This window comes from Peromyscus californicus, unplaced genomic scaffold (genome assembly GCF_007827085.1).
Source record: "Peromyscus californicus insignis strain IS unplaced genomic scaffold, ASM782708v3 Scaffold_6__1_contigs__length_162567912, whole genome shotgun sequence".
Lineage (NCBI taxonomy): Eukaryota > Metazoa > Chordata > Mammalia > Rodentia > Cricetidae > Peromyscus > Peromyscus californicus.
Window position 1 is genome coordinate 147,278,004 of NW_026294584.1, and position 110,357 is coordinate 147,388,360.

Consider the following 110,357-nt stretch of genomic DNA (forward strand, 5'->3'; position numbering starts at 1 on the left):
AGACTCCGTGCTGTCGCACAAGAGAACCAATTAAGCTCAGTTTCCAGTCCGAGTGTGCCTGTGTCTCTCTGGGTCCCTCTTATGGGTTTATGAAGCCTGGCAGCTGTGTGCAAACTGAGCAATGAGGGATTCGTATTTTTTTTTTTCTTTTGGACATGTTTTGAAGGTGTGTTTTATTTTATGTGCGTGTCTTTGTAGATGTATGCACACGAGAGTGGGCGGGCACATCTGCTCACACACAGGCCGGAGGAGAGTGTTGGCTCCCTTGGAGTAACCCTCTTTTGTGTCATACCTGCTTTGTTGTCTGGGAGCTGTGAGATGAACTCCGGTCTTCATGATTGTGCAGCAAGCGCTCTTTGTGTGAGTGTGTGTGTTTCTTAACACCAATTCTTTTTTTTTTCATTTAAGAATGTTTTTATCTATTTTACATACCAATCACAGATCCCCCCTCATCTCTCCTCCCGCTCCCTCCCCACAGCCTCTCCCCCAAACCAACCCCCCATCCCCTCCTCCAAAAGGGTAAGGGCTCCCATGGGGAGTCAGTAAAGCCTGGTAAACTCAGTTGAGGCAGGACCAAGTCCCTCCCCCCTGCAACATATGCAGATGGTCTAGTCCGGTCCCATGTAGGCTCTACAGCTGTAGTCTAAAGTTCGTGAGTTCTTCTCTTCAACTGAACTCCTGGAGCTTGGCTTGGTGCTTGCCAGATCTCTGCATCTGCTTCCACCAGTTACTGGATGAAGGCTCTATGATGATAGTTAGGGTTTTCACTGATCTGATTACCGGGGTAGACCAGCTCAGGCACCCTCTCCACTGTAGCTAGTAGTCTCTGAGTCATATCACTAGCTTTGTTTGTTTGTTTGTTTGTTTTTTCGAGACAGGGGTTCTCTGTGTAACTTTGGTGCCTGTCTTGGAACTTACTCTGTAGACCAGGCTGGCAGTCTCGAACTCACAGAGATCCGCCGGGCTCTGCCTCCTGAGTGCTGGGATTAAAGGTGTTCACCACCACCGCCTGGCTGCTTTTTTTTTTTTTTTTTTTTTTAAACCATGGTCTCATCCTGCAGCCTTGGCTGGCCTGGAGTCCATTTTGTTTCCTGGTTTGGCTTCAGACTTGAACCTTCTGCCTCAGTCTGCCACATGCTGGGAACACAAGCATGAGCCATCATGCCCATCAATTGGAGTCTTTTAGTTAGCTTTTCCTCTTGGGACCAAACCTGGGAAGTCTGAGTTGTGAACAAAGAGGTTACACTTTCCTATGTTTGGACTGTGGCTGCTCTAGAGGACCTGACCCTCTGCACAGGACTCTCCTCTCATCTGCCATGTCCATAGGATCCCTTTCAGGATGGGAGCCTTGTATGCACACTTAGCTGGCGTCTGGAACCTTCTCCTGCGGGGATGTATTATGTCCCCCAATATACTGTGTCCCCCAACAAAATTTATCTGAGGATCACAGGAAAAAGCCAGCCACTATAGTAAACGTAGAGGTCAGGCAGAGGTGGCACATGCCTTTAATCCTAGCATTAGGGAGGCAGGGATCTGTCTGGATCTCTGTGAGTTCAAGGCCACACTGGGAACAGAGCCAGGCGTGGTGGTGCATACCTTTAATCCCAGCACTAACCATAGAGGTCTGGAGGTCTGTCCAGACAGACAGGAAGTGACAGAGCTGGGCAGGAAGAGGAAGTGATGCAGCTGGACTGATAGAACAAACGAGGGAGCAGAACAGAAAGGCATATAGGTGAGTATGTGTGAGTTACAGGAAGTAACTCTCTTTGGAGACTGAGGTGTTGGTGAGGTGAGGCTAGCTTGTGGCTTCTCCTATTCCTCTGATCTCTCAGGTTTTCACCCCTATATCTGGCTCCAGGTTTTTTATTAATAAGACCGTTTAGCAATTTGTCTACAATTGGTGCTCCAATGATTGTGGCAAGAAGCCACTTGTGGCCTAACAGACCACCCCCCCCCCCCAGGCCCGAGCTGCACTTCTATCCTGTTCTCTGGGACAGTATGTGCTTGAGGCAGTTGAGCCAACATTCAACTGATTGTCCCGTCTCTGCCTCACCAAGTGCTGTAGTTACAGGTCTGAACCACTGTAAACATAGTATAGGTTCTAATAATGCCACAGTCTTTAGAAATACTCATGGTGATATCACTGGTATTTCTGAAATGCACTCGGAAGGCCTTTAAGGGGTGAATCTAATCAATTTTAGAACTTCTGTCTTGAAGCTATCTCCCCACAAGGCTCAGGGTACATTGGTTAACACATTAAGGAAACCTCAAAAGTTACACAAATGGGTTGATGTTTCAGGATTGAGAACATAGTCTTCTTGGACTAATTTGACCGTGAGTGGGAGCCCAAGACTGAATTCCACTCGTCTCCCTGTGCTTTCTTCTCATCTGTCTGCAGCTTGTGAATACGGGTCTGTCTGGAGCTTGCCTGTCTGTTGTATGTGTCTGACCTGTCTGTCCTTATGGCCTGGGGCTTTGTTCTACATTTATTGAACAGTTTAGAAAACATGGCATAGAAGAGAAATCAGGGGCTCTTTATAGAACTCATGACCAGAGTTTTACAGGGGAAGAGCTGATCCCCAACTGACCCAGAATAGCACTCAGAACAGACATTATGAACTTATATCTGCATGTTGCTCCCAAGATTTCTGGGATATTTATCATTTAAGGTTGCTTTAGTCTGTTGGCTGCTTTTAGCAAATGATGCCACAAGAAACACACACATGCATTATTCTGGGTCAGTGGCATGGAAGAATTCCTAATTTAAGATTCAAGCTACGGATTAGTTTAGGTTGCAAAAGCTGATTGCGTTGGGAAATTCAAGGCATAGTGAGGTTAGTATGTTGTTCCTTTTTTTTTTTTTTTTAAGATTTATTTATTTATTATGTATCCAGTGTTCTGCCTGCACGCATCCCTGAAGGCCAGAAGAGAGCACCAGATTTCACTACAGATGGTAATGAGTCACCATGTGGCTGCTGGGAATTGAACTCACAGCAGCTGTGGTTAGCTGTTAAAGACCTACAAAGATCAATAGTCCAGCATGGGTAGGGAAGATGTGGCCCTATCCCCAGCTGAGGAGCTATTGGAAGTTAATGGCTATAGAAGAAGGGAAAGTCACTTTTCTTCACGGGTGTGTCTACTCATAAGTTGATCTGGTAAATAACTCCACACCGGTGCTCATGCAAACAACATCAGTTAAGTCCAGTGGGTTGTCAAAGAAGAAAAGAAGGAAAAGTAGAAGATAACTCATTGAGGGAGGAGTGGGAAGAAGATGAGAGAGTGGAGAGAAGGATGATAACAATACGTCATATGGATGGATGTACAAATAGCCAAAGAATAAATGAAAACACTTAAAAAGAAATAAGATGGAGAAAAGAAAAGAAAGTTTTATTTGATGTCATAGCAATCCAATCACACTGAACTTCTTAAGATATCTCAGGAGTCAGTCCTGCAAAGGATATTCAAATGCTGATTTAAGAAAATAAATATTTCTGTATTTTATTTACTTTGTGCATATGTGTATATCTCTGTGTGTGCCACAATGCACATTTGAAGTCAAAGAATACCTAGGGGAATTGTTTTTCTCCTTCTACCGTGTGGGTTCTGGGGATTGAACTCAGGTTGTCAGGCTTGGCAGCAAGCCCCAACAACTCCAGAGCTACCCCGTCATCCTTTAAGTGCTGCCTTGTGTGGAGCAACTGAGCATTCTCTCTCCTCTTGACCTTTCCCCTAGATTTCTCCTCCTTTTTATTCTCTCTGCCCACCAGCCCCACCTATCTCTCTCTCCTGCCTAGCTATTGGTCATTCAGCTCTTTATTAGACCAATTAGGTGTTTTAGGCAGGCAAAGTAGCACAGCTTTACAGGCTATGTGGCTGGCCCCTAGCACATTTTTTGGAAGTTGCTTACAATGAACTTCCTGTTTAGTTATGTAATATTATATCCTTCTGGGTCTTTGATGGAGTTGAAGATTAGATAGTTATAATTATAGTTTTCCTTAGTCATGACAAGAGGTAAATTAGATATGAAACTTTAGACTCACAAAAATAGGATAGATAATAGAATATTTTCTTTACTTTTGCCAAATACAAATAGACTAGGTGTTGTAACTGTAATTCTTGCTTGATAACTGTTTTGTTATATGTAATCTTACTATGTTAAAGTTAAAACCTTCCTTTTTGATTAGACAGAAAAGGGGAAGGGCTGTGGGATGCCTTTCTGTATGCTGTGAATATGTGTTGCTCTCATTGGCTGATAATTAAAGCCGTCTGACCAATGGCAAGGCAGAATAAGGTTAGGAAGCACATTCAAACTGAAGATGGAGATGAAGAAGGGTGGAGTCAGGCAGAAGCTGCGAGCCACCGCCAGGAGAAGTGAGATGTGAGAGAACAGGTAATGCTGTGAAGCCACATGGCTAAACAGATGAATAGAAGTGGGTTGAGTTAAGTTATAAGAGCTAGTTAATAATGAGCCTGAGCCATAGGCCATACAGTTTGTAATTAATATAAGCCTCTGTGTGTTTACTTGGGACTGAGTGGCTGCAGGACCGGGCAGGACACAAGAAAACCTCCAGCTACAGAGCATCTTTGTACTCCTGAGAGAGCCACCTTGATGCCCTCTAAATATGTCAATTCTGAAGTATCTCACATAAAGCACAACTTAATTTTAAAATATTGTATCTTTGAAGAGTGGCAAATGGGTACTCACAAGAGATTAGAGCTGAAAACTAGGCTGGCCCATTAAGATGTTTTGAACAGCTCCAAGAAAAGGATTTAAAGAAGTTCTATTTACTTGATACTTTATGTGTGTGAATGCAGGTACCCATAGAGGCCAGAGGTGAGTGGGATCCCCTTCGAGCTAGAGTTACATATGGTCGTGAGCTGAAGGGGATACTGGGGTCCTCCTAACCTGGGTCCTCTGTGAGAGCAGTAAGCACTCTTAGCCACTGAGCCCTCTCTCCAGCTCCTAAGGCTTGTTCTTAAGACAATATTAGCCCCCAAACACCTTTGTCTCCTTGAGGAGTTTTGTCTCCTCCTGCCAGGTTTGGTACATAGTTATCCTGTCTCCCTATGTCATGAGAGAGAGAGAGAGAGAGAGAGAGAGAGAGAGAGAGAGAGAGAGAGAGAGAGAGAAAGAGAGAAGAGAGATCGAGATCCCACTGTGGAAGGAGAGAATGGACTCCTGAAAGTTCTCCTCTGACCTTTACACATGTCTGGCACACAGGTAAGCTCATTCATGCCCCACCCACCCCGTGTGTACTATAGTTTGAGATACACACACACACACACACACACACACACACACACACACACACACACGTGCACGCGCGGAGTGTTTGTTCAGCCTCTAGTGAGCCATACCATCCCAGGTAAGGCCCTTTTCTCCATATATGAAATGAAGAAGTCGTGTCACTGGAATTATCTCTACTGTGTCATTTATTCCACAAGAACACAAGCCCTGCTTGATCAGTGGTGTCTGCCATGTCTGGGCTCAAGTCCTACAACTATTTCTAATTCCTTGAAGTTGCTCGGGATATGTTTGTTGCTAGGGAGCAACCTGTGCTGTTTGTTGGCCATTAAAAGGGCTCTCTGGCACACACACAGACACTCTGACACACACACACACACACACACACACACACACACACACACACACACACATACACAGAGCCTTTGTTATTTTTTCACCATGCCGTCACACAGACACTCAACACTCACTGGTCTGAAATACATCATTTGACTCTCAGGGGGACACACCTAAGTTACTAATACAGAAATAGAGACATGGAGACTCCTTACAGATGGGGAGGAGTGGCCTAGGAGTCAGGCAAGCTGGCCACCCCTAGTGACTACTGAGTGGCATCCCATTTCTTTGAAGTTCTGCTTTTTCCTCTGCAAGATAAGGGGCTATATTCAACCCCCAGGGGCATTGTGGATGCACGTCTCTGACTTTGGTCTTGTGCCTGTTACATATAAGAAATTTGGGACAGATGAAACCATTAGGATGGATGTGGTGTTAGACACAAAGGCAGACAATTAGTAAGAGGCACCAGCTCATCAAAGTCACTGAGGCAGGTAGACTGCCTTTCATGGTCACTGCGTGGTGCCCTTTATGAGCATCAGCTGTTAATAGCACATGAAAGCAGGTCTGTCTGCCGCTCTATTATCTCTAGCTATCCCTGGGTGGCAACACTGTGGGAGGTCACCTGCCGGCCGGTCCCTGGGAATGTCCATGTTATGTACATTGTGCAGTGTTGTGGTGTGAGGTTTCTGCTACCAGTCTCTAGAATATTGTAGGTCCATCAGCATTTGGACTCCCTCCCTTCTTCCTTCCTTCCTTCCTTCCTTCCTTCCTTCCTTCCTTCCTTCCTTCTTTTTCTTTTTTGAGACAAGTCCCCATCATGTAGCCCTGGTTGTCCTGGAACTCCCTATGTAGACGAGGCTACCTTCAAATTCCATACTCAGGCCCCTTTAATGAAAATTACATTTATTTATTCATGTGTGCGTGTGTGTGTGGGGTATATGGGTGTGTGCATGCCACAGTAAGAGTGTGGAGTTGGGTCTTTCCTTCCTTCTTATGGTTTCTTGGGGGAATTGAGCTCAGGACATTAAACTTGGTAGCAAGTGTCATTGCCTGCTGAGCTATCACCCCCATCTGCTGCCTGTTATTCTTCTGTTCCTCCTTCCATCCCTTCCTGTATTTTTCAGATTGTTTTGACAGTGCTGGGGACTGGACCCAAGGCTTTATGCATGCTGGGCAAGTACTCTACCATTGTACTATCTCCTTAATTTTTTTTTTTTAAACAGAGTCTCTCTGTGTTACCCTGGCTGTCCTGGAACTGGCTCTGTAGAATAGACTGGCCTCGAACTCACAGAGATCCATCTGCCTCTGCCTCCTGAGTGCTGGGATTAAAGGCATGAGCCACCACCACCTGGCTAAATATTTTTCTAGATGTGTTGCTGGGAATTGAACCCAGGGCCCCATGCATTCCAGGCAAGCACTCTATCACGGAGCTATATCCTCAGCACTTCTCCTCAACCTTTTAAAGGTTTTTTTTTTTTTTTTTTAATGAAGGGTCACTAGACATTTTCCACCTACTAGGATGTCATTATGAAAACAAAATAACAAATAACAAGGGGTTTCCAGGAGGTAGAGATATTGGGACTCTCTCTCTCTCTCCATTTCTGACAGACATAAAATGGTGTCGACATAAATAGCAAACAGTAGAATGTCTCTTAAAATATTCAGAATGGGGCCAATAAGATGGCTCAGTGGGTAGAGGGACCTGCTGCCAAGCCTAATGACCCGAGTTTGATCCCCAGGACCCCACATGGAGGAAAGAGAGAACTGCCTCCTACAAATTTTTTTGCTGACTTCCACAAGCATGTCATGCCATGGGTCTCCTCAAATAAATACGTTAAAATTTAATGATGTAGAACTGGAGAATGGAATTTCCATATGGTCCAGATACATTTATCACCTTTGGAGATATATCTGAAAGAAATGAGAGCAGGATTTAAGATGGCCCTGTAGCTGTCTGTAGCACTGTCCACAGTGGCCACAGGTGGAAGTAACCCGTATGCCCAATGACAGATGTTCTGTACCTGGAAAATGGAGCATAGGTATACAAAGCAATGCTAGTTGCCTTCCAAGCAGAAGGAAATCCTCTGGCACCAGAGAAAGGAAGAGCATCATGAAGTTGAAGTTATCCTGGGCTGTACCAAAGACCCTGGCTCAAAAACAAACGGATAGGACTGGGAAGGTGACTCATTGGTGGGTAAGTGTGAGGATGTGAGCTCACATGCCCACAACTCACGTGACAGCTGAACGCAGTAACACTGGTGTCTGTAACCCTAGTGTGTGTCTATTGGGATGTAGGTGGTGGATACAGAAAAGCCACAAAAATCTGGTGGGCCAGCTAGCTTGGTCTCACAGCAGCGAACAGCAAAAGAGACTTCATCTCAAATAAAGTGGAAGCAACAGCTGACATCTGAGATTGCCCTCTGACCTCCATGTGCATGCCATGCAGGAATATGCCATGCGTGTGTGTGAGCATGCTTACACACACACACACACACACACACACACACACACACACACACACACACGTAAAATAAGCAAACCTTAAGAAACAAAACAGAAATCCTGTTACAAATAAACACCACATGGTGAGAGACGAGGGTGATGCTGGAGAGACTCGGTAGTTAAGAGCACTTACTGCTCTTGCAGAGGACCGAGGTTCAGTTCTGAGCACATCAGGTGGTTCCAAACTACCTATAAGTCCAGGTCCAGGGGATCTGATATCTTCTTCTGGCCTCCACAGATACTGTCCTAACATGTTTCACATACAGACAAGCAGACTTGTATAAACACATGTAAATAAAATTAATGAAATATCTCCAAAGAACCCTCAGATACAACGTGGGTGGGCATTGAAGATTTTATGCTAAGGGAAACAAGGCAGGCCCCAAAGGTATACATACTCTATAAAGTGTGATTCTGTTATATGAAGCGTCAAAAGTTGTCAAGCTCACAGAGAGTAGAATGGTGATGGCCAGTGGGAGTGGGGTAGGTATCTGTTACTCAGTGAGTGTAAAATTTCAGGTTTTCTAAGTGAGAAATTTCTAGAAACCTTCCAAATACAGCAATGTGAACGTAGTTAATAGTACTGGACTGAACTGTTTTGTTTGTTTTTTTGAGACAGGATCTTAGTTGTCCCAGCTTGACTGCAGATTCACCAAGGACAAGTTGAAACTACTTACCACACAATCTACAGGTAACTAGTGCTGTGATTCCAGGCATGCGCCACTGTGCCGGGCTTGAACTGAACTGTTACGCACAGTTAAGCTGGTAGCATTCGCTAGGCATGGTTTTTAGTACGGTTGAAGAACAACCAGAGGTGCACTCCAGTTCCGAGTGGCAGCTAGTCTCCATTCTTCGTCACATTAGAATGACCCCCATCTCTTCACACCGAGCTGTTTATTTCAGCCCCATTAATAGGAGACACTAATTCTTCCAAGCATTGCTAAGAAAGACAAAAATGTAGTTCAATAAATGCAGAAGACACAGTAAAGTAGGGTGGCAACAAGATTGTAATTATGCAGGACAGGGCTGACTTCAGAAGATGGGTCCAGAAGGGCAAGGAAACAGCGGGACAGACAGGATGGACACTTCATTGACAGTGTGTCCAGTGAGTTCTCCTGGGACTGTTAGGGTTGTGTTGGTCAGGACACAGTCTTCCCAGTTGTGTTTATTCTGTTTCAGGTAGCTCTATAATCCTGCATCTTGCTGTGGGCTTAGCGTAGCTCGTGGGATGAGATACTCCTGGCTGGGATCAACAGTCTGGAAAGGAATGGATGCCATTAGCAACCTTCTGAGCCAAATATTATCATTTAACTATCAGTTAATTATTTGTTAGTTAAAAAACAAAAACAAAAACAAAAAAACCTTTCAGATCGTTCCGGTTTTATTCCCATGGCTGTGATAAAATGGTCTCACAAAAAGCAACTCAGATGAGAAAGGTTATTCCAGGTTTTAAGTCAAGATGCTGGGAACTTGAAACCAACTAATCACATTACACCCACAGTCAAAGGCAGAGAGAAATGAATGCATGCTCACTCTGCTTGCTAACTTGTTCTGGGTTCTATTTTTCCTCTTATGTGATCCAGGATCCTCTGCCTAGGGAGTAGTTCTGCCCACAGTGGGTCAGATCTTTCCATACTATGTAAAGTAATTAAGACAGTCCTCTACAGTTATGGCCATAGGTCAAGCTAATGATGACAATCCCTCCTCGAGGCTCTTTCCTCAGGTGACTCTAGACTGTGTAAAGTTGACGTTGGAACCAACCATCACATAAACCTATTTATGTCAGATTCCACTGTTCGTCATTAATAAGATTTTTTTTCTCTTGGCAAGGCAATGGAATAGCTGATTCCTGGAATTGGAAATGCATCCAAGAAACTCTGAAGGAATGGATAAAAACAGTTTTTTTCTCGTTGTGCAAAAGCTCCCCATTCCCATCCCCCACTGCCAGAGTTGAATAGAGCAAATGATGTGTGGTCAAGTCCTGGCCTAAGTGCCATTCAGGGAGACACAAATTCTCAGTTACAGATGGGAGAGCTGAGCTTGACCAGTTTCCTCATAAAGTTCAGTGGACAAGTGATGGGAGAGTAGCTTTTACTCTTGGATCTCAGATGCTTGTGGTTCCCACACAGGAGGAGGTTTTTCCCCAACGTGGTATTTTTGGGCTTTCAGGACCTGACTGACTGTGAGCCATCACAGCTCAATGTGTCACAGCGTGACGTGGAATGTCCAATCGACTCAGCAGAGCTCCCTCTGCTTTTGCTTGAAGGATTAAAATTGGTTCATCCATCTGGGCTTCCAGATGGTAACGAGACCCAGCCCTGTTCTCAGGATGGCCTGGCCTGTCAGGGCTAAGAGTGATTCACAGGGGATGTTCACAGGGGATGTATGTTAAGGGTACAGGGGATAGATTTAGGTAGCCGATACTAAAACCAGATTCAACACTCATGCATATTACAGACTTCCATTGACCCTGGTGCAGAGCTTATCCAGCCTCCTCAATATCACACAGATCTCGATGCTTGACTTGGTCCTTCCTGGGAAGAATACACTGAGGTGATGGTGTGGAGGGAGGAGACTCACGGGGTTTAAGCTGGGGGCCTCTCCTGTGCCATCTGGTGTGGCTTGAGTCTGGCTTGTCCTGCCTGTCCTCCCTCAGGTCAGTGAAAGTCACTGGACATAGACTTGAAGGAAAGAGTGTTCGCCATGTCTTCCTAGGTGAGTGAGTCGAGCACATTTACCTGCAGCTGAATGGGAGTACCATGTGCAGTTAGAGCTACATCCTCCTCAGCTCCATCACTGTCTCGGGCTGAAAGCCAAAGGAGGGAAGGGCTGTGTTAGTGTTGGAGTCACTGGGACTACGAGGAGGCTCAGTGCCTGCCAAACTGGCTCTTGGTGCTTTAAAAGGACTACTTGGGGCCGGGCGGTGGTGGCGCACGCCTTTAATCCCAGCACTCGGGAGGCAGAGCCAGGCGGATCTCTGTGAGTTCGAGGCCAGCCTGGGCTACCAAGTGAGTTCCAGGAAAAGGCGCAAAGCTACACAGAGAAACCCTGTCTCGAAAAAAAACAAAAAAAAACCAAAAAAACAAAAAGGACTACTTGGTTGTGGCAGCTATTAAAAAAAACAACCCAATGGGTTTGCTCATTCATTCATCCATTTAATTCCCTCATCTGTTAGTTTGAGACGCGATGTCATAGGGCCTGGGCTGTCTTCAAACTCAGTATGTAGCTGATGCTAGCTTCGAACTCCTGATACTCCTCCCTCCAGCTCTCAATCACTGAGATGACAGGGGTATACCATCACATCCAGCCCTTGAAAAAATCTAATTGAAAAGAATCTTTGAAATGTTTAGGAGGAAAGTTGTATAATGTTAGAGAACATGTGTTCAGGAGAAACACATGGGGATGTAGTAACTGCAGAAGCAGGAGAACATCATAACTTTCCAGAAAAGGACCCAACCCTGGGCTGGCATGGCCTCTGTCTTGGAGTTAACAGTGACCCCTGGGGTCGTAGACTTTCAACTGTCCCTGCAGGCTGACTTCTCTACAAGCTTGGATTCATTTTTATTGTTGTTGTTTGAGAAGGGACTTACTTTGCAGCCCAGGTTGGCTTAGAACTTCCTGTGTAATCTAGACTGGCTGCAGTCACTTTTGGTGATCCTCCTGCCTCAATCTCCTGAGTGTTGGGTTTACAGGAGTGTGCTACCATGCCCAGGCTAATTAGATTCAAATTTTAAAACTGGACATAATAAAAAAAATTATTTCCAGAGTTTGCCCAACATTGGAAGGCCCTGGGTTTGATTCCCAGCACCACAAATAATGAGCACCTAAGGGCACACACATGTACATATGTACACATACACATGCACAGACACACACAAGCACACACACACACACACACACACACACACACACACACAGAGAGAGAGAGAGAGAGAGAGAGAGAGAGAGAGAGAGAGAGAGAGAGAGAGAGAATTCCCTAGAGAAATACTACATTGTCGTAGAATAACCACAAACACAGTTATTTGTTTAGTGACAGTCTCCTCAACCGGGCAGCAGTCTCTATGAAGGCAGGAACTTCTGTCTCTCAGCCCAAACACCTATTCCATACATGCTTGTGTCTGGGTGTTCACAGACATAGCTGTGTCAGTAGTGGTCACACTTAGAGGCTGCGGTGCTGGTGGTTGGACCCTGGAGAAGGTGGACCTGGGACCCCCATTTGTGTTGTCTACTTCCCTTTTCTCTCTCAGGAGGGACACTTGTCCTCTCCCTGTCTGTCAAGTTCCTTAACTTTTTGTTCATGTTGCTTCCTGGTGGAAATAAAAGGAAAAGCCTGATGATCATGACAGCAAGTCTGTTCCCTAGGTTCCCGAGGATGCAAACAATTAATGTCTGGTGAGTGCTGGGACCCGAACCTCAGTCCTCTGCAAGAGCACTATTTGCTCTTAAGAGCTAAGCCATCACCTAGTGCAATGGAAACTCCCAATGATCTATGAAGGTGACCCTAACTAAGATTCCTAGCAATAGGGGATACAGAGCCATCTCCTGTAACTGGGCAAGACTTCCAGTGGAGAGGTTGGGATACCCATCTAGCCACAAACCCTTTGACCTACAATTTGTCCTGCCCATAAGATGTGCTGGGGTAAAGATGGCGCAGACATTGTGGAGTGACCAACCAATGACTGGCCTAGCTGGAGACCCACACTCTGAGAGGGAGCTCACCCCTAAGGGCCAGGACCCAGAGGCTGGATAGCCCAGAGACCTAGGACAGGACAACAACAATAACAACAGCCAACAGTTAATAATAATAATGAAAAAAAGAGCTGAGCTGTCTCCAGCCCTCACCTATAACCATTTAAGCAGGGTAGTGTTTTTTGTTGTTTTGTTACTGTTTGGCTCCGTTTTTAAATAGTGCTGGGTTGAACACAGCCTTGCCTGCTAGGCAAGCACTCTACCACTGAGCTATAGCCTCAACATTTTTGTCCTTTTTTATTTTTTATTTTATTTTTTTTGTGTGTATGTATGTATGTATGGGGGGGTACATGTGAGTGTGTGCATAAGTGTGGATGTCAGAAGACAGCTTATGGAGTCGGTTTTCTCCTTTTACCAAGTAGGTTCTGGGGAGTGAACTCCAGTGGTCAGGCTTGGCAGCAGGTGTTTTTACTCACCGGGCCATTCACCAGTCCCTGTAATGGAATCTTAGGTGTGCATTGTGGGGGACCACGTAATGTTTCCATACGTGTATACATCACACCATGTTCAAATCTAGGGAAACATACATTTCCTTAGCCATTTCTTTATGATGAAAACTTTTCAATTCTTTTTGTTAGATTAAAGCAAACCAGATAATACACAGTATACTTTCCTGTGTAACAGCAGGCCAGAATTTCTTTCTCCTACCCAATTCTAAGGTGACACTCATTCACTGACTTTCCCCCGTGTTTCCCTGTCCACTAGACTCCCAAGCTCTGGGGAAGAATCTTTCTACTCCCAACTGGTGGGAAATCTTCTTCTTCTTTTCTTTTCTTTTCTTTTCTTTTCTTTTCTTTTCTTTTCTTTTGATATTAGAGTGACAGGAAAGAAAAAAAAAAAGCTTCCTGTAAAAGAGCAGGCAAAACTTATCACCTGGGTCTATTCCACTGGGTTTCCTTTGAGAAAGTAGGTACACTTTGAAGAAAAAAATGGGGAAGTGCGAGATCGCTTAGTTTAGTGCGTAAAGACACTTGCCATAAAAGTCTGCCTACCTGGGTTTGGGCCCCAGATCCCACTGTGGAAGGAGAAAAACCGACTCCTGGAAGTTGTCCACACATGCACACGCACACACACACACACACACACACACACACACACACTATATATATATATATATATATATATATATATATATATATATATATATATATATATATAATTTAAAACAACAGAATAAAGAGTATCGAAAAAGACCATACCCAACCAAAGCTGATACGTTGGGGAAACCCACCCAAGTCTGCCGTTTGCAGGACTGGCTTTCTCACGGCTCACTCATTTTAGACTTATTGACCCATTTTCACTGCTGAGCTTCGTCACTTATCTTTGTCTTATACCTTTGAAATTCATCACGCTAATACCCATCCAGCCGCTGGACAGAATCCCGCCCACCAGAGTCCTTTAAAGACAGGTAGGTCTTGCTTTTAGCAAGCCTGGTGCGAACAATATTCTACTTAATCTACAATGGATAAAGCAGGCAATAATTGGGGGGAGGGCTGTCCTGTCCCCAGAAGATCTGTAACTGATATTTAATGTGTTTATGATCTCTTCAAGTTCTCAGTATGAACAGCTGGTATAGTTAAGTGGCCATGGATTTGGGGGCTGGGGGTTAGCTATAACTTAGGAGAACAATTATTCTGAAATAAATCCACTAACTTCAAATAGAAACAACATAGTCCATCAATCAATCAAATTAAAGAGGCATATGTTAAAATACCAACATCCCAGATACATATAAAAGTTAATTAAGCACAAACATAATTTATAAATGGCTTCTTCACTTATACATTTTAATTACTTCAATTATACACACATTTTTGCACTGTTCTGGGGTATCTTTATGATAACATTCCCAGTGCCTAACAATATGTTGAACTTGTGAAATATTAATCAAATGCTGTGAGAATACATAGATATGTATGTGCTCAAGTGAAGCTGAGTGTGGGGTGTATGAATGTAATCCCAGCACTGGTAAGACAGAAATAGCAGGGTCAGGAGTTCAAGGCTAGCCTGAGCTACATGAGACCCTGACTCAAACAAAAACAAAAACAAAACAAAAAAAAGAAGTCTTATGAAGAACAACTGGTTTAAAAATTCCATCAATATACAGCTGTGTGTGCATGCTTAAGTATGTGAGGGTTCACGTGTGTGTATGCATGTGTGGGGAGGCCTGAAGTCAACCTTGGTGTTGTTCCATGGACACTGTTCACCATGGTAATTTTTACATATGTGTGGTGTGTGTGCATACATGCTTGTGTGTAGTGTGCACACACACACACATAGGGGTTGGAGATTGACAATGAGTATCCTCTGAATCACCCCCCACCTTACATATTGAGGCAGGGACTCTACTTGGACCTAAGGTTTCCGATTTGGCTAGCTTGCTCTAGGGATCTCCTGTCTGTCTCTGCCTGGTGAGGGCTGGCATAACAAGGCTTTCATGTCTGCCTGGCATCTTTATGGATGCTGGGGACCCGAACCATGGTCCTCACACTTCTGGAACACGTGCTTTACTAATGAGCCATCTCCCCAGCTCTGTCCATCATGTTTTTTTGGAGACAGGGTCTCTCATGGGCCAGGACTCACTGATTTGTCTAGGTTAGCTGGACAGGGAGCCACAGGGATCTGCCTGCCTCTGCCTCCCCAGCATTGGAATAACAATGTGTGCCACCACACTTGGGCATTTGACATGGGTTCTGGGCATCAAATTCAGGTCTCATGTTTGCACAGTCAGCACTATTTATCCAGTTGTTTAGGAACACATTTACAATAGAAGTAAATCTGCCCATTTGTGCTATGTCCTGTAGCGACATGCCTGGTTGCATTTGTCTCCAGATGTTGTTGTCGTCTAGAATTAAGTCCATAAGCTACTTCAGAGCGATTTTAAAGCCTAATCTTTGCAAAGACTTCCAGGAACTGGATGGAGTCTTTAATCCCTTTTGCTGATCGGTTTCGGCAAATCCTTTACCATCTCTTACTTTCCCATTTGGTATCAATCCTCCACGTGCTGGTTCAAGTTCATTTTACCCCGTTTTTAGTTGGAGATGGGGAACAGTGGGACAACTGCCTCCCACAGAGGTGTCTTCACACTTGTGAAATTCTCTGCTAATCATCCCTTGACTCCTTTTCTCTCAGCTGCATAATTCTGGTTTTATAAGCCCAGCGGTAAATCAAATAGCAATGCCGTTGGAGCCATGGTGGCAAACAGCGTGAGTCAGAAGAGTCACAGGGCCACTGTGCCTCATGGACCTGAACAAAATGCCGTGTTTCAGGACAGAATGGAGACAGACAGAGCCTGGATCGGCTATGAGAAAGGCGCATAAAACTTGAAACTACCAACTCAGTTTTACTGGCCTAACCTTTCCACACAGGTGTGACGCTGAAAGCCTTTAATCATGACTGTGGTTTTCCACAGAGCCTCCCCAAGTGCCCCACACGTCTCATTAGTGGATCCCAGACCTGTATTGATGCTGGAGACCGACTGATGCCGAGAACAAGGGCACGGCTGTTCTCCCCAGCCGCATGCCTGTTTAGTTACACTGTGATCATTCCTTCAATAAACAAGATCATGGGCCAAGGGGATTTGCTTTCCAGCTGCCTCCACGGGAGCCACAATCACACCTGTGGTTTTCCAAGGTGCTGGCTTGTTTCTACATGGTTTCTCTTTTTCCCTGGCTAGTTGTAACCCTACACTTTCTATTGCATTTAAATTACTCTCTTCATGTTTTGATAATTGCATTTTCCCAGACTTAAGTTCTGATTCTAGTCTCTGATCTGAATTTTCAGGTGACTCTGCCCAATCTTGGAGGGCAATTTGCATCTTTAAGGCACTATACTATTGATTTACCCCCCAAAAATATCAAATGCCTGGCAATAACTATCATCGGCAGACTATTTCCTGTATAAGATGGAGTTTATTTCTTTCCTTTTTTCCTTTTTTTTTTTTTTTTAAGACAGAGTTTCACTGTGTAGCCCTGGCTGTCCTAGAACCCACTCTGTATACTAGGTGGGCCTTGAACTCAGAGATCTGCCTGTCTCTGCCTCCCGAATGCTGGGATTAAAGGTATATGCCACCAGCATTCACTTTGTTTTTTGTTTTTTTGAAACAGAGTTTCTCTGTGTAGTCCTGGCTGTCCTGGAACTCACTCTGTAGACCAGGCTGGCCTTGAACTCAGAGATCGACTTTCCTGCAGCCCCCTGAGTACTGAGTGCTGGAATTATAGGTGTGCACCACCACCGCCCAGCTCAAGAAATGGATTTTTCTAATCTTGATTGGATAGTACGGTAGTTCTGACCAACTATCAGAACTATCGTTCTGATGGAAGACTTCTGTGAGCTCTGAGACTTTCCTTATAATACCTTGTTTTTGAGACAGTCTTCATATGGCCTGGAATTCATCCTGAGACACAGGCTGGCATCAACTTCAAATGGACTTTCTTGCCTCAGTTGCCCAAATGCTGGGATTATGAGGTTGTTACACCACACCTGGCAACACTTTAAATCTTTTTGCTTGTTTGTTTGAGACAGGGTGGTGCCCTCCCTACAACACCTCAAACACATGTCTAACAATAAGGGTCACTGCAAGCATATTTTGGGATATTAGGATACTTCTTTGTTTCTGGGATAACACAAAAGAAGAAAATAGTAACTTTTATCCCATCTTCGGGTAGGAACTCTGAAAGGAATTTTAAAGAATGACAGACTCTGCAGTTTCCCCTGAAAACCTCAGGGATCAGACGTGAAGCATCCACAGCAAGGCTTAATTTTGCAGGAAGGATACATAGCATCAATTTCCGACTCTCTGTCAACTGAACTGAAAAGAACTAATAGATGCATTTATCTGGACAGGATTTAATTTGAATGTGTAATTAACTAGAGATAACAGCTCAGAAAGTGTACGTACTTAAAAGGAAAGCTTATATTAAATGTTTTTGAGCCTGGCGAACATTATGTTTGCCATATAATATATAAAATAGCATCTTTGTTACACAATAGAGAGAAAATGGGAGAAATCAGTTGTCTATTAAGACATCAAAAGTGATGCAAAACTATGACACTGGACTGTAGATAATGTCAGATGTTCCATAAGAGGAATTAATGAGTTTTGATACAGTTCCAGATAACTGAAATTAGCCACTATTTCCTATAGGTTGATAGGGACCAAGCATCTTTGGTATCATGGATAATGTCAACCCCTAACAAAACAGAGACAGGAGCTTGATTTTCTATATGGATACATGTGACCTAGAAATTAGCAAGAAAATGTCACATAAGCAGTTGTTTCCTGTCTACTAATGATTACACACCTGAGCTTTTACTTAGAATTCGGATTAAACGGACCATTTCATAGCCTTGAAAGATTTTTTTTTGAAACAGTGAACAACTTGCAAAATAAAAACCCGGAAGTTGTTGAACTCTGTGGCTCTCATGAGTCCCACAGATCAGCTTTACACTTTACCTGGGTAGTTAGCTTTCAGACTTAAACTTTTAAAATGTCTGTTACTTTTGCCAGGGTCTACTTTTGTGCTTGACAGCCAACATGTCTGAACTTAGCATGGCCTGATCTACCCCTGGGGCTGGTTAACTCATTTTATTCTATTTGTTTACTTTATTATTATTTTTGAGACATGCAGGTAGTTCAAGCTGGTCTCAAACTCTGTGTCGCCAAGGATGACTTTGAACACCCGATCCTCTTGTATCCACCTCTGTGCGTGCTCCCACCCTAGCTTAATTGATTCATTTTAGAGTGGGTGACTTTCTTTGCCAAGCTTCAGCAACAGTCACTCCTTTTCATCTAGAACCTTTAATTCTTTTTGTCCTGTTCTTTCCACATAAAGCCTGTTTTGGAAGATCTTCTTTTCCCTTGGTTCTAAAAGGCTTTGTCTCTATACTTGACATGACTCACCAAAAATCTGGCCCTTGCCATTGAGATCCCTCTGGGATCTTTCTGCCCTCCCTGCCCCAGGCCCTCTGGGATGTACCTCTGGAGAGTTCCTGGTTCTCCATCCTGAAGCTGCGTTGGTAGACTGGGACCTGGCATGCGCTGCCTTGCGGAGGACACTCCTGTCTACACGATCTGTAGAGGATGGACAGCTCAGGGATGATATAGAGCAGCAGGAAAACCCACGCATTGGTGACCAGGCCAATGCAGATGACCGCGTCGTCCCACTGTGGCTGCCGCTGGAGCTGAGGGTTGCCTCTCAGGAGCATGGAGATCCACACCACCCAGATAATGATGGAGACCAGCACAGTGGCAAAGATGAGCCTTCCGTGCTGCTTCCAGTTCTCACATGGGCCACAGAAGGTGGCCTTGGAGACAAAGAATGTAAGGGCCATCAGCAAGAGGACATAGATCAGGAGACAGACAAAGTCCACATTGAGCTGATAGGGTGTCATGTGCACGAACATCAAACCTCTTGTCATGATGAGGGTCACATACTCTATCGCAAGGATGATCTGCAACAGGCTGACACCAATAGCAATGAACAGAATTGTGGTCCAGCAGAAGGAGACTCTACCCCGGACCAGCTTCACCAGGTTGGAGGCATGAGCCAAGAGGCAGGAGAAGCAGATAGCAAAGAGAACCCCAAAGAGGAAGTAGCGAACAGGGGCAGTTCGTTGGTTGAGCTGGATGATGAAGGCAAAAGCAAGTCCGAAGAGCCCCAGCACCCCCAGCAGGAAGAGGAACTGGGTAGGAAGCACGTTCCACTGGCTGCAGTCCTGCACCTTCCGCATGAGGAAGAGAAATGCCAGGAGCAGCAATATTGTAACTACTATGCCAATCACTGCCAAGGACTCCAGCACAATGCCCCATGGCCCCTCATTGTCACAGAAGAGGTAATAGTCTTCTGTGGACTTCATGCAGTCCTCATACATGGTAACTTATAGGTGGACCTCACGAAAATGGATGTCTGGTCTCCTGTGAAAAAAAGATGAAGATAACTCATGACTTTATAGCCACCCACAAGAATGCCTGTTGGGAGTCCGGTCCTTCATTCCAAATGAAGATACCTGAGCATATGCAGGGCATGGCTTTACTAAAGAGTCACCCAGAAACAGGAGAGCAACATTGTATCTCTCAACACTTCTCTAAACACCAACTTTCCTGGGTGGGATAAAGATCTGATAGATAAAAGTACAGTCTACAAACATAGGAACACCATCCTCTCTCCTATGCCCACATTTACAACTGCTGTGTATAGGATGACAAGGATGGGAAGAAGGCTAACCTACACCCTTCGACACTGCCTTAGCTCTGTCTCTGCAGAGCGAAGCCAGAATGCTCTTCCCTTGGGGACTCCAGATAATTCATCTATTTTTGTATCAGAATTTCCAAAGGCCATTTGAAGGCAAACAGAATCTTCTTGTCTGATCGGTGGGGTTCTAGCTGTATCGGGCTCCAGAATGTCAAGGCATCCTTGATTGGATTGTCTCAAACATTGATGCCCTGCCTCAAGCAGATAGGCCAGCCATCTTCCCCAGTAACTGGAATGACTATCTTTTCTTTCATTTTAATTCAAGTCAACCCAATGCAATGGGCTATTATTATTAGACACTGTTATCTGTTCACCAAAAAAGTATGCAAAATGTCACCTTCCTTCAAGTAACTTTACAGATATTTAGAACTAAAATCCCTGACTGAACTTAGGTGGCCTAGAAAAACAACCGCATGTTGATTCCAATAAAATAAAACAACAACAACATAAACAAATACAGAATGCCCTGTTGCATTTGAATACTCCTAGCCCCATTCCCCTTTAGCTACTCCAAGTTCAGCTGGCAGGAGTGGTGGTCCCAGTTGACAGCTGACACCAGAGCCGCCGGACTCCAACCTACCTTCTCTGTGGCTGTTCTGGAAGCCAGTGAGGCTGTGGTGGTGGTGGTGAAGCTGTGACTGTAAGTGAGTAAGGAGGAGACGACCTCAGGCGCTTTAATCTCTCCTCAGACAGGCGGAAGACCTGCAGGACCTCACTCAGGGCCCAGAAGTGTCTATAAAAAGAACTGGAAGGACAGAAAGACACACCTAGTCCAGTTTCACGGCAACTTTTCTGCATAGAATCCTTTGGTGAGAATAATTATTTCTCATTTACTGCTGACCAGAGGTGCCTTGGCCCAGAGAGGTGTGACTTTAGGGAAATCTGTTTCCTTACTACTCCAATGTGTTTAGGAAGCTATGGGGAAGATACTTAATGCCTATTTCAGGGGCTTCTCCCAAACACTGATTTAAATCCAAAGATTCTGAAGAGCTTCCATTTAATAAAGTACCATGGCTTTCTCTGGGCATATAGAAGGGCAATTTTACCTACCCCTGGTGCTCACATAGCTGATGGTGGATCAAATTGTGAAATTAAGAGGAATCCTTTTTCTCTGCTCTTTCCTTGTCTTTGGGAAATCATTCCTGAGACCCTGGCTGCTCACTGTGAATGGCCTCTTTCCTGGACAAACTGTTCTTGGCGTCTCCCAGCACCTTGGCTGTAACCTCTCACCTCTGCTCTCCTCAGCCCCATCAATACACTTGCTTTGGGTCTTGTGGCCGCTGGGCATTCCTGTGTCCAGAGATGGAGGAATTCATAATTAAAGGTCACCAGCTGATACTGAAATAACATACTTTTTTTCTCTATGGTGACACATATAATTCTACAAAATGCCCCCAGTTTCCTTTGTGATCCTTTCCCCATATGCAATTTGAAGATCCCACATTAGTGCACCTAATTTGGTTTTGAGATACCCTGGGACCCAGCTCTACATTTTCCATCCAACCATATTCCACCCAGATCTCCAGATGTCATGGTTTAGCCAAGTTTGTTTTCCCAGAGTCTTGAAAAGAAATAAGACCCACCCACTCAGCTTGTCTTAGATTGCCTTAGCTTGTCTCTCCTTTGAATGACCCCTTACCTTTTTGTCCATGTACCTTGTTTCTCATCTAAGCCCTTCTTCTACTTCCAAGGTTGGTTCATCATATCTCCCAGACCCTCTTGCCTTCCTGGGTCATTCCAACCCTTGTGGATTACCTTCTACCAAACTCTCTGATACCTAAGAACGAATTCTGTTCTAAATGAAAGAAATCCTAACTTTTGGGACCTAATTTATGAGTTAATTTTGTCAATAAATATGTAAAGTAGTAAATAATAAAGTAAATAAATGAATAACAATAAACAAGAAATATGTCAGCATGAGCCAGGTATGGTGGCACATGCCTTTGTTCCCAGCACTTGGGAGGCAGAGACAGATGGATCTCTGAGTTTGAGGCTAGCCTTGTCTACAGAGCAAGTTCCAGGACAGCCAGGGCTACAATGGAGAAGCCTGTCTTGAAAAACAAAAGTCAAAAAAACCAAGAAGAAATATGTCAACTTCTCTGTATGAATCTTACTTTCTTGTCTTCTCCATAGCACCTGGCCCCGTGTGGAGCATCTGCTAGGTGCGTGGTTTGATGAAGCGAGTGAATCTAATATTTCTGAGGAGATGCCTTTTCACAGTGTGGTTGTCAGCATATGCTTCTTAATGTAGACCACCCGCTAAGACCTCAGGTCTTTAACAAACCCTTGACAGGTTCATTCTGGCATGTTTCTGTCTTGAGAGTCTCCTTAACTTCAAAGAGGCCATTTTCTCCCTTGAGAGAAGAACCTTCTGGGACCATCACCGCTGCCCCTCTGTGACTGTCAGGATAAGCTTACAGTAAGGGGAAGGGGACTCTGCAGCGGATCGGATGGACATCCAGGAGAATTCACTCAAGAGCTCCGTGAGTGGTGTGATTGCCACCAGCAGACAGAGGAGATGTTTCCACGGAATTTTTCCAGCTGAGCTACTTTGGTGACCTCCACTTCCCCACCTTCCTTCAGGTTAGTCATGGTCCTCTCTCTTTGTTGTATGAAGAGGCACTCCTGACCTTGGGATGGCTTGAGGCAGGTAAACCAATGGGTTAATGACCACAAAGCCCTTTGAGCACCTTAGATAAAAGGACCCGGCTTAAGTATTAATTATCATTATTTAAAAATCTAGGGTGATAGAATGAACCCATCTGTTGCTGGGCCTGGAGGATATGAGGCCCTTTTTGCCAACACACATCCGAATTACTCACACCTCATTGCTTTGGCTTCTACGCACTAACAGCATCAGAACAAACAGCCGAGATATGGCTTTGATGAATCAAAATACATCGATTACAGCCAGTCCATTAAAAATGGAGATGAAACAGTGAAGAGACCAAGCGCCTTCTGTCAGAAACAGCCCTCTGACTGGATAGATCTGGGAGGGCATGTGGGCACTCATCTGGTCTCACTCTTCCATTGAGAGTGAGAAAGCCAGCTGTGCAACATGAGGAACTTAGAATAAGGAAGCAGAGGTCTAGGCAGATGAAGGCAAGGACCCAAGGCACGGGTGCCAGAGAAGACAGCCAGGGTGCGCGGACTAAGCCTCCAGGGAAGAGTCTGTGTGTACAGACACCGACCGGCTAGAACAGCAGCGCTGTGGAGAGATTGAAACGTTGCAGGTCCAGAGGCCAATTACCTTATCTTGGCTAGTTCTAGCCCTCCAGAGCAGCCATTCCTTGCCTACTTCTGTATCAGAACTAGCATCTTGTAACTCATAGATAAAACCCTTTTGGGATCTGTTAATTTAGCAGACCACTAGCTTCCACCAACCCAAAAGCTCAGAAAGCATCTTAGACCCATAGAAAAGCTTTCCCCATTTCTCTCTACCCACCAATGTATTTTAAACTTGCCTTGATTTATGACTTTTTTTGTCCCATAAAAACTTCATGAAACTGCTTCCACATTGGAATATGTAATTTGGGGTAACCTAAGTCTGTGTTCCCAGGCCATGGTCACTCAGAATGGCTCCCAAATGATAAACTATCTCTTATTCCCTTTAAGATGAGAGCCATAGTTTTTGCAGTGACAGTTGTCCAACTCCCAGTCATGTTCTTGCTCTGGTCCCATCTCTTAGGGACAGGTCCTTAGAAAGACTCAAGTCTTTAGATAGGAACTGTGGATTGTGACTAGAAGAAAGAAAAAAGAACCAGCGTGTGAGAGTGAGCCACATGCTCCTCGCCCCACTGATACCATGACTGGCCGCATGAGGAGAGGCTGTGATGGGGGCAGTAGCCATGAAAGGACTGTCTGTCCTTTGGTTTATTGGTATCTACAAGGTGCCCCTACTCACCAGGTCCCTGTGCTTGACACTGATGCTCTTCGGTCGCCATCTTGGAATTCTTAATGCCTTTGTCTTGTATTTATGTTTGGTCAATGGAGTGGAGTGGGGCCATGTGTGTGTTTCTTTAAGCCATCACCCAGGCTTGATCCAGCTTCCCACCATCTCCTCCATAGACAGGTTCCTGAGTACCTAGTCAATTCCCTGTGCCCCGGGTCAGCCAGCCTCCCCAGGTCTAGGGCTGAGCCTCAGCTGGGTCACTTGTCTGCATGGGTTAGGTGGGGTGCTCTTGGAAAGGGCTGTTACCGTATCTACTTCTATGCAGGACCCCACATTTTCAGTTTACACTGGCTCTCAAAAATTATATAGTTGTCCCTAGGCATCTCATTCTGAAATTTCCAAATAATACTCTATTAGTCTGTATCAAATTATATCAGTGTACACACACTGTACAGTTTAATGGTATATACTAAAAGGGTGTGAAGTATCACAGCAACTAGTCTGGACTAGTAAACTATTAAAATCAACTGAGTCTCACTCATTTATGAATGTCTGAGTATTTTAAAAATTATTTATTTTTTTATTTTGACAGCAAGGTCTTGCTTTGTAGCCCAGGTTGGCCTTTCACTCTGTACCCTCACTCTGCCTCCAAAATGCTGGAATTGCAAGTATAGGCCACAAGACCTAGATGTCAGGTTCTTTTTTGAAAAGTTGGGAGCTGGAGAGATGGCTCAGTGGTTAAGGTCATTGGCTGTTCTCCCAGAGGACACAGGTTCAATATCCAGCACCTACATGGAAGCTCACAGTCATATGTAACTCCAGTTCCAAGGGATCTAGTACCTGCTTCTGGCCTCCTTAAGCACTCACACATATGGTACACAGACATACATGCAGACTAATACTCATACACTTAAAATAAAAATAAATAAAATCTCATAAAAAATTAAAAAGAACACTTGCTTCTCTCTTGAAGACCTGAGTTCAGTTCCCAGCTCCATGCTGGGTGGCTCACAACTTCCTGTAACTCTAGCCCTTTTCTGGCCTTGGAGGCATGGGCATATATATGGCATACACTTTCACAGATACATTAAAAAAACTTAAAAAAGGAAAAGAAAATTATTCTAATGTTTTCTCCCTAGTTTGTGACTATTACAGCCTTTCAGTTGCACTAATATATGCTTATTATAAAGTTGTTTTTCCAAAAGAATTACTTTATTATTATTATTATTATTATTATTACTATTATTGTGTGTGTGTATGTGTGTGTGTGTGTGTGTGTGTGTGTGTGTGTGTGTGTGTGTGTGAAGCCAGGAGAAGGCAGCGGGTTCCTTGGAGCTGGAGCTGCAGGTGCTTGTGAGCTGCCTGGCGGAGATGGCTGGGCACCAAGCTGCAGCCCTCTGCAAGAGCAGCAAGCACTTCTAAAAGCTGAGCCAGCCCCATGGGTTGCTTCATTATCAGAAGAGAGCAGATAATGTGGGAAATATTGCAGGTCTGTTCAAGTTCAACTGCTACACCTAGAAGAAATAATCTGACACTGTTGAGTAAAATGTCGACTCATAAATATTTAATTTTACTTAAGTTACATTCTAAAAGGGAAAATGTTGATATAGGAACTTAGAGCAGAGATTATTTAAATGTAATCTTGTGAACTGTGCAAGGCTTAACAAAAATGACAGATAGCATTATTTACAATAAAATTCATAAAAGGAAAGCTTAAAGCCTTCAAAATAAAAAAATACACCATGGCAGGGGCATGATAATCCTGTCAATGAATATCCCATTTGTTCCCAAAGGAAACATACCCTGACTTATTATTAATTTCTATGCTGTCAACTTCTATTAATGCAAAAGCCTTATAATCATCTCCTGGCTGTATACTGGGGTTACACAGCTGGTGTTTTCTTCTTCTTCTTCTAGTATGTATGAAATGGTTCCTAGGGCTTTTGATGATAAAATGGTAAATCAGCTGATAAATTGGGCCGTGTACCGCCATCAGTCATCAAGTCCATATTGTCTTCAATCAGAAAGAAGCAATGTTCTTTATATACTTCCAGCCTGGTGTGGAGCCCGAGGTTTTAAATGTCAACAAGTACTGAGGCTACAATTTGCTCAGACTTTTACTTAGACCAGACACAAAAGACAAGAATAATCTTTATCATTTATTGCTTTGTTTAAATGTGTTTCATTCACACCTCGATTAGCTAGAATCTCCCAGTTAGAAAAGTTCATTACAGATTGTTTATTTAAAGTGAAAAAAGAAAACTTAATAAAGGAGCTGCAAAAATGAACAAGAAATAAGCTTAGAATACACGGCAGAATTTTAAAAATGACTGGCACTGGCAGTTAATACACAATGAGGCTCTGACACTAAGACAGATTTTACTGATTTATTGGAATCAGATGAGGTCCCAGTACACACAAATTGCAGAAATCTTTTGTTCAGATGTTGGAGCCGGCCATATCCACTTACCACACAGTCAAATTTCTGTTTTTTCACAAGGAAAAACACTAAGTCTCAGAGTGACACCCACACCGCACTAACTGGGAACTGAGAGCAAATGTTTTGCTAGAGAGATGGCTCAGCGGTTGAGAGGGCACACTTGCAGAGGGCTTGAGGTCGGTTCCTGGAGCCCAGATCAAACAGTTCTCAATCACCTGTAACACCCTCTTCTGGCCTCAGTGGGCTCCTGAGCCACGGGCATGTAAACATACACACACACACACACACACACACACACACACACACACACACACACAATTTAAAAAATCATTCAAATGCTTTAAGTTGCAGACTATCTCAGCAGGGCATGGTGGCTCACGCTGTAATCTCAGCATTTAGGTTTGGGGGTAGTGCAAGGACAGAAGACAGCTTGGACAACACAGTGAGTTTCAGTCCAGCATCAGCTGCAAAGTGAAACCCTGTCTCAAACAAAACAAAAACCAACTAACCAACCAATTAAACAAAACACTCAAAGACACACAAAACTATCTCACTTGGCAAACATGTTTGGACATGGCATTGGATAATAAGAATGCATATTTAGGTGGTATTTGTATACTCTTAATGAAATTAAATCACAGGCTAGACAATGATATGTTTTAATATGCCAAAAACATTTAAGGATTTCAGAAGACAGGGTACTTTTCAAGATGGCCCTAATTATCTGACATTCTTCCTGCCAAGAGGGTGGGTCTCATCCCCTCTCAAATCTAAGCTGGCCTTAGGCATTTGCCCATAGTCAGTAAAATGCAGTGGGGAGTGATGTTGTATAAATTCCCAGGCCGGGCCAAAGCCTTGCAACACCTGCGTGAAGTCTTGGATTACTTGGTCACCAAATGCTCTCTCCTGGGACACAGCTGCCATGCAAGAGTCCACATTTAGTTTCTCTGGTCAGTAGTGCCAGCTGAGCCCAGCCTGCCAGCTGCTGTCACCAAAGCAAGCTTCCTGGGCAATGCTCCTCTTATTCCCACTGTGTAACTGAATCTCTGAACTGAATTCATGTCCATGTCGACAGGAGGGAAACTCTTCTTTGTTGTAATGCTAGCTTTCATTTCTACAGAGTTCTAAAATAGCTTTGTCAAAGCCAAAGCTTTTATCCCTATGGAAACAGATAGACCCACAGGCACCAGCCTTCCCCTGAAAGGGCGTATACTCTGAAGAGTTAAAAATATTCTCATAAATGGAATGATTATAACTCTGTGTGTTCCCTAACTGTTGCGACATATTGAAGGGGATAGGGAGTCAGTGTGAGTGAAATAATTAGACATACTGTTGTATCTTATTTTTCTTTCAGGATCACATTGGTTATTTTTTTCCCAGAAGAAATAAAAACATATGAATCAAATAACCATTCTTCTTTTCAAAATTCCAAGTGAATAGTTGAATTAAACCTGGTGAATAGGAAGTGACTTCACTGAGTTCTTATAAGGAAATATGACTTAATGACTCATGTGTTGTTTTGATTACTATTAATGAAAATTTCCAGCGTTATAATGATTACTAGCAAGTCCCTGTTGAGAACAACCACAATAATCTACTAATGTGGAGTTTTAGCTCTTCAACTTTGGTTGGACTTTTAAAGGCTGAATAATGTCACTGAAGAGCATCTGGCCTTTTCCTCAGGTATCCCACTGAAATAAGTTTATAGTCAGGGCAGGATAAGATCATGGTTAAACTTCCATTTTATGTTAGAGCTGTGAATCACTTAAGGACAGAAAACACATTGACAAATTTATCACTGCTTGAACATCACCCCGAAGGGGACTCTTCACTATCAACTTGACTGGAATTACCTAGGAGACACACCTCTGGGCATGTCTTTGAGGGCATTTCATTCACCAAGTAGTGAAGACCCATCTGGAATGCGGGTGTCACTGTTCCATAGGCTGAGGTCCTGGACTGAATAAAAAAAGAGAGAGAGAGAAAGCAAGTTGGGCACCAGCATTCAACTCTCTCTGCTTCCTGGCTGTAGATGCAACGCCTCACACTCCTGCCACCACGCCTTCTCACCATCATGGACTCTACCCTCAATCCGTGAGTCTACATAAACCCTTCCTCCCTTAGGCTGCTTCTGTAGGTGTTTTGTCAGAGCAATGAGAAAAGTAGCTAATACAGTCATGGAGTGTACTTACTAATCTAAGAAGGCTACGGTGTCACTCACAGGTAACACGATCTGACATCATATACACGGTCTGTCATTGCCTAACACTTCGCTATGCAGTGTATGACTACGGCAGGAGCATGGCAGCAGGCAGGCAGGCAGGCAGGCACAGTGCTGGAGTAGTAGGTGAGCGCTTCCATCTGATACACAAGCAGGAGGCAGAGAGAGAGAGAGAGAGAGAGAGAGAGAGAGAGAGAGAGAGAGAGAGAGAGAGAGAGAGAGAGAGAGACAGAGAGAGAGAGAGAGACAGAGAGAGAGAGAGAGAGAGACAGAGAGAGAGACAGAGACACAGAGAGAGAGACAGAGAGAGACAGAGAGAGAGAGAGAGAGAGAGAGAGAGAGACAGAGAGAGAGAGCTCAAACAAAAGACAACATCATCTAAACAAAGGTTCACAAGCATCCAGCAGAAATTGGCTACTGAGGTAGAGATGGAGTTCTCAGTCAAGAATTCTGGAAGAAGAGGCAGGTGTTGCTTCCGGGGAGACTTCTAAGTAAGAGTACAAAAGGGAGCAGCCGGTAGGGAACACCACCAAATCTGGCACTTGGCACGCAGTGGAAGTGCCTGGGGGAGCCCTGCTGCATATAGGCTACGACACAGCCCGGCTGGAGATCTGGGCACAGAAGAGCCTTCTCCCCCACCGTAAGCATTTTTGTGACATGGTACAGACCACAGGCCCCTCAGTCAGCATGGTCCACCTTCTGTTGTCCTCAAGGACACAGTGTCCTTATTATTGAGAAGTTTTGATGTTTTCTCTCCCTGTTACAGTGCCAATGGATCAACCTGGATTTCGGAGGACACTTGGAGAGAACCAGCTCCCCCAAGGTGTTCACATATGAGCTGTGGCATGTTCTCTCTCTCTCAACAGGATAATGTTAAATTAAAAAGAATCTTAGCCTCTTTGATGCTGTTTTCCTTCATAGGCAATGTTTAGGCCGTCAGGAAATCCCGTTGGGTCAATCTTCAAACGATAAACATACTCTGGACACTTTTCACTGCTGCAAGTGACAAACCCCTCTTCCTCGCTTTGCTGGAGTGGACCCCTGCTGGTCATTGGCTCCTGTTCCTGTGGCCCCTGGCTCCAATCTTACCCTTGTTACAGTGTGTCCTGACTTAGCAGCAGAGGAGTTCTCTTAGAAGCTGATTTGATCATTTCATCCTGTGCTTCAGTCCTGGAAGGGCCTATCCATTTACTACAGAAGAGCACTCAAGACTTACAGCAGTTTGGAGTTCTTACACAGCCTCCTCTTGGTCCTTACATGAGCTCTTCTGGCCCTTGTTCCCCTCTGCTCCCTGTGGAACCCCTCTGACCTTCCAGCCAGCCCCTAGTCACAGAGGGTTGCCTTACTTTGGGGCCTTTGCACTGGCTGTTTCCTTAGTATAGTTCTGTTCCCACCAATCCATCCGCCCAGTTACTTCGCTACCATTCAGCATTTTCTGTTCTCACGTGACCTCACTGGTAAAACTCACATAGCATCCTCTTCATGACGTCTCCGAAGTCATTCACTCGCTTCTGCTCTACTTTTCACTTTTGCCATAGCACCATTACTTCCTAAAATATGATGTCATACGCTACATACATGTTTCCTCCGCACCTGCTGTGCGAGGGTTTGTTTTGCTTGTTTGTTGCTACATCTACTTGCCTAGCGATGTATCTGGTGCATTGGAGGGGCTGAATAAAAAAGTTTGTGAAGTGAATAAATGATGAGAAAATTTAAGACTAGTTTAGGCCAAACAGTAGAACCAAACTCAAAACAAACAAACAAAACCAACAACAAAAACCAGGATGCAGACTGAAGCATGCCGAGTAGAGAAGAGGATTGGTCAGTTCCACACGGCCTCACAGATTCTCACCCCTGTCTAGTCATGGCTAGTGGAACCACACCATGAGTTTGTGATCCAGGAGAGGGCCCCTCTGCTCCTCACCACCCCTGTTGGATGTTTGGTCCTGAAGAAGGTCTTTACTGTTCCTCCTTCATCTCTCCATTTTACACGAGACTTTAAAGGGCTGGAGAGATGTCTGCTCTTCCATAGAACCTGGATTCAAATCCCAGCACTCACATGGCAGCTCACAACTGTCTGTGACTCCAATTCCAGAGGATCGGGCATCCTCACACAGACATACACGTAGGCATAAATAAATAAATAAATAAATAAATAAATAAATAAATAAATAAATAAATAAATAAATAAATAAATAAATAAATACATAAATAAATAAATACTCTCATTACGTGAGGAGTTTAGAGAAACTGGCTGGATGATATGGCAGCATGGAGGATGAGGATGGCCTTGCTGCCCTGGGGAAGGCCAATTTCAGATTATGGCAGCATGGGAGAGAGGGATGCCATCTGAGAGCATCCAGCCAATCGTCTCTTCCCAGGCTGATGTCCAGCATTTTGATTTGAGTACTCAGGTGAATATTGGCTACCTGAGACCCTGTCTCACATAAACAGACTAGAATGCCCAAGGCCACATGGACGATGTGTGACAGAGGCAGAATTTGCCTCCTGGCAGTTTGACAGCTAGGTTCACACTCTCAGGCACTTGGCAGCACAGCTCTGGATATTCAAGAACAGTGGGTGAGGCCGGGTGTGTGTCTATAGCTGAGTGCAGTGGGAGGTGGCTTGTCCTCCTGTATAATTTACTCTGTGGCTCAGTGGCCATCTTATAATCCCTGTGTCCTCAGGGTATGTGCCTTGGATGAAGATGAACAACTCTGTGAACTTGAACATCCAGAAGCAGCACTGATTCCCAGCAGTGATCTGACTGACTTGTCTATCCCTCTCTCTTCCTCTGTAGACAGCAGTTAAAAGTCCCTCCATTAGTTCTATGACATGCTTCTGAACAGGCGATTCTGTCATGTAGTCCAGGCCAGCCTCAAACTTGCTCTGTAGCTGAGGATAAATTTGAACTCCTGATCCTCCTGCCTCCACCTCCCAGGTGCTGCAGATCTCATCACACTGGGCTAGCCTAGGCCATTCTAATGAACCTCCCAGTTCATTTGTAAATTAAATAGAGAAAATAGTGCCAATGGCCTCCTTACAGGGTAAAATCAGGTCATTCACATAATGAGCAAGTACCTGGGACACAATGAATGCTTCGTAAGTTTTAGCTATCAATAGCTCATTTTTGTTTTGCTTAAAAAACCAATTCTGTTAGATTTATTGATTTTATATGTATGGGTGTATATATTTGCACCATGTATGTATCTGGTGCTCTCAAAGGTCAGAAGAGAGTCACAGACAGTTGTGGACCACCATGTAGGTCCTGGAAACCAAACCCAGGTCCTCTGCCAGAGCCACAAATGCTCCTAACTGTTAAGCTGCCTCTCTAGGCCTTTGCTTTGTTACATATCAAAACAGGGTCTTGATATGTAACCCAGGCTGGCCTGGCAGCCTCCTGAGTGCTGGGAATACCTGGCAATAGTTCTTTTAAAAATTCCAATGAATCTATATTAATAAAATTATGTACTGTGCATAAGTGTGTGTGTGTGTGTGTGAGAGAGAGAGAGACACAGAGAGAGAGAGAGAGAGAGAGAGAGAGAGAGAGAGAGAGAGAGAGAGAGAGAGAAAGAGACTCATGTATTCCAAGCTGTCCTCAAACTTGCTATACAGCTAAGGGTGACCTTGAACTTTTGATCTCTCTCCCTCTACCTCTTCAGTGCTGGGATTACAGGTGTGTACCACTGCGACCAGTTTATGTGATGATGGGGGTGAAACTCGGGGATTCATGAATGCTAGGCAAGTACCTTGCAATCAGGCTACACCAAACCCTATTGTGAACAAACACATCTTTATGAAGTAGATGTGAGGTGGGGATTAGAAACCATAGAGGAAGCAGTTGTTACTGGAGGAATCAGGGTAAACTTTGAAGTTGCTGAAGTAAGAGAGATGGGGGAGTCTAGCAGCGAGAGCACAGTAAAGTGGGCAGGAGGCCCTGGGAGAGCTTGTTAGAGGAACCTCTGGTTGCCCCAGTGCTTTGGGAGAATAAGGGGCCCAGGAGAGAGGAGAGACACCAGGGGAGAAGAGGCTGGGGCCTGAGCCAATTTATAAATGAGTTTTTAAAGATCTTTTTTTTTTTTTGTGTGTGTGTGTGTGTGTGTGTGTGTGTGTGTGTGTGTGTGTGCACATAAACCCACAGAGGCCAGAAGAAGAAGTTGGATCCCATGGAAGTGGAGTTCCAGGAGGTTGTGAGCTGCCCAATGTGGATGCTGAGATCTGAACCCCAGTCCTCTGCAAAGAGCCATCTGAGCCATCTCTCCAGCTCCAGGACATGTTTTTGTTTTGTTTTTAATGAAGATGTAGCTTATTCACTATAGAGACAGAACAGTCTAGCAGTTGGATTATGCGATGGCTCTTCACAGCCAACACCAGTTCTTGCCCCACTCACTGGCCACTGCGTCATTTCTACCTTCCTGGCTTGGTTCCTGATTCCGCATTTGTGGCTATTATTTGGGTCTCTCCCCAGATTCTTATAGAGTGATGTCGCTACAGAAACAAAAATAGGGAAAAGGTTAGTGCCTGTTCAGGACATAAATTCAAATGCCAAATCTATGGCATTCCCCAAATCAATGTGGCATGCTGTGAAACTAATTATTGTGCTCAAGATCAAAGGACATTACTCAAGAGTGGAGAAGCCAAGTGTAAATTAGGAGATCTTCCTTAAAGGAGTGGTGACTAGCTCTCTGGGGGTTCCCCTGTGTTTGTGCATACAATCACCCCATGACCCCAGGACACTCTTTTGTAAGCCTAAGAATGTGGCATCGTGACACAGCACATGCAGAACAAATTTTACTGGACAGAGCTTGCAAAAATGCAAGGAATATTAAGGCCACAGGAAGGTGGTGGCTTCTGGGAGATGGGAGAGCCTGTTTATGTGTGCAGCTCAGGAGAGGCTGTTGCCTTGAGCTGGGACTCTGAGCACTCAGTCTAGAGAAGAGTTAGTCGTTGATGCCTAAGTTCTTCTGCTCACTGTTTTCCAGGGTAGGTTTTTACCCATTCAAATATTAGCCACGGGCTCTACTCCAACACCCCAGGGAGAGAAGTGAGAAGAGGCTGACAGGTTTTCAACATAAACTTGGGTTTTGGTAATGATACTGACGAGAGAAGGTGGGGACAGGAATGTTCAGTTTCTTCATTTGTAGACTGGCGATGGGAAAGTCTGGTGCCTGTAGTCAACCGATTCTCCTTCATTCCCCCTTTCCTTTCCTCTCCTCTCCTCCCCTCTCCTCCCCTCCCCTCCCCTCCCCTCTCCTCTCCTCTCCTTTCCTTCCTCCCCCTCCTTCCTCCCTCTCTTTCTTTTTTTTTTCTTTGAGAGACATTGTCTCACTTTTAGCTCAGATTGGAACTCATTGGGCAGTCTAGGCAGGCTTTGAACTTGTGGCAATCCTGCTTTGGCCTTACAAGTGTGTGTGCCACCATGCCTGGCCTGTTTTTGGTTTTTGTTTGTTTGTTTGTTTTTCCCCTGCTTGAGATAATAGGGTCTCCTGTAGCACAGGCTAGATTCAAGCTCTTGATGTAGCCAAGGCTGGCTTTGAACTCCCTTTCCTCTTGTCTCTGAAGTGCAAGGACCACAGGCGTCCACCACTGCACCAGCACCCGCTTTTCATCCTTAAACACAGAGCTGGGTAGACTTGCTTTGCTGTGGCAGCTCTTGTCCTTCGTGTCCTGGTGTCCTCCTGTTTTGTCACCGACTCCCAGTCGTCACTCTGGCTTTCAATGTGAGGCAGGCGGCTGAGACCTTTCTCCTCCCCTCTAAGTGACTGTGCTCCCCAGTTCTGGCTTTCGAAGGGGAGAGGGGAGAGCTAGAGGACAGCAGGAACTGGTGGGGGTAGAGACAGCCTGCAGATCTTCTGAGACCTGGCCTCGCCCATCTCACCGTGCTCTGGGACCTTCTCTTACTTACCCTGGGCACACACACCCGCTCACTCCCCCGTGGGTCCTCCCAAAGCCGTTCTGAGTACCTGTCTCAAACGCTCTGACTTTCCTGCCTACAGAGGCACGCACTTCCCAAGTTGCACACACACCTTGACGCTCACGTTTCCCTTGCCCGCTAATGGAACTCTGCTGTGGGAACTCCGGAAAATATTTTTGTTTCTCACACAATGAGATTACGGATGTGGTAGGGGCAGCTTCTGCTCCTTGGACCTTTCTGCCGTCTTGCAGCCCTGAGACAAAAAGCAAGCACCTGCCATTCAACCTACGTGTGCATTTCTTGCTGTGTGAAAAAAGAAAACCTTACCAGCTTCTTCTAACACTGAGTGTGTTCCTAAATATCTCTCTGGGGTGGGGTAGAGTAGGGTAATTTAGAGACAGGGGCGTTCCAGGCTTTTTGAAAAGGTAGGGAGGGGGTCAAGGTACCATCAATGGGACGAGGAGACCCGGCCACCTAAAAAGGTGACAGAGGACTCGCTGTGGCTGTGGCTGGACTGTATGAGGAAGAGTCTGGAGAGTGGGGAAGTGGAGGACAAATCGTACAGGACCCTGTGTGTCAGAAACGGACTTTCCATTGTCTTAGTATGAGAGGGGGTTGTGTTTGTTTCCTTAACAACGAAGCTGGTCTTCCTGACTCAGTCACATGCCCCTCCTTGTATTTCCTGCACCATGGACAGAATTTTCCTCCCAAAATATAATGGGGTCACATTCCCAATTAATGCCACACAAGTACTTTTAATTTTGCTTGGGATAAAATCCAAACTGGGGCTGGAGAGATGACCTAGTGGTTAAGAGCACTTGCTGCTCAGTCATGAGGACTTGAGTTTGGATCCCAGCATCCACATAAGAAGCCAGGCATCCCAAGGCCTCTTTACACACACACACACACACACACACACACACACACACACACACACACACACACCATAAGTAAATAAAATATTTTAAAAATCCAAACTGCCTGACATGACCTCAGGCCCCATGCTATACTTCTCTTAGTCTTGGGTTCAGTGGGAAAGCCTGGGGGTGGGCCTCACCTCCTCGTCTGTGTGAGGGTCATGATACTACCCCCAACCCAGAGTCAAGATGCGAAGTGAGCGTCATAGTACAGGAACAGTGCACGAGGCAGTCAAGGCTGATCTTCAGAAACAGCCGGGGCTGCAACCCAGAAGCGACGCTGGAAGGCCTCCAGCGAACACGTCATCAGCTGTTGTTTGTCCTCGCTTCTCATGGTGCCCACCTTTCTGCAGCTTCCCCCTACTAAGCACTGCCCAGAGCCCTGCTGTTGCCATAGAAACCCAAACACTGACAGGTGGCCTCCCGAGTCTCTGGGGGATCTTTACGGTTGTCTAAGTTAGGGCTGTTGACAGGGCTTGATCCCGGTGCCCCTCGTGACCCCGAAGCTCACTGCCTTGCCTGCCCACAACCTGTTGCAGCCCAGCTGCTTTCCCCGCTTCGCGCTCACAGCCTTCTCTCTCTTTTCTTCTCTGCAGGCCAAACTGCTCATTCCTTTTATTCCTATCTTGTTCAGTTGAGGAACCTGGACTCAAGCCTTTTCTGAGCTCATCTCATTGTACTGAATAAATCCTCCTGGTGACATTTCCTGCCCCCAGGGCTGGCTGTGTGTGGGAGTGTGATTTTCTTCTCTGTTTGCTTTCGTAAACTTCTGCAAACCCCTGTGGACCACAGCTGCAAACCCGATCCTCAGCTATTGTTCACAGATGTGCTGCCTGGAAGCTCTGGTAAATACAGGCTCAGAGACAGCCAGGCATCCAGAACACAGCCTCTTTCCCTGGGAGCCTTGGAGGATGCTCTGCAGACTCCAGATATCTCAATACAGTGAACACCATCAACAGTGCTCTGTTAAGACTGTGAACCTTGGGGCTGGAGAGATGGCTCAATGGTACTTGCTGCTCTTCCGGAGGACCAGGGTTCAGTTCCCAGCAATGCAAGTCAGGTGGCTTCCAATCTCCTGTGGGATCCAGCTCCATGGGATCTGATGCCTTCTTACGGGCGCTGAGGGTACCTGCACACACATGTTCACACTCGCACACACACACACACACACACACACACACACACACACAGACACACACACACACAAGAATGAATATTTTTTAAAGGACTATAGAACCCAAGAAATAATTATACTTAGAATTGTCTCTGCTGCTTAAGTCAAAGATATGTATTTTTGGTTTCTAGACAAAGTTCTTAGAAGAATCACAGATGAAAGCTCATGCATAAATCACATGTTCCCTCACTAACAAAAATACAAATTTGATAATTTTTAAAAATCAGTTTTCAGTGACCCAGATGGCAGAGAAAATGCTGCTGAGATTTTTCTGATCTGCCACAGGATTTTATAATTCAACAAGAACGGTGCTGCCAATCTTGGCTTATTTTAGAAACCTGACAGTGAGGGGTTTTGAAGGAAAGCTGAAACTGGAGAAGCACTGCCCCCTCTTGACCCCAAGTCGGGGGACACAGTGGCACACTTCCAGGATGCTCCCAGTTCAGTGAATGACTCATGTCTTCACAAGCCAGACCTCATTCCGACGTCCATAGGGCTTCATGGGAGGGTCATACCCGGTACAGTAGTAGACGTCACCCTGGTAGGTGGCTGGCGTGCCCTCCAGGGCGGTACGTAGCTGGGTGGCGTGAGCAATGTAGTCTGCCTCCTTGGCATAACCACCGAATTGCCTGAAGATTGAAGAGCAAGGGCCGGTAAGAAAGGACATGATCTTGCAGGGAAGGCAAGTCTTTTAGAGAGAAGATATGGCCGTGGTTAGGATAAGCATGCCGGAGAGGTGAGACTAGGGGTTTCTGATTCACCTCATCTGTAACCATACAAACATTGTTATTCTTCTCCTCAAGTAAGGAGTGTTGTATGCAACATTGCAACTAAAACCGTAACCCGGGGAATGAAATGCAGCTAAACATGAGCCCGCCTCCTGGGAGGCTGACTGTCCCAGGACCTTTCACCCTTTTCTCTGGCTCCCTCTGCTGCCTCAGTGGCTATTCTTCTTAGCCTGTCACCAGCAGGGAGAGACCTCTAGGAGAGCCGTGGTGGAGCTGTCATGGTGGGGGTAGCAACTGTATGTCTTCTGAAGCAGGGCAGCTGTCATGACTGAGCACGTCCTAACAGGGACACACGGTGGCTACATTAGATCAGAACTGACCAAGGCTGGGATCCAAGGATGTCTTGGGAGGAACCCCATGCAAGCTTCACATGCTTCCCCAATGAAGACACCTCTTCTAATCACCCCCTTCTTTGCAAAACTATAAAAGCTTCCTTTTCTAGGAAGTAAAGAGACTCCTCACAGCTTGGGTTACTTCTCTTGGTGGCAGAAATGGGGACTAGTGAAGTTGTCCCTTTCCAGGTTAGTCTCTGTCTTGTGTCATTGCCTCTACACCAAAACTCATCCTGGAGCCAGCTCTAAATATACCACTCTACATCTGGGCTACACTCACCTCTTTATTAGAGTCAAATACACCCGCATTGCTAATGGGCTTTGTGACTCAAAATCTGACTTTGCACCAGGCTGAGATGAGGCCAAATAATACATTATTTTTGGTGGAGTTCTTTGAATCATGCTTGGCTCTTTTATGAGTGGTTAGTCACACTCGGCAAACATTCAGCCTGTTGATTACAGGGTCACCCAGGACTTCATCTGTGAGGGATTGCTCATCCTAATGTCCAAACCACAGCCAGGGAACATTGGCGATGAAGCCGGTCTCAATGGAACGCAGCTGGGTTCTTCCTGAAAACTGATGGAAGGGTAGAAGGCAGAGGAAGACGGCCGAGCTCTGCTTCACTGAGCTTCTCCGAGGAAAAACTAGGATTAGCAGAGGATAAGATTCAAGGGCTTCCCTAGCAATAAAGGCCTGCTGGACACTGGAGCTTTGTGATGTCTGTGTTTGAGAATCACCTGTGTGGAATAAAGAGGGTCTAGCAATGGGAACATGCGTGGAAGGCTTCCCACAGCCTCTCTTTATACCTTGATATGAAAGTGTCCTGTGAAAACGGGGACTTCATGTTCTCTCAACTACCGATTTTGGGTGGGCTGGCAAGATGGCCCAGAGGTTAAGAGAACCTGTCGCTCTTGCAGAGGACCTGAGCTTAGTTCCCAGCACCACATAGCAGCTCACAGCTGCCTATGACTCCAGCTCCAGGAGATCCAATGCCCTCTTCTGGCCTCTTAAGACACAAAACCACACACAGACAAACACAGACCTACTTAATTAACTGTAAAATAAAATCTTTAAAAACAAAAACACAACACCAAAGGACTGGATTGGGAAAGTCCGGAAGTATTGTTCTTAAAGGCGCCTTTCACTAGCAGGAGGCAAAATGGCTGTGCACATGCTCCAGTCCTGTCTGCCACTTTCCGGCGCCCGGTCAAGGTCTGATTCTTCAGTATCATGAATGTCTGAGTCCTTTGTTCAGTAAGGATGATGACAGCACCAATCTTGAGAGGCTACTGGGGAAATGAAGGGAGAAAAGACTGCAGACTGCCCAGTGGAGTGCCAGGAGGTACCACTGCTACAGTTATCCCCTGCTGTCTATGAGGTGCTTATTCTAGGTCCCTGCAAAGACACTAAAATCTCAGCTACTCGAGTCACTTATGCAGAAGGCACAGTGTCTGGATGTGCTCCATGTGATCCCCTCACATACTTGACTTTTTTTATGTGTGTGCGCGCGTGCGCGTGCGCGCGTGTATGATGTGTGAGGGAGGATGTATGGATGCTGTAACACAGGTGGAGAGAAGAGAAAGACTTTGGGGAGTCAGTTTTCTCTTTCCATGGTGGGTCTCAGGGATCGAACTCAGATCTTCAGACTTGCAGGGTGAACACGTTCACCCTCTGAGTGCTGGCCCCTCTCATGCTTTTCAGATAACTTTTGGATTACAGGCCATTCCTCATGCAGTGGAAATGCTCTGTAAATAGCTGTTAAAATGTATTTTTTTTTAAGAGAATAATGATGAGGAAGAAAAGTTTGTGGGGCCAGTGAATGGCTCATTTGGTAAAAATACTTGCAACCAAGCCTGATGACCAGTGGATTCCCAGGATCTACATGATCAGAGAGAGAACCGACTCCTTCCAAGTCATTCTCTGACATCCATATGCTCACCACGGCATGCACTCATACACACACACACACACACACACACACACACACACACACACACCCCATACACACAACCACCACCACCAACACCACGACCACAACAACAACTGTCCCAATGTGCTTTTAAAAAATGTTTGTATATGTTTGGTACAGGTGCAAATTTCAAGTATTTTGCCACACAGGTCTGTGTTGGGGCAAGCAGATAGATGAATATTCACATGGCAATTATTTCTGATTTTTTTGTTATGTTTATTTATTTACTTAAGGGGTGTGTGTGTGTGTGTGTGTGTGTGTGTGTGTGTGTGTGTGTGTGTGGTACATGTGTGCATGGCATGGTGCCACGGTGTGTGGGGGACCGAGAACTACTTGTGTGGGTTACTTCTGTCTTTTTACCATGTGGATACCGGGGGTTAAACTCAGGTCATCATCCTTGTGGGCCAACACCTTTGCCAGTGAAGCCACCTCAACAGCCCTCACCTACCGCTTCCTGAGTGTCTGACACCGTGTGACAGCTAACTTTGGTCAGCTTGACTGGATTTGGAATCATCCAGGGGACACACCTCAGGGTGGGCCTGTAAGAATGTTTGCAGAGATCTTTAACTGAGGAGGGAATGAGCATGGGCAGTGCGACCTCACAGACTTAATAAAAATAAAAAAGGAAAGAGAAATCAAGCTGAGCATCCATGGCATCCATTGCTCTCGGCTTGATGACGGCATGCACTGTGACCAGCTGCCTCACACTCCTGCCTCCAGCTTTCTCTGTGGTGATGGGCTGTATTCCCTCTCAAACTGAGCCAATGAAGACCTTCCTCCCTTGAGTAGCTTTTTGTCCGGTGTTCTGCCATAGCAACAAGGAAGCTAATACACACTGTGAAAATCATAGACACAGTAAAGAACTGGGGTCAGAGATGCTCACGGGGAGATCGAAGGATCTGGTAGCAGAAGCACAGGTGTCTCCACTCAGGAAGTGCTGGCTACAGTCAGAGCGAGGAGTGATTCCAGGTACGGGAAGAGTTGCTCCCAGGGGCCCTATGACCTCCGTGGTGACTACGGAGAATAGGACCTGTCAAAGGACTCTTGGGAGTAGGACACCCAATAGAGAGCGATAAAAGGAATGTCATCACTCAGGAATTTATTAAGTTCACTCCTGAAAAACCCTGGCTTCTTTAACATTTATTTCTGGGCAAAACATGATGCTCGTAATAAAAATAAAATTTCCCTCTTGCTTCCCCACAGGAGCGACTAGAACACAACCGATGCTGGGAAGGTCATAGAAACACAGGCATGTGCTCTCTTCTCGGCTCGTTTTATCAACTCACAATGTCCCCAGTCACAGAAAGACACAAAGAAGCCAGACAGCCAGGTCCTCTCAGGACCACAGCCCCTCAGCAGAGGCCCAGCACTGGCTGACTCAGCCGTCATCACCAACAAGCACCTCCTTCCTGCCGGCCTCAGCTTCCCCTCTGCACACAGGATGACAACCCAGTGTCCGCAACTCTCCACATTCATAAGCATGCTTGAGTATGCACTGAGGAATTCTCGTAAAGTGCTTTGAGCTCCCAAAAGGAAATAAAGTGCTTAAACTGTTTTTGTAAGCCTGTTAATAAGTTTCTAACTCCTTGTCTTCAAAGAAGCTGTCCTCTAGGGCACTGTATTTTTATCTCACCCAATGTCAGAACAGAGACTGTGGTTACCATGGAAGCAAAAGACACACACACACACACACACACACACACACACACACACACATTTCCAGAAACAAGAGGCTAACTAAAAAGACCAGGGCAGTTAGGAGGTGGCTAAGAGGTAAACTTTCAGTCGGTCAAGGAGGTCAATACACACCATGCCGTCTTTCAGGCAGTCTGTGATGCTAACATGCACTGAGGAAGGAAAAACATGGCATGACTCAGACTGACCATCTAATGTCGTCTAAAACCTTAACAAGATGTCAACACCAGTCTGCAGAGAGATGGCTGTTGTCCTACTTTTTTTTTTCTACCTCTGTTACTGTGACACAACACTGACCAAGAGCAACTTGGGGGAGAAAAGGGTTTATTTGGCTTACACTTCCACATCACAGTCTGTCACTGAGGGAAGTCAGGATGGGAATCTGGAGGCAGGAGCAAAAACAGAGGCCGTAGAGGAACCCTGCTTACTGGCCTGTTTGCCATGCATGGCTTATTCAGCCTTCTTTCTTTCTTTCTTTCTTTCTTTCTTTCTTTCTTTTTCTTTCTTTCTTTCTTTCTTTCTTTCTTCCTTCCTTTCTTTCTCTCTCTCTCTCTCTCTCTCTCTCTCTCTCTCTCTCTCTCTCCCTTCCTTCCTTCCTTCCTTCCTTCCTTCCTTCCTTTCTTTCTTTCTTTCTTTCTTTCTCTCCGTCCCTCCGTCCCTCCGTCCCTCCCTCCCTTTCTTTTTTGGTTTTTCAAGACAGGGTTTCTCTGTGTAGTTTTGGAGCCTGTCCTGGATCTCACTCTATAGACCAGGCTGGCCTCGACCTCACAGAGATCCGCCTGCCTCTGCCTCCCGAGTGCTGGGATTAAAGGCATGTGCCACCACCGTCCGGCTCAGCCTGCTTTCTTATAGTACCAAGGACCATCAGTCCAGGGCTGGCACCTCCCACAATGGACTGTGCCCCCCATATCAATCATTAATCAAGAAAATACCAAAGACCTATCTACAGCCCAATCTAATGGAGGTACTTTCTCAATCGAGGTTCCCTCTTCCCGAGTGTGCTGGCTAGTTTCATGTCAACTTGATACAAGCAAGGGTCATCGGAGAAGAGCAAGCCTGGAGGGCCTTCTCTTAATTGGTGATTGATGGGGGAGGGCCCAGTCCATTGTGGATGGGACCACCCCTGGGCTAGTGGTTCTGAGTTCTATAAGAAAGCAGGCTGAACAAACCGTGAAGAGCAAGCCAATGAGCAGTACTTCTCCATGGCCTCTGCATCAGCTCCTGCCTCCAGGTTCCTGCTCTGCTGGAGTTCCTGTCCTGACTTCCTTCAGTGACGAACTACAATGTGGAAGTGTAGTCAAATAAACCCTCCCCTCCCCAACTTGGTTTCAGCCATGGTGTTTCATTACAGCAATAGCAACACTAACTAAGACACCAGGTGACTCGAGAGTGTGCCAAGTTGACCAAAACTGACCAGGGTAGCTCTGTATGCAGCGGCTGTGTGCCAAGCACAAAGAGTAGCAGGAGAGTAAGTGCCTGTCTCAACTCCACAGGGAAGAGGGCATTTCATTCAGGCAGACCGAACAGGTACTGACTGTGTGGAACATCCTTGAGCACAAAGTCCAGGCCAGAGCATGAAAGCCAAAGAGGGTAGAGAACTTCAGCTCTGTGGCATCCTGGCCACCAGCTGTAACTGTTAGGCCAGACAGAGATTATTTGGGCAGATGGAAACACAACATAACTGGTGTGGAGGCATTTACACACATGATCCTATCTCATCCTTACAACAAGTGAGGCATTCTTGCATCTCTTACAGACGTGGAAACCGGAAGTCATATGCCATCAATTCTGTGGTCGTGGCTGCGGAGTGACCTGCGGCTGTAACATGGGTCACCTGACAACCAACTCCTGGTTTCCAACTCCTTCTGTCTTCTTTATTGTTTGCAGAGCTGGGGAGCAAACCAAGGGTCATGCATATGCTGGGTAAGCCCTCTGTCGCTGGGCCACACCCCTTGCCCTTCCCACGTCTATTCTTTCTTTTTCTCCTTTTCGGATCTAGTAGACACTATATCCAAATCCACTCTAGCCCAGGGTGGCCTGGTAAACTTACTATGGTGGACCTCCTGCCTCTGCCCCCTAAGTGTTGAGTTACTAGCATGAGCCACCACCGCTGGCTCCAACTCTTTATTCCACAAACTTGTCCCTAAGATGGGGACAGTCTCACTAAAGTCACCACTGTCTTCTGCTGTCAGTCTTTTCTGAGAATCCAATTGCGAGGGCTGAGCTTTCACCTTGGTGGTCGAAGGGAGGACAGTAGTCTGGAAGGTCACCTCAGGTCTCAGTGTGAGGACAATTCTATTCCTAAAAGTATTCGGATAGAACTTGTGGGACAGCACAGCTGGTAAAGGTGCTTGCTGCCAGCCCAGCAGCCTGAGTTCAATCCCCAGAACTCACATGGTGGAAAGAGAACCAAGTCCTGAAGGCTGAATTCTGACCCCCACATTCACACCTCTGCTCTACACATATGTGTGTGTGTGTGTGTGTGTGTGTGTGTGTGTGTGTGTGTGTGTGCGTGTAGCCAGTTATGGTGGTGCATACTTTTATTCCAGCAGATCTCTTGTGAAGTCCAGGTCAGCTTGGTCTACATAGCTTGCCAGGGCTACATGGTAAGACCCTGTCTCAAACAAAGACTTAAAAAAAGTATTCGGGTAGTGTGACCCTTTTTTCTAAGGCATTTAATTTATCTAAAAAGTCCTGCTAATTAATGTATAATCTCTCTGCAAACACCTCTTTACAAGGCTGTAGAAGAAGAACGTAGTCATCAGACATCCCCCCTGCATTATTTGAAACAGTACTTCTGGGTTAGAAATAGTCCTGCTGCTTGTCTTACAGCCCTGCTTCCAGCTGAATCAACAGTAACCCAAGATCCCAGTGCTGCAAATGTACATTTGATTTGTGGTGACACCGTGTGGCCAACGTGGGAATAATCTCACGATAAGTTAGAATTATGTTTGGTTATAAAACACTCATCCCTGGAGCAAGGCTAAATAAATGCAGAATTTGGTACTTTTACATTTTGTTTTGGTTTGTTTGAGGCAAGGTTTCACTATGTTCCCTGGACTAGCCTCAAACTTGTAATCCTTCTAGTCCAAACCCCCAAGTGATGGGGTTACAGATATGTGCCACCTTCATGTGTTTGGAGTTCATAAAATTCCACAGACCTGGCTCAACTCTTCCTCTCTCTCTCCCTCCCTCCCTCCCTCCCTCCCTCCCTCCCTCCCTCCCTCCTGTGGATTCATGTTATGTGCGTGTTGTGTAGAGGTGTGTTCATGTATGTATATGATGGCATGCATGCACACATGTGTGAAGGCCAGCGGATAACTGATGTCCTCCTTATTACTCTCCACTTTAATGTTTGAGATGTCTCTCCCTAAACCTGGAGCTCACCGATTTTCCTAGAGTGGCTGGCCAAGAAGCACCGGAGATCTTCCTGTCTCTGCCTCCCCAACACTGGAATTAGAAATGTGAATTGCTGTACCTGGCCTTTTCTTTGTCACATCAGTGCTGGGGACCCAAACTCAGGTCCTCTGGTTTCCATGGCAAGCAATATTATCAACTGGCCCATCTCTCCAGCCCCTTAATCGACCCTTTAATATTTATTTATTTAATTATTTATTTACACATGTGTATTGTGTATGTGTGTGCAAGCTTGCACAGGCCATGATGCACATGTGGAGGTCAGAGGACAACCTTGGGGAGCTGATTCTCTCCTCCACTTTGTCAAGGCAGGGGTCTTTTGTTTTTGCGCTTTCACTGTATAGCCCAGCTAAAGCCCAGGATAGCTGGGTTATGAGCTTCCAGATAGTTCTCCTGTCCCCACTGCCCATGGCACCATAGGGGTGATGAGGGTGCCGATGCATGACACTGCATCTGTGTTTTCATGTGGGTTAGCAGGCTTGTGTGGACTGTTCACACCCACAGGGCCATCTCCCTGGTCCTAATCTACCCTTTATCTAAAGGCCCTTTTCCATCATAAGAAACCAGGTTCCTGGGCTGGAGAGATGGCTCAGTGGTTAAGAGCACTGACTGCTCTTCCAAAGGACCCATGTTCAATTCCCAGCATCTACATGTCAGCTCACAACTGTCTGTAATTCCAGTTCCAGGGGACCCGACACACACAGCAAAATACCAATGCACATAAAAATAATAAAAAATTAAAACAAAAGAAACCAGGTTCCTTAGAGGATGGTTAACTCTAGCCTGAGAGCAGAAATAGTAAGATGTGCTTGAAAGCCAGGAAGACACCGAAGCTGCTGAGAGGTGTCAAAGGATTGAGACCAACATGAACCAAAATGGGTTCTACTGGCCCAAGTGAGACAATTTGAACATCAGTGAGAATAAAATCCTCGGAGCCTGATGTGGTGGTGCACACCTGTAATCCCGGGACTCAGAGGGTGAAGGCATTGGGGATCAGAAGTTCAAGGTCATCCCTGGCTTTATAGTGAGTCCAAGGCTAGTGTGGGATCCTGAGACCCTGTCTCACAAAGGGAGGGCAGGGCTGGGGAAATGGCTCAGTGGTAAAAGTGCTTGCATGAGATCCTGAGATTGAGTCTGCAGTCCCCACAATAAAAGCCAGACACATAGCAAGAACACCTGTAATATCAGCGCTCTACTGGGGGGACAGGAAGTGGGGACAGGAGACTCCCAGGAAGCTTGCAGGCCAACTGACCTGGTGTGCGTAGTAGAAAAAGAACAGACAGTCTGTCTCAGACAAAGCGAACACCAAGGATCAACACCCAAAGCTGTCCTGACCTTCACACCCTCTCCACGGCATACCCATACCTGCGTTTACACCCACAATGAATGGACAGATTTTTTTAAGCCAAAAAAGAAAAGTGAAACACAACAAAGAACAAGTGTGAAGTAGGGCAATGCACCCAGCATGTTTAAGTCATGTGTTTCTGTTGGTAGTAAAATCAAAAGCAAACGAACAGAGGAAGATCACTCACTGCCTTTGGAAGACATCAGGGAAAGAAACGGTCACTCTAGAGCCTAGCAGCGGAGGAGAAGGTAGCAGCCGTGCACCTGCTCTTCCTATATGACTCCACCTTGTAAAAGTAAGCAGACACGAGGGGAGACTTTGGTGAGGTATGCCAGCTGATAAACGAAGATGCAAACAGGGGACATTATCTGGTAAGCTCCAATGGGACAGGCACATAAACAGCAACGTCCAAGGTTAGCGGACACCGGAGCCCAATAGGGCTCAGTACCTAGACACACAGGAGTCCCACCAGAACTCAGTACCTAGAGACACAGGAGCCCCAGCGGGACTCAGTACCTAGACACACGGGAGCACAACCAGGACTCAGCACCTAGACACACATGAGTCCCACCAGAGCTCAGTACCTAGAGACACAGAAGCCCCAGCAGGACTCAGTACCTAGAGACACAGGAGCCCACCAGAACTCAGTACCTAGACACATGGGAGTCTACCAGAACTCAGTACCTAGAGACACAGGAGCCCACCAGAACTCAGTACCTAGACACATGGGAGCCCACCAGAACTCAGTACCTAGAGACACAGGAGCCCACCAGAACTCAGTACCTAGACACATGGGAGCCCACCAGAACTCAGTACCTAGAGACACAGGAGCCCACCAGAACTCAGTACCTAGACACATGGGAGCCCACCAGAACTCAGTACCTAGAGACACGGGAGCCCACCAGAACTCAGTACCTAGAGACACGGGAGCCCTAGCAGGACTCAGCACCTAGAGACACGGGAGCCCTTAACAGGGCTAAGCACCTAGGAAATACTTTTGCTCCAAACTCGAAAGCCTCAATCTGAATGCATCTCTAGGACCAAATACCAGCCTACAGGCAACACGGGGCAAAGGGACGTGTTAAAATGCCGCATAGATCCAAGCAGCAAGATGGAGACTTTTGGGAAACAACAGGGCAGGGATCCACCAACCACAAGAGCAACTGAATACGTTCTGTGGTGTGGAGAATTATAGGTTGAAAAAACTTAAAACAGACTGATGGAGGCCAGATGTCTGTGCAGGTAAAAGTGCTTGCCGTACGAACCTAATGACCCGAGTTTGATCCCCCAAACGAGCAACAGAAGGAGAGGACTGACTACCAAAAGTTGTTCACTGACCTCCAACACATGTGTGGAACAAGCATGCCCACAGTCATGAACACATTTCACACATAGACAATAAAAAATCACAAAGCATGCACGGGTTTAAATAAACCTTAAAAGTGAACTATAAAATGATGGGTCAGTCAGTCATGGTCATGTATGCCTGAAATCCCACAACTCAAGGCCAGCTTGGAATACATTATGAGACCCCGCCTCAAACACCAAAATAAATAAGTAATTAAATAAACAAATAAATATCTAGATAAATAACTAGTTTATATTATTAGAATTTAAGAGATTACTGTTAACATTGAGAAGTAGCATGGTATTATGATTGTATTTTTAAAAAATATTCAGTAGTCCCATTAAAATATTTATGGATAAATCATATAACGGATGAAATCATATAATGCCCGGAATGACTCAAAAAAGTAGTTTAGGGTATTTTCCCTGTCACTGTATGACAGGAAACTGTCCCTGAGTTGACCATCCATGGTGAGTGGGGGATGCAAATGGTTTCACTACCTTCTGCTCTCCTCCATGGTGAGCGGGGGGTGCAAATGTCCACTATCATCTGCTCTCCTCCATGGTGAGTGGGGGGGGGGGGGGTGCAAACGTCCACTATCATCTGCTCTCTGTCTTTCATAGGTGGCTGGGGTGCTACTCCGTAGTAGAGTGTGCTTAGCATGAGAATTTCCATAAAATATTTAAGGACAAAAGCAATTATATTGGGGTGGTTTGGGTGCACACTGTCCCCCAGAGGCTCAGATATTTCAACACTTGGTCCCCAGTTAGTGGTGCTCTTTGGGGACATTGTGAAACTTTGCCAGAGGAAGGATGTCACTGGATGTGGGCTCTAGTTGTTTATAGTCTTGCCGCATCCTCTTTCCTCTCTGTTTTGTGTTTTCTGTCGAGGTTGCCGTCTCTCAGCTTCTAACTCCTGCCTCCTGCCGCTGTGCACCACCCACCATTTATGGACTCTCCCTCTGGAACCTTTGACAAAATAAACTCTTTCCTCCACAGGCCACTTCTGGTCATGGGATTTATCCCAACAACAGAAAAGTAACTAACACAGTACCAGCTCATTATTCTGAGTCTGGATGAACAAATGGTTAGCAATTAGCTGCATCTGCACCTGTGGCTGCCACTGCTGAAGATGCTCGTCCTCCTCTGTTCATGGTCGGGTACCTGTCACACTGGGATTTTTAACAAATTCGGAGTCACCAATCGCTTAGAAGAGACTTGGCTTCTGCGGGAGGAATGGACCAAAGGATAAAGGACATGCGCTGGGGCTGGGGTAAGGGGTGATTCAAGTGTGTCCATCTTCAGATAATGACTAGATAAGGAATAATAGGTCACACAGCATTTAGTAACTTACAAACAGGTAGCCTTTCGCAGTAACCCCAGGATGTTGGTTATGTCAGCAGTGCTTAACTGATGGGGGAGCTAAGCCTTAAAGAGGCTTAGTAACTTCTAAAGCATAATCTTTCTGTTCTGCAGCGGAACTGAGAATCATACCACATAATATCAGCTTATACTTTGCACCAGGTCACCTCTCAAACTGCCGGAAGGAGGATGGGCAAGACAGAGCTGGGGGTGACAGTGAGACCAGTAGACATCCAGGGCATGAGATTTAAGGAGGCTCTTACTCTCGGGGCTCACCCTGCACTTGGGTGACCGCAGGAGTCAGTGCTTCCTTAAATTTTGAATCCCTTAGTCCTGACTCCTCTTAGAGTTCTCAGAAGCCTCTGCACAGAGGCTGGGAGTCTGAATGAGGACTGGGGCAGAAAGAAACAGGACTTGAGGGTTCCCTTGGCAGCAGCACAGCTGCATTACACCTCTGTCCTCTGGGGGGCTCTGTTCACCCGGCCAAAGAGCGGCCACAGCAGGCAGGCTAACACTAGCCTTCTAAGGAATGAGTCTAAGCTAGCTCTGGGGAAGGAAGTCCCACCCTCAGAGGAGGAACTGGAACAGGGAAGCCTGTTGGTCAACTTTGTATGGGTTGGGGGTCTTGTAGTGGACAGAAACTGCAGCGCAAGATCGTTTGTTAGTTAATTTTCACGAAACTGGTCTTGAGCAGAACCCAAGCCCCAACCCATGACTAGTCCTGAAGAAGATCCTGGTCTTCTGAAACAGGTTAGGCGACCATTACACAGTGGGATTTAGACAAACAGGGTCACCAGTTTTCTAAGAGACTTGACTTGCAGGGCAGACTAGGGACCATGCACCAGGCTCGGGATGTGAGTAGCTCGGGGCAGAGTACAAGCTTAGCATGTCTGGGGTTCTGGGTTCAATTCCCGGCTCCAAGAAAACAAAACGAAGTAAAACAGAAGCAGGCAACAGTTTGCCCCCACTGCTTTCTATAGTGAAGAAATGTAACTGCAAAGGAATCCTTGAGACGGAACCAGGAGGACAAGAGAGTGGATGTGTCCTTTGCTATATGACTACAGACTAGGAACAAGTAGGTGGGGTCGGAGTGGGGGCTGTTCAGCTCTGGCAAACACTCCCTCCCCTTCCACATTCAAAGGAAGTGTGGGGTGTAAATCATGTCCCCCAGTTGTTATATTGCCATGTATCCGTGAGCCCAAACTACGATTGACTTATATATCCCATGATTTTTCTAAGACCCTGCAATGGATAATTCATCTTAGGCTTAGGCTGAGGGCGACTCTTTCTACCTATTAATACTGCAACAGGCCCAGGCATTTATCCAGATGAACTGCAAATGCATGTGCGCTCCGACCTGAAGAAGTTAAAGTGGCCGACTGTCACGATTCAGCATTTCTTCGTTGAAATTAATTAAGCAACAGTGAACAGCCAATATAAACGTTCATTGAGAAGATCCAAGGAGTGGCTGTGACCTCAAGCGCTATCAGAGGATGCTAAGACCCGTCTCCTTACTTGGAATAGACAGTGATGCCCTCCCGCTCCTCGATCTTCACGCTCTCATCACTGGGAACCGGTGGGCTGCTTTGAAACTGGTTTGGGATCCGGAACCAGACTTTCAGTTTCTTCTGTAGGGAGCCATCTTCATTGGGAAACACAGCAAAAGAAATGGGCACTGTCATGCCCATGCCAATTCCTGAAGACATCAGAACACAGAGGGAAGCAGGCGTTAGACTGAGCCTCTGAGGGCCATGAATTTAATTTCTCTTCCAAGACAATTTGTTTTTTTTTTAAATGAGCAACAAACATTTCAGGCACTAAGAATATCTAATTAGATTTGTGCAAATAACTCTTACTTTTATATCCTGGAGATAAGAGTATGACAGTCATTTCAGAAATGGGGCTGGAGGAGGGGGCAGCCAGCAGGGGCTGCTATGTCCTAAAGCCAGGAATGGCTTAAGAGTTCACAGGTCTTCAGCCACCAGAACTGAGTCTGAGGCTGCTACACTCACAGTTCACTGGGCCTTTGCAGCTAACAGTCGAAGGGCTAACAGGTTTCCAGCCCAGTGCTAGCAGTTTCCAGTCAGATGACAATCATGCCTTGCACAGAACTCAGCTTGCTATGGGAGTGCTTTGCCCATTCACCCAATCCAAGGACCCAGTGAACACTGTAGTGTTAGAAAACACAATCAAACCAGAGAGCAAGTCTCTGGTTCCAGAGGCTCCGTACTTGGAAAGAACCACAAATTGAGTAACAGAGAACATGTATATCACACAGTAAGGCAGGCTAGGCTGACATCAGAGCAATCTGATAGCAGAGCTTCCTGCCATGAACTTCGTGCATATAACATTGGAATAGGCAGGTCCAGGTGTTGTGAAGGGGCCCCAAAATAGCTTGACCACCCAGCAGCCATAACAGGCTTAGGGGCCTAGACACAGCTTCTGTGACAGGCTTACTGGCAGGCAACACCCAGATCCAGGAAAAGCCTTAAGCTGATACCACCCAGGGATCCACCCAGGTGTGAGGAAGTACCTGGCATCCCAAACATTCCAACCATTAGATAAGTTGGCCAGATGTCCTTGAGTCTAGCACACACCTATTTTTTTGTTTTACAGATACCCCTAGACAATTGTTAGCCAGTCAGGATCCTGGACCCTGGAAATCCCCTCACCCCAACCTCTGCTATGATAAAAACTCTGCCCCACCTGAGCTCAGGGCTCTCTGCTCTCACCGCTGTGTTGGACAGACAGAGGGACCAAGCTCTGGAGCTTGAAATAAAGGCTCTTTGCTTTTACGTGTGGGATTTGGTCTCCGTGGTGATCTTTTGGGGTCCCCATGATCTGGGCATACCAGTGTCTATAGCCACTCCCTGAAATTCTCTCGGGTGACATGAGCTCACACAAAGCCCTGGCCCTCCGGGGTGCTCACCCTTGTCATTGGTGCCGCCCACATACTTCATGATCTTGGGCATTGCTTCCCGGAGAGCCTCATCCACAGGCTTGTCTGTGACTTCCACAGTGGCAAACTTCCCTCCTTCACAGGCTCTTTCCTCATAGGAGACTTCTTCCTGGGGAGTCAGGAGACACAGTGAGGAGCACAAAGGAGCTCAAAGCGGCAAGGAACTCCCCAGAGTGGCTGGTGATGGTGTAGAGGCGGACTCCATATGAAGAACCATAGATCCTGGAACTCACGCTGTAGACCAGGCTGTCCTCAAACTCAGAAATCCACCTGCCTCTGCTCCCTCCCCTGAGTACTGGAATTACAGGCGTGTGCCCTACACTTGACTGATTTTGAGGTTTTTGTAAATGTAGAATATCAAAAGTCACTTAAAAATCTTGTAGGAAGGGATAGCGCATGCGTGTAACTGTGGCACTTGGGATGTGGAAACAGGAGTTCAAGGTTATCCTCAGCTACATAGGAAGGCCAGCCTGGGCTACATGACATGCAGTCTCAAAGCAAAATCACTACTACCAAACGACAAAGAAATTTATGATTGATATTCTGAGGGAGATAAAGAAGCTATTGTACCTCAGAATGCTGGAAACACCACAAAAAATGGAACACCGAGAGATCAAAAAAGCTTTTGGAGATTAAAAAAAGAGAAAAAGAAAGAACTAGGGGGTGCTGGAGCGGTGGCTCAGTATGAAGAACGTGTACTGCTATTGCAGAGGACTCACGTTTCGATCCCAGCACCCATGTTGGGCAGCTCACAACTCTCTGTTGCCTCTGGACTCTGGGGGGTACCCCAACTCACATACACATAATTAAAAATGAATAAATAATCTTTTAAAATCTGCTAACTGATAAGAAAAAAAAATCCCCAGAAAGGTTAGACGATAACGTTACTGCAAACATACGGGAAATTTAAGAACAATACAGGAGAAGGTGATAAGGGAGTTAGCAAGGGAAGAAGTGAAGGCTGGCCTGGGCGGCACTTAGGAGGTAGAGGCAGAAAGAGCAAGAGTTCTAGGCTAGCCTGGGCTACAATGATATTCTGTCTCATAAAGCAAAATAATAATTACAACAAATCAAACCAAAAAATAATAAACACCCCCTCCCAAATCCTCCTTTCTACCAAATAAAAATTCCCAAAGAAGCTAGACAAAGGAAAAGCAGAGTGGGGGCGGGGAGTAGCAGAGGGGGAGGGGGAGGTGTAGAGGGGGAGGGGCAGGAGCAGAGGGGAAGGGACAGAGGGGGAGGGGGAGGGGACAGAGGGGGAGGGGGAAGGGTAGAGGGGGAGGGGCAGGAGCAGAGGGGGAGGGACAGAGGGGGAGGGGGAAGGGACAGAGGGGGAGGGGAAGGGGCAGAGGGGGAGGGACAGAGGGGGAGGGGAAGGGACAGAGGGGGAGGGGAAGGGGCAGAGGGGGAGGGGAAGGGGCAGAGGGGGAGGGGAAGGGGCAGAGGGGGAGGGGCAGGGGCAGAGGGGGAGGAGGAGGAGCAGAGGCGGCTGCAGCAGTGGCGGTCACAGCAGCAACCAAATGACCCTGACAGCACACGCTGGCGAGGACAAGGACGCAGGGAAAGAGGAACCATTTAAACCGCCGAAGGGATGCAAAGCGCTTCAGCTCCTATGGAAATCAGTTTGGAAGGTCCTCAGAACACTAAGAATTACCACATGACCCAGCTAGGCCACTTCCGGGAATAGACCTGACGGAACCCAGGTCAGCACACCACAGAGGTCCAGACATCCATGCTTGTTACTGTGTTACTCACAGTAACCCAGTCATGGAGCCAGCTAGATGCCCACCAACAGAGCAGTGGACACAGAGCTGTAAAGAAGAGGAAATCAACTTCTGCAGGAAAATAATGGATGGAAGTGGAGGGCACCATGTCGAGTGAATCAATCCAGGCTCGGGGAGACAGACTCCACATTTCCTCATGTGTGGCACACTACATACACTATATACACACTACATACACACACTACATACACACGTGGCATGCGTGTGGACTACAGAAGAGGAAGAGGTCTAAAGGGAGAGTAGAAGGGTCAAGACAAGCTATCTTGTTTTCTTTTGTGGATGTGGAGAGGGAGGAGGAGAAATGTTGGGAACAAATATGAGCAAAGTATAATGACATGTAGATATACATGATGAAAATCTCCTAATGAAGCTTGTTATCTTAGATACTCATTTAAAACATTAATAAGAGAGGCCGCAGTGTGTTGGCTCAGCAGGTAAAGGCACTGGCCACCAAGCCTGATGACCTGAGTTCGTTCTCAGGTCTTGTGTGGTAGACGGTGAGGTCCAACTGCTGCAAGTTGTCCTTTGACTGCCACATGTGTGCCGTGGTGTGCTCTCTCACATGAACGAACACACACACACACACACACACACACACACACACCCCTAACTAACTAACTAACTATAATCAAAACAAAAAAGATTAGAAGCTTCAACATTTAGGACATGCCAGAAAAAGTAAAGAAAAACACAGAATGGAGAAAACAAGCGAAATTAATTAATTAGTTAATTAATTAATTAATAACAACAATCCCCCCGAAACTGAAAATCCCAGGAACAGCCTCATTCTAGTGTTGTGGCTGTGAGTAAGGAAGAGTTAAGGTGGAGGGCTGGGATGCAGCTCAGCAGTGAGTGCTTGCTTATCGTGGGTGAGGCCCTCAGCACCAGAGAAAGAAGTGCTTATGTTCTTCTGTGTTCTTCAACAGCTTCTAGACTCTCTAACATCCCAACTCTGTTGTGTTTATTTTGGTGTCGAGAGGGAGAGAGCCCAGGGCCGTGCTTGCGTGTGTGTGTGTGTGTGTGTGTGTGTGTGTGTGTGTGTGTGTGTGTGTGTGTAGCTCTACCACGGAGCTAGCCACTGTCCCATCTTTCTCTCTTTTCTCTATTTCTGTATTTATTTCTTTTGGAGCTGGGGATGGGACCCAAGAAAATGTAATCAAGAAATCTGTGGCGTCCCACTGGAGTTGCTGTGCTACTGAAGAAGTGGGGGTCCCTCTTGGGGTTCTTAGACTCATTAATATAGGAACTTAAAAGCAGACTCAAAAAGAAGCCTATCAGCATTTGAAAGAGAAACCCCAGGGCAGGTGAGCTATGAGTCTCGACAGCGGTCTGAAGGAGGAAGACCGGGCAGAGAAAGGAGAGCCATGCCATTGGACTTAAGCGCACACGGAGGCCATCCATGTTGTGGGATAACGTTTTTGTACACTGTGAAGATGTGTCTTTGTCAGGTGCCTTCCGATTGGTTTAATAAAGAGCTGAATGGCCAATAGCTAGGCAAGAGAGAATAGGCAGGACTTCCTGGGAGAGAGAGGAACTGGAGATGAATCCAGGCGTATGACAGACGCCAGTGAGAGTGGAGTAAGTTGGACATACAGAATGGAAGAGAGGTAGAAGCCAAGAGGTGGAATGTATATTGATAGAAATGGGTTAATTTTGGTTGTAAGAGCTAGTTGGGAACAAGCCTAAGCTAAAGACCAAGCTTTCATAATTATTAAGTCTCTGTGTCATGATTTGGGGGCTGGTGGTCCCAACAAGAAAGCCTGATGAGAAAGTTTACTGCACATCCGCAGGGTGGGGGGAGCCTTAGAGAAGCGAGGCTGAAGTGAAGGGGAAGCGTGTTTGGAAGGGAGGCGTGGAGAAGTAGAGAAAGGTGTTGCTTTTCTTTTCTTCCTTTTTTCTTTTCTTTTGTTTTTTTGAGACAGGGTTTTTCTGTGTAACAGCCCTGGCTGTCCTGAAACTTGCTCTGTAACAAGGTTGGCCTCGAACTCACAGAGATCGGCCTGCCTCTGGCTCCCAAGTGATGGGACTAAAGGCGTGCTTTTCTGAGTAAACCAGAAAAGTAGGCAGGCTTGACTACAGCTCTGTCTGCTACTAAGGGCTGGAATTCTGGGATGGAAAAGTGTGTTATTATCTCATTAAATGGATAAGTATTTCTCCAATCTCTTTAGTATGGTTTATGGCAAACCTGCCTTCCTGAGGGTGGTCCCTTGGCCCCTGGCTGGGTGGCTAGCTTGCCCAACTGCATGAACTCTTATGGAGGGAGGCAATGGTGTGTTTCCATTCAGGGGTAGATCCCATTCTTTGGGCTCGAAGGGTAACAGCTTTCCCATGATGGGTTTTCAATGCTGCTCTGACAGTGCTACCTCTGAGCCCCATTCCCAGCCTCCCTGCTCAAACCTCATGGTATCTCTCTTCCCACACAAAGCCTTTCTCTGCTAAGGTCTGGCCTTGGTACCGAGCCCCTGTCCTATGGCCATTAACCTTTCCCTGGTGTTCAGACTTACGGCAAACACTTCTGCAGCTCTCCTTTTGCATCTTGCCCCGTTCACCCTGTCCTGCGATGTCTCTCTATGATAGAATTGTGTGTTCCTGGACATCCAAGAAGGTAGTGTTTCTCAAACTTTGTGTTTGTTCTTTCAAAGAAGAAAAAAATTACAATCCACAAAAAGAAAAATATGTCTACATCAGGTTTAATCATGAATGTACATGTGGCTGGACCAAAGTTCTGCGAAATAACACTTCCCCCATCATGACAAGGGACAGTGGGTCTCTTTCTAGTCTCTTCCCTCTACTCTGGTTGAGTGAATTTTATCTTAGTGCACTAAAAGTAAATTTGGCCTCTCATGATTTTACTGTCTGGCAATGGACACTGTTGTAGTTGAAAAATAAAGTCTTTGTGGACAAGAACTAAACCACACAATTTTCCATGATGTGAAGCACTAGGTGTTTATTTGATTAAAGGCTATTTATTTCTCCTTTAGTGATTATGAAAATGGGACACATGACTGAGGAGCTGGCTGGTTCACAAGGCTTATCAAACAGGGTTTTTCCTGTACCATTTTATGTGGAAGATTCTCGCCTGGAGAGGAGACTTTGACTCCTAGGGCTGGAAGAGGAGAAAGGAAAAGTTAGGCAGGACTGTGCCGTTGTGGGTGGTCTCTGTAGTTGGAACAAGTACATTTAATACTCTGACTTCATATTTGGAATGCAAAAAAAAAACCTATTGTTTTTGTAGTACAAATTAAAGGTGAATAATGAGAAAGAAGATAGGGAAATTTGATCTTAATTTGTTTTTTGTTATGTTTTGCAGAGGAGGGGGTGTGTGTCTCATTACGTAGTCCTGGTTAGCCTGGAACTTGCTGTGTAGACTAGGTTGGTCTCAAATTCACAGAGAGCCACATGCCCCTGCCTTCCAGTGCTGGGACTAAAGGCACGCACCACCATGCCCAGAGCCAGGAAAATTTAATGCAGACTCTGAGTATCAAATTCATGGTTAAGCTCCCATTCAAAAACAGGGCATAGCTCACATGTAGGGCGCTTGCCTCACATTTACAAAGCTGTGGTAGTATTTGCCTATCATTTTAGCACTGGGGTAACAGGGGCAGGAGGGAGAAGAAGTTTGAGTTCAAGGTCAGCCTGGGCTATCTGCAATTTGTCAAAAAGTAAGTATTTCTCATGCCCTGACAGTTCATGGTGGCTGGAGAAAGGGCTATCATTTTCTTCCATGGTGTATCCACTGATACGTTGCCATATTCTACCCATGCTCATGCAGGAAAGCACACACACACACACACACACCACACACACACACACACACACACACACACACGGAGGGAGAGAGGGAGGGAGGAAGGGAAGGAGGGAGGGAGGGAGGGAGAGAGAGAGAGAGAGAGAGAGAGAGAGAGAGAGGAGAGAGAGAGAGAGAGAGAGAGACATGACAACAGGAAGGGGGGGTTTGGGGGAGAAGGCTGGGGGAGGAGACAAAATAGTAGAGAATGTAGAGAACCAAAATTGATTATGTACATGTATGAAGTTGTCAAAGAATTAAATAATAAAAGAAAGAATGAAAACCCCTTCCTATGAGACAGGAGAATTGCAATCAAACCAAGAACTGAGGGTCAACTAAACAGCCTTGACTCTGGGCCATCTCATCTGGTAACACCAAGGACCCACCGGGAGCTTCTCCCTTCACCGGGAGGCTTCCAGTTAGTACGACTGATACTTCCAAACAGCCTTCAGAGCAAACTCTGGGTGCACCACAGCAGAACGCTCTGTAACAGCCCTCTCTTTGTGAACCCCCCTCACACCTTGATTCTGTTATATGTAATGTTTTAACTTCTCGAAACTCAACCATGGGAATCCCAGAGGCTCAGAACTGCAAATGGTTTTAAAGTCCATCTACCTCTATTGATCCCGAAGGAAACAAAGAATCAGACAGCCAGGATTGCCCAAGACCCAGCTGATAAAAGGCGAAACAGGAAATAGAATTCTGTTCCGCAACCTCTGCTCTAGTGCTTGTCACAGGACTCCAAGGCTGCAGGGATGCACTCAGCATTCTGCATCTCTTTAGTCAGCCTGTGTGTGTTATGTGGGTCAGACATTTGTATGTTGGCGAGGACAAACTCGGAACAAAGTCTCAATTCATTTTATTCAGTTAACTTCTGTAACAAATGGGGAAGTTAGTGGCAAGAACTTACTGGAAAAAGAGACAGCCGATTCTTTGGGCTTTCTTTCCTCCTTCTACGCAAATAATCAACAAGTATTGAATATCTGCTATGGAGTGGGCATTGTACCAGGTGCTATCGTGCGAAACGACCTGCGTTCATTCACTTTCTGTGTGTGTGTGTGTGTGTGTGTGTGTGTGTGTGTGTGTGTGCAAACAAGAGGACAGTCTCAGATATCATTTCCAAATACCTTTCAAAAAATTTATGCTGGGTGGTTGGTGGTGCATATCCCAGCATTTGGGAGGCAGGGGGCGAATCCTTGTGTTCAAGACCAGCCTGGTTACAGAGCGAGTTCCAGAACAGAACTAAACTAAGGCTACACAGAGAAACCCTGTCTTGGAAACAAAACAGAACAAAACACAAAATTATTTATTTATGTGTATGAGAGTTTGCCTACATAAATAATGTATATATGTGTGCCAGAGGTCAGAAGAGGGCATCAGACCCCTTAAACTGGAGTTATGGATGGTTATGAACCATCATGTGGGTGCTGGAAACGGAACCAGGTCTTCTGCAGGAACAGCCACTGCTTTCAACTACTGAGCCATCTCTCCAGGCCCCTTGTTTGGTTTTGCTTTGAGACAGGGTCTCTCATTGGCCTGGAAGTCACAAAGTGGGCGTAGGCAGGGCTGCCAGTGAACCCCAAGGATCCTGCTGGTTTTGTCTCCCCAGTCCTGGGACCATGAGCACGTGCTACCCAGCCTAGTTTTTTCCCGTGGTTCAGGGGTAGATCACAGGCCTTCATGTTTGCAAGGCAAACACTGGGATGACTCTGCCGTCTTCCCAGCTCAATCATAGTTTCTGATATCAGGAAAGGCTGAGGCTAGCGAAGGGGAGGCCAGAGGACAGCAGGTTGTCATCAGAGGGGGTACAGTGCACCAGGACAGTGTTGAAACACAGCACAGGGCTGCTTAGGTGAGTCTGGGGGCTCTGTGTGTGTGCTCCCTGTTCCAGTAGGTCACAGTGACTTATGGGGGCTTCCAGATCACCCGCCTGGATGCTCAGTGTTTGCTTCTTGGAGTAAACACTGTTGCAAACCTCCGGCAGATGCTGCAGACTCAAGACTAGACATTAGTAAGACGGGAATAACAGGAGACGGTGAGAAGAAATGAGAAGTTATTTAATTATTTGTTTAGTTTTAGTTTCTTTCTTTTTTCTTTTCTTCTCTCTCTCTCTCTCTCTCTCTCTCTCTCTCTCTCCTCTCTCTCTCTCTCTCTCTCTCTCTCTCTTCTTCTTTGCAACAGGGTATCTCTCTGTAGCCCAGGTTGGCTTGGATGGAACTCACTATAAAGCTCAGGTTGGCCTTGAATTGTTGCAATTCTGCTTCAGTCTCTGCTTTGAATAAAGGCAATGCCCTACTTCTCCTGGCTACAAACGATTATTTTAAAATGTACCAAAATGCTGATGGTTAGAGGAGGGGATCGTCGGAGAAATCAAGAACAGTTCCTCGGGGCTAGAGAGATGGCTCAGCTCAGCTCAGCTCAGTGGTTAAGAGCATGGCTGCTCTTCCCGAGGACCCAGGTTTAGTTTCCAGTGCCCACATGGCAGCTTACAGTGGTCTATAACTCTAATGTGAAGGCAATGCACACTCGTGGTGAACAGACATACATTCAGGCCTAACACCTATACACATTAAAAAGAAATAAAATCTCTAAAAAAGCTGATAAAGAGCAGAACTACCATGAGGAAGAATGTGAGCAAGTCACTGTGGCTGGAACAGAGTATGGAGTAGGATGTGGCCACAGAGGAGGGCCAACAAAGATACCAGCAGAGACCTTGGGCTATTGTAGCAGTTGGCTTTCACAGCCTTGAGCCCAGTGATAGTGAACTGTGGGCCTGCCAGTTTTGACTACTCTAAATTAATTCAGCTGACCCCTGTGATTGATCACAGGCTTTTGCAGGTATGTCCAGGGCTCCAGGGGACGGTCTGTAAGTCAACATCGACCTTGAGGCTGAACTCTTATTATTCCACCCTTGGCTCCTGAGTAACTTCTCTCTTCAAACTCCAAAAACTATATTCTTCTAGAATAAAAGGGGCCCTTGCCTGTGTGTTTATCTGATGCCTGGATGAGCAAACGGCCCCATGGGGCAGTTGGCCACAAGGGTGTGGAGCTCAGAAGGAAGCTGACACTGAGAAAGAGGAATAAATATGGGAGTCATCGGCAGAGGGGGAGACTAAGGCCCAGAATGGGTTGAGGTGGGCGAGCAAGCCCATGTGGAGCTTCTGTATGAATCTAGCTGTGCTCAGCAATCCGCCGTCTAACAGCCCTCATCACTGAATGCTTACAGTATTTATTTTCTTTTATGTGCATGTATGCATATGCCTGAGTGTACATGTGTGCACCATGTGTGAAGGAACCCTTGGAGGCTAGAAGAAGGTGCCAGATCCTCTGGAACTGTAGTTATAGGAGGTTGTGAGCCACCTTGTAGGTATTGGGAACCAACTCTGGGTCCTCTGCAAAAGCAGTAAGAGCTCTTAAATGCTGAGCCATCTCTCCAGCCCCATCACTGACTCCTTACCTGACCCAGATGATCTGGGCATCACTTAGCGTCCCCTTGTCCTGCCTCTTGAACCCAGAGCACCTCCATGTCACACTACTATTTTTCTTCTCCTCCCCTCCTGAGACAGGGTCTCACTCTAACCTCAAACTCATGGTAATTCTCCTGCCTCAGCCTCACGGGTGCTGGGATTACAGGTGTGAGCCATGTCAGGTTCCTGTTTCCTTTAACGCCCAGAATGTTCCCATTCATTCCTGCTGCTTCCTTCACCTGGAAGATTTTTCTGCTGCCTGTGTCTGCCATCAGATGAGTCCTACTCATCTAATAGGTCCTCCAATCTGGAATTCACCCCCTCAGAGAGGGGCCTATCTGAAACACATTCCCCTATGGTATCTTGCTAGGCCTTTGTACTTTTACAATACACTTTTCTTGTAATTATAATGACATGTGATATGTGCAAGCCCTACCGGCAGCCATAAGCGCGGGTCAGGACTGTTTGGGCCACCACTGTACCTCTCTGTGTCTATTACCACAACTTGCATGTTGTGGATGTTCTATAAGCGTTTTCTGGAAAGGAGGGCTGTGAGTGAGCCAGTTTTACTTTATTGACAAGGACCACAATAGTGACTGCTCAACACAGGCATGAGAACCTGGCTAATAACAGCTCCCGGGGAAAGGCTGGGCCACACTGTGTGAGCTCAGGTCCCTTGTGGGTACCACTTGTTCACAGCATCCGCGCTCACACCTGTCACCTGAATCACTGGACCACTGTGAAAATTTAAATGTTAGGATGAACATTAGTTGTGTGTAGTGGGACATGCCTATAATCCTAGCACTGGGGAGGCTCAGCCTGGGGCTATGTGAGACCTTGCTTCACAAAACCAGAACCCAAAAAGAAAAAGAGATAAATGAATGAATGAATGAATGAATATGGATATTAGTCAGGCATGGTGGTACGTGGGAAGATCAGGGGTTTCAATCTGGGCTTTTATGTGCATAGGACCCTGTTTCATAAAAACAAAAATTGAAGAGCAGAAAGTAAGTAAGAAAATGCAGAGAGAGAGAGAGAGAGAGAGAGAGAGAGAGAGAGAGAGAGAGAGAGAGAAGAGAGAGAGAGAGAGAGAGAAGGAGGGAGAGAAAATGGATACTGTCTAGAAAACCATCAGTTCTGTATAGAGCTCAACATGAATGTATTTATCTAACTGGACTTCTCTACCTTTTCGAAGAATCAGGCTCCCGTGTGAACACTGTTGATTCTCAACACCAGTCACCCCAGAGCGTTTGCTTGTTCCACGGAACATAAGAGCAGCCTTCCTTCCCCACCTCCCATCGGCTGAGGCTCTCAACTGGATACTGACTGGGTCAGGATCTGCACCCGTGGTCACAAGCTCCAGTATTCAACAACCAGTACAAATTGGGTGAGGGCCAAACTCCAAAGGCCTTACGAGAACGTCTCTTGCTCTGGGCTCTTCGAGTCCTCTAAAGGTCATTTTTTTCTGGTCACTGTGGTCCCTATGATGATTTTGGAAGCCTACTTTCTGGTGAGAAGAAACTGTTGAGATTACTAACTTCACAGAGAACTTTCTATGTATTGATATTACTTGAAACACTTAACGTGACTTCAGCCATTCATTCAATACCCCCAGCAAGCCCACGGGGAGGTTAGTGCTCTAGTCTTCATTTTTAGAGGTATTGGGGAACAATACCATGCCCAGACCACAGCGGGAAGACGATGAAACCAGGACTCAAATTCAGGCTGTTGGTCCTGGACATATTTGCACAGGCTGGACCAAGGGACACCAATCAGTCCTATCAGCCCTGCTCCAAGCTTTCTCAGGACCCACCCAACTCAGCCCAGAGGGCTCCTTGCTCCCTCCCTCTGAGCAATGAAGAGCCTGATAAGGTCTGGCTGGAATCAGCCCTGAGCATGTGGATGGCGCAAAGCCACATGGGGCCTGCAGTGAGCTTTCCACCTGCCAGGGGTGTAGACGATGGATTGTGACCCAGACCCCAACTCTGTGTGTCAAACACAAAGCTTACATGTATTTGAGTATTTAATAAAATGTCACAGAGGCAGTGTTAGTCTTCCCTTACAGTTGAAGAATCTGACGGCTGAGGGGCTGAGATGTTAAGTGACTTATTTACAACCCTCCTGCCTTCACTCCTGAGAATTGCAGACATGCACGGCCACATTTGGCTTAGTTCAAGTCTTAAGAAAGTCTTTGAGGTTTCAATGATATAACTACACTATAAGTCGTTCGGCAGACCCAGCACTTGGGTGTGAGCTGCCTGATGTGGATGCTGGGACTCGAACTCAGGTCCTCTGCAGGAGCAGTGCACACTCTTAACCCCTGTGCTGTCTCTCCAGTTCCATTGTGTATCTCTCTTATTTGCTCATTGGCCCTGGAACAAAAGCTCCATGAGGCAGAACTCCTTGGTGGATTCACCTACTCTGTTCTACTATACAGCTCCAGCTTAGAACTCACAATGTAGCCCAGACTGGCCTCAAACTTGTGGCAATCCTCCTGCTTCTGCCTCCTGAATTCTGGGGTTGCAGGCATGAGCGATCGATCATACACAGCTCGGTTTTGTCCATTCTTCATTTATTTTCAAGATGTATGGCCCACACATAGTTGGCACACAAAAGAGTGCTATTTGTTAAAATAATTAATTTTAAATTGGGGGATTCCTCACAGAGAACTTGGGTATCTGGCTTTTCTTAACTCGGCAACACTAGTCCTGGGAAGTCGCTTGGTGGTAAAGCATTTTCGGCACACTTCAGTCACCACCGGGCCCTACGATCTAACCAGCCAGTTCCATTGTTATCATTATCTGCCTGGCTGGTGAAGGCCTTTGAACGTGTGTCCCCCTGTGATCAGGGTTTTAACTGCTTGTTCTATATACAGCTGGGGAAACTCGGAGAGGTCAGAGGGCTTGCTGGGCCTCTGGATGATCGCGCCTACTCTAGAGTTGAGTTGCCGGCGTTTGTGTGAGGCTCACTGTAGTAGGTTCCAGAACTTGGCCCCCGAGTAACACAGGCCTTTATCCAGAATTATTATAAAGAGAGACTAAATTGAGACAAATTCCTGTCAGGCTGAGGGTATAGGTCAGTGGTGAAGCGAAGCACTCAATCAGTAAGTAGCACAAGGCTCTAGGTTTAATTCCCAATATCAATCCATCAATAATCAAATATAGTTTAGGAAAAACAATATACGACTGCAAAATTATAACTGAGTACCCAATTCCCAATTTTCAGGAAAGCAAACCCATTGCCCACTCCAGTGGCAGAAGACAGTGATTGTGTCTCCTCACTCGTTCTGTGCATCCAGAACACGAACAACTCTATAAACCATGAGCAACCGTGTGGCTCTGAGCCCTTGAACACGCTCTTGACTGTGGACTCCCACACAAGCAGCGCTGCATAGCCCAAGACAGATTGAAGGGCCCCTCATGGCTCCCTAGCAGATCTGCCTGCTGGCCCCCTGCACTCCCAAACCTGCACATCATGTCTGCAGCACACACCTTTTCTATTCCTTCTGCACTTGGGTTTTGTTGCTGTTTGTTTTCTTTTTGCTCGCTAGGATTTTTGTCAGTCGTTTCTGCAACCGAGAGTCTCTCGCAAACAAAATTGTTCAGACTGTAGCCAGGCGTGGTGGCTCATGCCAGTAACCCTAGCATTTGGGAGGCTGAGGCAGAAACAGTGCCACAGAATTCAGGACCAGTCTGGGTTACACAGCCAGTGCCAGGCCAGCCTAGGACAGAGTAGGTCTCTGTGCTAAGAGGGGGAAGAAGTTCAGACTGTTTGGAATGCTTAAAAGGGCGAATGCATTCAACAGGCGGTGTCCCACTCGCCAAGATGGATGGGTCCTTTCTCGAGTCAGCCTTTCCCCTGTCCTGCTCTGGCTGAGCCCGAACACATTCTCCCTTCCTTCCCAGGGCCAGTGCCTGGCGGTGAAGGGAGGTCCCAGCAGGAAGGCAGCTTGGTCACAGTCCCACTCACAACCCCGTAACACCCGCTCCAGCCCGGGGCCAGGGTGGGAACGGCTGCGCAGTCCTCCTGTTCTGTGCAGCCCTGCCGGCCTACCTTGCCCCCGGTGCTCAGAACCTGCCAAGGCCACGTCTCCACGCTCCCGAACAGCGAGTTTCTGATCATGCCCAACATGGTGTCGCCGTAGGATCTGGACGATGGCGCGGACACTCAGTGGCCGAGCAGGACAGCAGGATCCACAGGGCGGGCGGGCAGTTAGTACCGGAGCAGATAGGGGACTGGGGCGGAGCTGCGGCAGTACGGGGCGTGGCCGAGGCGGGGTCCCCACAGGCTCCACCCACATGAGCCGTCTGCAGTCTCCCGGGTGGGGCGCCGATCCAGGCCTGCAGCGCCTCCCTCCACTCCAGATAAACTTTTTTTTTTCTTCCCCGCGAAAAGGTTTCTTTGTGTAGTTCTGGCTGTCCTGGATAGCTCTCTCTCTCTCTCTCTCTCTCTCTCTCTCTCTCTCTCTCTCTCTCTCTCTCTCTCTCTCTCTCTCTCTCTCTCTCTCTCTCTCTCTCCCTCTCTCTCTCTGGCTCTCTCTCACTCTCTCACTCTGGCTTTCTCTCTCTCTCTCTACTCGGCTGGCCTCGAACTCACAGAGGTTCACCTGCCTCTGCCTCTGGAGTGCTGGGATTAAAGGCGTGTGCCATCACTTTCCTACAAGATATACTTTCCTTAGTCACCCTTTTCCTACCTCATTGCCTCACTCAAAGGATTAAAAAAAAAATCTGTGTTATTTTGTGACAGACTATGCAGTCTAGGCTGGCCTTAGGATCCTCCTGCTTCAGCCTCTGGAGAGCTGAGCTTGCAGTGATCTCTGCCACTCTGACTTCATCGTCTATGGGATGGAAAACCCGCTCTTAACCAGTTCCTTACTGATTTCTTTTCTACCGTGTTTCTTTGGTTTGGAGGGCAGGGTCTCAGTGCATGCAGTCCAGGCTAGCCTGGAACTCATCCTGTAAATGGGGTGGGTGCAAGAACTCATGCTGTCTTCCTGCCTCGGCCTCCCCAAAGCTGAGGATTATAGGTGAGAGCCACCATAACCATCTCTAAGAGTGCATTGTACCCCCCCCCCGGGGGGGGGCGCTAGTGTCACAGGAGGGCATCCCAGGAAGTCCCAAAAGTGGATGCTGGGAACCGAACTCAGATCCTCTGTAAGAGCAGTGGCTTGTAACCACTGAGCCATCTCTCCCTCCAGCCCTGACATTATGTTTGAATAACAAGTTCCACATTCCTTGTCCAAACAACAGCTCATTCAGTCCCCTCATAACCTAGGTGATTTTATTACAATTTCGTGAGTCCCTGTTTCTTGCCAAGTACTTTACAGATATTATCTCTACTCCTGGTATCACTAACAGACACACACATACACACACACACACACACACACACACACACACACACTCCCATCTTACAGAAGGGGAAGGGAGGAAGGTAGTGAATATGATCAAAGTACAATGATATATGTAAAAATGCACAACGAAACCCACTGTTTTATGTGCTATCTGTCGTGGTTAATTTCTGTCAACTTGACACAAGCTGGAGTCGTCTGGGGAGAGGAACCTCAGCTGAGAACATGTATGCATCGGAGTGCTTGTCAGCAAGTCTGTGAAGCACTTTCTTGATGAACGACTGATGTTGGGGGCACACCCCCACGGTGGGCAGGGTCACCCCTGGGCAAGTGGTCCTGAGCTGTTCAAGAAGGTAGGTTGAGCAAGAGATGAGGCGCAAGCCAGTAAGCAGCACTCCTCCATGGGATCTGCATCAGCTCCCAGGTCCCAGGTCCTGCCTCAAGTGTTGGAATGTGACCTAAGGGTTGTAAGAAGAAATAAACCCTCTGCTCCTCTAGCTGCTTTTGGTCATGGTGTTTTATCACAGTAATGGGAACCCTAACTAAGACAATAATAGTAATGATAATAATATAGCAACAATATAATAACAATAATATAGCAAAGCAGAGGGAGAAAAAGAGAAAACCTGGGTCAAAATAAACAGCTTTCCCAACCAATGAAAGCTTGCGGTTTATAACATCACACTGACTCTTCAGAACCATGCCCTTCGACCCCTTGGTGTCTGGTTTCACTGAGGACCCTTCGAACCCTGTGTCTCTATGAACACTGGAACAGGTGCCTTTGTTCTAATGTCCTGCCCGTATGACATTTGTTCACTGACGGCTGAAATGGCTCAAGTTGACTGCTAATTGAGCTGTGGTCTGAGTGTCTGGTGTATGAGGCTGGTGAGGGAGCTGAGTGTGTGTCTCCTTCCTGAGAAAGGGAAGTGGAGCCTGAGCAAAGCAGAAGCGTTGACAATGATCTTAATGATGCCCTCAAGTTTGGTGGAAAGGAATATATTACTAACTGCACATAGAAGGGTGTTCTCCCATGTCTTCATGACAGGTATTTCCTCATCAGTGTAAAATAAGTTGCTATTTAATTATTTCATACTTTCTTGGCTCTTAAATGCTACTTACTGTTAAGAGGCCCTGTTTTTATGTACCATCAAGAAAGAAACAAAATGTTACAAAGTAAGACTATGACATTCAACTGACTGTTAAATGTGCCTACTTACATGAAGTTAAAATTGATTAATAAGAGATTGTTCCTCTGCTTTGTCTGTCTGTTTCAACTACAGTCTCACTATGTGGCCCAGGCTGGCCTCAAACTGATCGTCTTCCTGCTTTAGCCTTCTGAGTGTTGGGGTTTCAGGGGGGGTACCACCATGACCAGCTTGTCACGTTGCTTTTAAGATTTATTTACTTAGGCCTGGCAGTGGTGGTGCATGCCTTTAACCCCAGCACTCCGAAGGCAGAGGCAGGTGGATCTCTGAGTTCAAGGCCAGCCTGGTCTACAGAGAGAGTGCCAGGACCTCCAGGGTTACACAGAGAAACTGTGTCATGAAAAACCAAAATCAATAATAATAATAATAATAATAATAATAATAATAATAATAGTAATAACAATATTTTTTCAAGCCCAGGGTGGTAGTTCATGCCTGAAATTCTAGCATTCTGAAGACTGAAACAGTAAGTTCACTGAATATTCAAGCCTTTTTTGGGCATATAGTGAGTTTCAGATCAGCTAAAACTATAAAATGAGGTTCTTTCTCATAAATAAATAAATAAATAAATAAATAAATAAATAAATAAATAAATAAATAAATAGGTAGATGAGCTGGCTCAGTGGTCAGGAGTATCAGTGGTCGAGAGCACTTGTTGTTCTTACAGAGAGCTGGGGTTCGATTCCCAGGACCCACATGGGAAATCACACTCATTCATAACTCCAGTGCCAGGAGATCCGGGGCCTTTTTCTCTGTCAGGGGCACCAGGCACACACGAGGCGTACAGATATAAACAAAGGCCAAACATTCATGCACATAAAATAAAACAAATAAGTCCAAAAGATAAAAAACAAACTAAAAATATTTTTTCCCTGCTCCCAGTTATGTTTCCTTTCTTACAACTTAACCTGCTAGGAATTATGGGACTTTTGGAAGCTGCAAAGATAGATGGTTCAGTGGTTAAGAGCTAATCTTGATTGACAGTTTCGTGGGTTTAAGAATAAGCATGAAAATAAACCTCTGCTTGGGTCTGCAAGAGTGTTTATAGATTAGATTAACCGAATCAGGAAGAACTACTCTATAAGAGATCATACCATTCCACGAGCTCATGGGTGCTGAGCCAAAGCTTGCTGACTGTGGACACAAAATGACCAACTGCTCTGTGCTTCTGACTTCTTCCTTCTTCAGTTTGTTTTTGTTCGGTATTTTGTCTCAGTAACCAGAAAAGTCAACAGTACGATAGGATTCAAATGAAGGTGCCATAAGGCCATAGCCTGGCTGCCCTTGAAACCCACATAAGCACTTAGGGTGCAGAGTATGACAAAGGGAAGGCTACAGTTAATCAGAGTCATTGCTACAACAGATCCTGGTTGTGTCCTTGGAAATGAGACCCAGGGAGAGATAAGAATTCAGGAAACCAGGGACTGGATGTGTGGGAGAGAGTCTAACATGACGAGAGTTTAGAAAATGGTAGCCCCAAATGAAGGCTTCTGTAGCCATGTTTCTCTCTGACCTTTTCCTGTCCTCTCGGTTCTCATACTTCCTTCTCTGACGCAGACCTTAGAAACCAGAAAGCCTTTCCCTACTTGCATGGTAGAAACCGGAACTTGGTCTCTCCAAAGCCAGCCACAAAGCTTGAAAATGTTAGGTATTCTGTAAGAGTTTATCCTTCTGCTTTCTAATACTCATGTTTATATCCATAGATTTGTGCCCTGCCCAGCCTTCATATGAGAAGCTTTTTACTGCAGCAAGTGTCGATTAGTACAGAAACTGTAACTGACTAATATGCTGTGAAGAAGTGATGTTGGAGGGCTCAGCCCTATTGGGACAGTTACATCTCTCTCAAGAGCCTGAGGATGTGAAGCAGTAAGATGTCCTCTGACTATGACAAGGCTGTTGCACTCAAGAATGCACTGCACTGCTGTGGGATGTTGTTCTGTATGCTGTGAATATGTGTTGCTCTGATTGGTTGATAAATAAAATGCTGATTGATTAGTAGCCAGGCAGGAAGTATAGGCGGGATAAGCAGACAAGGAGAATTCTGGGAAGAGGAAGGCTGAGTCAGGAGTCACCAGCCAGACACAGAGGAAGCAAGATGTCAAGGCAGAACTGAGAAAAGGTACCAAGCCACATGGCTAAACATAGATAAGAATTATGGGTTAATTTAAGTGTAAGAGCTAGTCAGTATTAAGCCTAAGCTAATGGCCAAGCAGTTATAATTAATATAAGCTTCTGAGTGATTATTTTGTAAGGGGGCCACAGGATTGCAGGGGGCCTGGCTGTCTTTTGGCCACAAGAATATATTATAGAGTTTCAGCTGTGTATTAAAGCTATACTTTGATCAACCAAGGGTCAGTCAAATGGAAAGCCATTTATCACGGAATATTTGGTGTTATATAGCCTTAATATTCAGCTGCACCTTGCTATGAATTCTGATCTACAAGTTCTAGGACAGCCAGGGCTACACAGAGAAACTCTGTCAAAAAAAAAAAAAGGAAAGGAAAAAAGAAAGAAAGAAAGAAAGAAAGAAAGAAAGAAAGAAAGAAAAAGAAAGAAAGAAAGAGAAAGAAAGAAAGAAAGGATTGGGTCCCTCAACATTTCATCTTGGATGGGGGATGGGTCTATAGGGCCTTACTAGTCCTTGAGGAACTTGAGCAACTATTGGCAGCAACTAATGGTTGTTGGTATGTAGCATGAGTCTTAAAAGTTCTTATTAATAAAATCAAACCCGAGGCCAAGTATTGGGGTGAATGCTGGTAGATCAGAGAGACAGAACAAGGCACAGCTATCTCACCTTGCCAATTCCTCAGCTGGTCCTGTTTCCTCAGACTGGAAGCTTCTGTGTCCTCATCCCAATGGCTCTCAGCTGAACTGCTGCTAGAAGCCTGAATGCTTAACCAGGCCAAATGCTTGACCAGCCAATATGCTTAACCAGGCAAATGCCTAACCAGCGAAATGCTTCTAGTTTCTGGTCCTCACGCCTTATAAACCTTTCTGCTTTCTAACACCACTCCCTGGGATTAAAGGCTGCCTTCTGGGATTAAAGGCGTGAGTCACCATGCCTGGCTGTTTCCAATGCGGCCTTGAATTCACAGAGATCCAGACGGATTTCTCCCTCTGGAGTGCTAGGATTAAAGGCGTGTGCTAACATTTTCTAGCGTAAGTATCTTGTGGCTTTTCTGTTCTCTGACCCCAGATAAGTTTATTGAGGTACACAATATTTTGGGGAACACAATACCACCACATTGGTATCCTTTTCTTTTTAAAAAAGATCAAGAAGCTGGGGAGATGGCTCATGGGTTAAGAAAACTGGTAGCTTTTCCAGAGGACCCAGGTTTGATCTCCAGCACCCACAAGATGATTCACAACTGTCTATAACTCCATGGGGATCTGACACCTCATCTGGCCTCCACAGGAACTGTGGTTTACAGATATATATGCAGCCCAAACACTCACACATGTATGGTGATATTTTATTTGTATTAAAATGTTATTTGTATGTTAATAAATAAAGTTGCCCGGGGGTCAGAGCTATTAGCAAGCCATAGGAAACCAGGGCAGTGGTAGCGTACGCTTGTAATTCCAGCACTTGGTAGGCAGAGCTGGGTAAGTCTCTGTGTGTTCAGGGATACAGCCATTATTGGATACACATGCCTTTAATCTTAATACCAATCATGGAAAACCTGGAGGCCTATACAGACAAGCCGTGAGGAGGCGGTCATGTGGTTGGGTTTACAACCAATGAGAAGGCAGGACAGGAACTCTATATAAAGACTTTAACACAGGGGTAGCTCTGGTTCGGAGAGGTAGGACCACCGCAGGAGGAAGGGTAAGGTTTTAGCTCTTAGCTCTGACCTCTTGGCTTTCTTCATTGCATTGGTTCTGTGTTTATTATTTAATAAGAAGGTTGGATACATCTACACACATGAAATTTAAAAATGAAAAAAAAATCCACGTTTATTTTATTTTTTATTATGTATATGTAATGTGCTTGTGTGTGCTTTTGTACATGAGTGCAGGTACCTGTGGAGGCCAGAAGAGGGCGTTAGATTGTCTGGAGCTAGAGTTACAGATGGTTGTGAAGTTGTCTGATGTGGGTGTTGAGATCTGAACTCAGGCCATCCGGAAGAACAGTATATGTTCTTAACTGCTGGACTACCTCTCCAGTTCTAGGGTGTCGTTTTTTTTCCAGTGTTGTAGCTGATGATAAGTTTGCCTTTGATTCAATAAATAGTCCACCAAGCATGCTCCGCCAAGAAACTCTTGTTAAACTCAGTGGGTGATACACAAAAAGAAGACGTGGAAATAGGAAGGGGGCTCACAGAGAAGGGTCCAGTGGGAGAGGATGGCGATGAAGAGTGGAAATGACTGAAATTCATTATATAAATGTATGAAACCATCAAACAATTTTTTAGAAAGTTTATCTTAAAGAAATGAAGGCCTTTGTTCCAGTAAGATCTCAGTCCATACCGAAGATGAAGAATTGTTACAACCAGGGACCAAGAAGTATCTGAACAGACCCGGTTCATTCTCTTCCATCAGCTCCCAATCTTTTGTCCAGTCATACTTCTACACAGCTGTTCCTACTTCGGGTTTTTCAAACATAAAGTTGGAGAGTGTCCCTTGGGTCCTTGGGTCCTCCACCTAAAAGCTCCTGTGTCATGTGACACCGTGATTTCATGATGCTTTTTCTCTTGTAAATTTGCCCTATGTTATGAGGATGTCAGTCATGATCCCTATGATGGGCCACCTGGAGCATCTGGAGCAGGGGAGCCAGCTCCAAATAGGAAACTTCATGGGAGGAACATCTGGAGGTGGAGTGAAGTCAGGGCTAGCATTTATTAGCATTTATGTGTAAAGCAGGACAATTAGAATTCTGCCAATAAAGTTGTCCCTTCTTGTTCAGGTCCTACTAAAAAATCACATGGGTAGACTGGGCTTGCTAGTGTATACCTGTAATTCCAGCACTCAGAGCCAGAGGCAGGAGAATTGTTCTAAGTTCTAGGCCAGTCAAGGCTACATATTGAGACCTCAAACCAACCCAGCAATGGTGCCACGTGCCTACACACCTTTCATCCCAGAACTCAGGAGGCAGAGGCAAGCAGATCTCTGTGAGTCTGAGGCTAGCCTGGACTACATTGCGAGTTCTGAGACATTCAGAGTTACCTGGTGAGATTCTGTCTCAAAAACAAAACAAAGCAAAACTTTGCCCCATATCAAATAAAACCAAAATAAATTATCCCAGGGGAAGAAAGAAGAACAACGGGTGCCCTGGTTTGTGGGTTCAGTTGGTGCCCCAGCTTGAGTACACAGCAGGTAGGTGCCGGAGCTCATGTGTACAGCTGGTGCCTGGGCTTGCGTGTACAGCGAGTCCTGGGGCTCACGTTTGGCCATCCCAGGAGAACTTGGAGTGGGTTCTCTCCTTCCACCATGTAAGTCCTGAGAGTCAGACAGTGATCAAGCCTTACCCACTGGGCCATCTCACCAGCCCCGGGAAACATTGTAAAGGGAAATTTCCCTTTCTTGTATATAAGAAAATTCCCCCTTTCAGAAAAGGTTAGGTAAACCAACCTGTGTCCTGTAGTCAGGAGGTTTTATAGGACAGCAGAGTTGAGCTTGCCCTTATGTGGAGATAAGATGATTGAAGAAGGCTAAGTAACAGGGTTATGTTGATTGATGTTGATTTTTAACAAGCAACTGTTTATTTATTATTGTGTGTGTGTGTGTGTGGTGGTGTAAAGGTATGTCACAGGGCATGTGTGGAGGCCAGAGGATAACTTCGTGGAGTCAGTTCTGTCCTTCTACTTTTATGTGGGCGCCAGGGATGGAATTCAGATTACCTGGCCTAAGCCGCAGGCGCCTTTACTAAGGAGCCTTCTTGTCAGCCCTATGATTTTTTTAGACCTTTATTCTTCTGTTGAGTTGAAGTTCAGAATCACACTTTCCTTTGAGGGTGTGCCGTTTTATACGACCTTTTCTCTACATAGGACTGAGTTAGGGAACCCGGTCCTATTATTGTAGTTTCCTACATTTGGCTGTAAAGAAAAAACCCATTCACCCAAATGAGGAAGTAAGGGTGCAATATAAGCAAATATTGGGATTCAATAAGCATCTCCAGGGGACTTCCTGGTTCTTGTGTCCTGGAACAGGGAACTGGACAGAGCCACATGGATAATAATAGCAGAAGCAGGGGTGGTTTATTACACATAGGTATGCTTAGGAGGAGAAAGCAGGTTGGGGCTGACTCTCCGAGCTTAAACAGCAAACACTGCACCAAGGGGTCTGACTTTTATATTTATTACATGAGCTTTGAGGTCATCTGCGTCCTGCGGGCTTTCTTGTGCACACTCTGTTACATGTTGTTCTACATATTACTTCAGTTATTGCGTATCTCATTGCCTTAAATCTTCCCAGGTGTGTGTTAGTAGTGTACTGAGCACAGCTCACCTTCAGACACTGTGGGGTGCGTCTGTTCCTGAGTGGGTGGCTCTGGTCTGTTCTATCTGGCCTTGGTCAAGGGCTGTGTGTATATGTGTGTGTGTGCATTTCAGCCCCCCCCCCCCGACACACTGTGGGGGGTCGCCCTGGATGTCCTGGAACTCGCTCTGTAGATCAGGCAGCCTCAAATTCACAGAGATCCTCTTGCCTCTGCCTCCTGAGTGCTGGAATTAAAGGCGTGCACCACCACCTCGGGCCTTGCAGCCTTCCTCTTTACCAACAGGCTTTTCTTGTATGGTAATCTTGCAGCCTGTGTGTAAGCCCTTCCCAACCTCTGCCCTACTCTCCTGTCTCAGGAAAGCTGATATGATCAGTGTAGGTGTGTTGTTCCTGGATACGTAGATTCCCTAAATCCACTACTTCAGTTTCCCTGAATTTCAAAGAATCTGGAAGCAGGAACTGATAAAGAAAAAAAATGATTAGTTTTCATTCTGACAAAAGTGGGGGGAGGGGACAGACACCGTGGCACGTACACTGCCCTCTCCATTATACACGCACTAAATAAAGTGTAATTTAAAAAATTAAAAGCTGGTGCTGTGCCAATGACCAAAACCCTTCACTCTGTGTGACAGAAAAGCCTCAACCTCAGCGTGCTAGCACCATTGAGATGATAATTTTTTTCTCTAGTCTGTCTCATTTGAGAGTCTCTCTCTCTCTCTCTCTCTCTCTTCAAAGAAAACAATGAAACAATGATTTGAATCCTGCCACCATTGGGATCTAGAACAAGTTTTCTTTTTCCTTTCTTAATGAAGTTTCTCTCAGGGCTTGCTGCTATTTGTGTGTCCAATTTTTTGTTCTGAGAAACAAGAATTGGGGACTCTCTGGAGGTCCTCAGAGGGAACACAGCTATTCACTGACATCAGTATCATTTGGGAGGATTTAATGCAGATTCCTTGGCTACAAATCAGAATCTCTGTGAAAAGGCCAAAGGGAAATTGAAGTTTTGTTTTAATTAACCAATTAAATGTTTTTTGAGACAGGATCTTGTGTAGTCTAGACTGGCCTTGATCCAAATTTTTTCCCTTTTTTTTTTTCTGGATGAAAATACACATTTCAAAATAAGCTTGATTTGGTGGTGCGCAGCTTCAACCACGGCATTCAAGAGGCAAAAGCAGGTGGATCTCTGTGAATTTGGGTCAGCCTAATCCACACAGTGAGTGACATGGATACATGGTGGACCCCTGTCAAAAAGAAAAGGAAGGAAGGAAGGAAAGGAAGGAAGGAAGGAAGGAAGGAAGAAAGAAAGAAAGAAAGAAAATATACTGAGGGATGTGTGATGCGTGACTTTTCCTTGAGAAGCATCCATTCACCCAAAGGGTGCAGACTGAGCAAAAAAAAAAAAAATTCTAATTCTAGCATGCCGAAACAATGAATTTATTGTGGCCATTTGCAGGAGTGTGGATGACTCCCGTGCAGCTGTGTACTAAAAAGCCTACTCGTAGTATGAAAGATGCCTCATAAAAGCTGCATCACGAAAGAACTGCAGTGCACCTCCTACCTCCACACAGTCATGCACCATGTGCATCTGGGTCGAGACTACTTGCAGCTGAGGTGCAGGAAGGAGTGGTGACTGGAGTCTCAGCTAAGGCTCTGGTGATCCTTAAGGCAGGCAGCACAGGGAATCTTAGTAAGCTGCGACTCTGCTTGGACTGGGCTATGCTCACATTCCTCTGTAATGCACTTGGAAGCCTAGGACCCGCACCAGCATCTAGTGTAGACACATCTCACTCTGAATAGTGGAAGAAGTTTCTCTTCCCCTTATTAGCCAGAAAACTTAGATTCTATTTAATCATGCTCCTTTTACCTACTAATGCCAGGTAGAAGAGTAGAAAGGCCAGTTCGGCCTGAACTGTTTTTCGGTGCATGCACAGAAAGATCAAAGTATGTCCTTAAAGTGAACATTTAGGGAAAATACCCTATATATCATACCATACTTAAGATTGTGTGTGCATGTGATAAAAACTAGATGTGTTAAGGGAAGGGCCACGAACAGAAGAGGGAATGATTTTGGGGGTGGGGGTGGGATTTGAGATAGAGTTTCTCTGTGTAGCCCTGGCTGTCCTGGAACTTGCTGTGTAGGCTGGCCTTGAGTTCTGCCTCCTGAGTGCTGGGATTAAAGGCGTGCACCACCACCTCCTGGCTAGAGGGAATGATTATATAACTTATCTATCAATTAAAATGGCAAACCAGCTGGAGAGATGGCTCAGCAGTTAAGAGCTTGGACTGCTCTTGCGGAGCACTCAAATTTAGTTCCTAGCACTCACTCACATCGGAGAGTTCACAGCTGCCTGTAACTCAAGCTCTAGGGCGTTCAGTGCCTATATCCTCTGCACAAATGTGCTAGCCTCCCCTTCTCCACACAAACATAATTAAAAATAATCTTTGTGACTGGAGAGATGACTCAGTGATTAAGAGTGCTTCCTGCTCTTGCAGAAGACCTGGATTTATTCCCAGCACCTACACCAGGTAGTTTACAACTGCCTGTAACTCCAGTTCTTGGGGCTCTCATGCCCTCTGGTCTCCATGGATGTCTTGATAGTGCAGCTGCCCTGTGAAGCATTAACCTAATTAATCTTTATCCATAAAAAACCAGGAGTCAGATATCAGAGTAAGGACCTGAAAGATCAGAGAAACAGGGAGTAGCCAACAGTCGGCTCCTACCTCTTCCATTCCTCCTTCCAAAAAGACCGAGATCCTCTCTCAGCTCTGCCTTACTACTTCTTGTCTCCTATCTGTCTACAGTTCCCCATACCTCTATGGTTAATTTTGATCAGCTAGTGGCTAACTCTGCCCTCTGACTCCAAGCAAGCTTTATTTGTTAGAACACAATCAAAATATCATACAGCAGACCTGTTCCATCACTGTGTTTTAAATAATGTCTCCTTGTTACTTTCGTAAATTTGTGCGAGCTTTTATTCCAGTTCTTTGAGTAAGAACCCCCAAACCTGGAAACACCCATCCCAGGCCCTAACCACTAGTAATACTTCCTCCCTTCTGCTGTGGAATAATCCTCTTGTACACTGTAAAGATTTATCACTCAAATTGGTTTAATAAAACACTGATTGGCCAGTAACCAGTCAGGAAGTATAGGCAGGGCAACCAAACTAAGGATGATGGGAAGGAGAAGGGCAGAGTCAGGAGTCACCAGCCAGATGGAGAGGGAGCAAAATGAGAAAGTTGTACTGAGAAAAGGTACCAAGCCATGTGGCTAAACATAGATAAGAATTATGGGTTAATTTAAGTATAAGAGCTAGTTAGTAATAAGCCTGAGTTATTGGCTGAGCATTTATAAATAATAATAAGCCTCTGTGTTGGTTATTTGGTAGCAAATGGTTGGGACAGAAAACATCTGTCTATAAAGATCTGTGTGATCCCCTGGAGATGGAACAGAGAGGAGGAGGAAACTACAGCAGGAGATGCACATGCCATGCTAATAAAGGTACCACTACATGGCAGAATATAAATAAGGAATATGGGTTAACTTAAAATGTAAGAACTAGTTAGTAGTAATAAGCCTGAGCTATTAGCTGAGCATTTATAATTCATATAAGCCTCTAAATGGGTCACAGTGTTAAAAAAAATATAGGTAGTCCAGGCGGTGGTGGCTCATGCCTTTAATCCCAGCACTCAGGAGGCAGAGGCAGGCAGGTTTCTGTGAGTTTGAGGCCAGTCTGGTCTACAGAGTGAATTCTAGGACAGGTTCCAAAACTACATAGAGAAACCCTGTCTCAAAACAAACAAACAAACGAACAACAAATATATATATATATATATATATATATATATATATATATATATATATATATATATATATATATATATATATATATACTTGGGAGAGAAAAGAAAAAGGGTAGAGAAAGTCTTTAAAAAAGGAATATAGCAATAAAAATATAATATTTTAATAAATATTTTCCATGTAAAGATGGAAAATATACAGAGTCTAGATACTGTATGTGTAGTCTTTAAATTTTTTGACTGCTAATAAACAAATGATAACTGCTGAGAGATATCTGATTATGAAAGCTGCTAGATTAAACCTCTACATATTTTAAAAATATCTTGACTTCAAAATTTAAGTCAGAATATATGTTACTTTGGGAAAGAAGTTCTGTTTTTTGCTGTGGGATGGTCTGTATGTCAAATGTGTTGCTGATTGGTAAATAAATAAATCACTGATTGGGCCCTTTTCTTTTCTTAAAAAGGAAGGTTTTAACCTTTACACATCTCCAAAGTCAGCTTAGTATATTTGGGAATTTGGGCGTAGCTTCTCTTACTACTTCCTGCTGGAGCGGGGCGCTGTATCTTATGGGGACACAAAGAATATTTTAGGGTTATGGAGTAGTCCATGAGGGTGTATCATCTGAGCCAGTTGCCTTGAAACGGTTCTGGATGTTGGATCATCTGGGCCATGGTGTCATCGAAGACCTTTCAGGGGGTCTTGGCTGGTCAAACCTGATGTATCTTAATCTGGAACAAATCCATAGCCTTTGGCTTTCTGTGGAAACAAAAGAGACTCTTTTCTAAAGCAACATATCCTTATATCCAAATTTTGAGGTCAAGGTACCTTTAAAATATACATTTTGGCATAATTCAACAGTTTTTACAATCAAATGTTTTTCTGCAGTTAAAAATCCCAAAGACAACACAATCCAGATTCTCTGTGTAATATTCATCTTTACATGGCTTATTTTTATATTAATTTTACTGTCTCTTTAAAGACTTTATTTTTTAAAACTATGTATTTGTTTCTATAACTGTATATATCACCTTTTTTGTCTCTTTCAAGCCTACGTATATTTTACACACATTGTAAACTATTACATCTGAATCTGTCTTATTGTGAATCTATTGCCTTAAACTGCAGCAGCTGTGACTGCTGGCTCCACCCACCTCAGCTTCCCAACATAGCGGTGTTACCTTTTCCACCAGCTCTGGGAGCTATCGTGGGTCTATGCTTTTAGCCAAGCAGTGTGTAGTCCAGAAACCTCTTTTTTTTGTTTTGTACTAGCAAAGTCTAAATCCACCATGCAGCTTAATGTTCCACTTGCAGAGGCCTCATTCCCGCCATACTGCAGGTCGAGCGCACACTCCAGGAATCCACCAGTAGCTCAAACTGGCAGCTGCTGCTCATTTGAGAGAGACAATTAGGAAGCTGTTTTAAGCTCCGTTTTAGAATCTTTTTTCTCAGTTTTTAGGTGGAAACTCTTGCCCCACGTTGGGCGCCATTTGTAGCTAGAGATTTATCCTGACTGTGGGCCAGGCAGGAAAACTCTAGCTACAGCTTTTATTTCTACAGGAAATGAGAGGCTGTGGTGCAGAAAAATCAGGATTGATTGAAGAAGACTCCCTGAAAAATCTCTGATAGGAATGGATGGCCCAGATGATCCAATGCTTCAGAGCGCCTTTTTGGCAGTTTCTTCTGAGTTCTGCATCCAGAACAGCTTCAAGGCTGCTGGCTGATGATCAGGCCTTACAGAATACTCCAGTCAGGACTTGACCATAATCTTAAATTTTCTCAGGATTCCCATAAGATTACCAGTGCCCCCAGTCAGCAGAAAGTAATTTAGAGAACTATATCCACATTCCCCAAAATAATTATAGATATTTGTCATTGTTTAGGGGATTGGTTACAAGCTGTTATTGGTAATGGTCAGAAAAAAAGCTGAACAAAGGAGATTAGATTCAGGGATCTCATTGTAAAAAGAAAAGGGGAGATATAGAAATGATAATATAAAAGGGTAAATTATTGAATCTACTTTAATAAAAAAAACAGCTACTAATCTTACATATTTTACATTGGTATGGATTTTGGTTTATTGATACAAATTTAAAGTTAATTTTGTTATACTGTATGTATATTTCTACTCTTGTTTAGGGTATTATGCTTATGCAGCTCATTTAAAAATGTAACATATAATTAAGAAATACAGATTAGTAGTCATCTATAATAGCAAACTTATAGTCATGTTAGGTTTTCAATGTCATACAGAGATATATTTCAGATCTATAGGCAATGTTCAAACACTTCAAAGACCTACAGAATATGGCATTTAAAATGTTTTAAGAACTTAGATTTTTCTGGACAGGGACAGCACCAATTACTTCAAAGAGGATGATGGGAATTGAAGAAACTCCCTATGAAGTTTGTTTTCTTTATGGCAAAAGCTAGTCATGTGGGCAAAGAAACTGCCCTTGCCTCACTTGCTGACAGTTACTGTCCAAACTGGACCATCACGATGCAAGAAAGGTGACTGTCTGTAGCTAGAGTTTTCCTGCCTGGTCCACAGTCAGGACAAATCTCTCTTACCCGCCAGTCCCACAGCTGCTCAGACCCAACCAAGTAAACACACAGAGACTTACATTGTTTACAAACTGTATGGCCGCAGCAGGCTTCTTGTTATCTAGTTCTTCTATCTTAAATTAACCCATTTCTTTTAATCTGTAAGTTGCCACGTGGCTCGTGGCTTACGGTACCTTACATCTTGCTTGTCATGGCAGGTCTCTCCCCCGCCTTCCTGTTCCCTCAATTCTCCTCTCTGTTAGTCCTGCCTATACTTCCTGTCTGGCTACTGGCCAATCAGTGTTTTATTTATTAACCAATCAGAACAACACATTTGCCATATAGAATATCCCAGAGCAACTGTCGAATTTTGCCAAGACAAGATAGGACAGTCTGTCAAAATTCCCTGCTTCACAGGAAAGTCTGTCAGATATGTTAGGCCTGTAGGCCAGAGTTGGATGCCCCAATGTTACAGGGGAACTTTGAATGATTGTCCAGGCAGCGAGATGTCCCTGTCATTAGGTAACATTTCACCCCCCTGGGGTCTTTGATGGAGTTGAAGACTAAATAGTTATAATTACAGTTTTACTTAGTTATAATAGAAAGTAAATTAGATACAAAACTTTAGACTCACCAAGATAAGATAGATATTTTTTTAAATTTTGCCAAATTCAAATAGATTAGATATTGTTACTGTAATTCTTACTTAATAACTGTTTTTATTATATGTAGTTTTTCTATATTAAAGTTAAAACATTTCTTTTTAATTAGACAAAAAGGGGGAAATCCTGTGGAGTAATCCTCTTGTACATTGTAAAGATTTGTCATTCGAATTGGTTTAATAAAATGCTGACTGGTCAGTAGCCAGGCAGAAAGTACAGGTGGGGCAACCAAACTAACAAAGACTATTGTGGTCTAGCCCCTAAAGAGCTGTTTCCCAGGGTCCATGGAAGAATCTAACAACCAGCTGAGGATCTAATCTTAGCTATATCAAATCTCTTTAGTCCATTCACTTTATTCTTCTAGGCTTCATTTCTGTTCTCATACTGAGCTCCCCTCTGTCCCTTCTTCTACTGTTCTCTCATTGTTCTATCTTAGTTCTTTCCATCTTTGTCCCCCCAGTCTCTGAAGTTTCCAGTTTATATACCCACACAATCAGCTCTATAAGAAAGTTAATCAAGCTTGAGCCCAGATGAAAGCAAGCAAGCTGCATTCCTCCATGATTTCTGCTCCAATTGCTTGATTTCCTGCCCTGACTTCCCTTGATGGATTGTGACCTGGATGAGTAAGTCAAATATACCTTTCCCTCCCAGAAGGTGCTTTTGGCCAGAGTGTTTAATAACAGCAACAATTGAAAACTAGAACAGTGACTCCTTACCTATGTTCCTGTAAGTAACCACAATAAACTCATTGTTTCACCAAGATGGACCGAGGTAGAATCGTTCCTCTGGTTTGTCATCAGTGCCCTATCTGGAGTGAATAGACACATCACACTCCATGAAAAAGGCTGCTTGTTTAAGGTCGCCATGGAAACACTACATGGAAAAGCATTGTTGATAATCCCAGGTGAGGTTGGGGACATAGCTCAGCAATAAAGCATTTGCCTAGCAGTTCAAGATGGTGGATCAAGTCCCCAAGACCCCCTTCCCTGGGAAAAGGTAATCCAATGAAGTCCAGACTTTGAGATAAGTAGGTAAAGAATTGCCCAGGCCAGCAGGGGCACCCCAAAGCCCATATTTCATTTACCTTTTCAAAGGTACTTGGATAATGAGATAAAATAAAGTTTTTATTTAAAAAAAATTTTTAAAGAAAAACAGAATTGCCTGGCATGGTGGCTCATGCTTGTAATCCTAGCACTTGAGACATTGAGGCAGGATGACAGGAGTTCAAGGCAGGCCTTAGCTACATATCAAGTTCAAGACCAGCCTGGAATGCACAAAACCCTGTCTGAAGGGAAGAAAGAAAGAAAGAAAGAAAGAAAGAAAGAAAGAAAGAAAGAAAGAAAGGAAGGAAGGAAGGAAGGAAGGAAGGAAGGAAGGAAGGAAGGAAGAAAGAAAGAAAGAAAGACAAATAATAACAAAAACAAAATCCCAGACTTTCTTATTTCTACAGAACTAGTGGCACACGCCTACAATCCCAGTATTTAGGAATGGGAGGCGTGAGGATCAGGAGTTCAAGGTCCTGCTTAGCTGCCTAGTAGCTTCAAGGTCATTCTGCCAAATGAGACCCTTATGTCTCAGAATTTTTAAAAAAAGACAAAAAGAAGACTCTGTCTCTCAAATATTTGAAAAAGCTCAACCATTTAAATCTTTTCAATGACACTGGGAAGCAGAGAAACTTCATCCTCAGTCAGGTGTGGTAGTCAGGTGGTGCACACCTTTAATTCCAGCACCAGGGAGACAGAGGCAGGAGAATTTCTGTGAGTTTGAGGCTAGCCTGATTTACAAAATGAGCTCCAGACCAGCCATGGCTGCACAGTGAAACATGTTTCAGTGAATGAATGAAGGAATAAATAGTAAAAACTATAGAAAGAAATGGTATCCTCACTGTGTTTAGACTGAATTCTTGATTCATAGGATCCCTGAGAATAAGAAAAAGGTTGCTGTTTTATGAAACTCATTTGAGGAAGATCACATAGCCATGACAATCAGAATGTTTGACAAATCTTTTGCACAATAGAGTTCGAAAGCTATACTTCTCAGATAACTTCTGCTGTACTCAAGAAAGTTAACAGGCTAGCTAAATTGATGTTTTCCCAGGATTCTCTTCCATGTGTGGATCCAAATCAGGGCTAGCCAAAAAAGAAATTTGTGTAATATTGGAAGCAGCTTAAGCAGACTATCAATTCTCTCAAGCTCAGTGTGGGGCACCAGCTGTAACTGTGACTCAGGGATGTCACATTGCTCCCCTGACTGCCTTGTGGTCATGAAGGAAGCTTGCAGTTCTTCATCAGTACATACACCTCATCTGGCTTGAGTCTTGGACCCGGTGACAGAGTTACTCCACAATGCAGCATTCCTGCTGGGTAGCACAGCAGCCCTGGGGTGAGACAGTAAGTGCTGCATCTACATTCATCTACATTAACACACACAGATATGTGGAAGAGTACACACATGCAGGTATACACAGACTCACATGTGCACACACATGCACAGATCTAAACTTTGGTCCACTTTATTTCTGGCAGCAAAGGATTCATGTGCCAGACTAACTTTGAATTTCAGACAGGAGCCACTTCTGGAGGAGTGGCCAAGGCACCGCTGCTTGGTTCCATCATGTTCACAATGGGATCACAAAAGCTAGAGAGGGGCTTGCTTTGTTTTGTTTTTTTTTTGAGAAAGGGTTTCTCTGTGTAGCCCTGGCTGTCCTGGAACTTACTCTGTAGACCAGGCTGGCCTCAAATTCTAGAGATCTGTGTCCTCTGCCTCCTAAGTGCTGGGATTAAAGGCGTGTACCACTACTGCCCAGTGAGACAGGCTTCCCCACCCCCTTTTCTTTTCAAAGCTAAACAGGCAAATGAAACAAGGATATGTGGTGATATTTTATTTGTGCTTTAACAAACAAAACTTATCTGGAGATCAGAGAACAGAGCCAGCCACCAAATTAGACATAGAGGTCAGGCAGTGGTGGCACCTTTACTCTTATCACGGGAGGCAGAGGTCTGTATGGATCTCTGTGAGTTCAAAGTCACACTGGGAACAGAGCCAGGCAGTGGTGGCACACACTTTTAATCCCAGCACTTGAGATCTCATGTCTTTGCTTGGGAAGGACACACGCCTTTAATCCCAGGAAGTAATATGGCAGGACACAGAAAGGTATATAAGGCGTGAGGAAACAGGAACTCATGCTCTGGAGGCTGAGGATTTCGTAGAGGTAAGAACGTGGCTGGCTTGTTCTGTTTCTCTGATCTTTCAGCTTTCACCCCAATATCTGGCTCTGGGTTTTTTTTTTTTTTTTTATTAATAAGACCATTTAGCAATTTGTGGTACAAGGACATGATGAAGACCATGATCACTGCCTGTTTTCCTTCTTTGAAGATGATTTTAATTCTTTCCAGGTCTGGTATAGTAGCCCCCCCTCACCCTGATATCCACAGAGAAGACTCCCAGTGGGTGCCTGAAACCCCAGAGAGCATCAAATCTTATATAAACTCTGTCTTTAGGCACATGTACAACTACGATGAAGTTTAATTTACAGATGAGGCACAACAAGGAATTTGCAACAATAAAGAAGCCAGCCAGATGGCTCAGCAGGTAAAAATCCTTGCCATGAAAGCCTGGTGACTTGGGTTTGGTCCCTGGAATCCACATAAAGGCGAAAGGGGAGGGAGGACCAACTCCACAAAACTAGCCTCTGACCTCCACAAGTGCATTGTTGAGTCATGACACTCCCATGTCATCCCCACCACACACACATCAAACAAAAAAAATGAGATTAACAATACAAAGGTAGGTTTGAGCAATTTCAGCAAGTGTGGCTTTTGTTTTTGTTTTTCTGAAGTCGAGAATTTATTTTTTCATTTAGGGAGTCACTGTACGGCATACAGCTTCTTGTTGGCTGGCCTGAATTGCCGCTCTCTTACGCTCTGAGGCCGTTACTAAGTAGAACAAAGGGTATTTGAACACATGCATCCCAATTTCACAACAGTTGCTTTGATAATGAGACAGTCACTGTGCGTCTATTGGGTGGGCACAGACACACGGGACACAGGGCACAGGGATTGTTTGTATCTGAGGCAGGACAGAGCAATATAGTATGTGATTCCATCAAGCTGCCTCAAAGACTGAATAATTTGAAATTTATGAATTGTTCATTTCTTGAATTTTCCATTTAACATTTGAGGGCAGTGATTGAACACAGTGGAGCGGGAAGGCTGGGATAGAGTCCCAGCTCCCTCTGGTAAACAGGCATGGCTTGAAGAGGGTCAGGGTTTAAAGGCTTCTTCATGATCAGTCCTATTATAACGTCAAGAAAGATTAGTCACTGCTCATCTTTCTTATTCTCTTTAGTCTAATGTCATCCTTGAGCTCTCCACATGTATTTATTTCTTCTGAGTCATGTTAACCAAGTCTGTTTTTTAATACTTAAAATATTTCCAGGTTTATTTATTGTATATGTTTAAGTGTTTTGCCTGCGTGCATTCATTCCAATCACATGCATGCCTGGTGTCCTTGGAGGTCAAAAGAGGGTGTTGAATCCCTTGAAACTGGGATTACGGATAGTGGTGAACCACCATGTGGGTGCTGGGAATTAAACCCAGGTCCTCCACAAGAGCAACAGTTGATTTTAATTGCTGGGCCATCTTTCTAGCCCTAAGCCTTTTTAATTGATGTAGTAATGCTGCATATTGTGACAGTTAATTTTCATTGTCAGTTGATGGGTTTTAGAATCACCCAGGAGACACACCCTGAGGCACATCTGGGCAGTTTCCAGAGAGGTTTTCCTGAGGAGACAAGACCCACTCTAAATGTGGCCAGCATCATCTCGTGGACCAAGACCTAGACTGAATGAAGAGGGAAGGAGGAGGAAGTCCGCTGAGCATCAGTCTACCTCTAATGATGTGATGTGGTATGGCCAACCCCTGGAGCTCCCGCTGCCGTGCGATTCACCACAAACAAACAACAACACGGTCTTTCCTCACCTTGCCCTTTCCGAATATGTTGTCACAGAAGCAAGAAGAGTAATGAACACACGTATTTTGGGGACATAATGTACTGTTTTATCATGTGTGTTAAATTTTATTTATGTACCATGAGTGTGGGATATCCAGAGAAGCCAGAACAGAGTGTTAGATCCCCTGGAACTGGAGTTACAGGCAGTTGTGAATCTCCTGACATGGGCACTGGGTCTTCTGGGAGAGTAGCAAGTGCTCTTTACCACTGAGCCAGCTCTCCAGCCCTACAATGTACTCTTCTTATAAATAAATTCATCTTGTAATAATCACATGAGGGTAATTAGTATATCCATTTACTCAGATGTTTATCTTCGTTGTTGTTGTTGTTTTCTTAAGCAGGGGTTCTTTGTGTAGCCTTGGCTGCCCTAGCCTCGAACTCACAGAGATATGCCTGTGGTGTGTGCCACTATGCCCAGCTGTTCATCATTCATTTGTTGTGAGGACATTGCCCATCCTTTCTCCTAATTAGTTTGAAATGTATAATGAGCCTGATGTGGTGCTGAATACCTATGATCTTAGCACTCTGCAGGCTGAGGCAGGAGGATTGCCATGAAGTACCTGGTAGCCTGGATAGTGAGTCCTAGGTCCAACTGGGATTGAGATTTATCTCAAGACCCTGTCTCCAAAACCCAAAACACATTTTTCCCACTTGTTAACTATAGCATGTTCCTGTGTACCAGAGCTTACCTTCCCATCTAACTTTGTACCCACTGACCAACCTCTCCCCACCTCTCAGTCGCTGTGTCTAGTAACCCCTCTTCTCTTCTCTGCTTCCATGACAACTGGTTTAGATTCCACACAGGGCCAGATAATACACATTTTGCATTTCCATGTCTGGTTTACTTCACACAACATAATGTCTTCCAGAATTGTTTGTGCTGTCAAAAATAATAAGGTTGCATCCATTTTATGTCTGGATTGTACCTATTGGCAATTAGGTTGATTAGGTCTTGAAATTAGTTAGATGTGTGCACCAGGTACTTGAGTTCTGTGGCGACTAATCCACCACAGTTTGAGGCAGTTAGGAAGATCAGGCTAGGCCTGGAAGGGACTAACACCTTTTGTGAAGCTCTGCTCCAGGTACTGTCTACGCTGATTTCTCCCATTGACCGGAAGTGATTCTCCTTTTGCAAGGCCTGACAACACCTACCAGTAGCGCTGTCATTCAGTTCTCCCTAAACTCTGCTAGGCTGGCTGGCAATTAAACCCCAGGGCTGCTTTGCAGCAGATTCTGCCCTGAAACTGTAAAAAATAGTATCCCTCCCACAGTGTGCCTGGGCTGCCTGCTTATCTAAGCATATCTATTTATTTGTAAAGAATTATTATTGTTGTTGTTATTATTATTAAAACATGTATGTATGCCACCTGTGCAAATGCCCACGGAGGCCAGAAGAGGGCACCAGATCTGGGAGGAAGCGAGCAGTAAGCACTCTCTCCCTGAGCCGTCTCCACAGTTCTGCTTTCTCAGCCACTTTTCTTCAACACTTCAAGATCTCGGAAGAAAACCCACCAATGCCGTAGTCCTCACACTTTCCACGTTCCTTCTTGTCACCACTAATGGGGTCTTTTTTGTTTGTTCTTGAGTCTCACTGTCACCCAGGCTGCCCTGGAACTCATGTCAATGCTCCAGCCTCAGCTGTTGTGGGAATTCATTCTACCCAATGGCTCTGGGGTAGAAAGCCCTTTAGTTTTCCTTAGTTATGACAAAAGATAAATTAGATATGAAAGCTTCTCAAACTCACAAAGATAGGATAGATTATAGAGTATTTTCTTTAATTTTGCTGAATACAAATAGACTAAATATTGTAACTGTAATTCTTGCTTGATAACTGTTTTGTTATATGTAATTTTGACATGTTGAAGTTAAAACCTTCCTTTTTGATTAGACAGAAAAGGGGGAAATGATATGGGATGTCCTTCTGTACACTGTGAATATGTTTTGCTTTTATTGGTTGATGAATAAAGCTGCTTTGGCTTATAGCAAGGCAGAATATAGCTAGGCAGGAAAGCCAGACTGAATACAGAGAGATAGAAGGATGGAGTTGGGGAGATGCCAGCCAGCTGCCAGAGGAGCGAGATATATTAGAATACAGATAAAGCCATGAGACACTAATGTGATAAATCCATGACAGTTTGCTTAAGGAGTATTAGGGAAATTTATTAGGATAAACTGAGGAAATACACTCATGCATACAGAACGGAGTAGACAGATGAAGTCCTCTGATCTGACCAGGAGCAAATCAACCTGGCAGTTCAATCAGACCAGGAAGCAGGCAGTAGGGAGAAGGGGCTCATGACCCCTCTCCCTTTCCTTTTAAGAGGTCACGTACAAGTGCAAGAAGCACCGCCTCCTTCCGGCCCTATAGCCCAAGGTCATGGGCAGAGCAAACACCACTGCATTTCCCCTTTTTGTCTAAATAAGAAGGTTCTAAACTTAATGCAAACTATATACAATAAGAATGATTATCAAGTATTGTCCAGGAAAAACAAAGGGTAATAACATAAACAAAAATAGAACTACAACCTACAAGAACAATATCAGACAAGAAAGATGTTAATGTCCAGAAATATCCAGATCATAGGTAGATGGCAAATTACTGAGATTACTCCAATAGCTATCCTATCCTGAAATTCTAACTCTAGTACTTAATATGTTCTATCTAGCTAAGATGTGAGAAGATTGTAACTGTAATTCTTGCTTAATAACTGTTCTAGTATATATAATTTTACTATGTTAAAGTTAAAATCTTCCTTTTTGATTAGATGGAAAAGGGAGGTGCCGTGGGATATCTTTCTGCATGCTGTGAATATGTGTTGCTCTGATTGGTTGATAAATAGAGCTGCATTGGCCTATGGCAGGGCAGGATAAGGTTAGGTGGTACATTCAAACTGAAGACGAGAGGAAGAAGGGTGGGGTTGAGGAGACATCAGCCTGCTGCCCAAGGAGCAACAAGATGCCGGCAGACCAGTAACGCCACGGCCACATGGCAACACGTAGATCAATACGAATAGGTTGAGTTAAGTTATAAGGGTTAGCTAGCAGAAGGCTGACCGATAGGCCATACTGTTTGTAAGTAATACAAGTCTCTGTGTGTTTACTCGGGACCAAGTGGCTGTGGGTGAGGGTAGGAGAGATTCGTCCGAACTTGGGGCCGGGCGGAACAGGAGAAACTTCCGGCTATAAGACACATAAATAGAAATGGGTTGATTTAAATTGTAAAAGCTAGTTAGTAATAAGCCTGACCAATAGGCCATACAGTTTGTAATTAATGTTAAGCCTCTGAGTGATTATAAGCAGCTGGGAGACCAGGCAGGATGCAGAAAAGCCTCCCAAATGATGAGATAGTGAGCATGGGCCACTGTGCCCAGGGTTATCTGAGAAAAGACTCTTCTCAAAATGAACCAGCGATATGGGGACAAAAAGATCATCAAAAAATGCCTTACCAGCTTACCTCACCACCACCATGGAAGCCTCTGGTAGCTGGTAGAGGACCCTAGGAAGTCCTGTGGGACACCTGTAGGAACTATCTGCTTCAAAGGGAAGAAATGCTTATGGTTTTTATCTTAAATATAGCCCTATACATTCCTCGTCAGGGACTGCCCCAAGGGATGTCATCTCTCATGTTTCCAGCTTTTAGAAGAAGGATTTCCTTTCCCATCCCTCTCTATCTCTGTCTCTCTGTCTATCTGTCCTTCCCCTCTCTCCATTTCCCTCACTCTGACAGTATTTGCTGTGTAGACCAATCCGGCCTGAAACTCATGCACACCCTGCCTCTATATTAGGAGTTCTAGGATCATATGCCTGTGCCACCAGTCTGGCTGATTTGGTTGTTTTATAAAAGCTTCCAAGATTGTCAATGAGAGTTTTTTAAACACTATACTTACAAATGTTAAAATATCAGCATATTGTGTGGCAGTGACTCTGCCCACTGCACTCATTCCCATTGATAGTGCCCCATCTTTGGCTCCCAAGACCCTCCTCAAACCATTTCCTAGGTCTTTCTCACATGATTCCAGGCTCTAGAGTCTTTCTTGTTTTCCACTCCCACTAGGCAATGTAGACTTTATGCTCCACCAGGAAACTGCTGCAGTCACCCAGGCACCAGAGGCAAATGTGATTAGCGATCACAGACGTCCCTAGAGGTCCTTGTAGCTCCTTGTTTGGAATCCTGTTGGGCTTCTTCGAGCAGAGAGCTAGTACTAGGTTTATGAAAACGAGAAACACATCCTGAGTCTACAGCTCATATTTCTTTCTTGGTTTCTTTTTGAAACTGAGTTTTGCATAGGCAAGGCTAACCTTGAACTGCTGATCTTCCTGCCTCTGTCTCCCAGATACGGCAATTATGGGTATGTGGTACTCATATTTCTAAACCAGATAGAATGTTTTCTTTCACCCAACTTCTTAAATTTGTGTTTCTTTACTGATGAACTTACTTATCATTCGAGTCTATGTATATGTACCTATTTAATAGTTTATAATATCATCATGCAGGAATTTATTTGCTGTGTCCTATCATTATACACATGTACAGGTTTCATGCTAACAATGTCAGTTGTTAACAATTGTTGCCAATTCAACCCATAGATACAATTTAAGATTCTTTGATGTTTCATTTTTGTTTTGGTCATGGTATCTCTTCTCGGTAACCCAGCCTGGCCTAGAACTCATGGCAATCTTCCCATTTCAGCCTGAAGAGCTAGGGTTACAGGCAGGCCTGAACCATCACAGTGGGCTAAGATATTTTTGTAATGAGATCTCACCTGGTAATATATCTTACTAGAAGGAACAGTCAAATCACTGAGTTTTTTAAAGATGCAACTTATTATACTTTAGACAAAACCATGTTTTTATTTGTGTCCATGTCGGTGTCCGTGTCCGTGTCCGTGTCCATGTGTGTGTCCGTGTGTGTGTGTGTGTGTGTGTGTGTGTGTGTGTGTGTGTGTGTGTGTGCATGTGTGGGCATATGCCTGAGGAAAACAAAAGAGGAATTGGATCTTCTGGAGCTAGAGTTACAGGAGGTTGTGAACTACTTGACATGTGTGATAGAAACCAAATTCAGGTTCCCTGAAAGAACACTACTTGCTCTTGACCTCTGAGCTGTTTCTCTGGCCCATGTTTCTATTTTGAACTGTGTGTGGGTGTGGGTGTGGGTGTGTGAGTGCAGGTGCCTGTGAACAGGGCTTCAGATGCTCCTGAGCTAGGGTTGTAAGCCTCCCAGTGTGGGTGCTGGGAACTGAGCTCGGATCATCTGCGAGAGCACAGATGCTCTCTAGCACTTACTGTATTTTTAAGCCCCCAGATTAATTTCCTTTCTATGGTCAAGCTCTCAACCTGATCTGCTTGATACTCGTTTTTAACTTTGAGGTGCCGCTGTTTCCTATCTCGGCTTAGCTTTGCCTTATAATTATAAAAGCCTTTTACATCTCCACCAGTCAAATGATGTAAACAAAGCCTCCTCAATGCTACTGATTTCTGACACCATTCTCTCATGCGCTTATCCCTCCCTCCTATATGGAACTTCAACTTTCCCCTCTGAGTGTTCACATTTGAAATGGTTGGAATAAATTGGTAGCAGACTAACCTGAAAAAAGCTACAGCAGTTATTAACTGTAACTTTATTTGACGTGGAGCCTTTAGGTCGAAAACCCAAAGACCCAGGTAAATTATCCATTTTTCATCTTAGGTTGGGTGGTGCCGAGACAGATGTGTAACTCAGGGATTGGACAGACAAGTTAGGAGATGATGCAGTGGGTGGAGGGCAGGTACCCAGCAAGGCCTGACTGTTCACATTTTTTCTGGCTCTTCAGTCATGGCATTTCTTCTTCCTGGTTGTGGGGGACAGGATCCCTTCTGGAATGGGGGTCTTACAACTTAAAATCAAACAAGTCATGCTAGGTAACTAATTTATTTAAAATTAAAAGAAAAACCATTTATCAGTGTGTGTGTGTGTGTGTGTTCACACTGACATGAATATAGACTATACTCCGGTATGTTTGTAGATGTCAGATAACTTTTGGGAGTCAGTTCTTTCTTTCTGCCATTTGGGACCTGGGGATTGAACTAAAGTCTTCAGGCTTGGCAGCAAGCACCTTTACCCATTGAACCATTTCACTGACCCCTCGTTAGAGATACTAGCATGATTGGAGGTCACTGGGGATTCCTCATTCATAATTGGCAGCTTGTAAAACCTTGAACAGACGCTATAAGGCTGCTGGTGGAAAGAGTGGGATCTGAGTCATACCTCTGTCCCTGGGTGGAGACATGGCATGTTGAACTGTCTAGGTCACTAATACAACATTATCTAAATCTTACAAGATTGTTAACTAGCCACAGGCTTCTTATAGAGAGCAATGCCACATTATTGCCTCCTTCCATAAAGATCAGCCTAAATGAGCCCATCAATCATCTGAACAGGAAAACCCGCCCCTCCCTCCACCCAGGAAAAGCTGTCTGTTCTCAAGACTTGAGGAATACCATAAAGCTATCACCACTCTTGTCCCTAGAGTGGCCCCGTGCCCTCTTCAGTACACTACTAACCATACTGTGTACGTCCTGTCCGAGTTCCTTTGATGGCTATCACAAAGCTCAGGAAGCCAAAGGGAATCTACAGCAAAGTCCTGATGGCTGTTGATCAGGGAGTTGATTTATAGTCAGTTTTTATTCAGAAAGACAGGGGAACATACTATTTTTGGGTTGCTTGGCTTCAGGGGGAAGTCTGGTTTCTGTAACTTGCTTTGGGGAAGAGAAATCTGAACGTCTCGGGGCTGTCCCAGCAGAGAATGATGGGTAAGAGAAAGAGACACAGGGGCAGAAACTGGACAAAGGAAACAGCTTCCGAGGATGCTTCTGTATCAGCTATGTTTCTTATGGCTGTGACAAAAGGCCCTTCAGAAGCAACTTAAAGGAAGGATTTCTTTTGGTGCATGGCTTAAGAGGATTGACAGGGCAGCACTCCTGTGACAGGCGCTTGTGACTGGGACTCTCCACACTCCAGGAAGCAGAGAGTCGGCCCTCTGCTCTGCTCACCTCATTTTCTCCCTTTTATTGGGTTCTTGGGAACCTGGCCCGTGACACCAACCTGGGGATGCTGCCACCCACATTCTAGGTAGGTCTTCTCATCTCACTTTAAATTCTCTGGAAATTCTCACAGATGCACCCAGCGTGTCTCCCAGGTGATTCCAAATCCAGTCAAATTGACAATCAAGATCAACCGTCACATCTTGGTGTGCAATTTAATAAAGGTGTTGGGCAATCTTTCATTACATTTAAATTCATTCATCAACTTTTTGAAACTGTAGGTACACTTTTTCATATCCCTAGCTTTTCTTATTAAAAGGTAGATGACTATGCATTCTAATTTGCATTTTGCTTTTTTTTTTTCATTCAACTCTATAGTGGAACATGTAAATTATCCTTCTAAACGTTCTTAATCCACCACTGTCGGAATTTATCTGAGTATCCAGAGTGTCCTGACAGATTTGGAAAGTAAATCAGAAGCAGTAACTAGGAGACTGAAATGATCGAGCACAATTGCATTTGGGAAGGCTACAAAAAGAACATGTTTTGCTGAGTTTGGTGGCATACACCTTTGGTTCGAACACTTGAGAGCAGAGGCTGGCAAAAGCTGTGAGTTTGAGGCCAGTCTGTTCTACACAGTTAGTGTTGTGGGTATGCACCAGAGAAGACTGCTTGGACATGGGCTTAAACCAATAGAAAGTCTCTATTAGCTGGCCAGTAACTACACTAGATATTTGGGATCCCACTGTAGCCCCAAGCTTTTCTCAGGGTGAGCTTTTAGGCACAAAAACCATGTCCTGGGTTGACATACTTCAGTTAAGAAGAACAGTTAGCCAGAAGCAGAACTACAGAAGGCAAAAAGCAAGGTTAGTACATTTAGAGACCTTCCCATAACTATGGACTTTGCTGAGGTCTTTGTTTTCATTTTTGGCAGGTAATACTATCTACGGCTGAGGTTTTAGAGCCTGAATGGCACTTCTATCATGGAGTGAATTGTGCTAAGGTCTGGAGCCCTGTTATAGGAAGTTGTAGACCAGCCAATGCTACAAAGCAAAACTCTATCTCAAAAAAAAAAAAAAAAAAAAAAGAAAAGAAAAGAAAAGAAAAAGAAAAAGAAAGAAAGATAAAAGAGAACAAAAAGCAAAATAAATAGAACACGCAGGTGTGGTGGATGATGCAGGTAATTCCAGCACTTGGGAGGCTGAGTCAAGAGGATTGCAGTGAGTTTGAGAGTAGCCTGGGCTGCATAGTGAGTTCCAGACTAGTCTGACGACTGTGTGAGATCCTGTCCTCATGTAACACATTTTGGAGTCAATTTCAGGAGTTCAGCTGTGGACATATTTTGTTTTCAAATGACTATAAATGTTCTGGGGGGATTCTGAGAACACAGTCTAGAATACATCAGCCTGGGACTCAATGGGGAAGCCCAGGCCAGAGATAGAATTGGGAAGTTAATAGGCAGGGAATCTGATAGACAGGAGGAGTCAGTCCTTGAGACTAGCTAGCCTCTCTCATTTTCATTAACTTCTAAATCCAGTAGAATTTGGTTAGCTGAACTTAGCCCTGGGTGAGATTATAAGTGCATACCACTGTGCCTGACTTTTATGTGGGTACTAGGGACCCAAACTCTGTAGATGTAACCGTCTTTTTAAATAAGAAACACAGAGCCGATTCAGAGATGAAAGCCAAGAAGTCAGAGCAATAGCTAAGAGCTGAGATTAAAAACCTTACCCTTCACTGCCGCTGCTGTCCTACCTCTCCGCAAGAGACCTACTTCCTGTGTGTGTGTGCTTTTTATTGACTTTCTATTCTGCCTTCTCATTGGTTGTAAACCCAACCACATGACCTCCTAGTCACTGCCTGTCTGTACAGACCTCCAGGTCTTCTATGGTTGGTATTGAGATTAAAGGCGTGTGTCTCCATGCTGGCTGTATTCTTGAACACACAGAGATCTGCCTAGCTCTGCCTCCCAAGAGCTGGAATTAAAGGCGTGTGCCACCACCGCCCAGCATCTGCTTTGGCTTGCTATTAGCTCTGACCCCCAGTCAACTTTATTTATTAACATACAAATAAAATCATATTTCAGTACAATTAAAATATTACCATACTCAGGTCCTCATGTTTGTGCAGCCATCACTTTATGGATCAAAGTAGACATTTTTTCAGTTTCTTTCTGATGACTCTGTCTTTAACACAGTTTTTGTGTTTGTTTGGAAAGACTCTCCTCTGGTAGCCCAGGTTGGCCTTGAATTCTCTATCTTCCAATGCTGGGTTTGTAAGTGTGAGTCACCAAACTCAGCTACTTTCTATTTTTGCACTTTAAACAGTGTGTGAGTCTTTAAAACTGTTTCATACTTTTTAGCTGGACATGGTTGAGCATATCTTTAATCTCAGCAGTCAAGAGGCCGAGGCAGGTAGATCTTTGTGAATTCTAGGCCAGGCAGGGCTACATAATGGGATTTCATCTTAAAAAGTTTTTAGTTTTAATCATTCGTCAAAATAAATGAACATTCACAGCAGCATCCTTCCAGAGTAGTCACTACTTGTGGTGGTATTGTGTTCCCCCAAATATTGTGTACCCTAATAAATTTATCTGGGGTCAGAGAACAGACAGCCACTAGACACAGAGGCTAGAAAATGGTGGCACTCACGCCTTTAATCCTAGCATTCCAGAGACAAATCCCTCTGGATCTCTGTGAGTTCAAGGCCACATTGGAAACAGCCAGGCATGGTGACACATGCCTTTATTCCCAAGAAGTGAGCCTTTAATCCCAGGGAGTGGTGGCAAAAACAGAAAGATACATAAGGTGTGGAGACCAGAAACTAGAAGCATTTGGCTGGTTAAGCATTTGACTGGTTAAGTTTTCAGGCTTCTAGCAGCAGTTCAGTTGAGAGCCATTGGGATGAGGACACAGAAGCTTCCAGTCTGAGGAAACAAGACCAGCTGAGGAATTGGCAAGGTGAGATAGCTGTGGCTTGTTCTGGCTCTGATCTTCCATTGTTCACTCCAATAACTGGCCTCAGGTTTGACTTTATTAATAAGAACTTTTAAGATTCATGCTACAACTACTGATGGTTTGGTATTGATGCTTCCACACGCCACACTTCAGTGCAAACACACACACACAGACACACATGCAGACACAGACACACACACACACACACACACACACACTCACACACACATGTTTTTTCTTGTTTTTTTGTTAATTTTTTTTTTTTTTTTTTGAGACAGGGTTTCTCTGTGTAGCCCTGGCTGTCTTGGAACTCTCTCTCTCTCTCTGTAGACCAGGCTGGCATTGAACTCACGGAGATCTGTTGTGGAATGTTATTTTAAGGTGTATTACTTTTGTTTATGTTGCATTTGTTTAACTCTGTGTAGCTGTGTTACTGTGCCTGTGAAAAACACCTGATGCTCTAATAAAGATCTGAACGGCCAATAGCAAGGCAGGAGAATGCATAGGTGGGGCTGGCAGGCAGAGAGGATATATAGAAGGAGAAATCTGGAAAAAAGGGAGAAGTAGCCAGAGAAAGAAGAGAAAGCATGTCAGGGGCCAGCCACCCAGCTACACAGCAAGCCACGGAGTAAGAGTAAGATTTACAGAAGTAAGAGAACAGGAAAAGCCCAGAGGCCAAAAGACAGATGGGGTAATTTATTATTATTTTTTATTTTTTTCATTTTTCTTTATTAAGAAATTTTCTACTAACTCTACATACTACCCACAGATCCCATCTCCTCCCTCCTCCCACCCCCCAGTCCTCCCTCCCAAGCCACCCCACATCCCCACATCCCCCAAATCAAGGTCTCCCATGAGGAGTCAACAGAGGACCGCACACTGAGCCTAGGCAGTTCCAAGGCCCTTCCTGCCACACCAAGGCTTCACAAGGCATCACACCACCGGTACTGGGCTCCTAAAAGCCTGCCCATGCACCAGGGACAGATCCCGATCCCCCTGCCTGGGTGCCCCCCAAACAGTTCGAGCCAAACAACCGTCTTCTGTATCCAGAGGGCCTAGTCCAGTCCCATGGGGGCTCCACAGCCACCAGTCCACAGTTCATGGGCCTCCACCAGTGTGGCCGGTCATCTCTGCACGTCCTCCCATCATGATCTTGACGTCCCCAGCCTGCGGTATCTCTCCTCTCTCTCATCGATTGGATTCCCGGAGCTCAGCCTGGCGCCTGGCCGTGGATCTCTGCATCTGCCTCCATCAGTCACTGGATAAAGGCTCTAAGATGGCGGTTAGGATATTCACTAGACCGGTCACCAGAGTAGATCAGTCCAGGCACCAGATGGGGTAATTTAAAGTTAGAGAAAGCTGGTTAGAAACTAAGCCAAGCTAAGGCGGGGTGTTTATGACTAAGTCTCTGTGTGTGATTTATTTGGGAGCTGTGTGGCAGGCTCCCCAAAAGAGCAAAAACAAACAACAACAGAGATCCATCTTTCTCTGTCTCCTAAGTGCTGGGACTAAAGGTGTGCACCAGCACTGCTAGGCTTTTTCTGAGTTTACATATATATGTCTCTATAAGCGTGTTTAGATTTCTGTCATTATTTTAAATAAGTGAAGCTAATTTGTACATATGTTAATTACTTATTTATTTCCCTGAGAAGTGTATGCACACAAAATTGAAATGAGTCACATCTTTATTCCTTATAACATAATAATCTGAATACCTGGACATGGTAATACATGCTTTTAATCTGGGTACTTGGAAGGCCAGCCTGGTCTCCACAATGAGTTCCGGGCCAGCCAGAGCTATATAGTGAGACTATGTCTCAAAAAAAAAATCTAAGTAAGTGGTATCAGGTCACTGATGCCAGCTATTCTCATTCTCTCTCTCTCTCTCTCTCTCTCTCTCTCTCTCTCTCTCTCTCTCTCTCTCTCTCAATCCAGTTTGTATTTTTGACCTGTTCACTAAGGGAACAATCTGCAGCTACATATAGCAAAGGTGTCACAGAGAGAACATTAGTGACAGAAGCAAAGAGACACTCCAGTGCCCCATCCTTAAAATGAGAAATAGAGAAAAACACATACAATCATTTCTCAGTTAAGATGACTGACATGGAAGCTAGGAGTGGTGGCTTGCACCTGTAATTCCAGGACTTGCCTGTGAGCTTGAGGTCCAGCCTAGGCTTCATGGTGAATTCTGTATCAAGCCTGGGCTACAGGATGAACCTTTGTCTCAAAAACAAACAAGCAAACCAAAACACCCAAAATAAAAGTAGACTGAGTTAGCCGGGCGGTGGTGGCGCACGCCTTTAATCCCAGCACACGGGAGGCAGAGGCAGGCGGATCTCTGTGAGTTCAAGGCCAGCCTGGTCTACAGAGCGAGATCCAGGTAAAGGCGCAAAGCTACACAGAGAAACCCTGTCTCGGAAAAAAAAAAAAAAAAAAAAAAAAAAAAAAAAAAAAAAAAGGTAGACTGAGTTAAGGTTAAATTGTTCAATTAAAAAAGAAATTGGTGGCTAGAGAGATGGCTTGGATCCCAGCATCCACACAGCCGCTCACAACCTCTGTTTCCGGTTCCAGGGAGTCGGGAGTCCTCTACTGGCACCCAGCACACACATGGCACATAGACATGCATGCAGGCAAACACTACTACACAAAAAATAAAAATAAATCAATCTTGGGAAAAACAACAACTAGACAGGGATTATATAAAATGGATGCAAAACTCTCACGAAATAGCCCTCTCTCTATGGTGCTTCCTCTTTGGGGCTGGCCCAGGAGAGCAGAAAGAGACTTTGTTCTCCCAAATGAGAACAAAAACTCAGGTCTTAGGCGGCGGCGGCGGCAGAGGAAGAGTCACAAGGATGTGTCTATGATGAGAGGCGTCCCAGGGGCTCCAGGTACATTCTCTTTTTAAAAAGCCCTATCATCCCAGTCAGGGAGAGATTGGTATATTGGGAGGTCATCCTGGGCTATATATCGAGTTTGAGGCCAGCCTAAGCTACGTTACCCATTCCCAAGCAAAGAAAGAAGAGAGATGTGTGTGGGTGTGGTTTGTGGTCTTTAAGCCCTTACTATAGAAACAGAAATTTTCTCATACTATTAGTTTTTAAAATATGTTTATTGCCGGGCAGTGGTGGTGCACTCGGGAAGCAGAGGCAGGCGATCTTTTGAGGAACCTGCTTGAGTTCATTTTGAAGGCAGGGGCCATTATACCACGTTTTTTAAAGTAAGTTTCTATTTACTGTGAGAGTCGAGTTTCTCTCTGTTTCCTGGAACCTGACCTTCCCCAACCCATGACCTTGATTTGTTTTTGAGAATACCCTGACCTTCCTTGACCCCTCCCTAAGCACATGGTGGGTGACCACATGATGTTTTTTTTTTTTAAGATTTTTATATTTCCTTACTACCCATTGTCTCCCTTCTGTAAAAAAAAAGGGGGAGAGGGAGGGGCAAGAAATGGATTCAGGGCTTCTCTCTTTAACCTGACTTCGGAGGCAGTCGCTGGCCAGCTCTTGGGTGCACCCCAATAAAAATCAAGCTTGCTTCAAATTTGGCTCAAATTGTGTTAGTGGTCTTTTTCTCTCCATTGGGATTGACACTCTGAGGTTGAGCTAGCCTGGTCTACAGAGGGAGTTCCAAGGCAGCCAGGGCTACACAGAGTGTGTATACACACACACACACACACACACACACACACACATGTATGTATGTATGTATGTATGTATGTATGTATGTATGTCTGTGTGCACAGAAGCAAGTGTTGTCTTGTGGCCCTGGTGTGCATGTGGAGGTTGGAAGGTAACCCTTTGAAGTAATTCTCTCCTTCCACCATGTGGGGTCAACTCAGGTCATCAGGCTTGTGCATCGTATGCCTGTTTCCTGAACCACCTCCCCAGCCCAGCTTTTAGAGTACATATCGAAGATCTTTAATTATTTACAGCCCAGCAGTGAGAGGGAAGCCTTCCGCATTCATTACATCACTAGCCACATCTCCAGGGATGTGAAACTTGATTGCTGAAAAAGAACTTAGCCTCAAAGGAGAATCTTTTCTACAACAAGACAAAGTTGAGTGCACTTGAGGTAAAGGGAAGGGTGAGAGCGCTCGTGTGTGTGCTCGTGCGTGCGTGCGTGTGCGTGCGTGCGTGCGTGCGTGTGTGTGTGTGTGTGTGTGTGTGTGTGTGTGTGTGAAAACAGCTTTAAGCAAAATTTATTAAGAACCTTGAGTCAGAATTTCAGGCTTAAATGGAATGGGAACTAGAGTTTAGAGCTTGTTTCCGGTACCTTCAAAAAAGTGCAGTGCTCTTGGGTGGTCTAGGAACACTGTTGAACAACAGTAGGCATAATGGTGGCCTTGATGGTCAACTTGACTGGGTTTAGAGTTGCCTGAGAGATGTAACCCTGAGTGCATCTATGAGGGCATTTCCAGAGAGGTTGAGCTTTGGCAGAAAGACCCACACTAACTGTGGTGACGTCATCACAGGGCTGGAGTCCTAGGCTGAGCAGACAGGTGAACAGGAGAAAGTGAGCTAGCACCATCATTCACCTCTCTCTGCTTTCCGCCTGTGGATACAATGGCGCCTCCTGCTCCTGCTCCGTGCCTCTTGGCCATGATGGGTTAATATCCCTTTAAAATCGTGGGCAGAAATAAAGCCTTCTCTCGTTAAGTTGCTTCTGTGGCCTGTTTTGTCACAGCGAGGCAAAAGGTAACTACTACGTTGGATGGTGACCACACATGGCATGAGCTCTCAGGATCTAACGGTGTCCAAAGAGATGGGATGCCAGATGGCAGAAGCAATTGCTATTTGCTACGGGTTAGATCCGCAGACTTCTGAGCTCCCATCTAACTCTAAGATCCAGTATTATTAGAACCACACCTGTATACAAATCCCCTTCACAAGGGCTGATCTGGACCTGTGTGAAAATGAGGTGGGGTGGACATGCAGGTGAAAGACCTGGGAATTCCTTTCAGTTAGATGTCCCCCATACAAACAGTTTGATTTTAAGTGAAACACTAAATGCATGGGCCATGGGTGGTGACAGGGTGGAAGAGCCCCTCTGAGACACCCTGAGAAGGGACATTTCATTGCAGTTTGCTACAGTACCATCACATCCAGATGGTCTCAGCCACTAGAGGGGGCCCATAAAATTCTCAAGTAGGACACCCCCAAAGCATAGCACACCCTGAAGTATGATGCCCAGAATATGAGCCTGTTCTGCTCCACTGTGAAGGCTTCAGTCTGAGATTGCCAGCCCGGATTCACTGAGAAGGCCTGGGGTTCACTCCATAGGCAGACATCTCGAGTACTACATTGTGTTTAAGATAAAGGAAGATGGTTGGGGATATAACTCAGTGGTAAAGCAGTAGCCTAGCATGCCTAACACCCTAGGTTTAAACCCCAGTAACACACACACATACACACACACACACACACACACATACACACACACACACACACACACATACACAAAACACAAAAAAGAATTACAGAAGTTTTTGGGTTTTTTTTTTAATTTCATTTAACTAAATACTTGCCCATTTCTTCCTTCATACCTTTATTTAAATTGTAACTTAAGAATAGGTAGTGTTGGGGCTGGGATGTAGCTTAGTTGGTAGAGAGTTGGTCTAGCATGCACAAAACCCTGGGTTTAGTCCCCTGGCTGTGGTGGTTCATGCCTTTAAGCCCAGCACTGGGGAGGTGGGAGTGGAGGCAGAGGACAGCCAGGACTACCATAGTGGGACCCTGTGAGAACAAAACAAGACAAAAATCAAGCAAGAGATCAGGTTCTTACTCTGCTTTGATGCTGTTGGAAGTCAGAAAACGAGTCTCCAAACTGGGGTGCTGTGACATGCTGAGAACCTTGAATCAGCAGCCGCCGGAGGTCTTCAGAAGCAGTCTCAGAACCAAGGTGTCTCTGATCTCCCTACCACCTGCCTCCTGCCTTGTTCTTTCCCAATGTGAATCTGAGAGGCCAAAATTCTTCTTGCCCAAGGCAGGTCACAGAAAAGTATTCCTTTAACCTTCCCTTCCCTTCCTGTCTAGGGGCTGGAGATAAATAACCTCTCTGTGTAATGCTGTGCCATAGGCAGCTCTTTCCAGCTCGATCCTGCTCCACACAGAAGGAGGAAGAGGAAGGCTGTGAGCCAGAGGCCGAGAGGATCTGAATAGACAGACAGGGCTTCCTGGGCTCATCTGTACAATCGCGTTCCTATACCTCTAGCCAGGAAAGAAAGTCTCTGGAGCAAGAGATTTCAGAGCCAAGTCTATTTTTAGATCAATAAGTACATATTTTTCAGAGGAAGAAGACTTTTGCTGTTGTTATTGTTTGAAATAAGGTCTCTCTTAGTCCTGACTGTCCTGGAACTAGCTATGGGGACCAAGTTGGCCTCAACTTACAGAGATCTGCCTGCCTTTGTCTCCCATGTGCTGGAAATTAAAGGTGTGCACCACTATGCCCAGTGAGAGTACTTTATCTACTGAGACTACATTCCAGTGGACTACTTTCCCATGAAACATACTTATTTTTCATTTTTGCTGATACTGAAGACCTTGGGTATTTGTTTATTTACTTGACTTTTTAGTATTATTCATATATACATAAATAATTTTAAAATTTTGAGATGGGGTCTTAATATTAGCCCTGGATGTCCTTTAGCTCACTGTGTAGACTAAGCTGTTTGCATTTAGGCATCTGTATTGGCCTGCCCTTAGGGTCCTGACCGGATATCCCTCAGCTGCAGCCACTAAGAGCACCCCCTGTGCACATTCGCTACGTTTCCTTATAAAATGCCTCCCTTGTACACCTCCCATCTCTTTCTCCTTTCTCTTTCCCTTCCTCGTCCCCAGGGATCGCTCTCTGCCCCCTTCTCTGCCCTTCTCTCTCCCCTTCCCCTCAATAAACCTCCTACGTGGGCCCTGTTGTATGGTGTGACTCCTTCCCGCTATTTTTAAAATACAACATAAGCTGTCCTTGAACTCACAGATTTCTGTATTCATCTGCCTCCTAAGTGCTGGGATTAAGGGCATGCATCACCCCCAGCCATTTAACTAATTATTTATTTATTTAGTTTTTTTTAGACAGGATCTCTCTATGTAGCCCTGGCTGTCCTGGAAGTCACTATATAGAGCAGGCTGTCCTTGAACTCATGGAGGTCTGTCTGTCTCTGCTTTTATCTCAGTGCTGAGATAAAAGGAGTGCATCACTCCGCCCAGTATTATATTTATTTAATTTTTTATTTATTTATGAGTGTGTCAGTGTCTATGTGTGTGCTCTGTGTGTGTCCAGGGAGGCCAGAAGAAGGCTCTGGACTCCCTGGAGCTAGAGTTACAGATGTTTTTGAGTCGCCTGATGTAGTTGCTGTGAACTGAACTCAGGTCCTCTGGAAGAGCAGCAAGTGTTCTAAACCATCGAGCCACCTCTCCAGCCCCACCAATAACTTCCAACTGAACAAATAGTGCTTCCCTGGACAGCTGAGCTACAGATTCTGAAGCTAATTCTAAGCTGTGGAGGACAGAGGACAGATTTTAGCACGTGTGTTATATAATGTCTTTGCTGGTGATTGAAGACAGAAAGAATAGCCGGGTATAGTGGTGCATACTTTTAATGCCAGCACTCAAGAGGCAGAGGCAAGTGGATCTCTGTGAGTTCAAGTCCAGCCTGGTCAACAGAGCAAGTTCCAGTGAGATGATTTCTTTAAAAAAAAAAAAAAAGAAAGAAAAAGGAAAAAGAATAATCTCCATTAAATTCCCCTTTCATGGAATCGGGTGAGCAGCTTCGTCTACCACAATATCAGCCTTTAGTTCCTCATTGAAAGGTTGGGGTCGGGTGCCTACACCACAGGATTGTTACGACTGTGAAATGGGTTAATACTGGAAGAACAATGTAAAGAACATTGTGTGAGAATTCTACAGCAGTGACTGCCTCCATGATAAGAAGTTGCCTAGGAGGATGGAGGTGAGTTCAGCTCGTGGCAACTGGGAGCAGGAAAGACGGCAGGAAGAGAAACCCCAAGAGCAGAATGGAGCCAAGAGCATCCTACTGGAGAAGAGACAACAGTGGGGGCCAGAAGCTCAGAACGGGGAGAACAGATGTGTCCCATGTTTTGTCGTTTTTGGAGAAATATTGAGTATTGAGTGTCCTGACCTCTATCCCCCAGCTCTTAAATCATTAGGAAAACAACTACACAAGTCCTAATTTGCTTGATCATTGATTTAACTATCTAGTTCATTATGTTTTGAAGCTGATAAAGTGGCTGAGGTCTGATGGCAGGATTGACTGACAAGTGTCCTAAATAGTGTGCTCTCATGGGTGATAAAGGTTCCTCAGTGGTAGCTGTTCTGGTGGAAGTTCCACCTCAGCCACTGGCACCCTGGCATCCATAATACCCAAAAAGTCTGGGATGATTAGATGGAAGCCCCACCTCTTTCTCTCCCCCAGATCTTGCCTCCTCAGAAAGTCCGCCAAACACTGCCCCTCCCCCAGAGATACTCAGGACCACTCTCACAGGGTATTTAAACTGTCTCCCCCAGAAAACAGACACATAGTTTTTAGGTCTCTCTTCTAACTCCCCCCTTGGGGGGGCAGGGCGCATGGGAAAATCATCCAGGAGCATTTTACCCATTAAACCTGGGCTTTTTCTTAATTTGGGTTGATTTGGTCTGATTTGGATTGCTGCATCAGTGGAGAGGCTTATGGGGTGCAGAAACTTTTCAGTAGCTATCACCACCCACGTTATGACTTCAAGTATGTCACAGATGGATGAACAAGCCACAGTGAATGCTATGGTATGTGCCTGTGGGGGTGGATCTCAGTGGCTTTGGGTGGACCTGCGCTTAATTGTATTGTTATTCTTGTACATATGTCCCCAGCTAGGGACTTGATAAGAAGCCTCTGTTTAAACCTCAGGGCCTAGAAAGCATTTAATAGTCTGGGTTACAGAAAGTCCTTTAGGCTGGATAAACCTAGGTGTGTACAAATCTGAGCCGAGGAGCCTTGAATGTTATTAAGGGACAGTCTGAGAAGAGGAACCTGTTTGTCTTCTACAGCTGTGCTACTCCCTCCTGGTCAGACTCAAGTTCCCTGTATGAAGTGAATAAACCACAGGCCAACACCTTCTTCCAAGTTCCTGATGCAAGACTGATTTCTCCAGTTCCTTGACATTGCATTTAGCGCCAACATGCTCTTCGCTGCGCTGTTCTTTCTGTTTTTCAGGTCTCTCCCCTGTAACTAATTCCCACTTAGTCTCTTTAGTCCCAGTAGAGCAGATGGTACTTGGTCTCCAGAAAGCTGTCTCTGGAGGAAGGAGTTGCTTCTAGGAACAGTTTTATTTTAATTTTTTAAAGGAGTAAATTTTTAACAATGATTTATTTATTTTTATTTTATGTGCATTGGTGTTTTGTCTTCATGTCTGTCTGTGTGAGGGTGTCACTGGAGTTGCAGAGGAACTTGGATCCTCTGGAAGAGCAGCCAGTGCTCTTAACCACTGAGCCATCTCTCCAGTCCTCTGGGGATAGCTTTATTTTAAACACAGTGGCAAGCTCCTAAGCCAGGAAGAGGACAAACTCAGCTCAGGGACAAAGCTTTAGGCCCTAGCAGAACAAAGCCTGAGCTTTTTCCCTGTCCCCAAGGGCTTAAGCTTCTTTTTATCTGTTTGTTTGTTTGAAACAAGTCTCACTATACTGCCCTCCCAAGGCCAGGAACTCATTATGTAGCCCAGGCTGGCCTCACACTCATAATGCTCTTGATTCAGCTTCTCAGGAGCTGGGGTTATAAAAAACGTAGTCGGAAATTTCTCCGGTTCTGCCTTGCCCAGCAGTCCTGACGGTCTCTCTCACCCTTGGTACACGTGTGCAGTCTCTTAAGCCTGTATTCTGTAAATAAGAGAAGTTCTTAGCATAACAGAAACCGAGTGCATGTTTCCTAAACACATTTTCTTTTCTCCCAGGAGAGCAGGAGCTAGGATGCAATGACCCAGAGGAGGGCTCCAAGGCCCTAAGGTATAGAAACACTAGACAGAAGGAGTCGAGGCCCCCTGAATGACATGGAAGAACTGAGCCCCAGTGCTGCCTGCCCTGCCCCCTTCTCTGTGACTTAACTAGCAATGAACTTGTATTCTCTAAAATCACTGAAAGATTGAGACTGCTTGTTACGGCGATCACTTTCGCCTGGTTGACTCACCCACTAAAAGTGGAAAGCGCCAATGAAAAGACTCCATTTGACCTTGAAGAATAGGCAGGATAATGCATGCAATTTCCTAACAAATTGTGACTAACCTAGGAGGAGGGGCCAGTCTTCTCCAGTTTCCACTTCACCACCGGGCCTCCACATTTTCACAGCACTAGACCCAGGCATGGTATTGATCTGTGAGAGACACTGGAAGCCTTGTGAGAGGTGGCAGAGAACCTGGCCGTCCCGGCATACCAAGAGCGATGGGTAGCAGCTGCTGGTGGGCTCAGTTGTCCTGGGTCTAAGGAAGTCAGGAAACCCACTAGGAGGGTCAGGACCTACAGAAATGTCTGTGGTGGCCACAGAAGAAGGAGTACTAGAGGACACGATTTGACCTTCCTTAGATTGAGTACAGCACACTCTAGACAACAAGAGATGACACTGTGGATTCTGTCTGTAAAGGATCGGGACTCCCACATGGGATCAATGTGGCTTCTGTTGTGATGTCTAGAACAACGTCTTCTATTCAGAGCAGGCACGGGTTCAGGCGTGACAGGCTGTTCCAGGTCACCCCTCTCCAGTCACCTCTCTTTGACTTTCCTTGGAGGCAAGCCAAGTTTGGCAAGTCCTGGGGAATCTACTTTCTACGGTGACCTGAGTGGGTGTTTTGGCATCCAAGATATTCAGTCTCCCCGCTAACTAGAGAGAATCTCACAGGTCTTCTCTATGGCAGAGGCACGGATCCTGACACCTCTGGTGACCGCTTTGAGTTTTCTCTTTAAATTGAGAGAAAATCAGTAGGCAGAGGCAGGAGGGTTGACCCATGTTCCTCAAACTCAGTGAATTCCAGGCTAGCCTGGATTAGAGTGAGACTCTGTCCCCCAAAGACCTCCCCAAAAGAACAAAAAATGAAATAAATTGAAAAAAGGAAAGAAAGGCAGGCTAAGTTTGAGAAACCTGATTCTGAGCTGTAGTTATGTTCAAATGGGGAAAAACTGTGACAAGAAGGAGGAACCTGGAGGGAACAAGGCAAACAAAATGAATAAAAGCTGCGGAGGGCCAGGGAGGTCATAAGCTCTCAGCATCTGCTTCCCTCCAAAGCCCTTGGCCATAGCTGGGATGCTGACAGTAGAAATGGCATACCGATTTAGATGAATCTGTTGGGTATGGATGTATGTAGGTGTGCGTGGGGGGAGTAACCAAACAGTTTAAAGCAAAGCTTTACATTTTCCTTTGTGTGTGTGGTATATCCATGCATGTGTGTGACTATGCATGTGGAATGAGTACAGAGGTTGTTTTGGGGTATCTTCATTCATCTCACGCTCCACTTTTTTTTTTTTGAGATATAGTCTTAGTTTGCTTTTTATTGGTGTAATATGGCGATATATTGTGTACCCCAATAAAGCTTACCTGGGGATCAGAGGACAGAGCCACCCACTAAATTAGACACAGAAGTCAGGCAGTGGTGGCACACACCTTTATAATCACTTGGGAGGCAGAGATCCATATGGATCTCTGAGTTCAAGGCCACACTGGGCTACTTGAGAGAAACAGAACCAGGCAGTGGTGACACATGCCTTTAATCCCAGGAAGTAATATGGCAGGACACAGAAAGGTATATAAGGCATGAGGAAACAGGAACTCGCTCTCTTGAGGTTGAGGATTTTATAGCGATAAGCTAGTGACTGACTGTTCTGCTTCTCTGATCTTTCAGCTTTTACCCCAATATCTGACTCCGGGTTTTTTTTTTTTTTTTTTATTAATAAGACCATTTAGCAATTCGTGTTACATCGTATTAAAATGCTATGAATAAACCAATTTGTGGAAGAAAGTGTTTATTTTATCTTACAACCCCTAGGTTACAGTCAATCACTGGGGGAAATCAGGGCAGGAACACAAGCAGGGCAGGAACCTGGAGGCGGAAACTGAAGAGGAGCCAGGGAGGAATGCTGCTTCCTGGCTTGCTCAGCCTGCTTTCCTGTACATCTTAGGACCACCTGTCCAGGGGTGGCACTGTCCACAGTGGGTCAGACCCTCACACATCAATTACAGATTAAGAAACTGCCCCACAGGCTTGCCAATAGGCCAGTATGATGGAGACCTTTTCTCAGTTGAGGTTTTCTCTTCCCAGATGACTCATACTTTTGTCAAGATGCCAAACAACAACAACAAAATCTAACCAGCACACTCACTGAATCTAGAACTCAATGTTTCTGCTAGTCTGGCTGGCCAGAGAACACCAGGATCCTCCTGTCGATCACCCAAGAGCTGGGGCTAGAGGAACGTGCAATCACGCCTGGCTTTCACAGGGTGCTGACGCTCTGAACTCAGGTTGTCATGCTTGCCCAACAAGCACTTCACCACTGAGCCATCTCCCTAGATTGGTGATTCTTAACCTTTCTAATGCTGTGACCCTTTGATATAGTTCCCCCAACCATAAAACTATTTCATTGCTACTTCATGACTATAATTTTGCTACTGTTATGATTGTTATGAATTGTAACATAAACACCTGATATACAGAATATCTAATATGCCACCCCAAAGGGGTTTCAACCCACAGGTTGAGAATCACTTCTAGGTCCTTTTTTTTTTAAAAAACTGAGATAGTCTCTCTCTCTCTGTCTCTCTGTCTCTGTCTCTCTCTCTCTCTTTCTCTCTCTCTCTCTCTCTCTGTCTCTCTCTCTGTCTCTCTCTCTGTCTCTGTCTCTCTCTGTCTCTCTGTCTCTCTGTCTCTGTCTCTCTCTCTCTCTCTCTCTCTCTCTCTCTGTCTCTCTCTTTCTCTTGATTTTTTGAGACAAGGTTTCTCTCTGTGTAGCCCTGACTGTTCTGGAACTCACTCTGTAGACCAGGCTGGCCTCTAACTCAGTGATATGCCTGCCTCTGCCTTCTGAGTACTGGGATTGCAGACATGACCCACCATCGCCTGCCGAGATAGTGTCTCTTCGCATAACCCAGGCTGGCACTGAACTGGAACTCCAAGCTCCCTCAGCCTCCTGAGTGCTGATGTTACAGGTGTGTGTCACCATGCCTGGTTGCAAAGTTTTCAAAGTGTAATGTACACAATTTCATTTCAATTACATAAGCAGGGTCATTCCTGGAGTTTATCTTTTCACTATGGAAAGTGCATGGACTTTTCTCCATTCTCTACTGTGTGTAACCTGGCTGTTCTGGGCCACCTCAGCCTGTCCCAGGTGCCTGTTCCTGTCCTTCTATACCCTTTTCACATTCCAGGGTCACTGACATCAGTCCTCACTTCTCTGAATGTGTTCTAATGAGCTGATCTGATACCAGGCAAGCAGCTACGGTTTGTTGTGACTTGTAGTGTTTCTTTTCTTGGATGACCTACATTGATATAAAATATGGTTTTTAATCATATCCAGAGAAGCTGGCAAACAGTAAACATTTCAATTATTATAGAACACTGAAAGAATTAACACATAAGGGGCCAGTGAGATGGCTTAGTGGGTATAAAGGTGCTTGGAGTCAGGCCTGATGGCCTGAGTTCAATTCCTGACATTGACATCCACACAGTGGAAGGAGGGAACTGGTCCTCAAAAGTATGCATGTGCTTACATGCGTACATACACAAAATAAATAAAAGTTAAAGAATTAACACATAAAATTTAAGCCATTAAAATTATTATTAATTATGAGGTGAGGTGGCTCATTCCTTTTATTAAACATTTTTATTTATATACATTCTTATTTATTTTTATATGTATGGGTGTTTTACCTACATTATATCTGTGTACCATGTATGTGCTTGATGCTCCAGGAGGCCATAGTAAAACATAAATAAGCCTGTGCTGAGGTACATGTCTGTAATCCCAGAACTTGGGAGGCAGAGGCAGGCAGACTTCTGAATTCCAGCCAGCCTGGTCTACATAGTGCGACCCTGTCTCAAACAACAACAAAACAGTAAGACATTAACCAAAAGGACATCAGACACTCATGAAACACTAGTTGGGATTGCTCGGTGCTTCGTATGTTTACTTTGTTTATCAGCATTCAGCAGAAGTGGGGAGACCTCATTAGATAAGTAAGAAGCTTCAGTTTCAAGCTGATGTAATGTTTTCAATATTCCTACCCTAAAATGCTGATCTTTTCTGTGCCGGTGGGTGAGAAACCAGTTGGCTCCTGGAAAGAACTGAGACCAAGAAACCCATGTCAGAGCCTCAGCGCATTTCAGTCCACACTTAAGATGGGAAAAGAGCCACAGGAGCTGTGTGCTTTAAAAGGATGGTATCATTTAATTCTCTCAGTAAGAAGGAGATATCGTTTTTATTTCAAGAGAGCCAGCCAGGTGTGGTGTTTC

General features: G+C 45.1%; 2 protein-coding genes across 4 annotated transcripts; both read right to left on the minus strand.

The window, feature by feature from the left end:
- Positions 1–8,598: 8,598 nt before the first annotated feature.
- Positions 8,599–19,743, minus strand: Gprc5d (G protein-coupled receptor class C group 5 member D). 2 transcript variants are annotated; one of them, XM_052721220.1, is made up of 3 exons: positions 18,811–19,743; positions 10,822–10,889; positions 8,599–9,340 (listed from the first exon to the last, which is right to left on the minus strand). In XM_052721220.1, the coding sequence occupies exons 1-3, from the start codon at positions 19,703–19,705 to the stop codon at positions 9,269–9,271; spliced, it is 1,035 nt and encodes a 344-aa protein (XP_052577180.1). In that variant the 5' UTR covers positions 19,706–19,743; the 3' UTR covers positions 8,599–9,268. The 2 variants fall into 2 exon arrangements, with proteins under 2 accessions (XP_052577180.1, XP_052577179.1); XM_052721219.1 differs by lacking the exon at positions 10,822–10,889.
- A 16,993-nt stretch (positions 19,744–36,736) lies between these two features.
- Hebp1 (heme binding protein 1) lies at positions 36,737–65,151 on the minus strand. 2 transcript variants are annotated; one of them, XM_052720739.1, is made up of 4 exons: positions 64,950–65,145; positions 51,829–51,967; positions 50,415–50,595; positions 36,737–37,272 (listed from the first exon to the last, which is right to left on the minus strand). In XM_052720739.1, the coding sequence occupies exons 1-4, from the start codon at positions 65,025–65,027 to the stop codon at positions 37,098–37,100; spliced, it is 573 nt and encodes a 190-aa protein (XP_052576699.1). In that variant the 5' UTR covers positions 65,028–65,145; the 3' UTR covers positions 36,737–37,097. The 2 variants fall into 2 exon arrangements, with proteins under 2 accessions (XP_052576699.1, XP_052576700.1); XM_052720740.1 differs by lacking the exon at positions 36,737–37,272 and adding an exon at positions 46,359–46,476 and having other exon boundaries at positions 64,950–65,151.
- Positions 65,152–110,357: the final 45,206 nt, after the last annotated feature.

Bases quoted from the DNA above. Each gene is read 5' to 3' on its own strand.
- Hebp1 (XM_052720739.1), bottom strand. From the start codon at position 65,027: ATGTTGGGCATGATCAGAAACTCGCTGTTCGGGAGCGTGGAGACGTGG. The intron at 51,968-64,949 runs GTAGGCCGGCAG...CTGACTCCCCAG, and splicing joins TTCTGAGCACCGGGGGCAAG to GAAGAAGTCTCCTATGAGGA. The intron at 37,273-50,414 runs GTAAGGAGACGG...TTCAATCTTCAG, and splicing joins GGCATCACTGTCTATTCCAA to GCAATTCGGTGGTTATGCCA.
- Gprc5d (XM_052721220.1), bottom strand. From the start codon at position 19,705: ATGTATGAGGACTGCATGAAGTCCACAGAAGACTATTACCTCTTCTGT. The intron at 10,890-18,810 runs GTACATCCCAGA...TTTGGCTTTCAG, and splicing joins GAACCAGGAACTCTCCAGAG to CCCGAGACAGTGATGGAGCT. The intron at 9,341-10,821 runs GTAAATGTGCTC...ATTCCTTTCCAG, and splicing joins GTACTCCCATTCAGCTGCAG to ACTGTTGATCCCAGCCAGGA.